The 128,734-nt window shown below is 46.3% G+C and overlaps 1 protein-coding gene across 4 annotated transcripts; it reads right to left on the minus strand.

Moving 5' to 3' along the window:
• Positions 1 to 36,153: 36,153 nt before the first annotated feature.
• Positions 36,154 to 102,342, minus strand: LOC140188337 (neurocalcin-delta-like). Of its 4 annotated transcripts, none has more exons than XM_072244502.1 (5): positions 102,066 to 102,341; positions 57,879 to 58,006; positions 45,443 to 45,834; positions 39,796 to 39,901; positions 36,154 to 37,362 (listed from the first exon to the last, which is right to left on the minus strand). In XM_072244502.1, the coding sequence occupies exons 3-5, from the start codon at positions 45,818 to 45,820 to the stop codon at positions 37,265 to 37,267; spliced, it is 582 nt and encodes a 193-aa protein (XP_072100603.1). In that variant the 5' UTR covers positions 45,821 to 45,834; positions 57,879 to 58,006; positions 102,066 to 102,341; the 3' UTR covers positions 36,154 to 37,264. The 4 variants fall into 4 exon arrangements, with proteins under 4 accessions (XP_072100603.1, XP_072100611.1, XP_072100618.1 ...); XM_072244510.1 differs by lacking the exon at positions 102,066 to 102,341 and adding an exon at positions 75,195 to 75,260; XM_072244517.1 differs by lacking the exon at positions 57,879 to 58,006 and having other exon boundaries at positions 102,066 to 102,342.
• Positions 102,343 to 128,734: the final 26,392 nt, after the last annotated feature.

The raw sequence follows: 128,734 nt of genomic DNA on the forward strand, positions 1-128,734 counted from the left end.
ATTGCCTCGGGTCCTGAGCCCCGTCACCCGGGGGAGTGGGTGGATCATTGCCTCGGGTCCTGAGCCCCGTCACCCAGGGGAGTGGGTGAATCATTGCCTTGGGACCTGAGCCCAGTTACCCAGGGGAGTGGGTGAATCATTGCCTCGGGTCCTGAGCCCCGTCACCCAGGGGAGTGGGTGAATCATTGCCTTGGGACCTGAGCCCAGTTACCCAGGGGAATGGGTGAATCATTGCCTCAGGTCCTGAGCCCATTTACCCAGGGGAGTGGGTGGATCATTGCCTCTGATCGTGAGCCCCATCACCCAGGGGAGTTGGGGTGTCCCATCTCCTTTGGACGAGCCCTGTGACCCAGTGAGGTTGGGGTGCTCTATTGTCAATGGCCCTGAGCCCCGTGACTCAAAGGGAGATAGGAAGGAAGCTGAGAAGCAGGACCTCAAGGGCAGTAATCTGGGGATTGCTGCCTGTGCCACGCGATATAAATATGTGGCCTGAAGAATTGGAGCAAGGGGTAGGGATTCTGATTTCTGGATAATGACTCCTCTTCTGGGGCAAGTGTACAAAAGGGACGGGTTGCACTTGAATCCGAGGTGGAGCAATATTCTTGCAGGCAGGTTTACTAAAGCTGTTGGGAGTGGTTTAAACTAATAATGGCAGGGGGATGGGAACCAGGATGATAGAGCTGAGGATGAGCCAGCAGGTTTACAAGTAGATGGTGTAAAACGAATGTAAGTAAGGACAAGCCAATGATTGGGTACAATTGCAGACAAGACAAAGAATTAAATTGTACCACAGAGTCAAAATTCAAAAGGGTGAAGACTGTATGACTCAAGCTGCTGTATTTAAATACGCGTAGCATTCGGAATAAGGTGGACAAACTCGTGCCGCAATAACAGATTGGTCAGTATGACATTGTGAACATCACTGAGTCACGGCTGAAAGGAACCCATAGTTGGGAGCTTAATATAGAATAGAACATAGAATAGTACAGCACAGTACAGGCCCTTTGGCCCACAATGTTGTGCTGATCCTCAAACCCTGCCTCCCATATAAGCCCCCAATTTAAATTCCTCCATATACCTGTCTAGTAGTCTCTTAAACTTCATCAGTGTATCTGCCTCCACCACTGACTCAGGCAGTGCATTCCACACACCAACCACTCTCTGAGGAAAAAACCTTCCTCTAATATCCCCCTTGAACTTCCCATCCCTTACCTTAAAGCCATATCCTCTTGTATTGAGCAGTGGTGCCCTGCGGAAGAGGTGCTGGCTGTCCACTCTATCCATTCCTCTTAATATCTTGTACACCTCTATCATGTCTCCTCTCGTCCTCCTGCTCTCCAAAGAGTAAAGCCCTAGCTCCCTTAATCTCTGATCATAATCCATACTCTCTAAACCAGGCAGCATCCTGGTAAGTCTCCTTTGTACCCTTTCTAATGCTTCCACATCCTTCCTATAGTGAGGTGACCAGAACTGGACACAGTACTCCAAGTGTGGCCTAACCAGAGTTTTATACAGCTGCATCATTACATTGTGACTCTTAAACTCTATCCCTCGACTTATGAAAGCTAACACCCCATAAGCTTTCTTAATTACCCTATCCACCTATGAGGCAACTTTCAGGGATCTGTAGACATGTACCCCCAGATCCCTCTGCTTCTTCACACTACCAAATATCCTGCCATTTACTTTGTACTCTGCCTTGGAGTTTGTCCTTCCAAAGTGTACCACCTCACACTTCTCTGGGTTGAACTCCATCTGCCACTTCTCAGCCCACTTCTGCATCCTATTAATGTTTCTCTGCAATCTTTGACAATCCTCTACACTATCTACAACACCACCAACCTTTGCGTCATCTGCAAACTTGCCAACCCACCCTTCTACCCCCACATCCAGGTCATTAATAAAAGTCACGAAAAGTAGAGGTCCCAGAACAGATCCTTGTGGGACACCACTAGTCGCAACCCTCCAATCTGCATGTACTCCCTCCACCATGACCCTCTGCCTTCTGCAGGCAAGCCAATTCTGAATCCACCTGGCCAAACTTCCTTGGATCCCATGCCTTCTGACTTTGTGAATAAGCCTACCATGTGGAACCTTGTCAAATGCCTTACTAAAATCCATATAGGTCACATCCACTGCACTACCCTCATCTATATGCCTGGTCACCTCCTCAAAGAACTCTATCAAGCTTGTTAGACACGATCTGCCCTTCACAAAGCCATGCTGACTGTCCCTGATCAGACCATGATTCTCTAAATGCCTATAGATCCTATCTCTAAGAATCTTTTCCAACAGCTTTCCCACCACAGACGTAAGGCTCACTGGTCTATAATTACCTGGACTATCCCTACTAACTTTTTTGAACAAGGGGACAACATTCGCCTCCCTCCAATCCTCCGGTACCATTCCCATGGACAACGAGGACAGAAAGATCCTAGCCAGAGGCTCAGCAATCTCTTCCCTCACCTTGTGGAGCAGCCTGGGGAATATTCCGTCAGGCCCCGGGGACTTATCCGCCCTAATGTATTTTAACAACTCCAACACCTCCTCTCCCTTAATATCAGCATGCTTCAGAACATCAACCTCACTCCTATTGTCCTCACCATCATCAAGTTCTCTCTCACTGGTGAATACCAAAAAGAAGTATTCATTGAGGACCTCGCTCACTTCCACAGCCTCCAGGCACATCTTCCTTCTTTTATCTCTAATCGGTCCTACCTTCACTCCTGTCATCCCTTTTTTCTTCACATAATTGAAGAATGCCTTGGGGTTTTCCTTTACCTGCCAAGGTCTTCTCATGCCCCCTTCTTGCTCTTCTCAGCCCCTTCCTAAGCTCCTTTCTTGCTTCCCTATATTCCCCAATAGACCCATCTGAGCCTTGCTTCCTAAACCTCATGTATGCTGCCTTCCTCCACCTGACTAGATTCTCCACCTCATCTGTCACCCATGGTTCTTTCACCCTACCATTCTTTATCTTCCTCACCGGGACAAATTTATCCCTAACATTCTGCAAGAGATCTCTAAACATCGACCACATGTCCATAGTACATTTCCCTGCAAAGACATCATCCCAATTCACACCCGCAAGTTCTAGCCTTATAGCCTCATAATTTGCCCTTCCCCCATTAAAAATTTTCCTGTCCTCTCTGATTCTGTCCTTTTCCACAATAATGCTAAAGGCCAGGGAGTGGTGTTCACTGTCCCCCAGATGCTCACCCACTGAGAGATCTGTGACCTGACCCGGTTCATTACCTAGTATTAGATCTAGTATGGCATTCCCCCTAGTCGGCCTGTCCACATACTGTGACAGGAATCCATCCTGGACACACTTAACAAACTCTGCCCCATCTAAACCCTTGGAACTAATCAGGTGCCAATCAATATTAGGGAAGTTAAAGTCACCCATGATAACAACCCTGTTATTTTTGCACCTTTCCAAAATCTGCCTCCCAATCTGCTCCTCTGTATCTCTGCTGCTACCAGGGGGCCTATAGAATACCCCCAATAGAGTAACTGCTCCCTTCCTGTTCCTGACTTCCACCCATATTGGCTCAAAAGAGGATCCTGCTACATTACCAACCCTTTCTGTAGCTGTAATAGTATCCCTGACCAGTAATGCCACCCCTCCTCCCCTTTTTCTGCCCTCTCTATCCCCTTTAAAGCACTGAAATCCAGGAATATTGAGAATCCATTCCTGCCCTTGTGCCAGCCAAGTCTCTGTAATGGCCACTACATCATAATTCCATGTATGTATCCAAGCTCTCAGTTCATCACCTTTGTTCCTGATGCTTCTTGCATTGAGGTACACACATTTCAGCCCTTCTACCTTACTGTCTTTACACTGTTTATTCTGCTTCTCTTTCCTCAAAGCCTCTCTATATGTTAGACAACAGGAATTCTGCAGGTGCTGGAAACTCAAGCAACACACATCAAAGTTGCTGGTGAATGCAGCAGGCCAGGCAGCATCTCTAGGAAGAGGTGCAATCGACGTTTCAAGCCGAGACCCTTCGTCAGGACTAACTGAAGGAAGAGTGAGTAAGAGATTTGGAAGTTGGAGTGGGAGGGGGAGATCCAAAATGATAGGAGGAGGGGAGGGATGGAGCCAAGAGCTGGACAGGTGATAGGCAAAAGGGGATACGAGATGATCATGGGACAGGAGGTCCAGGAAGAAAGACAGGGGGGGGCCCAGAGGATGGGTAAGAGGTATATTCAGAGGGACAGAGGGAGAAAAAGGAGAGTGAGAGAAAGAATGTGTGTATAAAAATAAGTAACAGATGGGGTACGAGGGGGAGGTGGGGCCTTAGCGGAAGTTAGAGAAGTCGATGTTCATGCCATCAGGTTGGAGGCTACCCAGACGGAATATAAGGTGTTGTTCCTCCAACCTGAGTGTGGCTTCATCTTTACAGTAGAGGAGGCCGTGGATAGACATGTCAGAATGGGAATGGGATGTGGAATTAAAATGTGTGGCCACTGGGAGATCCTGCTTTCTCTGGTGGACAGAGCGTAGGTGTTCGGCAAAGTGGTCTCCTGGTCTGCGTCGGGTCTCGCCAATATATAAAAGGCCACATCGGGAGCACCAGCCGACTCACAGGTGAAGTGTCGCCTCATCTGGAAGGCATATTTGGGGCCCTGAATGGTGGTAAGGGAGGAAGTGTAAGGGCATGTGTAGCACTTGTTCCACTTACACGGATAAGTGCCAGGAGGGAGATCAGTGGGCAGGGATGGGGGGGGACGAATGGACAAGGGAGTCGCGTAGGGAGCGATCCCTGCGGAAAGCGGGGGGGGGGGAAGGGAAAGATGTGCTTAGTGGTGGGATCCCGTTGGAGGTGGCGGAAGTTACAGAGAATAATATGTTGGACCCGGAGGCTGGTGGGGTGGTAGGTGAGGACCAGGGGAACACTATTCCTAGTGGGGTGGCGGGAGGATGGAGTGAGAGCAGATGTACGTGAAATGGGGAAGATGCGTTTAAGAGCAGAGTGAGAGTTAAGGAGCACCAGGCCATTGTCTCCCACACCATCACCGACTTTATCTGCTCAGGGGATCTCCCATCCACTGCTACCAACCTTATAGTTCCCACACCTCGCACTTCCCGTTTCTACCTCCTACCCAAGATCCACAAACCTGCCTGTCCTGGCCGACCTATTGTCTCAGCTTGCTCCTGCCCCACCGAACTTGTTTCTGCATACCTTGACACGGTTTTATCCCCCCTTGTTCAATCCCTTCCCACCTATGTTCGTGACACTTCTCACGCTCTTAAACTTTTCGATGATTTTAAGTTCCCTGGCCCCCACCGCTTTATTTTCACCATGGATGTCCAGTCCTTATATACTTCCATCCCCCATCAGGAAGGTCTCAAAGCTCTACGCTTCTTTTTGGATTCCAGACCTAATCAGTTCCCCTCTACCACCACTCTGCTCCGTCTAGCGGAATTAGTCCTTACTCTTAATAATTTCTCCTTTGGCTCCTCCCACTTCCTCCAAACTAAAGGTGTAGCTATGGGCACCTGTATGGGTCCTAGCTATGCCTGCCTTTTTGTTGGGTTCGTGGAACAATCTATGTTCCATGCCTATTCTGGTATCTGTCCCCCACTTTTCCTTTGCTACATCGATGACTGCATTGGCGCTGCCTCCTGCACGCATGCAGAACTCGTTGACTTTATTAACCTTGCCTCCAACTTTCACCCTGCCCTCAAGTTTACCTGGTCCATTTCCGACATCTCCCTCCCCTTTCTAGATCTTTCTGTCTCTGTCTCTGGAGACAGCTTATCCACTGATGTCTACTATAAGCCTACTGACTCTCACAGCTATCTGGACTATTCCTCTTCTCACCCTGTCTCTTGCAAAAACGCCATCCCCTTCTCGCAATTCCTCCGTCTCCGCTGCATCTGCTCTCAGGATGAGGCTTTTCATTCTAGGACGAGGGAGATGTCCTCCTTTTTTAAAGAAAGGGGCTTCCCTTCCTCCACTATCAACTCTGCTCTTAAACGCATCTCCCCCATTTCACGTACGTCTGCTCTCACTCCATCCTCCCGCCACCCCACTAGGAATAGGGTTCCCCTGGTCCTCACCTACCACCCCACCAGCCTCCGGGTCCAACATATTATTCTCCGTAACTTCCGCCACTTCCAACGGGATCCCACCACTAAGCACATCTTTCCCTTCCCCCCCCCCCCCCCGCTTTCCGCAGGGATCGCTCCCTACGCAACTCCCTTGTCCATTCGTCCCCCCCATCCCTCCCCACTGATTTCCCTCCTGGCACTTATCCATGTAAGCGGAACAAGTGCTACACATGCCCTTACACTTCCTCCCTCACTACCATTCAGGGCCCCAGACAGTCCTTCCAGGTGAGGCGACACTTCACCTGTGAGTCGGCTGGGGTGATATACTGCGTCCGGTGCTCCTAATGTGGCCTTTTATATATTGGCGAGACCCGACGCAGACTGGGAGACCGCTTTGCTGAACACCTACGCTCTGTCCGCCAGAGAAAGCAGGATCTCCCAGTGGCCACACATTTTAATTCCACATCCCATTCCCATTCTGACATGTCTATCCACGGCCTCCTCTACTGTAAAGATGAAGCCACACTCAGGTTGGAGGAACAACACCTTATATTCCGTCTGGGTAGCCTCCAACCTGATGGCATGAACATCGACTTCTCTAACTTCCACTAATGCCCCACCTCCCCCTCGTACCCCATCTGTTACTTATTTTTATACACACATTCTTTTTCTCACTCTTCTTTTTCTCCCTCTGTCCCTCTGAATATACCCCTTGCCCATCCTCTGGGTTCCCTTCCCCCCCTTGTCTTTCTTCCCGGACCTCCTGTCCCATGATCCTCTTGTATCCCTTTTGCCAATCACCTGTCCAGCTCTTGGCTCCATCCCTTCCCCTCCTGTCTTCTCCTATCATTTTGGATCTCCCCCTCCCCCTCCAACTTTCAAATCCCTTACTCACTTTTCCTTCAGTTAGTCCTGACGAAGGGTCTCGGCCTGAAACGCCGACTGCACCTCTTCCTAGAGATGCTGCCTGGCCTATATGTTAGATCTGGCTTTACTCCATGCATTTCTTTCACTGCTCTATCACTTTGGGTCCCATCCCCCTTGCAAATTAGTTTAAACCCTCCCAAACCATGCTAGCAAACCTACCTGCAAGGATATTGCTCCCCCTCGAGTTCAGGTGCAACCCATCCAATCTGTACAGGTCTCACCCTCCCCAGAAGAGATCCCAATGATCCAAAAATCTAAAACCCTGCTCCCTGCACCAACTCCTCAGCCACGCATTCAACTGCCATTTCCTCCAATTCTTACCATCACTGTCACGCAGCACTGGCAGCAATCCTGAGAACGCCACCCTTGAGGTCCTGTTCTTCAGCCTTCTGCCTAGTTCCCCAAACTCACACTTCAGGACCTCATCCCTTTTCCTGCCTATGTCGTTGGTCCCAACATGTATCACGACTTCTGGTTGCTTTCCCTCTTGTACCAGGATGTCATGCACCCTGTCAGGGACATCCCAGACCCTGGCACCCGGGAGGCAACAAACCATGTGGGTGTCCTTCTCATGTCCACAAAATCTCCTGTCTGCTCCCCTGACTATAGAGTCTCCAATGACGACAGCTCTCCTCTTCTCCGTCCCACCCTTCTGCACCACAGGGTCAGACTCAGTGCCGGAGGCCCTGCCACCGTGGCTCACACCTGCTCGGTTGTCCCTGCCAACAGCAGTATCCAGGATGGTGAACTTATTAATTATTAATATCAAAGGATGTACTTTGTATCAAAAGGACAGGCAGGAAGGCATAGGTGGTGGTGTGGCTCTATTGGTAAGAGATGGAATTACCTCTTTAGAAAGAGGAGACATAGGGTCAGAGAATGTTGAATCTTTGTGGGTGGAGTTAAGAAACTGCAAGGGTAAAAAAATGGGAAATCATATTTAGGTCTCCGTATAGTAGCCAAGATGTGGAGTTAAGATTGCAAAGGGAGCTGGAAAAGGCATGTAAAAAGGGTAATGACTCAATTGTAATGGGGGACTTCAATATGCAAGGGGATTGGGAAAATCAGGTTGGTGTCGGATTGCAAGGGAGGGAACTTGTTGAATGCCTACAAGATGGCTTTTTAGAGCAGCTTGTGCTTCAGCCTACTCAGGGAAAGGCCATCTTAGATTGGGTGTTGTGTAATAACCCAGATCTTATTAGGGAGCTTAATGTAAAGGAACCGTTAGGAGGTAGTGATCATAATATGAAAGAATTCATACTACATTTTGAGAGGGAGAAGCAAAACTCATATATATCAGTATTGCCATGAAATAAAGGGAATTACAGAGGTGTGAGGGAGGAGCTTGCCCAGGTGGATTGGAGGAGGATACTGGTGAGGATGACGACTGATCAGAAATGGCTGAAGCTTCTGGGAATAGTTCACAAGGTTGATATGTCCACACGGAGGAGGAAGTTCTTAAAAGGCAGGAGTAGGCAACCATGGCTGACAAAGGAAGTTAAGGACTGCATAAAAACCAAGGAAAGGGCTTTTACAAGGTAGCAAAAGTGAGTGGGAAGTGGGATGATTGGGAAACTTTTAAAATCCAACAAAAGGCAACTTAAAAAAAAGCCATAAGAGGGGAAAAGATGAAATATGAGTGCTGACTAGCCAATAATATAAGGCAAGATACAAACAGTTTTTTTCTGTTATGCAAAGAGTTAAAGGGAGGTGAGAGTGGATATTGGACCACTGGAAAATGATGCTGGTGAGGTAGTACCGGGAGACAAAGAAATGGCAGATAAACTGGTTGGGTACTTTGCATGAGTCTTCAGTGTGGAAGACACTAGCAGTGTGCCAGAGGTCCATGAGTGTCAGGGAGCAGGAGTGAGTGCCATTGCTATTACAAAGGAAAACTACTACTACGTCGACTCAGGCCTAGGGGGCCGGCGTCAGGTACAATGACGGACTCTCCACTTTTCCCTCTCCCTCATCAGTGTGTTCAGTTCATCTACATTAGCCGTGCCGCTGTCTTCTAGGAGCGTGTTGACCATAGTCTTGGGAGGGAGCCCAGGGTTCATCCTCCCGTGCTTGGGCTCCCATATGATGGCAGGTATATATATATATATATATATATATGGCTGGCAGGTAGCTCGGGGTGGCGTAGACAGTGCCCCGCTAGTTGCAGTCTTTTTGACTCGATTTTAATGGTGAGCATCGGTAGGTCGTTGTAGAGCTCGGTGTTCGTCATGTGCTGTTGCCAACTCATGTCAAGAGCCATCCAGAGCATTCATGTATAGCAACCGTCTAGAGACTTTCGCGTAGTCTTGGTGAGTGTCCATGTCTCACATCCGTACGTGAGAATGGAATCTATGACTGCTATGAAAATCCTCTTTTTAAGCCCTCTGGTCAGGTTCGTCTTCCAGATTTCCTTCATGTCGTTCATAGCCCTCCACGCCAGCGCCTTTCATATCTTTATGTCCTTCTCCGAACTCATCGTTCTTGACCCGAAGTACTTGTAGTCAAAGACTTTCTTAATGGTATCATTCTTTACAGTCTTGACTTCGTCGCAGTTAAACACCATGTACTCTGTCTTTTTAGCGTTTTTACCTAAACGCTAAACAAAGGAAAAAGTCCTTGGCAAACTGAAAGGTCTTAAGGTGGATAAGTCATCTCTGCCAGATGGACTACATCCCAGAGTCTTGAGAGAAATTGCTGAAGAGATAACGGATGCATTGATCATGATCTTTCAAGAATCACTTGATGCTGGCATGGTTCCAGAGGACTGCAAGATTACCAATGTCACTCCACTCTTTAAGAAGAGAGGAAGGCAAAGGAAAGGAAATTATAGGCCAGTTACCCTAACCTCAGTGGTTTGGAAAGTGTTGGAGTCTATTATTAAGGTTGAGGTTTTGAGGTACTTAGAGACTAATGATAAAATAAGTCAAAGTCAGCATGGTTTCTGTAAAAAGAAATCTTGCCTGACAAATCTGTTAGAGTTCTTTGAGGAAGTAACAAGCAGGGTGGACAAAGGAGAGGCAAAGGATGTCATTTACTTGGATTTTCAGAAGGTATTTGATAAGGTGCCACACATGAGGCTGCTTAACAAGATAAAATCCTGTAGTGTTACAGGAAAGATACTGGCATGGATAGTGGAATACTGACAGGCAGGAGGCAGCGAGTGGGAATAAAGGGGGCCTGTTCTGGTTAGCTGCCACTGACTAGTGGTGTTCCTCAATGGTCAGTATTGGGACGGCTGCTTTTCACATTGCTTGTCAATGATTTAGATAATGCAATTGATGGCTTTGTGGCACTGTTTGCAGATGATACGAAGATAGGTCGTGCTGAGGAAGCAATGCGATTGCAGTAGGATTTGGACAAATTGGAAGAATGGGCAAAAAAGTGGCAGATAGAATACAGTGTTGGGATGGTAATGCATTTTGGTAAAAAGAACAATAGTGCAGATTATTATCTAAATGGGGAGAAGGTTCAAACATCAGATGTGCAGAGGGACTCAGGAGTCCTTGTGCAAGACTCCCAGAAGATTAATTTACAGGTTGAATCTGTGGTAAAGAAGGGAAATGCAATGTTGACGTTTATTTCAAGGGGAATAGAATACAAAAGCAAGGAGATAATGCTGAGCCTTTGTAAGACACTAGTCAGGCCGCACTTTAGAATATTGTCAACAGTCTTGGACCCCATATCTCAGAAAGGATGTGTTGTCATTGCAGAAAGTCCAGACGAGATTCACGAGGATGATTCCAGGAATGAAGGGATTAACACATGAGGAGTGTTTGGCAGCTTTGGGCCTGTACTCACTGGAATTTAGAAGAATGCAGGGAGGGGGCATCTACAAACGTAATTGAACCTACCAAATATTGAAAGGACTAGATAAGGTGGATATAGAGAGGATGTTTCCTGTGGTGGGGGTATCCAGAACTAGAGGGCACAACCTCAAAACTGAGGGGCGACTGTTTATAACAGAGGTAAGGAGGAATTTTTTTTAGCCAGAGAGTGGTAAATCTGTGGAATGCTCTGCCACAGGAGGCCAGGTCCGTCGGGATATTTAAGGCAGAGTTTGATTGTTTCCTGATCAGCCAGGTCATCAAAGGAAATGGTGAGAAGGCAGGTGTATGTGGTTGAGTGGGATCTGGGATCAGCCATGATGAAATGGCGGAGCAGACTCGATGGGCTGAATGGCCTGATTCCACTCCTGTGTCTTATGGTCTTATTGCCTCTGGTCTTGAGCACCATGATGCAGGAGAGTCAGAGTGTCCCATCGTCTCTGGTCCTGAGCTCAATAACCTGGGGGTAGGGAGTGTCCCATCGTCTCAGATCCTGAAGCCAGTAACCCAGCGGCGGGGGTTCCACCGCCTCTGGTACTGAGTTCAGTTACCTGTGAAGGCAGAGGGAAGTGTCCCATTGCCTCTGGTACCGAGCCCCATGACGTGAGGCCTCGGCCTGGAGAGTACACTCAAAACCCCTTGCCTTTCTTTGAGTCCTAATGGGGAGAGGGGAGTGGGATACAGGAGAGGGGCGGGATATAAGTGGGGGTGGAGGCATATACGAGGAGAGAGGTGGGGATACAGGAAGAGCGGAGGGAATATGAGGGATATGGGAGAAAGGAGAAGACGAGAGTGGTTATGTGGGAATAGGAGAGAGGAAAGGGAAATGTGGGGAAAGAAGGGGGATATTTTATTTTAGAGACACAGTGCTAAACAGGTCCTTCTGGCTTAACGCGGTTGAGCTGTGACACAATGCCCAAGGACCACTGACAGGATGAGTTCCTGCAGCTTCAGGAACCTGAGTGGCTTCTGCTTCAGCCTGACCCTTTACACGTTTGTAGATCAGTTGAATAAGTTGAATGTTGTTTTATTCTTACTCTGTTCTCTCTTTCACAGTACGCTGTTGACTATTGGTGAAAACTTACTTAAAATCAAAATTAGAAACAGGTTTAACATGACTGGCATATGTCATGTAATTTGTTGTACATTGCAATACATAATAAGAAAACAGCACATTACAATAAGAATTATGTATAGATACAGTACTGTGCAAAAGTCTTAGGCATTCTAGATTTTTTAACACTGTTTCAGATGGTATGGCCTCCACAGAGCCCTGATCTCAATGTCATTGAGACTCTCTGGGATTACCTGGAAGCAAGTGAGACAGCCAAAGTCTGCAAAAGAACTGTATCAAGTTCTTCAAGATGCTTGGAACAACCTACCAGCCGATTTTGTTATAAAACTGCTCGACAGTGTACCTAAGAGAATTGATGCTGTTTTAAAGGCAAACGGTGCTCATACCAAACATTGATTTGATTTAGATTTTTTTCTCTGTGTACTGCTCTTAGTAAAATTTTTGATATTCAGAATCTATTCAAATCATTATTTATGAAAGCATCTTCACTTTACAGAATTTTTTTCACTTGGCTAAGACTTTTGCACAATAAAGAGAGCAAAATAAGAAAAAAAAAATGAGGTAGTTTTGATGGGTTCATTGTCCATTCAGAAATCCGATGGCAGAGGGGGAAAAAGCTGTTCTTAAAACATTGAGAGTGTGTCTTTAAGCTCCTGTGGCACTACCTTGATAGAAGCAATGAGAAGATGGAATGTCCTGGGTGGCGAGGGTCCTTAATGATGGACGCCGCCTTTCTGAGGCATCGCCTTTTCAAGGTGTCCTCGATGTTCTGGCCATAATGGCCATGGGGAGCTTCTCAATTAGGTGTGCTCTAATAATTTTATGGTAGCTTTATGCAAGCTCGTTAATCACTATGCTACCATGTCCCTGAGTAATCTGACCAGTTCAAGGGAAATTAGACACTAGAAACTAGACACTTGAATACTACAGCACAGTACAGGCCCTTCGGCCCTCGATGTTGTGCTGACCCATATATTCCACAAAAAAAAGTACTAGACCCGCACTACCCCGTAACCCTCTATTTTTCTTTCATCCATGTGCCTGTCCAAGAGGCTCTTAAATACCCCTAATGTTTTAGGCTCCACCACCATCCCTGGTAAGTCATTCCAGGCACCCACAACCCTCTGTGTAAAAAACTTACCCCTGATGTCTCTCCTAAACTTCCCTCCCTTAACTTTGTACATATGCCCTCTGGTGTTTGCTATTTGTGCCCTGGGAAACAGGTACTGGCTATCCACCCTGTCTATGCCCCTCGTAATCTTGTAGACCTCTTATCCTTCCCCTCTCATCCTTCTATGCTCCAAAGAGAAAAGCCCCAGCTCTGCTAACCTTGCCTCATAAGACTTGTTTTCCAATCCAGGCAACATCCTGGTAAATCTCCTCTGCATCCTCTCCATAGCTTCCACATCTTTCCTATAATGAGGTGACCAGAACTGAACACAATACTCTAACTGTGGTCTCACCAGAGATTTGTAGAGTTGCAACATGACCTCTCTACTCTTGAACTCAATCCCCCTAGTAATGAAACCTAGCATCCCATAGGCCTTCTTAACTATTCTGTCAACCTGTGCAACAACCTTGAGGGATGTATGGATTTGAACCCCAAGGTCTCTCTGTTCATCCACACTCTTAAGTAACCGATCATTAACCCTTTACTCAGCCTTCTGGTTTGTCCTTCCACTCACCTCACACTTATCTGGATTGAACTCCATCTGCCACTTTTCTGCCCAACTCTGCATCCTGTCTATATCCTCTTGTAACTTTCGACAACCTACAGCTCCATCCACAATTCCTCCAATCTTTGTGTCATCCGCAAACTTACTCACCCATCCTTCCGCCTCTTCATCCAGGTCATTTATAAAAATCACAAAGAGCAGCGGTCCCAGGACAGATCCTTGTGGCACTCCACTGGTCACCAACCTCCAGGCAGAATACTTCCCTTCCACTACTACCCTCCGTTTTCTTCCTGTAAGCCAATTTTTTTATCCAAACAGCCAAGGTTCCACTGATCCCATGCCTCATGACTTTCTGGATGAGTCTCTTGTGGGGGACACAGGCCTGTTCTATTTTGACCTCACCCTGATCAAGCTCCTTTTCACTTGTGAATACTGAAGCAAAGTATTCATTTAGGACCTCCCCAACCTCCTCCGCCTCCAGGCACATGATGCCTTCTTTGTCTTTTAGCGGCCCCACCTTCATCTTTGTCATCCTTCAGTTCTTCACATACACATAGAACGCCTTGGTGTTTCCTTAATCCTACGTGCCAAGGCCTTCTCATGCCCCCTTCGAGCTCTTAAGCTTAAGCTCCTTCCCGGCTACCCTATATTTCTTATGAGCCCCTCCTGCTTCCTGCTTCTTATGTCTAACATATGCTTCCTTCTTCCTCTTGACGAGTTGCCTCATGTGTTTTGTCAGCCACGGTTCCCTTTTCCTACCATGTTATCCTTGTCTCAGTGGGACAAACCTATCCTAAACCCAGCACAAGTGGTCCCTAAATTTCCTCCACATTACTTCTGTGCTTCCACCCTTGAACATCTGTTTCCAATTTACTCTTGCTCATTTTTGCCTCATCCCCTCATAGTTAGCCCTTCCCCAGTTGAGCACTTTCCCATTTTGTCTGTTTTTATCCTTTTCCACAGCTATGCTGAAGCTAGGGGAGTTGCAGTCACTCTCACCAAAATGCTCCCCCACCAAGAGGTCTGCCACCCGACCGGGTTCATTACCCAGAACTAGATCCAGTATGGCCTCTCCTCTCGTCGACCGGTCCACATACTGTGTCAGGAATCCTTCTTGAACACACCTGACAAATTCAGCCCCATCTATCCCCCTTGCAGTCAGGAGGTGCCAGTCAATTTGAGGGAAGTTGAAATCACCCATAACTACAACCCTGTGTTTCCTGCACCATTCTAAAACCTGACTACTTATCTGCTCCTCGGTGTCCCGAGGGCTATTTGGGGGCCTATAGACTACTCCCAGCACAGTGATTAATCCCCTCCTATTTCTGACTTCCACCCACACTGACTCAGTGGACACTCCCCCTGCAGCTTCCTCCCTTTCTATAGCTGTGATACTATCCCTGACCAGTAATGCTACTCCTCCCCTTTTCTACCTCCCATCCTATTCCTTTTAAAACACCTAAACCCCGGTACCTGCATCAGCCGATCCTGCCCTTCCTCCAGCCAAGTTTCAGTAACGGCCACAACATCATAGTTCCACGAACTGATCCGTGCTCCAAGTTCATCCCCTTTATTCCTAATACTCCTAGCGTTGAAATAGAAACATTTCAACCCCTGTAACTGGCTACATTTACGTTTTATCCCCGGCCTGTCCTTCCTCACCAACTCAGAACACATAGCATCATACCCTTGTCCTTCTACCCTAATCTCTGCACTCACATTCTGAATCCTACCCCCCTGCCAATCTAGTTGAAATCCTCCCCAACAACTCTAGCAAACCTGCCTGCCAGGATACTGGTCCCTTTCCAGTTCAGGTGTAGCCCGTCCTTTTTGTACAGGTCAGACCTTCCCCAGAAGAGATCTCAATGATCCAGAAATCTGAACCCCTGCCCCCTGCACCAACTCTTCAGCCACGCATTCATCTGCCATAGCTTCCTAACCCTACCCTCTCTGTCTCGTGGCACAGGCAGCAATTCTGAGATTACCATCCTTGAGGTCCTGCTTTTTATCTTCTTTCCTAACTCCCTATATTCCTTCTTCAGTACCTCATCCCTACTCCTTTCTATGTCATTGGTCCCCACATGGACCACGACATCTGGCTGCTCACCCTCTCTCCTGAGAATACTGAGAACTCGATCCGAAATATCGCGGACCCTGGCACCAGGGAGGCAACAGACCATCTGGGATTCTTGATCTCTCCCATAGAACCTCTTATCTGTCCCCCTAACTATAGAATCCCCCATCACTACTCTTTTCCCTCTTTCCTTTCTGAGCTGAGGGTCCAGTCTCGGTGCCAGAGACACGACCGCTGCAACTTATCCCTGGTAGGTCGTTCCCACCAACAGTATCCAAAACGGTATACATATTGTTGATGGGAAAGGCCACAGGGGTGCTGTGCTCTTTCTGTCTATTCCCCTTCCCTCTCCTGACAGTCACCCAACTACCTGCCTCCTGACTTTTAGGGGTGACTATCTCCCTGAAACTCCGATCTATGACTGCCTGTGCCTCCAAAATGATCCGAAGTTCATCCAGCTCCAGTTCCCTAACTCGTTTGACAGGTTAGGTTACTAGTCAATGGATAAAAAAGGACTAGGGTATTTTACAGGGGTGGGGTGAGGGGATTATGAATAATTTTATTCCAAAAAGAATCTAGTGCTTTCCTGGTGTGTATGACGAATAAATTCTTCTCGGGCTTCCAGTCGGGTGCACATATCTATTTTAACTGATTTTTTCCCTCCAAAAATATATTTTATTCAGAAATATTACAAAATAAAGTCATTTACGTAGAAAAGAACATTCATTGACCGTGTGCCCATATTCAATAAATAAAGTTATTTACAATAAAATTATGCGTTGATTCTCAGTCCATATTCAAATGAAAGATGTTTACAATAAATGGTTTGTTGACTCTCAAACCTTAGTCAAGAATTAAGACTTATTTACAATAAAAAAATTATTAACAATAAAAAAATTACCTTATGTTAATTTTAATTTTAACTGATTTTTTAATTTCAAAATATATCTTATTCAAAAACAAAATTATATGCAATAAACCATTCAATGACTCTCAATCCTTTACATATGTTTCCTTAATGGTCTCTACATATCTATACTTCTGGCCACCCACGTGGCACTCTGTTGTTTCACCCTACCACACCATTGTTGAGGGGTATACTCTCCGCCACCCGACCCCTCCCACTCCCGCCGGAGGAGAACCCTAAACCGTGGTCCTTCCCCACCGGGCCCTTGCAGTGGCTGCACCGAGTTTCAGTGCGTCCCTCAGCACCTACTCCTGCAGCCGAGAATGTGCCAGTCGGCAGCATTCTCCCACCGACATCTCCATGTGCTGGTAGATCATCAAGTTTCGGGCCGACCAAAGAGCGTCTTTCACTGAGTTGATGATCTGCCAGCAGCACCGGATGTTGGTCTCCGTGTGCGTCCCCGGGAACAGCCCGTAGATCAGAGAGTCCTCTGTTACGCAGCTGCTGGGGATGAAACGTGACACTAGCCCGTCCATCCTCCTCCACACCCTCTCTGCGAACTGGCAGTGTGCAAAGAGGTGGGTCACAGACTCACTACAGTCCTCCTGTGGGCAGCGGGGTGTGGAGGTGACGTTCCGGGCATACAGGAGGGATCTGACTGGGAGGGCCCCTCTCACCGCCAGCCAGACGAGGTCCTGGTGCCTGTTGGTGAGGTCTGGCGATGAGGCAATTTGCCAGATGAACTGGGCGGTCTGCTCAGGGAACCACCCCACTGTGTCCATCACGTCCTTCTCCTGCAGTGCCTGCAGGACACTACGTGCCGACCACTGCCTGATGGCCCTGTGGTCAAAGGCGTTCTCCTGGAAGAACGTTTCTACGAAGAACAGGTATGGCGCAATGACCAGCTGACTGGGGCGTTGTGCAGGAGTGGGGCCAGACCCATCCTTCGTAGCCAGGGCAATGATAATGAAGTTGAATCTAATCTAATCTAAATGTCATATTGGCAGCGGGGCAGAATATGGGGTGCTAGAAGGTTCAGATATCCCCTTTAAGAGTGGGTAAGTCCTCTTGTTCAGCGCTGTTGGTGCTTTGTTTTTTTTTTGTGTGGGTTTTTAAAATTTACTTATTGCTGCTCAGCTGATCTTAAGTCGGGTTTCTTCTTCTCCGGAGTCACATGATTGTTATAAAGGGTTATGACCAGTAATATATTAAAATTGTGCATTTGGAACATTAAGGGGAGTCATTCACCAATCGAGAGAAAGAAAATCCTACTAAACCTGAAAAAGGAAAGGGTGGTTTTAGCCTTATTGCAGGAGACAAATTTAAATGATAAAAGCAAACATGAGGAAATCTGCAGATGCTGGAAATTCAAGCCACACACATCAAAGTTGCTGGTGAACGCAGCAGGCCAGGCAGCATCTCTAGGAAGAGGTACGGTTGACGTTTCGGTCCTGACGAAGAGTCTCGGCCCGAAACATGGACTGTACCTCTTCCTAGAGATGCTGCCTGGCCTGCTGTGTAAAACTGCAAAAGAGTGGATTTGATCAAAGATGCTGCCTGGCCTGCTGAGTTCCTTCAGCATTTTGTGTGTGTTTCAGCCAGATCCATCATAGACACAGCATTCAGGACATCTTCAAAAGGGGATGCCTCAAAAAGGTGGCATCCATCATGAAGGGCCCCCATCACCCAGGACATCGTTTCTTTTCATTATTACCATCAAAGGGATGGTACAGGAACCTGAAGACACACATTCAGCATGTTTAGGAACAGCTTCTTCCCCTCTGCCACCAGGTCTCTGAATGGACAATGAACCGATGAACACTGCCTAACTGCCTTTGCTCTCTTTTTGCACTACTTATTTAAACATTATATATATTTCTTGTTGAATTCGTTCTTGTAATTGTTTCCTCCAAGAAACAAATCCCATTTCTGCATTTGTGCTGCTGCTATTAGTGGAAAATCCACCCTTCTGTGGATGGAAAATGGACACCAATGGTTGACGATCTGTAATGAGGGTAAACTCTCTCCCATACTGGTTGAAATGCTTTGCACTCCTTACCAGACTCAAGGCCTCTCTGTCAATCTGTGAGTGATTGGCTATGGGGCAAACATTTCGATCACTCATAACATGCAATATAAATGCACATATATCATAAGGCGAGGTGTCACAGGCAAGCTTCACCAGATGATGTCAACCTATTAAGTTAGACAACCTCTCCTCCTCCACTTTCACCCTGAACACCGGCGTGCCTCAAAGCTGTGTGCTGAGCACTCTTCTGTACTCCCTTTTCACCTATGACTGCTTTCCTGTACATGATTCTAACTCCATAATCAAGTTCGCAGACAGCACCACGATGGTTGGTCTGATCAGGAGGGGATGACGAGACGGCCGACAGGGACGAGGTCCAGCACCTGGCTGCGTGGTGTGCTGACAACAACCTGGCCCTTAACACCCAGAAGACCAAGGAGATCATTGTGGACTTCAGGCATGCCAGGAGTCACACTCACGTCCCCATCTACATCAACAGAACTGTAGTGGAGCGTGTATCAAGCTTCAAATTCCTTGGTGTCCACATTTCCGAGGATCTCACCTGGTCCCTGAGCTTCTCCATCCTGATCAAAAAGGCGCAAGAGCGCCTTTATTTCCTGCAGAGCATCAAGAAAGCTCACCTCTGTCCCAGGATACTGACGGACTTTTACCGCTGTACCATTGAGAGCATACTCACCAACTGCATCTCAGTGTGGTATGGCAATTGTCCCGTATCAGACCGCAAAGCACTCCAGCGTGTGGTGAAAACTGCCCAGCGGATTATCGGCACCCAATTGCCCACCATTGAGAACATCTATCATAAGCGCTGCCTGGGCAGGGCGAAAAGCATTATCATGGATGCATCTCACATGGACTTTTTACTTTCCTCCCATCCAGTAGGTGCTACAGGAGCCTGTGCTCCCGCACCAGCAGGCACAGGAAGAGCTTCTTCCCTGAGGCTGTGACACTGCTGAACCTCTCATCACAGCGCTAAGCAATATTGCATCCGTATTGTACTGTCTCAGTACTTTTTTTATCGCAGTTATTTTGTAAATAACACTATTCTTTGCATTTCTGCTCAGATGCTAAATGCATTTCATTGGCTTTGTATCTGTACTTGGCACAATGACAATAAAGTTGAGTCTAATCTAATCCAATCTAATGATGTGGATCATAATGTGTGAGTACAGTGTCTGATGTCACCATATCCTTTATTTTTTGGAAAGCCATCTCACACTGCTTTGTCAATTGCCATTTCTTCTTGATCTGTAGTAATGAGTACAAGAGGTGGGAGCATGGTAGCTAGGTTTGGCAGGAACCTGTTATATTAATTGACAAATCCTAAAGAGGACTACAGCTGTGACATGTCCTTTGGCCTCGGAGCATCCACTACTGCTTGAATTTTCTCAGCACACTTGTGTAAACCAGAAGAAGATGGCACCAGTGAACAATGTGAACAAAAACAACATCCTCCAGATGGTCCACAAAATTATTTACACTTCTTTTACATCTTCTTTGTCTTTCAAATGTGGTTCTGGTACTGTTGGAGCCTGTGATCTACAGTTTGATGGGATGTTTTCAGGCCGATTGAGCGACCTGGCACTTGTCTGTCCTCAAGAGGGTTCCGTGAAGCGTGCAGCCCTGAGGCCAAGAAGCTTGGAGACGGGGCACAAGCCCAATATCGATTCCATTTCTCACTGATTAAAGCATCGAAGAAGATTGAAAACATTGAGGCGAATGAGTGTTCAGCACTGTCTACCAGCCTCTCACTCGCTGCTGCCAGAGGAAGGTGTCTGTGTGTAATGGTGACCCTCTCTCTCTGTTGCTCACTGCTTCCAAAGGAATGTTCCTGTGTTCAAATGGTCTCTCTCTCCCTCAGTGTTGTTGGAGGATGGTACCAGAGCAAGGTTGAATCAATGCAGTTTATGGTTTGAACTCTGAAGTTCATGTTATGATGTGTTTCTGATTTCTAGTCACTCCTTTTTTCTGTTGCTGTTTTGGGCAACTTTGAATCAGTGCAACCTACAGATAACAAACATTGAACTGAACTGAATAATGCCTGGACTCTTGACTTGATGTTTTATACTCTGTGTTTTCTTTTTTTATGTTGCCATTTGCACATGGGGGTGGGGGGTTGTTGATGTTTTTCTTTGAATGGGTACAGGTTTCATGTTCTCTTTGTTTCGTGGCTGTCTGTGGGGAAGACGGAATTCAGGGTTGTATACTGCATACATATATTGATAATAAATGTACTTTGGCTTTGAATCTTTAATTCTTGTCTCTCAATAGTGTTGCCATATTAAGTGATGCTTGGTTTAAAGAATTCACACTTGGTGCATCATGCTCTGAGCCCATAATCTTCTAATCTTTTTAACACTGTCTTGAGATTTGGGAGATGTTCCATGTCATCCTTACAGGTAACAATAATGTCATCCAGATAACACTGAGTGCCTGGGTAGTCCATATCTTCCTGCTAGAGTGCAGGTGCAGATGCTACTACAAAAAAAAAATTGTTACAGCAATAAAGCCTTTGTAAGTGTATATGGTGAGAAATACTTTAGACTCTTCTTCCATCTTCATCTGCAAGTAGGCCTCAGCTAAGTCCACTTTGCTGAAGTGTTTCCCTCCAGAAAGATTTGCAAAGTAATCCTCCATCCTGGGTATTAATCTACTCTCAGTACTGGGTTGTTGATGACTTTAAAATCACCACAGATCCTGACAGACACATTCTTCTTGGCTACTGAGACTATTAGCATTACCATGGGCTTCACTCAATCTGGGAAAAAAATTCCTTCAGTGTCCATGCAGTCTAGCTCACTAGTTACTTCATCACGGATGGTATAAGGAACCAGACAGACTTTGTAAAACTTGGACTTGGCATTTTCATTTAGTGCTATTTTACCCTTGAGATGTTTGAGTTTTCCAGTGCCATCTCTGAACACTGTTGTGGCATCATCCAGTATCTCTCAATTCGCTTTCAGTTGGCTTCATTGCAGAGGATGTGGCATGCAAATTGTGGATGGACCACCAATGAAGTTGTAGTTGTCTCAACCAATCATGCCCCCACTATGCTGGCGCTCCTGTTTTTACCACATACAAGCCCAATGTGGTTTGTTGGTTGTTGTATTTCATAGTTACAGATGTCATTCCTCTAGGAGTTATCTTTTCTCCAGTATAAGTTCTTAGTTGGATATCTGCAGGCTTCAGTTCAGTATCTTTGAAAAGCCATTCAAATTAATTTTGTGGATGACTGTAAACAGCCAAATCAGTGCCTAATTTGGCTACATGAAGCAGGCTAGGTTCGAAGCCTACACTGGTGACTGTCCTGGATTTTTCCTACGTTACATCGCGCTGATTCCTCAACCCATGTTGAACTCGTTGACTTCATCCACCCTGCCCTCAAATTTACCTGGTCCATTTCTGACACCTCCCTTCCCTTTCTCGATCTCACTCTCTATCTTTGGAGACAGCTTATCCTCTGATGTCTGTTATAAACCCATGGACGCTCACAGCTATCTGGACTATACCTTGTCCCACCCTGTAACTTGTAAAACCGCCATCCCTTTCTCTCAGTTCCTTCACCTCCACCACATCTGCTGTCAGGATGAGGCTTTTCATTCTAGAATGAAGGTGAGATCCTCCTTTTTCAAAGAAAGGTGCTTCCCTTCCTCCGCCATCAATGCTGCCCTCAACTGCATCTCTTCCAGTTCACACTTGTCTGGTCTTACCCCAACTTCCCATCACCCGACCAGGGATAGGGTTCCTTTTGTCCTCACCTACCACCCCACCAGCCTCTACGTCCAGCACATAATTCTCCGAAACTTCCGCTGTATCCAACAGGACCCCACCACCAGGCACATCTTTCCTCCCCACCCCCCCCCCTCCTTTCCTTGTCCATTCATCCCTCCCCACTGATCTCCCTCCTGGCACTTATCCTTGCAAGTGGAACAGGTGCTACAAAGTAAAAGTGGCAGGCCGACAAATCCAGGGCAAGCATCAAAAAGGGCCACTTTTCAACATAATTGTATAAGGGCTAAAAGAGTTGTAAAAGAGCGCCTGAAGGCTTTGTGTGTCAATGCAAGGAGCATTCGTAACAAGGTGGATGAATTGAAAGTGCAGATTGTTATTAATGATTATGATATAGTTGGGATCACAGAGACATGGCTCCAGGGTGACCAAGGATGGGAGCTCAACGTTCAGGGATATTCAATATTCAGGAGGGATAGACATGAAGGAAGGGGAGGTGGGGTGGCATTGCTGGTTAAAGATGAGATTAACACAATAGAAAGGAAGGACATAAGCCGGGAAGATGTGGAATCGATATGGGTAGAGCTGCGTAACACTAAGGGGCAGAAGACGCTGGTGGGAGTTGTGTACAGGCCACCTAACAGTAGTAGTGAGGTCGGAGATGGTATTAAACAGGAAATTAGAAATGTGTGCAATAAAGGAACAGCAGTTATAATGGGTGACTTCAATCTACATGTAGATTGGGTGAACCAAATTGGTAAAGGTGCTGAGGAAGAGGATTTCTTGGAATGTATGCGGGATGGTTTTTTGAACCAACATGTCGAGGAACCAACTAGAGAGCAGGCTATTCTGGACTGGGTTTTGAGCAATGAGGAAGGTTTAATTAGCAATCTTGTCGTGAGAGGCCCCTTGGGTAAGAGTGACCATAATATGGTGGAATTCTTCATTAAGATGGAGAGTGACATAGTTAATTCAGAAACAAAGGTTCTGAACTTAAAGAGGGGTAACTTTGAAGGTATGAGACGTGAATTAGCTAAGATAGACTGGCAAATGACACTTAAAGGATTGACGGTGGATATGCAATGGCAAGCATTTAAGGATTGCATGGATGAACTACAACAATTGTTCATCCCAGTTTGGCAAAAGAATAAATCAAGGAAGGTAGTGCACCCGTGGCTGACAAGAGAAATTAGGGATAGTATCAATTCCAAAGAAGAAGCATACAAATTAGCCAGGAAAAGTGGCTCACCTGAGGACTGGGAGAAATTCAGAGTTCAGCAGAGGAGGACAAAGGGCTTAATTAGGAAGGGGAAAAAAGATTATGAGAGAAAACTGGCAGGGAACATAAAAACTGACTGTAAAAGCTTTTATAGATATGTAAAAAGGAAAAGACTGGTAAAGACAAATGTAGGTCCCCTACAGACAGAAACAGGTGAATTGATTTTGGGGAGCAAGGACATGGCAGATCAATTGAATAATTACTTTGGTTCTGTCTTCATTAAGGAGGACATAAATAATCTTCCAGAAATAGTAGGGGACAGAGGGTCCAGTGAGATGGAGGAACTGAGCGAAATACATGTTAGTAGGGAAGTGGTGTTAGGTAAATTGAAGGGATTAAAGGCAGATAGATCCCCAGGGCCAGATGGTCTGCATCCCAGAGTGCTTAAGGAAGTAGCCCAAGAAATAGTGGATGCATATGTGATAATTTTTCAAAACTCGTTAGATTCTGGACGAGTTTCTGAGGATTGGAGGGTGGCTAATGTAACCCCACTTTTTAAAAAAGGAGGGAGAGAGAAACCGGGGAATTATAGACCAGTTAGCCTAACGTTGGTGGTGGGGAAACTGCTGGAGTCAGTTATCAAAGATGTGATAACAGCACATTTGGAAAGCGGTGAAATCATCGGACAAATTCAGCATGGATTTGTGAAAGGAAAATCGTCTGACGAATCTCATAGAATTTTTTGAGAATGTAACTAGTAGAGTGGATAGGGGAGAACCAGTGGATGTGGTATATTTGGATTTTCAGAAGGCTTTTGACAAGGTCCCACACAGGAGATTAGTGTGCAAACTTAAAGCACACGGTATTGGGGGTAAGGTATTGATGTGGACAGGGAATTGGTTAGCAGACAGGAAGCAAAGAGTGGGAAGAAACGGGACCTTTTCAGAATGGCAGGCAGTGACTAGTGGGGTACTGCAAGGCTCAGTGCTGGGACCCCAGTTGTTTACAATATATATTAATGACTTGGATGAGGGAATTAAATGCAGCATCGCCAAGTTTGCGGATGACACGAAGCTGGGCGGCAGTGTTAGCTGTGAGGAGGATGCTAAGAGGATGCAGGGTGACTTGGATAGGTTGGGTGAGTGGGCAAATTCATGGCAGATGCAATTTAATGTGGATAAATGTGAAGTTATCCACATTGGTGGCAAAAATAGGAAAACAGATTATTACCTGAATGGTGGCTGATTAGGAAAAGGGAGGTGCAACAAGACCTGGGTGTCATTATACACCAGTCATTGTAAGTGGGCATGCAGGTACAGCAGGCGGTAAAAAAGGCGAATGGTATGCTGGCATTTATAGCGAGAGGATTCGAGTACAGGAGCAGGGAGGTACTACTGCAGTTGTACAAGGCCTTGGTGAGACCACACCTGGAGTATTGTGCGCAGTTTTGGTCCCCTAATCTGAAGAAAGACATCCTTGCCCTAGAGGGAGTACAAAGAAGGTTCACCAGATTGATTCCTGGGATGGCAGGACTTTCATATGAAGAAAGACTGGATGAACTAGGCTTGTACTCGTTGGAATTTAGAAGATTGAGGGGGGATCTGATTGAAACGTATAAAATCCTAAAGGGGTTGGACAGGCTAGATGCAGGAAGATTGTTCCCGATGTTGGGGAAGTCCAGAACGAGGGGTCACAGTTTGAGGATAAAGGGGAAGCCCTTTAGGACCGAGATTAGGAAAAACTTCTTCACACAGAGAGTGCTGAATCTGTGGAATTCTCTGCCACAGGAAACAGTTGAGGCCAGTTCATTGGCTATATTTAAGAGGGAGTTAGATATGGCCCTTGTGGCTACGGGGATCAGGGGGTATGGAGGGAAGGCTGGTGCAGGGTCTGAGTTGGATGATCAGCCATGATCATAATAAATGGCAGTGCAGGCTCGAAAGGCCGAATGGCCTACTCCTGCACCTATTTTCTATGTTTCTATGTTTCTATCTCTTCCCTCACTACCATTCAGGTCCCTAAACAGTCCTTCCAGGTGAGGCAACACCACACCTGTGAGTCTGTTGGGGTCACATACTGTGTCTGGTGCTCCCGGTGTGGCCTCCTGTATATCGGTCAGACCCGACGTAGATTGGGAGACTGCTTCGCCTACACTCTGTCTGCCAGAAGAAGTGGGATCTCATTTGTAAGGCCAATGATGTTGTGGGGATGGAAATGGACTCTCTCACGGTGGTGTCTGAAAAGAGGATGCTGTCTAAGTTGCATGCCACCTTGGACAATGTCTCCCATCCACTACATAATGTACTGGTTGGGCACAGGAGTACATTTCAGCCAGAGACTCATTCCATCGAGATGCAACACAGAGCGTCATAGGAAGTCATTCCTGCCTGTGGCCATCAAACTTTACAACTCCTCCCTTGGAGGGTCAGACACCCTGAGCCAATAGGCTGGTCCTGGACTTATTTCATAATTTACTGGCATAATTTACATATTACTATTTAACTATTTATAGTTTTATTACTACTTATTATTTAAGGTGCAACTGTAACGAAAATCAATTTCCCCCGGGATCAATAAAGTATGACTATGACTATGACTATCTCCCAATGCCACCCATTTTAATTCCACTTCCCATCTGCATTCTGATATGTCCATCCATGGCCTCCTCCACTGTCATGATGAGGCCACACTTAAGTTGGAGAAACAACACCTTATATTCCGCTTGGGTAGCCTCCAACCTGATGGCATGAACATCAATTTCTCAAACTTACGGTAATACCCCCAACCCCTCCCTTCCTTCACCATCTTCCATCCACTTCTCCCTCTCTCACCTCATCTCCTTGCCCACCCATCACCTCCCTCTGTGCTCCTCCCCCCTTTTCTTTCTTCCATGGCCTTCTGTCTCTTTTACCAATTTACTTCCCAGCTCTATATTTCACCTATCACCTTGTGTTTCTCTCTCCCTTCCCCCACCTTTTAAACCTATTCCTCAGCTTTTTTTCTCCAGTCGTGCCAAAGGGTTTCGGCCTGAAATGTTGACTGTACTTTTGTACATAGATGCTGCCTGGCCTGCTGAGTTCCTCCAGCATTTTGTGTGTGTTGCTTGGGTTTTCAACATCTGCAGATTTTCTCTTGTTTGTGATTTAATTAATTTTCCCTTCATTTCTGGTGTAAGCTATATTGTGTGTTTATTGTTCATTGTCACATTGTAAATATCAAGGCTACCCAGTCCTCTGCCACTCTTATCATGATCAGATTTTGCATCAACAGCATGCAGATTAGTGCTCTTTTTGAAACTGTAACTTCTCAACTTTTTCTCTTCCTTGTGCAGTTCACTTATTTTTGTCTGCTCGACATGCTGTTTGTGTGTGTCCTAGTTGGTTGCATTTTCTGCAAGTTTCACCTTTAAATCTGCATATGTGAGCCCCCTGCCACAACGGTAACAAAATTTGCTTGGCCAAATTGGTTTCTGTTTTGATATCACACTTTCGTTCCTGACTTCAACTCAATTGCATCTCTGTCTGTTGTTTACATTGATACAGCAATTTCAACTGCTTTTTAAAATGTGATTTGTGCTTCAGTTAGAAGTTGGTTTTGAATGCTTTCTTGTGAGATTCCACAAACTAAATAATCTCTCCGTGCATCATTAAGCCTATTACCGAACTGATAATGCTCATACAACTTCTTGAATTCACTGATTCTGCTTATGGAACCTAAATATTCTGCAAACACAAAGGTTTCAGTTATACATGTTTCTGTATTATTTTCATATCATCAGCAAAGCTCAGTTCAGCTGGTTTGGTTGGAGTAGTCAAACTTCTAAACAAACTGTATGCTCTTCCATCAGGTACACTCAGCAATACTGACACTCTTTTCTCATCGGCTATTCTGTTTGCTTTAAAATACAGCTTAATTCCCCCAGCAAACAGTATCTAGTTATCTCATGCAATCAAATCCATCTATCCTTCCCATGTAGCTAGCCATTTCTGCTTTTTAAAAATACTTATGATTATCTCATATTTAGTGTTTATGAACCCATTAATTTGTCTATCTTCTGCCTTTATTTTAACTTGACCATTTTGCTGATTTTTTAAAAAAACTTGAATGTCATTTTCTCTTTGTGAAGAAGACAAAAAAACGTGCTGTGCTTCTACAGGTAGGTGGTTGCCTTGGGTTCATTTTAAATCTCACTCATTTCTACTGTTACGTTTTGTAACTCCAGAAATTAATTGAAAGAAAAACATGGAAGAGCTGGGGACACTTGTGTCTAGTTTCATTTTTACTTTTAGTCAGGCACACTCTTATGATGTGGTGGTGTGATGATGTATGCCATTCATGTATTTTTACACTGTTGGCGCGTGGCCAAGTGGTTAAGGCTTCGGTCTAGCAATCTGAAGGTTACTAGTTCGAGCCTCGGCTGAGGCAACGTGTTGTGTCCTTGAGCAAGGCACTTAACCACACATTGCTCTGCAATGACACTGGTGCCAAGCTGTATGGGTCCTAGTGCCCTTCCCTTGGACAACATCGGTGTCATGGAGAGGGGAGACTTGCAGCATGGGCAACTGCCGGTCTCCCATACAACCTTGCCCAGGCCTGCGCCCTGGAAACCTTCCAAGGCGCAAATCCATGGTCTCTTGAGACTAACGGATGCCTACATTACTACATTACTTTTACAATGATGTAATCTGTAATCAATTATTTATACAAACAAGGAATGCTTAATCAAACAATATATTTGCAACATTACTGAAATATTAAATACATAACAGCCGCCATGTATTCTGGCAGCACCATGGCATGGCCACAATGCTCAAGTGAACAACACCACACAACAAAACAACACAGCAAGACAAGCCCTGTTCCTCTCTTCCAACATATATAAGCAGTCCTCCAACCCCAGGACAGGCCGTCTCCGGCTTCCAGTGGACTTGTGGTTCAGAGACACTAGGCTTCAACTTCCCCAGTGAATGAACTCCAGGGCTCCAGCCATTGGGCCTCAACTTCCAGACATCAAATCGACCATCGGGCTTCAATCTTCGGTATCGACCCCAGACCCGCTGATGACAACAATGAAGACCCTGAACTCTAGGTCTCAAACTCTGGACTCTTCGATGACTGGGATCTTGAACACCAGACCCTGTGATGATAGGGACCCGAAACACTGGGATTTGAACTCCAGACTGTCCAGTGACTGGGCCCCTGAACATTAAGCCTTGAACTCCAGACTCTCTGATAGCTGGGACCCTGAACTCTGGGTCTTGAATTCTCTACTCTCTGACAACCGAGATCCCGAACACTAGACCTTGAGCTCTGGACTCTCTGATAATTGGGACCCTGTACACTATGCCTCAAACTCCAGATTTTCCGATGACCAGGACCCTGTACACAGGCCTCGAACTCTGGACTCCCTGATAACCAGGACCCTGTACACTAGGCCTCAAACTCCAGATCTTCCGATGACCAGGACCCTGAACACAGGCCTCGAACTCTGGACTCCCTGATAACCGGGACCCTGTACACTAGGCCTCAAACTCCAGATCTTCCGATGACCAGGACCCTGAACACTGGCCTCGAACTCTGGACTCCCTGATAACCGGGACCCTGTACACTAGGCCTCAAACTCCAGATCTTCCGATGACCAGGACCCTGAACACAGGCCTCGAACTCTGGACTCCCTGATAACCGGGACCCTGTACACTAGGCCTCAAACTCCAGATCTTCCGATGACCAGGACCCTGAACACTGGCCTCGAACTCTGGACTCCCTGATAACCGGGACCCTGTACACTAGGCCTCAAACTCCAGATCTTCCGATGACCAGGACCCTGAACACTGGCCTCGAACTCTGGACTCTCTGTCAACTGAGATCCTGAACGCTAAGCCTCAAACTCTAGACACTCTGCTGACCGGGACATCAAACATTAGCCCTTGAACTCCAGACTCTGATAACCAGAACCCTGAACAGTAGGTCTTGAACTCCAGACTCTCCAATGATGGGGACACCAAACACTAGGCCTTGAACACCAGACTCTCTAATGACCATGACTTGAATATCTTCTGTAAGTATGATCCCCAACACTGAGGCGGTTCATATGCAAGAGACAAGATTTGATGAATAGTGATATCAAAGGGTTAAAAGCTGATCTGAATGTGACGCATTGTCTTTTGTATGAGAGGAAGTGCCTGAGACCCTGTTTCCTGCTGTCTCATTTGATTCTATTTGTAATCCTGCAGATATAATCTTAATGCAGTATGAAAGTGGAAGGTAGCTAGATTCAATGTTGGGTGTAGTTTCACACAGATGTTCGAATTCTGTGTCAGCCTTACTGGTGAGGTGTGATTGTTTGTAACATTTCAGTGGACATCCAGCCCTTGCAAATGTTCCAGTCTCATGCCTGCACAAGTCAGAAATGAAGGGAATGTGGGCATGTCATTCACAGGTGTTAGAACAATGTTGTTTATTTCTCATAGAGTTTAAAACCAGGCCCAATATGGGTGGGGTAAAAGGCTCCCTTGGCAGCAGTTGTCAGAAGAATTGCAGTCTTCAGCACATTCCATGGCTTTAGGATGACTTGAAGGGATTTATACCAACCAGATTATTTGAACATGTAGTCACTAGAGTGGGCACGCTATGTTGACGCCAGAAACATGGCGATACCTGTGGACTGTCTCCTTGGACTATGTCGGTTGTTAACGTAAGCATCACATTTCACCGCATGTTTCAATCTACATGTGACAGCTCACGTTGATAGAGTCATAGAGCACTACAGCATAGATAAGAGCACTTCTCGTCTGTGCTAAACTGTTCTTCTGTCTAGTCCCATCGACTTGCAGCCAAACCATGCCCCTCCCATCCGGGTACTGTACCTATCCAAATTTCTCTTATATGTTGAAATCAAATCCACGTCCACCACTTCCGCTGGCACTCTCACCACCCGCTGAGCAAAGATGTTCCCCTTAAACAGATCTGCTCTACCCCTCATAATTTTGTATACAGTACTGTGCAAAAATCTTGGGCACATATATATAAATAGGGGACATAAGACTTTTGCACAGTACTGTAGTAATTTTAAATATTGCACTGAACTGCTGCCATAAAAAAAAATCATGGCGCATGTGAGTGATGATAAACCTGATTCTGATATGGGTCCCTATGGTGGACTGAGAGTGGGAAGGGGGAAGGGGGCAGGGAGAGGGGAGGGAGCTGGAAGCACCAGAGAGACATTCTGTAATGATCAATAAACCAACTGTTTGGAATCAAATTACATTACTTGGTGTCTCAGGGCTGGGTGTGTCTATAACTACGCCAACCCCACCTTGGTACTTCTTCCCTGTCACCTGTCCCCAACCCTCCTGTGGCACTCCACCCTTGCCATTCCCAGCATCCTTTGCTCCTGCCAGATTTACAAACTGGCTCTCCACTCCACGGTGACAAACACAGTAGTAAATTTGATAATACATCTCCTTTGAACTTTGCAATCAATTGCAGTTCAGAAGAAGTAATTGTTTTGTGAGCTGTCTGGAGGCTGTCACTGCTGGTTGCTGACACCATCTTGTCTGTTTATTTTATCGGTACTCTATTGTTACTTCTTGGGAAATGAATAGTGCTGAGGAGGTTGGTAGCGTTATGGAACATGGAAACGGAGTCTTCCATTCAGCTTGTCCATGCAGACCAGTTTCTCTACCTGGCCTAGTCTCATCTGCCTGCATTCACCCAATATCCCTCTAATGCTTTCCACACCGTCTCTTTCCAACAAGTGGAAATCCTGTCCCTTCTGACCTTAAACCAATCCCCTCCAACTCAAGTAATCAACTTGGTCGATCTGGACGAGTTTGGCTGAAGGACTATTTCTGCACTATCCAACTCAATGTAACAAATGAAGTCGGTAAGATACTGTGACCCAAGGTGGCTCTGGTGACAGGCAGCTAACGAAACTACTGACTATTTTACTAAATATACTTTTTCTATACTATGATCACCGCAGTCCTCAGCCTGTAATTTCCCTTTGGGAGTTGTGCTTTTGAAACATCTGAACGACCTGCGTTTTTGCAACAACCTGAAGGAGTTTGCGAACTGGACTCTCGGGATGCGGGTATGGCTGCGGCAGCCATTGCTGGAGTGGATTTCAGGTGAGACTGAAGTGACATGGGCCGTGCCTGAGAGGGAAAAACAAACTGATGTTTACTTGATTTAAGAACTAAGCCAGATTAAAAACTTTAAGGCATCAAGCCCGAGGGTGAAGGACCAATCAGTGTTCTGCTCACTACTCTGTAAGGCTTCAGCTGCCTCAACACTGAACTGCCTCGACAACCATGACCTGCAGCCATCGGGCTTCGTGTCACCCTGCGCTGAACTGGCTGTGGCCCTGTGATCTCTGTGGTTCATGTCTGTTTATTCTTTGCACAATTTGTTTGTTCTTTGTACATTGGAGGTCTGATGGTCCTTGAGTGGAATTTTTCGTGGATTCTATTGTGTTTCTTTGTTCTTCTACTTGCAAGAAGATGAATCTCAAGGTTGTTTATGGTTTACATACTTTGATAAGAAATGCACTTTGAACTTTGACATAGGAGCAGATTGAGTAGAACACCCTTTGCTCCCGCCAGATTTACAAACCTGCTCTCCATTCCACATTGACAAATATAGTACTGAGCAAAAGCCTTCGGCATCCTAGCTACATATCACTGAATGTGCTCAGACTCTTGCATGGTACTGTACACCCCCAAAACAGATCAAAGGCGCTGTAGAGTTCCATGAAAAATAAATTCAAAGACACAAATGATTGGGTGAATTGTACTGCTTTAATTTTTAGTTAGATGAAGGCAAATGTAAACATTAATGTTCCCTTTTGAACCTTAAGGGGAACACTGAATCCCATCAGTTACTTGGTACAGCTTATAACCAGCCTGAGAATGAAGGAAACAGCACACACCTCATGTAAGTACTGAAAAGAATAGTTTACAAGTTAATAAGTGCTGCTCAACTTTAAACAAGCTGATTGGTACTTTTCCCTTCATAAATAAACCTGAGGTTTTATCCACAATAAATCAGAAAGACAAAGAATTCTTCAATAGAATCATCGCAGAAGCACCTTTTATTCAAAGGAAAGAGTTGAACAAAGTAAGTTCAGAAACACTGGATCAGTTCTAGATGCCCCCCCCCCCCTCCAAAGCACATCAGATCTAGATGGGACCCCCTTCTAAAGCAGCCTTAAGACTTGCTATCAGTGTTGGATTGTCGAGATGAGTAATCATGGTACTCTGCGGCCACGTGGTTTAGGATTTGGCTAGGCGGTGTCTGGCAGCATAAACAATGACACAAGAGATTCTGCAGATTCCAGAGGTTCAGAGTAACACACACAATGAGGAAATTAATAAGTCTATTGAGGAGAATAAACCTGACCTTGGCTCGAAACGTTGACTGTTTATTTATTAGGTGCTAAAACACCAGACTTCTTGATGGAGAGCCAGGGATTATCCAATTTTATAACCATTTTGCTTCGTTTCATATTTCGGACAACCAATAACAACAAGCTTTGACAAAGAGTCAAACAAGAGATTCTGCAGATGCTGGAAATCCAGAGCAACACACACACACACACACACACACACAGAAACAAAATGCTGGAGGAATTCAGCAGATCAGGCAGCATCTATGGAGAGGAATAAACAGTTTACGTTTCAGGCCGAGATCCTTCATCCCTGAGTTGAAATGTTAACTCTGACTACTTTCTTTGAAGTCTGCAAAGATTCTTCATGTCATCTAAAACTTTGAAAAACTTCTAAAGAGGTGCAGTGGAGAGTATACTGACTGATTACATCATGGCCTGGTATGGAAACACCAATGCCCTCGAATGAAAGACCACAAAATGTAGTGGAGACAGCCCAGTCCATCACGGGCAAAGCCCTCCCCACCAATGCGCACATCTTCAAGGAGCGTTGTTCTAGGAAAGCTGCATTCATCGTCTAGGACCCCCACCACTCAGCCATGCCCTCTTTTCACTGCTGCCGCCAGGAAGAAGGTACAGAAACTTCAAGAGCCACACCATCAAATTCAGGAACAGTTGTTACCCCTCAACCATCGGTTCCTGAACCAGAGGGGTTAACTTCACTCACACCATCACTGAACTGTTCCTATAATCTATGGACTCATTTTCAGGGACTTTTCATCTCATGTTCTCAATATTTATTGATTATTATTTATTTTTTTCTTTTTGTATTTGCAGTTTGTTGCCTTTTGCACACTGGTCGGTTGTCTGTCCTGTTGGGCGTGGTCTTTCATTGATTCTATTGTGCTTCTTGTATTTACAGTGAAGACAACAAATCTCAGGGTTGTACATGGTGACATACATGTAGTTTGATAATAAATTTACTTTGAACTTTGAGTATCTTTGTTTTAGATTTCCAGCAATGGCACTTCATTAACTGACAGGACAATGGGTCTGAGACAGCTATAGATACAAAGTCATGGGACGACACTGTACTTATCGTGAATTGGAGAAGGCTGACTTTTGCATCCAGATTTCTGTTGTTATGAGGGAACACTCTGGAGGATTTGAGGGTGAAAACAGCCATCATTTCAGGACTATTTGATGGCTCTGGGCCTTTATTCGCTGGAGTTCAGAAGAATGAGCAGGGTGGGGGGGGGGATTCCTCATTGAAACCTATTGGATATTGGAAGGGCTAGATAGAATGAACATGGGGAGGATGATTACTATAGCGGGGGAGTCTAGGACCAGTGGGTACAGCCTCAGAATAGAATGATGTCGCTTTAGAACAGAGATGAGGAATTTCAACTTTTTAATATACAGTATTTCTGTTTTTGCATGTTTAAAAAAATCTATTCAATATACGTAATTGATTTACTTGTTTATTACTTGTTAATTGTTTATTATTATTATTTTTTCTCTGCTAGATTATGTATTGCATTGAACTGCTGCTGCTAAGTTAACAAATTTCACATCACGTGCCGGTGATTATAGACCTGATTCTGATTTCTTTAAGCAAGGGGGGCGAATCTGTGGAATTCATTGCCACAGACAGCTGAAGGGCTGAAATTGAGTATATTTAAAGCAGAGGCTGATCGGTTCTTGATGTGTCAGGGCGTCACAGGTTACGGGTAGAAGGCAGGATAATGGGGTTGAGAGGAAATTGAATCAGCCATGATGGAATGGCAGAGTGAACTCGATGGGTTGAATAGCCTGTCCTGCTCCTGTGTCTTAGGGTCACACACTGGAGTCTTTATTCAGACACATTAAATGTTGGTAAACCATTGAGACTGAGATTTGGAATGGCATTTTAAATCACTTGGGGAGTTCCAGCTTCTCTTGTAATGGGGCACCTTGGTGCAGGAAGTAAATTTGTCCTTTTTAATACCACAATTGTAAATCTGTCCTTTTTAATACCACATTTGTAAATCTGTCCTTTTTAATACCACAATTACTCTGTAATGTCCCTTCCCTCACTCACTGTGTGGCTACAGATGAAATCCTGAAAGGACATTGAATATTCCACAGTGGAAAGGCATGATGGCTTCACTAGAAGTTGCCTTGGGCAATGGACATTAAAGCCAAGGCAAAGGGAGAAAACACTACAAGCGGTCAGCGTCATTTTCTGATAGTGTTGCTTGATATTTTGGCCAGCAGCCGTAGAGGGCTTGTTGGCAATGCTGATAAATCTATGTGGATTGGAAGTTAGAACTGCCCATTTTTTTTACACAGGGAGTGGTGGGTGTGTGGGACACAACACTAGCGGTGGTGGTCAAGACAAATACATTAGGGATATTTAATAAATTCTTAGATAGGCACATAGATGATTGAAAAGTGGAGGATTTGTGGGAGGGAAGGGTTTATTTATTTGTTTGAAATACAGTGGAGAATAGGCCCTTCTGGGCCTTCGAGCCACCCTTGACAACCCTGATTTAATCCTAACCTAATCACAGGCCAATTTACAATGACCAATTAACCGACCTAGTAGTGCCTTGGACTGCGGGAGGGCATGGGCACACCCAGAGAAAACCGACGTGTTCCAGGAGGATGTACACAGAATGCTGGCCTGAACTGTGAACTCTGTTGCTCCGAGCTGCAATATGTTGCTCTAACTGCTACGTGGGTGTGGCACCCTGGATTAGATTGATTTTAGAGTAGGGTAGAAGCTCAGCACAACCTTGTGGACTGAAGGGCCTGGACTGTGCTGTAATATTCAATGATCTATGTTCCTACATGTAGTATAGGACAAGGAAGGGATATAATGGAGGCTGCATCATGTTTCTCTTGGTTTTCCAAACATCATCTGTAATCACATGGATTGACTGGGGAGGAGGAAGCGAGACAGGAGATTGCAGGCTATTCAACCCTTCTATGTTGTTCTATAACTTGATGTGACCAGGACTAATCTGTGACTCTGTGTGTGCGCATGTGAGTAAATGTGATTGGCTATTGTTTTGTTGTATGTTGGCTGCGTGTTGTTCTGCTGAACATGTTGGATACGTTATGTTGGCTCTGGAATGTGTGGCAACTCTTACTGGCTGTCCTCAGCCCATCCTAAATTGTTAATCCAAATGACACATTTCGCTGTATGTTTCGATGTACATGTAATAAATAAATCTAATATAATCAAAACTGCCTTTTTCTACATCCTTTAATACATCCAGTTAACTTACCTAAAATTTAAAATCTAACAATTTCACATGGCATTTACTGCTGTTTGTAGGAGAGTTGCAAATTTCCCCTCACACTTTGCATAGAAGAGTTTCTTCATTGTTAAAAGGCCTGGCTTTACTTTTGCTCCCTACTCCAGGGGAAATAATTCCTCACTATTGATTTAATACCTTCAAGAGGACCACAGCCTTGCCACACGGTTTGGAGGCTTGCTTCTCAATGACCTGGAGAGCTATGTTGACTGGAGTCAGGGCTTTATGCTTTGGTTCTTGGTAGGGTCACCCATGCCAAACAGGTCAAAGGGTAGAGGTCAGACTAAGAGTAGTCCACCGGTCCTCCAGGTTCAGAGGTTCAACTCAGGGCTAACAACCCTGACTGGTTAAAAAAAAATTGTTATGGAAACAGCAATGAAGAATCCTTCTGCATCTGTGTGTGACAGTATGGACAGACAGAGATAAAGGGCCTTCAGTGCTTCCCTAAATGCCAGTGGCACAATGGGTAGTAATAAGAATATAATCAATTTAACAGGTCTTCAAATGCCTTGAAAACTTTTTTCATCGAATCACTGAAATTCACAGTTAATGGGTTTGCTGAACTTGGAGAGGGTGAGTGGAAGAGGACGGTTGATACTTGCATCCAGAAGGAATAGAAATGGGTAAAATCTTGTCTGTGCCAGGCGCATGAGTATAAATATTAATCCATCAATTTTTGCTCTTCACTCTTCCTTATGTCAAGTATAAACTGAAACTCTGAGCTATTAATTTAAAATTAAAAAAAAACACTACTATCTACTAAAAGCTATATCCACAACGGAAAGGGGCACAAGTAAAGATGAGGCGTTTTCGCTCAGCTGGACAGCAGGGTCCCCTTATCTTGGCACATTGACTTGTGTATCATCATATTCTATAAGATGCAGATCTGTTGCATGCAGTTATCTTCATTGGAAGGTTGAAAGTTGCTCAGTTTTAACCAGGCTTTCGTTTGACTGGTCTTAGTCTCTCACACCAGCCCGCTGTGGGCTGGCACAGAAAGAAATGGTGCAGAGGAACAGCATTTGCCCCCTGGACAATCCTTCAGAACTGGCCCGCCGTGCTGGGGTCACACTGCAAGAGGCGGACGATAGATGGATCTTTCTTCGCACCGTTAATGAACTCTTCCAGAGAGAGCCTTCCTGGTAAAACCAATAGAGGACAAGTAAGAATCTTCAGGAACAGAGAAAGAATAAAGGATCAACTTTATTCATCAGTCTACACCCAGTGGCTACTTTATTAGGGACACCTGTACACCTACTCGTTAATGCAAATATCTAATCAGCCAATCATATGGCAGCAACTCTATACATAAAAGCATGCAGACAGGGTCAAGAGGTTCAGTTGTTGTTCAGACCAAACATCAGAATGGGAAGAAATGTTTTCTAAATGACTTTGACTGTGGAATGATTGTTGGTGCCAGATGGGGTGATCTGAGTGACTTTGGCTGTGGAATAATTGTTGGTGCCAGATGGGGGTGATCTGAGTGACTTTAACTGGAATAATTGTTGCTGCCAGATGGGGTGATCTGAGTGACTTTGACTGTGAAATAATTGTTGGTGCCAGATGGGGTGATCTGACTGACTTTAACTGGAATAATTGTTGGTGCCAGATGGGGTGATCTGAGTGACTTTGACTGTGGAATGATTGTTGGTGCCAGATGAGGTGATCTGAGTGACTTTGACTGTGGAATGATTGTTGGTGCCAGATGGGGTGCTCTGAGTGACTTTGACCGTGGAATAATTGTTGGTGCCAGTTGGGGTGATCTGAGTGACTTTGACTGTGGAATATTTGTTGGTGCCAGACAGGTAGATGGGTGCCTGATTCTGCTCCTATATCTTATGAGGAGGTTTGAGTATCTCAGAAACTGCTGATCTCCTGGGATTTTCACTCACAACTGTCCCCAGAGTTTACAGAGAGAGTGTGAAAAACAAAAAAACATCTAGTTCCATGGGTGAAAATGCCTTGTTAATGAGAGAGGTCAGAGGAGAATGGTTCAAGCTGACAGGAAGGTGACAGTAACTCAAATAACCATGTGTTACAACAGTGATGAGCAGAAGAGCATCTCTGCATGCACAACACATCAAACTTTGACAACAGCAGTAGACTGTACCAGGTTCCACTCCTGTACCTAATAAAGTGGCCACTGAACGTACATATTAGGAATTTGCCGTGGTGCGTTGGTGCGACATGCAATGAAAATCAGCAACACTCAACAATGATAAAGAATAAAAAATAAAGTTAGAAATTAAAGTACAGACATGGAACAAAATATGCATAAACACATAAATACCAGTGTGTATTTAAAGAGTAAACAGCATGACATAAAGTGGTTTAAAGTGTTTACAGTGCAGTGACAGGGGTAATAGATAGAGGGTGTAGGAGTGTAGAAAGATCACATAAGTACATCAGAGCATAAGAAATTGTGACCTGAATATGATTTTCATGAGGGTGTCAAGGGGGGTCAGCTATGATCTTTCTGAATGGTGGAGGGGTCTACACTTATTTCTTGTGTTTCTGCTTACCTTGTGAACCTGCCTATCTTTTTAATCAGGTCATGACCGACCCTACATCTCAACTTCACTTTCCTGCCCAATCCCACTTCCCTCGATTCTGATAGATTTCTACAATCTATTGATCTCACTGTGAAGAAACCCATAATCTGAGCTTTCGCGGTTCTCAGGAAAGAGGCCCGATGTCTGCGAGTCTGGGCCAGGGACTGGGAGGCTGGAGGCCTGCAGGTGGCCTGTGCAGGGTTTGAGGTCTGTCTGTGTGGGTGCGGGGAAGCAAAGGGTTGTTGACTCTGTTGTTCTGCTGAACATGGTGGCAGGCAATGTTGGTACCAGAATGTCACTAGTGGGCTCCTTGGGAGTGTTGGTTGTTAACACAAATGACACATTTCACTGTATGTTCTGATGTGTATGCAATAAATAAATCTGAATCTAGAGTCTTGGAAAAGCCTGCCACTGGCATTTTTAAATTTCATCCCATCACCTTAAACCTATGCTCCCTTTAGTCCTATACCCCCATGTCCTGGATAAAAGACTGTCCATCCTCTTTACTGCATACCTGCGGTCTAGCTTTTTGTATTCATGCAAATCTTTCTGAAAATACATTTGGTTAAGTGAGTTTAGTCCACCAATCAATCATTTCCTGGTTTATCTGACTTTAGATGTTTGGAGGAAAAGATAGGGAGTTGTCATAGGTAGAGGTGTGGACTGTGCTGCCAGAGGCGGTGGTAGAGGCAGATACATTAGGGACCATTTAAGAGACTCTTGGATAGAAGGATGATAGAAAAATGGAGCACTATGTGGGAAGGAAGAGTTAGCTTGATCTTAGAGTAGGTAAAAAGGTTGGCACCACATTGTGGGCTGCACTGTGCTGTAGTGGACTATGTTCTATCAGAAACTGGAGTAATATTTGTATACAGAAACAACTGAGGGACTGCATGGACAGTCCAGGTTAAGGAGAGTAATTGGAAGACTCCCTCCAAGAGCTAGCACATGGGTGATGGGCCGAGTGCCCTCTTTCAGCACAAGTCTCCGCACAAGCCACCACAGGTTGGCTGCACTTACCGTCTGCATTGGTATCCATCTGTCGGAAGATCTTCTCTGTTCTTTTCTCTGGCGTAGCTTCATCATCTGACAACTTCATCACCGAAGACACCATCTTGTAGATTGCCTGTCGGTATGCAGGGTCTCTGGGTTACAGATATGAATCTGACTGGTGAGGCACAGCCTCTCATTCAAACCACCCACAGGGGTTTGGTTAGAAACAGGTTCCACTCCTGACATTGGAGTCTCCAGCCAGAGTTTTAGATCAGTCCCTCCTGATCCCTGATCATACAATCCTCTGATACTGTATCTCATTACCTGTCTTCTGCAGTATTTATTTACTTATTTTGTAACTTACAGTAATTGTTATTCCCCGCACCGTACTGCCACCATGTAACAAGGTATGGTAGTGTAATGTTTAACATAACACTATTACAGCACCATTGGTTCCAAGATTGTCAAGCCGAGGAGTGGTAGTGGGGACAAGCTCCCACTACCTAAAAGTGCTCCTCATGGCATGTGCCACAAATAGCCTCTGACAACCAAGTCCAACTCCTGGCCTTCTCGTGTGGCTTAGCCCCTAAGCCCGGTGGAACTGTTTCCACTGACAGGAGAAGGGGCGGAGGCGGGTCCTGGAGCCTTAAAACCAGTGCTTTGTGTAGATCAAGGGTCGGCAGCCTTTTTGCCTCTGTGGGCCGGATCACGTAGTAATGAGCAGACGGTGGGCCAGATAAATGCCATAAAAAACTTGAAATACAGTAATTATCTATTTAAGTACATCTAGTTATGTTTTGCCTCAAATTAATGAATAACACATGCTAGAAAATCATTTGTGCTTAACCAAGGATGCCAATTAGTAATCAAAGGACTCAGTTTAGTTGTAATTTATTTAAATCAAGGCATCTTTTGAATCTATTAAAAGGACACAAAGAATCTTTAAACATAAAATGTATGAACATGATGCATTGAATGGTGGTAAATTAAGTATAATAAAAAAGTAAATTTTAATGCTCTGGTTAGGCCACACTTGGAGTACTGTGTCCAGTTCTGGTCGCCTCACTATAGGAAGGGTGTGGAAGCATTGGAAAGGCTACAGAGGAGATTTACCAGGATGCTGCCTGGTTTAGAGAGTATGCATTATGATCAGAGATTAAGGGAGTTAGGGCTTTACTCTTTGGAGAGAAGGAGGATGAGAGGAGACATGACAGAGGTGTACAAAATATTAGGAGGAATAGATAGAGTGGATAGCCAGCGCCTCTTCCCCAGGGCACCACTGCTCAATACAAGAGGACATGGCTTTAAGATAAGGGGTGGGAAATTCAAGGGGGATATTAGAGGAAGGTTTTTTACTCAGGGAGTGGTTGGTGCGTGGAATGCACTGCCTGAGTCAGTGGTGGAGGCAGATACACTAGTGAAGTTTAGGAGACTACTAGACAGGTACATGGAGGAATTTAAGGTGGGGGCTTATATGGGAGGCAGGGTTTGAGGGTCGGCACAACATTGTGGTCTGAAGGGCCTGTACTGTGCTGTACAATTTTATGTTCTAATGCAAACAGTGGATAAATCAATGTGAAACTTGATGCTGTTTGTTGCTTGAAAGCTTCTCAATATTGGGTGTCAGACTTGTTGATGCCAAGAGCAAGGCATTATCCAGATGGGCATCAGCCAATCTTGTTCTCAAATGGTTCTTGGTGTGCTTCAGTTTTGAAAATAATTGCTCACACAGATAAGTGCTGCCAAACAATGATGCCATCTTTTTTGCATGGTCCACTAAGTTAGGATACTTCCCACTTGGATGAATATATTTTCCATAGAAGTCAAGCACTAACACATCTTCAGAATGAAATTTCGATCTCAATATGTCGTCACACTGCATCTCAATCAATTCCACTTGAAAAATTTCTGATGCAGTGTCCACTTCCACATCAAACGGAGTAGCAAACAACTTGAACTCATTTGCACATAAGTGAAAAATCAGCAAAACGAGATGAAAACTTTTTTCTCAATTCTTGGACCATATTCACAAAAATGCCTGGATCTTGTGCTTTACTTTTTTGAAAAGTGGGAAAATGTGCACAGTTTCCTTTTTGAAGCTGGTATTCCCATAACTGCAGCTTCTTTCAAAGGCCACAATATGACCATACATCTCATGTGTCAGCTGATTTTTTTCCTTGAAGTTGTAAATTCAAGTTACTTAAATGAGATGTAATGTCCACAAGAAATGCCAAGGTTGCAAGCCAATCAGGATCACGAAAATGTGAAGCAACCTCATTTTTGCTTTCAAGGAATATTGCCACCTCTTCATGCAATGCAAATACTCTTTCCAGCATTGACCCTCGGCTAAGCCAGCGTACATTCCAGATATAAGCCAGGTCCCCATATTCTGCCTCCGTATCCAACAAAAACTGCTGAAACTGGCGATAATTCAATCCATGAGATAGGATCAGATTCACTGCCTTCACAATGATGTCCATAACATCATTTAATTTCAAAGACTTGGCCCATAATGCCTCTTGATGGATAATGCAATGAATTTTAACCAGTTTCTGTGATTTCAAGGTTTTCCACTTGTCCTTGCAGCAATGCGATGATGCCTTTTTTCTGTCCCACCATTGCTGGTGCCCCATCAGTTGTGATGCCAACTAGCTTTGACATATTAAGTTCCATTTCTGACATCTGGATGTTCAGCGTGGATTTCTTGTTAAAACATAATGACGCTGTTTCTGTTTACAAATTTAAACGATCCCATTTGAAAATCCGTGCGTGCACGGAGAGTATCTAATACGTATTAACAAGGTAGTCTGCCTTCCCGTCATTCGTATATACCAGTGTTTGGTTTGGAACAAAACGGAACCTGGGGCCGGTGTAACAAGACGCCATGCATGTCCATCAGTGTGGTCTTGTGAAAGACTCAGAATAAGGAAAAATTGCTCCTGGGCCGGATAAGCATAGTATCCCAATATTTGCTCGTGGGACAGTCAAAATACCTTCACAGGCCAGATCTGGCCCGCGGGTCGTAGGTTGCCGACCCCGGGGTAGATGGAGCTTGTCAGTCTGGGAAGGCAGTCCATCGAAGAGAGAGAAAATGCTGATTTCAAACCTCAGCTGCCTTGCGGCCATACCCACTCATGGGAAAGGCTTCGGGAGTAAACCCTGAGGACAAATCCGGAGCTGGAGTCCCTAAGGCAGTCCGACTTTGCCTTCAACCTCGTTCTGGCAACTCCTGCGATGACACTGGTACCAAGCTGTATCAGCCCCTGCCCTTCCCTTGGACAACATTGATGTCGTGGAGAGGGGAGACTTGCTGCATGGGCAACTGCCGGTCTTCCATACAACCTTGCCCAGGCCTGCGCCCTGGAGAGGACACTCCAGTGTCGCCTCACCGCGACGGCACAGAGACTTTCCAGGCGCAGATCCACAGCCTCACAAGACTAACGGATGCCACCAGTACAGCACCAATGATCCGGGTTCATTTCCCGCTGCTGTCTGTAAGGAGTTAGTACATTCTCCCCGTGTCCACGTGGGTGCTCTCGTTTCCTCCCACATTCCAAAACCGTACAGGTCAGTGGGTTAATTGTTCACACGGGTGGAATTGGGCAGCGAGGGCTCGTTAGGCCAGAAAGACTTGGTACTGTGCTCTATCTTCAAATAAATAACTAATTTCACAACATATGTCGGTGCTAATAAACGCAACTCTGATTGGAGAGCCCAAACTTAAATACTCTTGATTGAAATCAGCGAAGGCCCAGGGACTTATAGAACAGTTCCACAGAGCCATACCTTCTCCTCAAGGAGCTCCCGCTGTCCCAAACGAGGGACAGACCAGGGCTAGGGTGGTGTGTGTGCAGCCACCCTCCACCGGGAACTTCTTGAAAGTATAATTTTATTGAAATAAACTTCAATGTGCCTGGAATTAAAGATAATAGGGGGATGTCAGAGGTAGTTCTTTAAACAGAGTGGTGAAAAATGCCGCCAGGGCTGGTGGTTGAGGCAGGTACATTACGGGCATTTAAGAAACTCTTAAGTAGACAGAGATGGAAAAATGGAAGGATCCATAGGAGGGACCTACAAGAGGACACAACCTTGTCGTGGTTTGGAGGTCTGTGTGCCTCAATGACTCAGAGAACCATGTTGGCTCTTGGTAGAGTCACCCATGCCAAACAGGTCAAAGGGTAGAAGCCAAATGAAGAGTCATTCACTGGTCCTCCCAGTTTGGGAGTTCAGCTCAGGGCCAACATCGCTGACTGGTCAAACAAACTGTTACAGAAACAGCAATGAAGGACCTGTCCAAGGGCAGGGAGAGAGGGAGGACCTTCAGTGCTGTCCAGGTGCCAATGGTGTAATGAGCAGTAAGTAATGTAGGAGGGAAGAGCTACACTGATCTTAACTCAACATTGCGGGCCAAAGTGTCTCTACTGTGCTGTGCTCTGTATAATCCATTCTCAATTATTTCAACATAAGCAACAGGAACAGGAGCAGAATCAGGCCATTTGGCCCATTGCATCTGCCATTTCCCTGGTAAGAAACAATGGGTCAGATCTCCCAGAGGATATTTTCCAAAGGCATAGATCAAAAGCTTTAAAAAAAAGACGGCTATGGGTAACCTAGGTAATTTCTAAAGTAAGTACATGTTCAGCACAGCTTTGTGGGCCAAAGGGCCTGTATTGTGCTGTAGGTTTTCTACGTTTCTATGTAAGATTTTCTGACATATGTCTGTGATAATAAATCCGATTCTGAATTTTAATTATGAAACTAATTTAACCTTTTTTAAAATCTTCATATCATCTTCAGCACATCACGGAAACCAGCCTCCTCTCCATGGACTCTGTCTGTGCTTCTTGGTAAATTAGACAGCGTAATCAAAGAGCCCTACGCACCCAGACATTCTCTCTTCTCCCCTCTCCCATTAGGCAGAAGATATAGAAGCCTGAAAACATGTAACATCAAGCTCAGGGACCGCTTCTACCCCGCTGTTATAAGACAATCAAATGGTCCTCTAGTATAGAGGTTCTCAACCTGAGGTACATGGACCTCTCAGTTAATGGTAGGGGTCCATGGCATAAAAAAGTTAGGCAACCCCTCCTCTAGTATGATAAAATGGACATGACCTCACAATCTACCTCAGTATGGCCTTGCACCTCATTGTTCGCCTCCACTCCACTTTCTCTGTAACTGCAACACTTTATTCTGCATTCTGTTATTGTTGTCCCTTGTTCTGCCTCAACGTGATGAAATGATCAGTATGGACAGAATGCAAGACAAAGTCTTTTCACTGTGCCTCAGTACATGTGCCAATAATAAGCCAATTTACCACCCAGTCCATTGTTCCTAAGGACTGGGTCACCCATTGGTCCCAATCCCTCTTCTCTTTCCCCTCAGAGCCCAATTTCATTTGATGTTGGATTTTCCTCTCCTGCCCCTCCCCCTCCCAGCACAGCATCTACAATAGCAGAGGCAACGACCAGATACTCATCACCCCTCTGGCTCACAGTGGTCTAACTGCCACCTGGAACCAGCCCTTCAGAGGTACAGCCAACGCAAGCAGTGGCCTGCCTCCTCCTCAGACTGGACTGGGAGAAAATTGGGAATTCACGCAAACTATTCCGAAAGGACGCAGCGCAGCAAAAAAAGGCTCCGGATGACAAGTTTGGGGGAATTCAAAGCATACCTGAACGATTTCCAGCATTTCTGCCTTGCTGATGTAGCCATTCCCATCGACGTCGTACATGTTAAAGGCCCACTTCAGCTTCTGCTCCAGACCTCCTCGGGAGGTGACGCTCAGCGCAATGATGAACTCGCGGAAGTCTATCGTGCCGTCCCCATTGGCATCGAAGGTACGGAAGACGTGCTCTGCAAACCGCGAGGCATCACCATAAGGGAAGAAGTTGCCGTAAAGTTTCTTGAACTCGTCTATGGTCAGGTAGCCACTGGGGCAATCCTTCACAAATCCCTTGTACCATTCCTGGATCTCGTTCTCTGTGAACTCTGTGTTCTCCCGCAAGTCCTGCAGCACCTCAGGACGCAGTTTGCTGTTGTGTTTCCCCATCTTTGTCTTGTCTCCTGACAGATACGAAGACAGAAAGAATAATAGTGAGAAGGAAAGAATGGGGGTGGCATTTGAGCAAAGCACAGTGACCAGGGTTCAATTCCCACCGCTGTCCAAAAGGTGTTTACACATTCTCCCCGTAGCTGCGCAAGTTTCCTCTGGGTGAACACAAAACAGTACAGGCCCTTCGGCCCACAATGTTGTACCAACCTTTCAACCCACTCCAAGATCAATCCAATCCTTCCTTCCTACATCACCCTCCTTTACTCTATTGTCCATGTGCTTTGTGACGAGAATACACATAAAATTAAGATGTTTGCTGGCCTGGGTTAGCATCAGTGGCATCAGCAGTTGGTCTGCCACCTGTCCTCAGGGGGAAGGAGAGATAAGGAACATGAAGCAGCATGTGGAGGTGTTAATGAAGGAGCCATCAGTCTGGGTATTGCCAAGATCGGCTCCCCCTTTGAACCCTGAACTGTTTGAAGTGATGGACAGGCGATCTGGAGATGTGTAATGAAGGGACGGGAGAGAGAGAGCTGTCTGGAGCGGCTCCCCCTTTGAACCCTGAACTGTCTGAAGTGATGGACAGGCGATACCCCAGCAGGGGGATAAAAAGGGACAGGTTCGCTAAGGCAGGACACACACGACACTCGAGGTAACGAGACCCTGGAAGCGGTGCGCCTCTCACAAGTCGGTGAGAAGCTCTTGGACGGCTGAGCGGGGGATCAGCCTTAAACGCACAGGGTGGAAAGGTACGATCAGCGGGAATCCGCTGTGTGTCCACCCTCGCTTGGGCGCCGGGTTCACTGCAGAGGATCGACCGCATCTGGAGGAGGGGTCACAGTCGGTGACCTCAGGTGACATCACCAAGGACTCGCCCGAAAGCTGCTTGTGAGCCATATCGCCGGTCTGTGAGTGGAAGCCGTGTCTGAATGATCAGTCGTTCCCGTTCTCTCTCTCTCCCTCCCCCCACGTTGTCCATCGCCATGGCAACGATTACTGCGAACTGAACTAAATTGGACTGAACTTTTGTGTCACTTTGAAATTTGGTCATTTACCCCTAGACAACGATAGAGCTTGATTGATGCTGTTATCTTAATTCCGTGCACATGTGTGGTTATCATTGCTGAACTGTTGCATTTATTATCCTTTCGATTACTGTGTTGCTTGTTTCTTTAATAAAACTTTCTTAGTTCTAGTAATCCAGACTCCAACTGAGTGATCCATTTCTGCTGGTTTGGCAACCCAGTTACGGGGTACGTAACATAAGTGGGGTTCTCGTCCGGGATTTTGAACGCTAAATTTGGGACGGAGTAAATTGGTTGGGTTAAAATTCCCGAAAGAAAGAAAAGACAAACAGCAGAAATGGAGGCTGAGGAATTTATAAAGGCGCCGACCTTGGAGGCATTAGAGGATGCCAGGAAATCGGAATTGGTAGCTGTGGCCAAACGGTTGAATCTTGCTAAGGTGAAGTCGACAATGAGGAGAGAGGAGATACACAGAGCTATTGTAGAGCACTATGTATCTAAAGGTGTGTTTCCCCAAGGCGAGCTGGGAGTGGTGTCCATTGAAAAACCTGCTGGAGACGCGGTACAGGTACAGCTTGAAAAACTGAGACTCGAGCACGAGTTCCGGGTACGACAGTTGGAGCGAGAAGAGAAGGAGAGAGAGAGAGAGAAAGACAGTTGGAGAGAGAAGAGAAAGAGAGGGACAGACAGTTGGAGAGAGAGGAGAAAGAGAGGGACAGACAGTTGGAGAGAGAAGAGAAAGAGAGGGACAGACAGTTGGAGAGAGAAGAGAAAGAGAGGGACAGACAGATGGAGAGAGAGGAGAAACAGAGGGAAAGGGAATTCGAATTGGAGAAATTAAGGTTAAGGGCCGAGCAGGGGCTCGTGCCGAACCTAGGTGGAGGGTTCCGGGCGACCCAGGAGGTTAGGCTGGTTCCCCCATTTGACGATACCGACGTGGATCGGTACTTTCTCCACTTCGAAAAAGTGGCTATAAGTCAGGAATGGCCGAGGGATAAGTGGGCTGTGTTACTTCAGAGTGTACTGAAAGGGAAAGCCCAAGAAGCTTACTCCGCTTTGTCCGCGGAAGATGCCCAGAGGTATGAGGTGGTGAAAGAGGCCATCCTCAGGATTTATGAGTTGGTCACGGAGGCATATCGGCAGAGGTTCCGGAATGCGAGGAAGCAGTGGGACCGCACGTATTTGGAGTTTGCCCGTGAGATGCAGACATATTGTGAGCGTTGGTGCGCCTCAAAGTGGGTAGAAGGGGATTATGACAGACTGCTGCAGCTGATCCTGATTGAGCAGTTTAAAGGTTGTGTCCCTGAGGGTATGAGACCCTACCTCGATGAGAAAGAGGCAGCCACGTTAGCTGCAACTGCTAAGTTAGCGGATGAGTATGCGTTGATGCATAAAATGAAGTTTGCCCCGAGTAAAGGCTACCAGAAGGGTAGTCAGGACGGCGGGGAGAGTCCGCCGGAAAAGTCAGAAAGTAAGCCGGGGACTAGTGAAAAGGATAAGGTAGACCGGGAGCAGTCTGGTAAGAAGTCTCCTGGGGTCGTCTGTTATAATTGTGGGAAAGCCGGACACTTTGCGTCCAGGTGCTTTGCCCCAAAGAAGGAGACGGGAAAAGGAAAAACAGCGATTTTGAATGGCTGTATCGAGCTGTTAAGCGAACCGCTAGGGAAGGACAGGTCTGAAAAAGTTCAGGAAGGGCGCGAGAAGTTTATCTCGGCCGGATTGGTGTCAGTGAAGGAGGGGTTAAAACCAGTTCCAGTGCGGATCTGGAGAGACACGGGAGCGTGTCAGTCACTAATACTGAATAGTGTATTAGAGTTTAGCTCAGAGACCCAGACTGGGGAGGTAGAGGTCAAAGGTGTTGGGGAAGGGACAGAGTCAGTCCCTTTGCACCAGGTACACTTACAAAGCAACCTGGTCTCTGGACTAGTCACAATCAGGGTGAGGTCCGAATTACCGATGAAAGGCGTGGAAGTCTTGCTCGGTAATGACATCGCCGGGGGAATCGTGTTCCCAGTCATGAGATTGACAGGTCAGCCTGCCAGCAGTGAGGCCCCGCCCATGGACTCACAGGTTCATCCCGGGGCTGCGGTGGTAAATTTAGCTGAGACGTTTCTGCCAACCTTGTACGAGAAGAGGGTAGAAAATGAAAAGAAGGAGTGTAGTGAGACAAGAGGTAGTGGGGGAGCTGGGACAGACATAGCATTAGCCAGGAAAGAATTTGTGCAGACGCAGGAGCGAGACGAGGGGCTGATGGTTTCGGCAGAGACAGCTCTCTCTGACACAGCTTTAACAAGGGAACTAGTAGGCTATTGTGCGGAGGAGGAAGTGCTAAGGAAGAAAGGGAAACCAAGTACCGTGCCCGCAGATGAGGAGTGGGGGGTGGTGCAAAAGAGTTATGAGGATGAGGTTTTTAACCTGGCCCACAAGGTACCCCCCGGTGGACATTTTGTGGTGCTGGAGGAAACAGTTGGTGGAATCATGAAAGAGGTTTACCGGCTGCCCAGGGGGAAGGATGTTATTGATCATGACCGACGTGAACTGAGACGGTCACAGGCTTTTGATATGCTAACAAACCTAGTCGGTGTTAGCGTGGAAATCAATGAAGCTAGGGGCCCCCTGATAAGAGGAAAAAACCATTTTGAAATGATTAGTATGGGATCGATCAGATGGGAGAAGGCTATTGTTTTGGCCAGGTCTACTGATAAGGTCTCTCCCTTAATCCCCGAACAAAGCGAATCTTTAGCAGAAGTAATTAAACGACTCGCACCTGTGTGCTTGATTGTCCCGAGGCGATGCAAAGAACTGGGACGTTGGGTGATGTCTGTTACAATAGGGCAGCATTCATATATAATGAGTAATTCAGTGACTAAAGGGCTGACGAACACAGAGGTGTGTATTGGCAATTTAATACGGCTGTCTGAAGCCAGCTTGATAGTGAACCTTGAAAAAAATGAGTTCAGCCACACGAAGGTCACTTACCTGGGAATTGTAGTGACACAGGGGCAGCTGGCAGCGATGCAAGCTACAGTGCAGGCTATCGCTGACCTCCCAACCCCAACAGACAAGAGGGCCCTCAGAAGGCTCTTGGAGAAGGTGGGGTACTGTAGGAAGTTTTGCAATAACTCTGCGGTCACTACCCCTCCCCCTCCTACTAAGCCCATACGAGAGAAAACTGAGTCGGAATGGGACGACCCTTGTTATTGTGGTCCGGGACAAAACCAAATGAGAGGTTACATTGATCGAAATTCATCAGTGTTTTTGGCCACTATGAAGTTTGCTGAGTTGGAGCCTGGTCTAAGGGATTATTAATAACACATGTAAAAGGAACAGAAAATGCGATGACTGTCTGTCAAGGTGTTGACAACCTCAAACTCGCTGTGTTAGCCAAATAGCTGATAAAGATGTATATTTGTGTGTGTATCAAATAATGCATTCATGTTTGTAATTTTTACATCCCGGTAAAAATCCTTAAAGGGAGGAAGTGTGACGAGAATACACATAAAATTAAGATGTTTGCTGGCCTGGGTTAGCATCAGTGACATCAGCAGTTGGTCTGCCACCTGTCCTCAGGGGGAAGGAGAGATAAGGAACATGAAGCAGCATGTGGAGGTGTTAATGAAGGAGCCATCAGTCTGGGTATTGCCAAGATCGGCTCCCCCTTTGAACCCTGAACTGTTTGAAGTGATGGACAGGCGATCTGGAGATGTGTAATGAAGGAACGGGGGAGAGAGCTGTCTGGAGCGGCTCCCCCTTTGAACCCTGAACTGTCTGAAGTAATGGACAGGCGATACCCCAGCAGGGGGATAAAAAGGGACAGGTTCACTAAGGCAGGACACACATGACACCCGAGGTAACGAGACCCTGGAAGCGGTGCGTCTCTCACAAGTCGGTGAGAAGCTCTTGGACGGCTGATCGGGGGATCAGCCTTAAACGCACAGGGTGGAACGGTACGATCAGCGGGAACCCGGTGTGTGTCCGCCCTTGCCTGGGTGCCGGTTTCACTGCAGAGGATCGACCGCATCTGGAGGAGGGGTCACAGTCGGTGACCTCAGGTGACATCACAAAGGACTCGCCCGAAAGCTGCTAATGAGCAATATCGCCGGTCTGTGAGTGGAAGCCGTTCTGAATGATCAGTCGTTCCCATTCTCTCTCTCTCTCCCCCCACGTTGTCCATCGCCATGGCAACGATTACTGCGAACTGAACTAAATTGGACTGAACTTTTGTGTCGCTTTGAAATTTGGTCATTTACCCCCAGACAACGATAGAGCTTGATTGATGCTGTTATCTTAATTCTGTGCACATGTGTGGTTATCATTGCTGAACTGTTGCATTTATTATCCTTTCGATTACTGTGTTGCCTGTTTCTTTAATAAAACTTTCTTAGTTCTAGTAATCCAGACTCCAACTGAGTGATCCATTTCTGCTGGTTTGGCAACCCAGTTACAGGGTACGTAACAGCTTATCTAAATGTTTCTTAAATGTTCCTAATGTATCTGCCTCTACCACCACCCCTGGGAAGGCGTTTCACACATTCACCACTCTCTGTGTGAAAACCTACCTCTGACATTTCCCCCCTATACTTTCCTCCAATCAACTTAAAATTGGGCCCCATGGAACCAGCCATTTTCACCTGGGGAAGTCTCTGGCTGTCTACTCTATCTATCTGTGACCATGTGGGTTTTCTCTGGTGCTCCGGATTCCACCCACCCTCCAGAGATGTACGTGGCAACACTTGCAGGCTGCCTCCTCCCCCCAGCACAATCTTTGGACTGTGTTTGTTCATACAAAAGATACATTTCAATGTACATGTGATAAACACAGCTGATCTTTAAGATAATCCTTAAATCTTTGTGTAATCTACTTGCTGTACCAGAATCTGACCTCACAAAGTGCATTCCCTCACACTCCACCTGCCACCGCTGCCCCAGTTTCCGCAGCCTGCATTAAGTCCTTTGTAATCCATGATTCCATTGATTTCATCTCACCTCCATACTTACCAAACGCATCACATATATTCTCATGCAGGCCAGTTTAGTTACTTTTAAATAGTTCCAAAACATGCCTAATTTGTTTCGGTCCTCAATGGCTCTAAATTCCCAAAGCATTGGATCCAAACAGAGAAGTAATTGACTCGGTGTGTAACTCTGTCCAGACAAGTACTAAACTGGCAGATGTAGGTAGTTGCAGCAATCTGCTCCCTCCTTTACCAGAGCCTACTCACCGTTGAATTATTACAGAAAAGAACCGGGACACACCCATACCCAGAGGGGAATAACTGGGGGGGGGGCGGTGGTTCTGAGATATCAAATAAAATAATTGATTATGTAAGGGTTACCAGCTGGTGAAGTTGATGTCTATACAGATCCATTGTCTGTAACTGTCTTGTTAGTAACAGAGAGAGGTTGTCAAGTTGGCACCACTCCCTAATCACCACACTTCCAGTTTTTTCTTTCCCCCGCTCATTTCCGTCAACTGCCCCCTATATTCAAGTTGGAGCATGCGTGTGAAACCCACGTGCTCACAGGGAGGATGTACAAACTCCCAGCAGACAGCGGCAGAATTGAAACTGGACCAGAGATCATGCAAACCCTGATCGGTAATTGTACAAACCCTGACTAGAGAACGTACAAACGCCAATCGGAAATTTTACAAACCCCGATCGGAGAATGTACAAACCCCGATCGGGGAAGGTACAAACTCCTTGGCAGAACTGAACACCGAATGGTGATTGCCGACTAACTGATACGCTACCTCATAGGGTTGTGTTCCTAGAAAACTGTCAATACAATTTCCTGTAACATGAAAATTGACAAATTTTATTGGGTTTTTTTGCATTTATGTGTTTATTTGGTTATTTATTTTTCTCTCACTTAAATTCCTTGAGCAAATTTTTGTTTTGGAACATGGACATCACAGCACAGTTACAGGTCCTTCGGTCCATTTTGTGCCAACTTTTTAACCTACTGTCAGATCAGTCTAACTAGCCTCCATTTTGCAATCATCCATAGGCCTGTCTTAAGTGTTTCTTAAATGTCCCTGATGTATCTGCCTCTCTCACCGCCCTGGCAGGGCATTTCACCGATGCAACACTCTGTGCAGAAAAAGATACCTCTGACATACCCCCAATGTTTTCCTCCAATCACCTTTAAATTATAACATCTCATATCAGCCATTTGCACTCTGGGAAAAAGTCTCTGCTGTTCATCGATCTATGACTTATCATCTTGTACACCTCCATCAAGTCAGCAAATCGTCCTGCACCTCTATGTTCTTGGTAGTGCATTTTGTAATGGTGAAGTTCTGTTACCCCTAAACATGGGGTTCACTATATTTAGAACTCACTCAAGCCCAAGGGCACATTTGAAGTATCCAGAGACAGACCATACAGTCGCTCAGTCCCACAGGACAGCTCTCCTGTGGTTCCCCACTGACACATAATCATTTACAACGCTGAAATATTATTTGATTAATGTGACTGGGGAGCAGAGTGGCCTAACGCTCAGCACTGTGACCTCACATCATCAGCAACCGTGCTTAGTCCTGTCCACTGGTGCTCTCTGTGTGGAGTTTGCAGGGCTGCTCTTTGTAGGAATGAATGTGTGTGGGTACATTGGACTTCGGAATTCATAATAGGGGCTTGTTAGTACGGTACTAGGGGCCCAGATTCATTAATTTATCACAAGTACATCAAGATGTCCAGTGAAACGCAACATTTACACCAACAACCAACACAACCTTGGGGAGCTGGGGGCAGCAGGTGTCGTCACACATTCCCGTACCAACAGAACTTGTCCACAGTGCTTGGCAGAACAACACAGAACACAACAGCAGCAAAACAAGCCCCTTTCCTCCCTCCCACCCACCCATGCACAAACGCAGGCAAGCCCCCAGACCCAGCACAGGCCCCCAGACCCAGCACAGGCCCCCAGACCCAGTTCAGGCCTCCAGACCCAGGACAGGCCTCCAGACCCAGTTCAGGTCGTCTCCAGTGGACTCACAGAGTCCGTTAAATTGGGGCTTCAGACATCCCACCTCTCCCGGAAGTTCCGGGAGTCTCCCGCATATTAATAGTGGCTCCCTGATGCCTGCAAATTATATACAATATCACGGAAATCTGTTTTTTTGAGCCGAGCGAGAGAAAGCAAGAGAGAGTGCGAGAGCGACCACGAGAGACAGCGAGAGAGAAAGCAAGCGAGAGTGCGCGAGCGAGAGAGCGCGAGAGCAAGCAAGCGAGCGAGAAAGCAAGTGAGAGCGCTTGAGAGCGCGCGAGCGAGAGCGCGCCATGGCAGAGTGTTCCAAAAAATATATAAAACGTACGTCACTCCAGTCTACACTAAAGTGTACCCCTGCCTAATAGGGGTCAAAATAATGACAGTGTTGCTCGCTGCACTGTTTGCAACAGTGACTTTTCTATTGCCCATGGTGGGTTAAGACTGTAAAAGACATGTTGAGGTGAGTTTAACAGGTGTCATTCGTTCATTAGCATAGCTAACGCTATTTAAACTAGCTGGCTAGCTGCTAAGGAGCTACTCTATTGCAGACATCCCACCTCTCCTGGCAGTCTCCCGCAAATTGATGGTGCTACCTCCCTGAAGTGAGTTTTTGCAGGGTGGGATGTCTGGCTTCATAACTCAGGGATGTGTCATACTGGTAGAAACATTTCAATCACGTCTTTCAGCCTCAAGTGAACTAGTGTGGACCTGGTCTAATCCCAGTGAATATGGACTCCTCCACCCCGGGGCTGTAATTGAGAAGCCATCAGATCCCTGAGGAAGTAAAACCTGCAGCCTGGGCCTCGGGCTAATCACACAAGTTTGGTCTTTGTCACTCTGAAGAGGTGGCCGAGGTTCTGGTGTAGCTGGTCCATCCAGATGTTTGCTGATCTTTGTTCACCGTTGCTGATTTCAGTATTTCTGCAGTAGGGTGGGGCCAGAGAGGCAGGTCCTGCACAGATCCCAAAGGTAAATAAAAGTGATCAAGCAAACCAGCTGGTTGTAATGGAGAACACGCGAGGTTCTGCAGATGCTAGAAACCTTGAGCAAAGCACTCACACAAAATGCTGGAGGAACTTGGCAGGTTGGGCAGCGTCAACAGAGAGGAATGAACAGTCGACGTTTTGGGCTGAGACACCTCGTCAGGTTGTAATGGAGGCACAAATGACAGCAGACAGAGCAACAAGTGATCAGCAGGTCGAGCGGCATCTGTGAAGGCAAGGAATCCTCGGTACTTTGGGACAAAACCCTACATTGCCCTGGTTGTAACAAGGATGATGCGGGATTGGGCAGCGACTGTGCCTTACAACCCACCAACTAAGGGTAAAAGTCCATGCAAATATCAGAGTAGATATTTCCAATGTTATTGTATGTGGAGTTATTGGGAGTCGTCCCCCTTTCCCTTGGGGTCCTGGGGTGACACGGCAGTACTGTGCCACTGATTCTTAAGTTGGTTTATGGACTGCGCGGCCGCCGGGAGGAGACCAGCGTAGCACGTGTATGGAAAGTGTGAGAGGTTACCCCCCACACCCCTGCCCGTTTGAGTACCTGAACATGATCCTCACGTTCTGGCTGCACTTCACTGCCAAGCTCCTGATCTGCAGTCACCCAGTACGGAGCGGGAGCAGGAGGGGGTGCTGTGTGAGCAATTCATCCCTAACATTGCAGAAACCTTCCCAGCATCTATACAGCAAGGCCAGTATTGTGCTGTGTTCAGTGGTGGGATGAACACTCTTCACTGGCCTGGGTGAGACCAGGGCCAACCACACTCACAAAACTCAACACCATCCAGGACATAGCAGGCTGTTTGTCTGATGGACCACCTCCCTCCACCACTGGTGTACGGGGACTGTAGTGTGCACCATCTATAAAATTAGACAGCTAAGCAGCCCTGACAGCATCTCTTGAACCTGTGTCCAAGGGAAGCAGATGCAGGGGAATGCCTCCACCCACAGATCTCTCTCCACCTCACACAGCAGCCTGGCTTGGAAATATATTGTCATTCCTTCTTGTTCAAAGGGTCTAAACTCCGAAACTCCTTCCCCAACAGGAACCAAGGGAGTCCTGTCACCCCTCCAACTGTTGTGTATTTCATATGTAAGGGGTTTCTTCTTTTATGTTACTGAGTGGACTAATTAAAATGGCTTCTTTGTTATGTTAACTGCTGAGAAAGTCCTCCTGCTAGCAGTTTGTTTAGATTATGTTATTGATAAGAGAGTGAACGAACTAATTTGGATAGATGTTATTCTTTCTGGTGTGTCTGTAAGTTATTGTGATGCGCGGGTTTTTGGGCAGAAGGTGCGATGGAGAGCGAGGGAATGGACAAGGTGCTGTGAGCTGGCTAACAGGGTCGGACCCCGAGCAGGAGTCCGAGGTCCAGGGTCTTCGGCGAGGAGAGGAGATGGAGACCGACTCGTGTGGAGCGTCTGGTCGACCACCGTGGTTGGTCCCAGGCGGCGGGTCGAGGTGGTCAGAAGGGATTGAATGGTTAAGAGAGAATGGTTAATCGTTACTAGAGCTCCAACTGTTTGTGCACGAAGAAATTGAACTTCGATAAGTGTGGCGCCTTTTATTTCCTTTCATATTTTATCTCTATTAATGATCTAGTTCTGGTAATATCTATAAACTGTAATTCATTTAATCGTATCTGGTGTATTGTCTGTTATTTGGCATGGTGGGGTACATCACACAGCATCCACACAAACTGATTACCCAGACTGGCGGGGCCGAGGGCTATTTCCCAAGACGACAGCCAGTCGAGCGACCCTGAGGCCTTCCGGGGGGCTACACATATATCAGTAATATTTGGGTAATATTGTACATACATTGTTAGATGAAGCATTTTTTGTTTGTTTAAATACTTCATTACGAGTTATATGTACACGCGAATGGCATACGTCATCACAATACCACATCAAGCATGCACCTTTTGAGATGCCAACACACGCAGGAGAAAGGTGTCCAGAACTACACGCACAAAATGCATCTGTGCAAACAAACAGTCAATGTTTCGGGATAAGACCCCTCTTCCGGTGGCCAGAGCTGTCAGAACCATTTCCTGCAGTCTCAGAGTCAATTCCTACCACAGTCTCAGGCCCCAGGACCTGAGGTTGTTTCACAGACACAAATCTCACCTTTAGTGACATATGTCAGCTCACAGTCACATCATACACCTATATGTTGCTTAAAGTAAAAACAAAGTTAGACTTGCATTATGGACCGCCACTCCATTGGTTTTATGTTTTGAACATAACATTAATCTTCTCAAGGGAGATGAGGGACAGCTAATAACCAACTGGGAAATGTTCAGAGCCAGAAAATGCATCAACAAAACACTTAGAAAAAAGCACAAAGAAATATGAAAGATCTAATACATTGCTTCCATTACACAACATCACAGTCCTGGGTGCCAAAGCTGAATGTTCAAGACAGCTCCCTAATCACTCCCCCCTCTGAAATCACTCTCCCCAAACACTCAACCCACTCTTTCTCATCCCAATCACTCCCCCAATATCTCTACCCCAATCACCCCTTCCCAGTTTCTCTCTCCCCAATCATTTTCCCTCCGCAATCTCTCTCTCCTCAATCACTCCTGTCCTTCCTGAATCACTCTCTTTTCTCTCTAATCAATACTCTCCCCAATCACTGCCCCTAGCCTCTCTCCCCAATCTCTTCCCTCCCCGGCTTTTCTCTCCTCAATCACCTCAGACTCTCCTTCCCCAATCACTCCCTGTTCTCTCTCACCAATTACTCTTCCCTAATCACTAGTCACTAAGTTCCTTCCTATCTTCCCACCCCACCTCCTCCAATTACCCCCTCCCTCTTTGTCTCAGTCCCACACCTGAGGGCCTTTTATCTTTTCTTCAATGCCTCTGAGGTCTCCGTTGAAAGCATGCCCACATTTTCAGGCCGCACATTGTAGAACAGAATGGTGGCAATGTTAAACAGCATCACCTCTTTCACTCCACTTCCTGACTCCCCTGTCATGGCTGAGGGTTTTTAAGAGAGAGCAGAAAAGTTAAATATAGAAGCATTACCTCAGGTCTAGATGTTTCGTGTCCTACTTTTCTGCACCGAGACCGAGTTTCATTGACTGTTTAGCTGTTGATTTTAGGCGTTAAGATGGATCATGGTGGTGATTCCCAGTAAGATCCGTCCCTCCTTCCTGTACAGACATCACACAAGCAACATGGTCACTGGTGCTGCCCGAGGAGTGTTAGCCAGCACATTGGGCTTGCCTCCAGATCATCGATAAGCTCTTTACATCCAGAGCAGCCTGGGGTTAACACAATTAACTCAGTAAACACTGTGCCAAGACTCTTTTACCACATCCGTTCCTATTTGTGGGTCTCAAATTGTTATCTGAACAGGAAGTAAGGCACAGCTGCAGGGAGGGATCTAACTAAGTCGACAAACCCACAAGGTGAACAGATAGAGGCTTATTTAGAGACTGTCACGCCACACCTTCACCCTGAAGTGAAGTGCACCCAGTGGCAGCACTCTCTAATCTCTCAGGCAGAGACCCCCGAGCTCGAGTCCTGCTCCAGAGTTTTGGGCTCAAATCCAGGCCAGAGCTTGGGGTCACATGTTCACCCGAGGACCCCGTGTTTCCTGTGGAGTGGGCTGAAAAGATCTCACAGAACTTGCTGGGAAAGAGCACTGAAGTTTCTCCAGTTCCTCAGCTATTATCTAGTCATTATCTCCTTGCTGCTTGTGGGAACTTTTAGTTTACAAAATGGCTACATCCTTTCCTTCACGTTGATGGCTATGAAATGTTTTAGTGAAGACATGCAGGAGTCCTAATTAACGCAGACACAGAATGCTGGAGAATGCTATTTATTCCCCTCCATAGATACTGCCTGACTTGCACTTTGTGTGTCTCACCAGTTTTAATCCCTGCCTGTTCTGTCCTCTGGACAGAGGGATCCCACAACACTGATTTGCAAACTAGTACATTGGCCTTTATTAATCGAAGTATTGAGTATAAGAGCTGGAATGTTATGATGAGGTTGTATAAGGCATTCGTGAGGCCAGATCTGGAGTATTGTGTTCAGTTTTGGTCACCAAATTACAGGAAGGATATAAATAAGGTTGAAAGAGTGCAGAGAATGTTTACAAGGATGTTACCGGGACTTGAGAAACTCAGTTACAGAGAAAGGTTGAATAGGTTAGGACTTTATTCCCTGGAGTGTAGAAGAATGAGGGGAGATTTGATAGAGGTATATAAAATTATGATGGGTATAGATAGAGTGAATGCAAGCAGGCTTTTTCCACTGAGGCAAGGGGAGAAAAAAACCAGAGGACATGGGTTAAGGGTGAGGGGGGGAAAAGTTTAAAGGGAACATTAGGGGGGGCTTCTTCACACAGAGAGTGGTGGGAGTACGGAATGAGCTGCCAGACGAGGTGGTAAATGCGGGTTCTTTTTTAACATTTAAGAATAAATTGGACAGATACATGGATGGGAGGTGTATGGAAGGATATGGTCTGTGTGCAGGTCAATGGGACTAGGCAGAAAATGGTTTGGCACAGCCAAGAAGGGCCAAAAGGCCTGTTTCTGTGCTGTAGTTTCTATGGTTATAGTTTCTAGTTTTTTTGGAAGGCTGGAGTTCAATCTTTCTGAAGCAATATAATAAAAGCAGACTGGTTGACCATTGCTAATTCTGTTTGCCTTCTTAAAACCTGTCCCTGAACAGGGTAACCCAAAGCAACACATACACAAAAGTCTTGATGAAGGGTCTCAGCCTGAAACTTCAACTGCTTACTGTTTTCCACAGATGCTGCCTGACCTGCTGAGATCCTCCAGCATTTTGTATCTGTTGCTCGGATTTCCAGCGTCGCAGATTTTCTCTTGTTTGTGATGCACGCAAAATACCAGAGGAACTCAGCAGCTCAGACAGCATATACGGAGAATACTAAACAGTCAGCGTTTCAGGATGAGACCCGTCATCAGCACTGAAGGGTCTTGGCCCAAAATGTCAACTGTTTATTCCCCTTCATAGATGCTGCCTGACCTGCTGAATTTCTCCAGCATTTTGCGTGCGTTACGTTGGATTGCCAGCATCTGTACAATCTCTTGGGTTTGTGAGATGTCCAAATTAAATGTAATTCAAAATTTGATTGGATTGGATCCGAACCCAAAGCTAATAAACTAAGTTGTTAAAAGTTCCTCCCCCATTATAGCAGGGACACAATGCAATAGGTTCTTTAGCCAGAGGGTGGTGAATCTGTGGAATTCATTAGCACAGACAGCTGTGGAGGCCAAGTCATCGGGTATACTTAAAGTAGAGATTGATAGGTTCTTGATTAGTCAGGGCATCAAAGGTTATGGGAAGGATGGAATTGAGAGGGAAAATAAATCAGCTGATGTGGAATGGTGGAGCAGACTCAATGGGCCGAGTGGCCTAATTCTGCTCCTGTGTCTTATGGCCTTTCAATCACTTTGCTCTGAGAGCCAGTGAGAGTGAGGGTAATGTGGACTCAGGCACTTCTATCTCCACCATCAGTACTGTCCACAGGAGGTGTTGCCCCAGGAAGACAGCATCCAGCATCAAGATCCCTACCACCCAGACCACGTCACCTCCTCACAGCTCCCACTGGGCACGAGGTTCAGAAACCTGAAGCCCCACAACACCAGCTTCGGGAACAGCTACTTCACTTCAGCCATTCGGTTCTTGATCCAACAACCACAGTCCCAATCGCTCGCTCAGCACGGCAACACCGGGAGCACAGTGCATCCAATGGACCTTGCCTCTTTGTTCTTTCTGGTCCAATTTGTGTTTGGTCTGTTACTTTGTGAACGTGTGTAAGATGTTGGTGTGCTTGTGATGCTGCTCTAAGCACAGGCTGACAGGATGGTACAGAAACTGCATGCTACGCTGCCTTTATTTAGTCAAGACTCTGAGTTCAAGAGTCAGAAAGTTATGTTGTAGCTTTATAAAACTCTGCTTAGGCCACATCTGGAGTGTTGCATACAGCTCTGCTCACCGTATTATCGGAAGGATGTTGAGGCTTTAGAGATAGTGCAGAAGAGGTTTACCAGGGTGCTGCCTGGATTAGAGGGCACGCGCTATAATGAGAGGTCGGACAAACTTGGGCTGTTTTCTCTAGAGTGGCGAAGGCTGAGGGGAAATCTGATACAAGTTTACAAGACTATGAGAGGCATAGATAGAGCAGACAGACAGCAGCCTTTTGCCCAGGGTTGCAATATCTAATACCAGACGGTATGCTTTGCAGGTAAGAGGGGATGTGTGGGGTAAGGTTTTTTTGGGATAATAAAAAACTTTATTAATAAAATTTACTTTGAACTTTTTAAACAAAGAAAGTGGAGGCTGTCTGGAATGCGTTGCTAGGGCTGGGTGAGAGACTGGGCGGATATGGACATTGTACAGGCTGAAGAGATTACATTACCAGTTTAGTTACTTCAACACAACATCTTCAGCAGACGGTTCTGTCGCTGTGCAGTACTCTTCTACGTTCTAAGTAAAAGCTAGGGATCTTCTCTTTGGAGCAAAGGGGGATGACAGGTGGCTGGACAGAGGTGTACAAGATGATATGAGGTTTACAGTAGATCAGGTGCATAGTCAAAGGACGGAAATGGCTAATACAAGGGGAATCATTTTAAAGTGATTGGAAGAAAGTACAGGGGAGATGTCAGAAGTGGGTGTGTGGAACTTGCTGCCAGGAGTGGTGGTAGAAGCAAGTATATTAAGAACATTTAAGAGACTCTTAGATAGACACATGGATGATAGAAAAGTAGGAGGTATGTTGGAGGGAAGGGTTAGATTGATCTTAGAGAGGGTTAAAGCAACCGTACAGCATTGTGGGCCGAAGGGCCTGTACTGTGCTGTCGTGTTCTCTGTTCTCCGTTAACTTTCCGTTGCACCTGAACATACATGTACTTGTACACTTGAGAGAAAACGGTGACCCACCCTTGCCACAGTGACCGGTCCACAGTCTTGTACTTCTGAGAATGGCTAAGTAACAAGCGAATATACAGAAATAAAACCAGATTCTTCGTATTACTACATGACCAGCTGAGGTTTGGGGCAGGTGGAAACTTGTTTAAAGTTCAGCTAATTTTAGTGGTTTCGAGCTGCATGCATCCGCAGTCTCTGGTCGCCTATTTTAGATGACACCTGGCCAATTGCACACAGTGCATTGTTACCCTCTCTTCTCTCTTCCTGCTGCCTGTTCACAGTCACTACAACAACCGAGCCAACTTCTGATCTCTCAACCCTGACTTTTTCTTCCTGCCATTGACTAAGTCACACTTGCTCTCTTTCTCTTTCACACACACACTCAAACAAACAAACAAAATGACAAGCAGGCTTTTTCCTCTGAGGCTGGGTGAGACTTCAACTACAGCTTGTTAGTTAATGGTGAAAGGTGAAATATTTAAGAGGAACTTCTTCACAGGGTGGTGAGAGTGTGGAATGAGCTGCCAGTGGAAGTAGTGGAAGCGGGTTCAATTGCAAAATTTAAGACAAGTTTGGATAGGTACATGGATGGGAGGGATATGGACGACTATGGTCCAGGTGTGGGTAGATGGGACTAGGGAGAAGTTTGGATAGGTACATGGATGGGAGGGATATGGAGGATTATGGGCCGGGTGTGGGTCGATGGACTAGGGAGAATAATAGTTTGATGGTCTAGATGGGCTGAAGGGCCTGTTTCTGTACTGTAGTGTTCTCTGACTACGACACACACAGAGGAACTGAGGAAGGCATTGTTGTGGTTGCACTGAGACACTGATCATTGTATCCGACGCTGACACGCATCATTAGAATTCACTTTGGAAATTGTTCATTTCTTCCACAGACACTGCCTGACCTGCTGAGTTCCTTCAGCAGTTTGTGCGTGTTGCTCTGGGTTTCCAATATCTGCAGAATCTCTTGCGTTTCAGATTTCAGAGATCTGGTTCCAAGGGAGGGAAGGATATGGATTTTGCCCTCCAGAGATTAAAGCTGAAAGATGAGCTTTATTTGTCACACGTACATTGAAACATACAGTGAAATGTGTTGTTTGTGTCCAATCAAATCAGCAGGGGTCTGCTGGGGGTCGCCACGCTTCTGGCATCACATGGCACACCCACAGCTAGCCCGCATGCCTTTGGAATGTGGGAGTCAAGTGGAGCAGCTGGTTCACAGGGAAAACGTACAGACAGCCCCGATGGGTGATTGCTACTGCTGTCAAGCCACTGCGCTAACTGCTATGTTGCCATGCCAGCCAGCCCTCGTGTGTGTGAGGCGGGGATGGATGGCAGGCTAGGGAGGTGGCTAGGTTTGGGGGAACAGATGAGGGCAGCTTGCTGGAGATAAGGAGGGGTGAGAGTGAGAGTGAGAATCGATACAGCAGAGGGTCTGGATTCCCAAATCCACCCTGCTCGTGGACTGTCTGATCCCACTCCCATCAGGGAGGAGGCTATGTAGCATCCACACCAGGACCACCAGACTCAAAAACAGTCACTTTCCCCAAGCAGTGAGGCTGATCAACACCTCCACCCTCTAACTCACCCCTTCACACCCCCAAGCACCACTAGTTTCTCATTTCCTGTCAGTCACCTTATGTACAGATGCTCCTAAGCTCAGTGTCACTCTATGAACATACAATCAATGTATATAAGCTAATTGTATGTATTTACATTTCATGTGCTGTTCATCCTATTGTGTTTTTTGTGCTGTATCAAATCAGAAGTATCAATGATTTGGTTCTTCATTGCACTGGTGTACTGGAAATGACGTGGAACGACCTTGAAGTGAATTGAAACCAGCAACCCCAACAACAGCTGCCTAAAGTACTGGGGAGGGAAAAACTCAGACAGCGAGTGATGAGTCTTACATGGAAATGAGGGGCATTGCATGCGTAGTTACATGGAGAGTGAGGGCAGTATGTGATGCAAAATGATACAGAAACAGCAGTTATTGTGCCTTAATTTGTTAATATAATCAATTTCTAATTTGCAAGGAGGAGTGATGTGACATGTACAGCTACTGCTTTGGAGTTTGGCAGCTTCAAGTCAAGTCGTCACTTTTTATTGTCATTTCAACCATAACTGCTGGTACAGAACATAGTAAAAATGAGACAACGTTTTTCAGGACCATGGTGCTACATGAAACAATACAAAAACTACACTGAACTATGTAAAACAACACAAAAACTACATTAGACTACAGACCTATCCAGGACTGCATAAAGTGCACAAAACAGTGCAGGCATTACAATAAATAATAAACAAGACAATAGGCACAGTAGAGGGCAGTAGGTGGTGTCAAGCCACGCTCTGGGTATTGAGGAGTCTGATGGCTTGGGGGAAGAAACTGTTACATAGTCTGGTCATGACAGCCCGAATGCTTCGGTGCCTTTTGCCAGATGGCAGGAGGGAGAAGAGTTTGTATGAGGGGTGCATGGGGTCCTTCATAATGTTGTTTTCTTTGCGGATGCAGCGTGTGGTGTAAATGTCTAATGCGGGAAGAGAGACCCTGATGATCTTCTCAGCAGACCTCACATCTGGGGATATCAGATCAGAGGTTGAACAGAGTAGATTAAAGGAGGAAGGGTTAAGGCTGCAGGGAGGATGCCGTGTTTGGCAGGACCAGTGGGCAAAAGGGGCTGTTTTGGTGCCATATCCACTCTCTGGTCAGGGAGGATGCCGTGTTTGGCAGGACCAGTGGGCAAAAGGGGCTGTTTTGGTGCCATATCCACTCTCTGGTCAGGGAGGATGCCGTGTTTGGCAGGGCCAGTGGGTAAAAGGGGCTGTTTTGGTGCCATATCCACTCTCTGGTCAGGGAGGATGCCGTGTTTGGCAGGGCCAGTGGGCAAAAGGGGCTGTTTTGGTGCCATATCCACTCTCTGGTCAGGGAGGATGCCGTGTTTGGCAGGACCAGTGGGCAAAAGGGGCTGTTTTGGTGCCATATCCACTCTCTGGTCAGGGAGGATGCCGTGTTTGGCAGGGCCAGTGGGCAAAAGGGGCTGTTTTGGTGCCATATCCACTCTCTGGTCAGGGAGGATGCCGTGTTTGGCAGGGCCAGTGGGCAAAAGGGGCTGTTTTGGTGCCATATCCACTCTCTGGTCAGGGAGGATGCCGTGTTTGGCAGGGCCAGTGGGCAAAAGGGGCTGTTTGGTGCCATATCCACTCTCTGGTCAGGGAGGATGCCGTGTTTGGCAGGGCCAGTGGGTAAAAGGGGCTGTTTTGGTGCCATATCCACTCTCTGGTCAGGGAGGATGCCGTGTTTGGCAGGGCCAGTGGGCAAAAGGGGCTGTTTTGGTGCCATATCCACTCTCTGGTCAGGGAGGATGCCGTGTTTGGCAGGGCCAGTGGGCAAAAGGGGCTGTTTTGGTGCCATATCCACTCTCTGGTCAGGGAGGATGCCGTGTTTGGCAGGGCCAGTGGGCAAAAGGGGCTGTTTTGGTGCCATATCCACTCTCTGGTCAGGGAGGATGCCGTGTTTGGCAGGGCCAGTGGGCAAAAGGGGCTGTTTTGGTGCCATATCCACTCTCTGGTCAGGGAGGATGCCGTGTTTGGCAGGGCCAGTGGGCAAAAGGGGCTGTTTTGGTGCCATATCCACTCTCTGGTCAGGGAGGATGCCGTGTTTGGCAGGGCCAGTGGGCAAAAGGGGCTGTTTTGGTGCCATATCCACTCTCTGGTCAGGGAGGATGCCGTGTTTGGCAGGACCAGTGGGCAAAAGGGGCTGTTTTGGTGCCATATCCACTCTCTGGTCAGGGAGGATGCCGTGTTTGGCAGGACCAGTGGGCAAAAGGGGCTGTTTTGGTGCCATATCCACTCTCTGGCCAGGGAGGATGCCGTGTTTGGCAGGACCAGTGGGCAAAAGGGGCTGTTTAGGTACCATATCCACTCTCTGGCCAGGGAGGATGCCGCGTTTGGCAGGACCAGTGGGTAAAAGGGGCTGTTTTCGTATCATATCCATTCTCAGTCATTGTCGGACTGCTGAGATAAAGGCCTTCAGGCTAACTGGCCCATAACAACTAAGATGCTTTCAGGGACTTGAGGACGTGAGTTATAAGGAAAGTTGAATAGGCTGGGACCTTATTCCCTGGAGTATCGAAGATTGAGAGGAAATTTGATAGAGGTAGACAGTTATGGAGGATAGAGATAGGGTAAATGCAAGCAGGCTTTTTCCACTGAGTTTGGGTGGGACGAGAGCTGGAGGTCGTGGGTTAAGGGTGAAAGGTAAAATGTTAAAGGGTAACATGTGGGGAACTTCCTCACTCAGAGGGTGGTGAGTGTGTGGAATGAGCTGCCAGTGGAAGTGGTGCATGCAGATTTGAGTGCAACACTCAAGAGAAGTTTGATTGGATAGATCGATTGGTATTTTATTGAAAGTAGAGAGTCACAGATGCATTACAGGTACACAGACATACAGATAGTAGAAGAGTAGTAACAAAGAACAAAAAGTAAGTTACCTCAATCAGTCTAACAAGAGGGGGATCATCACTTCCCTGGCTCATTACAGAGCCTCATGCCGACAGTAAGAATGACCTCATATAGTGCTCTTTGGAGCAGCGTAGTTGTCTTAGTCCAATACTAAAGGTGTTCCTCTGTTCAGCCAAGGTGGCATGCAGAGAGTGAGAACCATTGTCCAGAATTGCCAGGATTTTCTGTCAGGTCCTTTGTTCTACCACAGCCTCCAGTGTGTCCAGTTTGACTCCTATAACAGAGCCAGCCTTTCTAATCAGTTTATTGAGGCTGTTGGCAATCACCCGTGTTGATTGCCCAGCACACCACACCATTCTGTAGAAGATTGTACTGGTGACAACAGACTGGTAGAACATGTGAGGAGAGGCCTACATACACCAAAGGACCTCAGTCTCCTCAGAAAGTAGAAGTGACTCTGGGAGGGGTATGGAAGGCTATGGTCCAGGGGCAGGTCGATGGGACTAGATAGATTAATAGTTCAGCACTGACTAGATGGGATGAAGGGCCTGTTTTTGTGCTGTATTGCTCTCTGATTCTAAGCCATGCTGGGTTATAACTGTAGTTTTTGATGGACTGAAATCATGGTCTCTTCGGGATTTTTGCAATTGCTTGCTTGGTGGGTGGTGGGGGGGGCTTATGCTTCCTGCTGGAACAAGTGGGGGGAGGGAAGGATGGAGGGTCGATGCTTTGCTGCTACTTGTGTGTGTGAGGGGCTTTGGGGTTCTAACGTCTTCTGACATTCATTCTTTGGGGGTTTTCCTACTGTTGCGAGAATGTCTGTGAAGAGTAAGAATTTCAGGTTGTATACCCGTGTACATTCTCTGACATTAAATGGTACCATTGAACTCAGCAAGTCAGGCAGCATCTTTAGAGGGGAATAAACAGTTGCTGTGAGACCCTTCATCAGGATTGTCTGATCATCTGATGTAAGGTCTAGGCCCCAAAACGTCGGCTGTTCATTCCTGACCTGCTGAGTTCCTCCCGCATTTTGTGGGTGTTTCTCCAGATTTCCAGCATTTCCAGAATCTCTCCTGTTTAAGGTTTTCACTGTACCTTGAAACATGACAATAATAAACCCACTTATTTATTTCTTTTATAGATTCAGTGCGATAACAGGCCCTTCTGGCCCAATGAACCCATGCCGCACGATTACACCCGAGACCAATTAATCCACTAACCCGCACGTCTTTGGAATGTGGGAGGAAAGTGGAGCAGCATGCAGTTATGGGGAGAACATACAAACGCCTGACAGACAGTGGCAGGAATTGAACCTGGATCGCTGGCACTGCTACACTAGCACGCCGCATTGTCATCAAAGGTGTTTCACGGCTGAAGCTCCTTTTGTCTGATCAGGAAGAACAGGGACGTTATCTGTGGGACATCTCAGTTCTGTACGAAAAGTCAAATTTCCAACTGCTGTGCTAACAACAGGCTATTAATAACTTAATCTGAATAACACTGTGCCCAGAGGGAGCTGGTCTAACAAATACGTGTTATAAAACAATCCAAATTAAAATAGAGTCATCTTGTATTCACATTACACCTGTCTAGGAATATTTTGTAGCCAATAAAACATACTGGATCTGTAGTGAAAGACAGCTTGTACCCTGATGTCAGACGACTTCTGAAGAGCTCCCAGTATGATAAAAAGGACTTCACAATACTGTATACCTGGTTATGACCTTATTGTCTGCCTGCACTGCACTTTCCCTGTCACTGTAACACTTGATTCTGCATTCTGTTATTGTTTAGCCCTTGTGCTAACCTCAATGCACTGTTGTGATGAAATGATCTGTGTGAACTATCTACAGGACAAATTGTTCAAGGTACACGACTACAATAAACCAGTTTACTACTTTACTGATCTAACCTGTGTACAGTACGTTTCCTCAGAAGTAACATCAAAACAGTTTGTTATTTGCACTTTCTGGTCATGCTCTCCATCAGGCAGGAGGTACAGGAGCTTTAGGTCCCACACCAGCAGGTTCAGAAACAGTCGTTACTCTCCAATCATCCGGCTCCTGAACCAGCGTGGATAACTTCACTCACCTCAACTCGGAACTGATTCCACAACCTACAGACTCAGTTGTCAATGATCCTACAGCTTGTGTTCTCAGTGTTATTTATTTTTTATTTGCACTATTTGTTTTCGTTTGCACTTTGGTTGGTTCTCAGTTTTTGTTTCTATAGTTTTTTAACTATATGGGGCTTGTCAGCCGTGGTTGGCAGCTCATCTGGGAGAAGGAAAACTCTGATCTCAAACCTCCGCTGCCATACCCACTCATAGGGAAGTCTTCAGAAGTAAATCTGCAGCTGGCGTCCCTAAGTCAGTCCTACACTGAGTTCAATGCTGACCGGAAATTCCTGCAATGCAGCTGATGCCGAACTGTATCCGTCTGCCATTCCTTTGGGTTCATCAGCTGTGTGGATGGGGAGACTGCTGTATGGGGAACAGCTTGCTCTCCATATCGTACTGCCCTGGCTTGCATAGACAGCTAGGATCCAACATCCACGGTCGACCCCGACAATTGCCAGTTTAGTTGTTATTGTGCTGCAGGAAAGGGAAGAGGCAGTTTCAGCACAGTCAGCTCCGACAAACAGCAGAGGTGATTAGCAAGGGGATCGGAACAATTCCTGTTCCTGTTCCTTAAGGGAAGTGATAGCTGTGGCCAGAACTCTTGTGACTGCAATGGGGAAACTGGAGATGACATTGGTGTCTCTGCTTTCCCTGGGCACCCTGCTCCCTTCCGCCCGTCCGCAGCTCTCTCAGGGTACATAGCAGGGGGTAATCAGCAGAGCAGGTCCACGGGAGTATGACATGCCTCTTCTCAGCACTGCCATCAGGGAGGACGTATAACAGTCTGAAAGCACACACTAAGTTGTTCAGGAACAGCTTCTTTCCTCTGCCATCTGGTTTCTGAATGAACCTACAGTACCGTGCAAATGTTTTTGGCACATATTATAGCTAGGGTGCCTGAGACACTTGCACAGTACTGTAATAATTTTATGTATTGCACTGTAATGCTGTTGCTGCTGCTGCTGCAAAAAAAATTATGGCATACGTGAGTGATGATAAACCTGATTCTGAGATGGGTCTCTATTGTGGACTGAGAGTGGGAAGGGGGCAGGGAGAGGGGAATCATGGCTGGGAAAGGGGAAAGGGAGAGGAGAGGGAGCATGAAACACCAGAGACCATCTAATGATGAACAAACCACTTGTTCGGAATTAAATTACCTTGCCAGGTGTCTCAGGGCTGGCTGTTTCTGTACCTGTCCCCCCCCACTGGCCCCTGGCACTCCTGCACTGCCACCTGCCCCTCACCTTCTTGAGGCGCTCCACTCTCGCCATTCCCAACATCCTTTGCTCCGGCCAGATTTACAAACGCGCTCTAGTTCCATGTTGACAACACAATACTAGCTAGATATATGTGCCTAAGACTTTTGCATAGCACTGTAAGTACACTCTTTCTGTTTTTTGCTCTCTTCTTGCACTATATACTTAATTGTGTGTGTATATATATATATATATAAAATCTCATAGTAAATTATAGTATTTAAAATTATACATTGCCGCAAAACAACAAATTTCACGACAGAGGCTGGTGATATTAAACCAGATTCAGCTTTTGATCCTGTCACATGAGAGCAAGTCCATGCTCTGCTATACCACAGCACAGTAAGATAGTTCAACTCAGAGAGGCACACTGTAACAACACACACCCAGATAAGCTATAACCCACAGATACACATCCTGTTAACCTCAAGAGATTCTGCAGATGCTGGAAACTTCCAGCAACACACACAAAATGCTGGAGGAACTCAGCAGGTCAGGCAGCATCTATGGCAGGGTTCCCATCCTGGGGTACACAGACCCCTTGCTTGATGGTATTGGTGCATGGCAGAAGAAAGGTTGGTAACCCCTGATCTATGGAGAGGAAGAAGCAGTTGACGTTTCGGCACAAAATATCGATTGTTTATTCACGTCTATAGCTGCTGCCTGACCACCTGTGTTCCTCCAGCAGTTTACATGTTGCTCTGATGACCTGAGCACAAATCAGCTTTCGGTGCAAATCCGAGGGACACCCGAGTGTTTCGGTGTGACCTTTCAGAGTTAAACTGGGGCCTCATCTCCTCTCTGAGCTGGATCCAATGGTCTGCTCACTGCTTCAGGGGAGGCTTATGAGGCGGTCCAGAGTTGTTTTGAGGTGACAGACTGGCAGGCACTCTGTGAGCCACATGGGGAGGATATTGATGGGCTCACAGAGTGCATCACTGATTACATCAACTTCTGTGTGGACTGCAATGTTCCAACAAGAACCGTCCTTTGTTATTCAAATAACAAGCCATGGGTGACAAAGGACAATAAGGACATCCTGAATGCTAAAAAGAGGGCATTTAGAGATGGAAATAGGGAGGAACTGAGGGCAATACAGAGTGACCTGAAAGCCAGGATCAGGGAGGCTAAAGACAGGTACAGGAGGAAGCTTGAGTGGAAACTCCAGCAGAACAACATGAGAGAAGTCTGGAGGGGGATGAGGACCATCACTGGGTTCCAGTAAACTAGCAACAGAGGAGTTGAAGGCAGTGTGGACAGGGCCAACGAACTTAACCTGTTCTTTAACAGATTTGACAGTGTGGCCCCCCGCCCATCCCACACATGAGCCATCTGTTGTCAGCCCCCAACCAACACATATCCCACTCTCCCCTCCTACCCCTCCTCACAGTCCCCCACCCTGCTCTTATGACTATACCCCTTCCCCACACGAAACCAGCACGGTGGGCTTCACAGCTGAACAGGTGAGAAGACAGCTGAAACGTCTCAACCCAAGCAAGGCTGCAGGACCGGATGGTGTCAGTACCAGGGTGCTCAAAGCCTGTGCCCCTCAGCTATGTGGAATACTTCGCCATGTCTTCAACCTGAGCCTGAGGCTCCGGAGGGTTCCTGTATTGTGGAAGACGTCCTGCCTCGTCCCTGTGCTGAAGACGCCGCGCCCCAGCGGCCTCAATGACTACAGACCGGTGGCATTGACCTCCCACATCATGAAGACCCTGGAGAGACTTGTTCTGGAGCTGCTCCGGCCTATGGTCAGGCCACACTTAGATCCCCTCCAGTCTGCCTACCAGCCCCGACTAGAAGTTGAGGATGCCATCGTCTACCTGCTGAACCGTGTCTACGCCCACCTGGACACGCCAGAGAGCACTGTGAGGGTCATGTTTTTTGACTTCTCCAGTGCGTTCAACACCATCCGCCCTGCTCTGCTGGGGGAGAAGCTGACAGCGATGCAGGTGGATGCTTTCCTGGTGTCATGGATTCTTGATTACCTGACTGGCAGACCTGTGCTTGCAACACTGTGTGTCCGACAGAGTGATCAGCAGCACTGGGGCTCCACAGGGGACTGTCTTGTCTCCCTTTCTTTCACCATTTACACCTCGGACTTCAACTACTGCACAGAATCTTGTCATCTTCAGAAGTTTTCTGATGACTCTGCCATAGTTGGATGCATCAGCAAGGGAGATGAGGCTGAGTCAGGGCTATGGTAGGAAACTTTGTCACATGGTGTGAGCAGAATTATCTGCAGCTTAATGAGAAAAAGACTAAGGAGCTGGTGGTAGACCTGAGGAGAGCTAAGGTACCGGTGACCCCTGTTTCCATCCAGGGGGTCAATGTGGACATGGTGAAGGATTACAAATACCTGGGGATACGAATTGACAATAAACTGGACTGGTCAAAGATCACTGAGGCTGTCTACAAGAAGAGCCAGAGCCGTCTCTATTTCCTGAGGAGACTGAGGTCCTTTAACATCTGCCGGACGATGCTGAGGATGTTCTACAGGTCTGTGGTGGCCAGTGCTATCATGTTTGCTGTTGCGTGCTGGGGCAGCAGGCTGAGGGTAGCAGACACCAACAGAATCAACAAACTCATTCGTAAGGCCAGTGATGTTGTGGGGATGGAACTGGACTCTCTGACGGTGGTGTCTGAAAAGAGGATGCTGTCTAAGTTGCATGCCATCTTGGACAATGTCTCCCATCCACTACATAATGTACTGGGTGGGCACAGGAGTACATTCAGCCAGAGACTCATTCCACCGAGATGCAACACAGAGCGTCATAGGAAGTCATTCCTGCCTGTGGCCATCAAACTTTACAACTCCTCCCTTGGAGGGTCAGACACCCTGAGCCAATAGGCTGGTCCTGGACTTATTTCATAATTTATTGGCATAATTTACATATTAATTTAACTATTTATGGTTCTATTACTATTTATTATTTATGGAGCAACTGTAATGAAAACCAATTTCCCCCGGGATCAATAAAGTATGACCACTACCACTACTACTACTACTACTCCCCAGCTCTGCGCTGAACTGAAGCTGTGGCCTGTTTCCGCTGCGGTAATGCCTGGCTTCGTGTCTGTGGTCTCACGACGTTTACTCAGCTCTGCACTGAACTGAAGCTGTGGCCTGTTTTGGCTGCAGTAATGCCTGGCTTTGTGTCTGTGGTCTCACGATGTTTACCTGGCTCTGCGCTGAACTGAAGCTGTGGCCTGTTACGGCTGCAGTGGGAAGGAGGTAGGAGAAGGGAATTATGGTTGGGAAAAGGGGAAGGGAGCCTGAAGCACCTGAATTGCCTGGCTTCATGTCTGTGGTCTCACAATGTTTACATGGCTCTATACTGAACTGAAGCTGTGACTTGCTCCAGCTACAGTGATAGCTGGCTTCATGTCTTTCATAAAACTTTAGTTCTGAAGCTATTTGCTTAGTTTTATTGTTTGCACGATTTGTTTCTTTTCCTTGACACATTGGCTGTTTGATGGTCTATTTTTAATGGGTTCTATTGGATTTCTTTGTTCTGTGGCTGCCTGGAAGGAGACGAAGCTCAAGTCTGTATAATCTATGCATACTTTGATAATAAATGTACTTTGAACCTGTAGCCCACAGATACACACTCTGATAGCAAGGGACAGCCCCAAGTATTCAATACTTGTATCTGGTCTTTGTCTATTTGTACAATGAGTCACAGGTTTGCTTTTTACACCAGGAATGCTGTAGAGGCAGCTCATCCTGGAGTCAGGATGTTCTGGAACTGTTCCCGTGCTGCTCGTGTTCTAGTCCCCGACCACACACTTGAGAACAAATGAGCCTCCGGTGTTGATCCAAGGGAGACCTACAGTGTTCCAGGTGTAACCTTTCAGAGTTAAATCCAGGCCTCATCTCTTCTCTGAGGTGGATCTAATGGATCTGAAAGTTGCAGAATTATCCCTGATACACTGGACGATATTTATCCTGACACAAATTGTCTGATCCATTACCATTGTGGGAACCAGTCAAGAACAAAGCTCGCTACAATCCCAAATGATCACACCAAGGATAAACTTCACTGGTTATAAAGGGTTCGGGGACACGGAGGTCATGAGAGGTGCTCTGTAACTGGAAGTCTATATGCATTTCAGAAAAAGGGAACCGATAAAACAGAGAAGTGTAGACCAACCACCTTAATGTCCCTCTGTAACATTCCCTCTAATTTACTTTACAGCTGCGCGGGCCAACCATTGATCTGAGCAGGACAGTTTACAAGGCTTGAGAATTGTGTGTCTTTTTTGTAAAATGCATGCTATGAATATTTAGAATGAAAATTGAAAAATCACATACTTTTGATTTTCTTTATTAATTGAAGGGTATAATGAAAATCTTTCATGTTTCGAAAACTTTTAAACTTAAGTGTTCAGTGGGCAGCTGTTTATTAACAATGAACTTCCATTCTGTGTTTATTGCTACAATTTGTAAATGTTGTAACTTATAACACTGAAAATGCAAATACGTTGAAGCACTAAAATGTTTCAAAGTTTGTGATGATTTAGAAAATTTATGGATTACATTGAAGAACATGTTATTACAGGGTGTTTCATTGTTATATTGACACAGATTTCAAACGCTGGCAGCATTTCAGTACTGCGTGACTGCACAGCCATGCAGGCTAGAGGGAACCCAGTGGTCCACAGTATCAGTATCACTGAGGATGTGGTAGAAGAGAAAATAATGTGACCACATGGAGTCAAACTGGATTTATGGAAGAGAAATAAGGTAGTACACAACATTACAGAACAGTACAGGCCCTTTGGCCTTTGGAGTTGTGCCAACCTTTTAACCAACTCTAAAATCAATCTAACCCTTCCCTCCCACATAACCCTCCATGTGTCTATCAAAGAGTCTCTTAAATCTTTCCAATCTATTGCCGATTGCATCACCTCTGATCTGGGCCGAGAATTACGCGTCGGGCGGCACCTAATTAATTAGCATGTTTACTTTGGCTTTTTTCTTAAAGATGTGCTGTGTGTCTCCCGGCTACCGCTGCATTCTCCGCGAATCAGTATCTGTCTGGGGGTTGGGGTGGTGGGACACTGAGGTGTCATTTTGTCATCTGTTTCCATTAGAGCAGGCAGCTCATCTTCTCCTATGACTGCCTGCCTCGATGTCGAAGGTCAAGGTTCGTCGTCTGCTATGGCTGATGTGGAAGGCTTGCTTGACTGCTGAGCCTCGTGCATTTTTCTATCATACAGTTCTTTGTAAGCATTCAAACCATCCTGCAAATATCCCCTAAACCTACGTATCCCTTCAAAACTAAAGTCATACTTTATCATTGCAGCGAAAATCTCACGCAGTTGCTTCACGTTCATTTCGCTAATGAATTCGGTTTCGATTGTTATCCTTTCCTCTTCCAATTGCATCAGCTCTTCATCTATCAGTTCTTGGTCATGGGATGCCAAAACCTCTTCAACATCATCTTCGTCAGCTTCCACAAGCCAAACTCACGTTGTCCTTACTTTGTTCACCATGATCAAAACACTTAATTATGTCTAGTTTTATGCTAAGTGTAACACCCTTACGAGCTCTTTCAGGCCTTTCCGACACCTTAGAACTCACCTTGCTAACGGCTGCTCAATGCAACGTGTTAAAGCAATGCCGTTCCGAATCCGGGGGACAGCGGCTGCTCGGGGCGCGCACTGATTTTTTTCATAACAGTGAAAGCACCTTCTGAAAGCAAAAACAGGGTGCTAATGTAGGTCTTTTGTAACAGTGAGGTTTCGTAAAGCGAACGTTCGAAAAGCGGGGGACACCTGTATTCATTGAGGATCTCGCTCACTTCCACAGCCTCCAGGCACATCTTCCCACCTTTATCTCTAATCAGTCCTACCTTCACTCCTGTCATCTTTTTGTTCTTCACATAATTGAAGAATGCCTTGGGGTTTTCCTTTATCCTACTCGCCAAGGCCTTCTCATGCCCCCTTCTTGCTCTTCTCAGCCCCTTCTTAAGCTCCTTTCTTGCTACCCTATATTCCCCAATAGACCCATCTGATCCTTGCTTCTTAAACCTCATGTATGCTGCCTTCTCCCACCTTACTAGATTTTCCACCTCACTTGTCACCCATTTGTGTTAATATTATGTGAAAGTTTTTTCCCCCGATTATCAATAGGTTTCAACAGGTACATTTAACGTCAGAGAAATGTATACTATATACATCCTGAAATGCTTCTTCTTCACAAGCATCCACGAAAACAGAGGAGTAGCCCAAAGAATGAATGACAGTTAAATGTTAGAACCCCAAAACCGCCCCAACTCCCCCTCCCACGCACAAGTAGCAGCAAAGCATCATTAAAGACACAGATTTGCAGTACCCCAAAGACTACTTGTTCACCCAGTAATTCAACATACCACAGCCTCTCTCTCTCTCCCTAATAAGGGAAAAACACTCAAAATTTTCTACAGGTGTACCATAGAGAGCATTGTAACCGTCTGCATCACGGTCTGGTATGGGTGGGGGGAAGTGGCTGATGTACAGGATCAAAATCTGCTGCAGAGGGTTGTAGCCTCAGAGGTGTATGCTTAGCCCAATGCTCTACTCTCTCTATACACATGACTGTGTGGCTAGGCATAGCTCAACTACCATCTATAAATCTGCTGATGATACAACCATTGTTGGTAGAATCTCAGGTGGTGATGAGGGGGCGTACAGGAGTGAGATATGCCAACTCGTGGAATGGTGCCACAGCAACAATCTGGTACTCAACGTCAGTAAGACGAAAGAGCTGATTGTGGACTTCAGGAAGGGTAAGATGAAGGAACACATACCAATCTTCAGAGAGGGATCAGAAGTGGAGAGAGTGAGCAGCTTCAAGTTCCTAGGTGTCAAGGTATCTCCGGTCCCAACATATCGATGTAGTTATAAAGAAGGCAAGACAGCGGCTATGCTTTATTAGGAGTTTGAGAGATTTGGCATGTCAACAAATACACTCAAAAACTTCTATAACTGTACCGTGGAGAGCATTCTGACAGGCTGCATCACTGTCTGGTATGGAGGGGCTACTGCACAGGACCGAAAGAAGCTGCAGAAGATTGTAAATCTAGTCAGCTACATCTTGGGTACTAGCCTACAAAGTACCCAGGACATCTTTAGGAAGCGGTGTCTCAGAAAGGCAGCGTCCATTATTAAGGACCTCCAGCACCCAGGGCATGCCCTTTTCTCACTGTTACCATCAGGTAGGAGGTACAGAAGCCTGAAGGCACACACTCAGCGATTCAGGAACAGCTTCTTCCCCTCTGCCATCCGATTTCTGAATGGACATTGAACCCTTGGACACTACCTCACCTTTTTAATATACAGTATTTCTGTTTTTGCACAGTCTTAAAAATCTGTTCAATATATGTAATTGATTTACTTATTTATTATGTTTTATTTTATTTATTTTTTTCTCTGTCTGCAAGATTATGTATTGCATTGAACTGTTGCTGCCAAGTTTACAAATTTCACATCACATGCCGGTGATAATAAATCTGATTCTGGTTTAGCCCACCCCATCATGGGCACCGCCTCTTCAGTATCCAGGATATCTTCAAGGAGCAGTGCCTCAAAAAAAGGTGGCGTCCATCATTAAGGACCCCATCACACAGGTCATGCCCTCTTCTCATTGCTACCTTCAGCGAGGAGGTACAGGAGCCTGAAGACACACACACAGTGATTCAGGAACAGCTTCCTCCCCTCTGCCATCCGATTTCTGAATGGACGTTGAACCCATGAACACTACCTCACTACTTTTTCATTTCGATTTTTGCACTACTTATTTTTTTTAACTATAATATATATTTTCTGTAATTCACAGTTTTTTCTCTATTACTATGTATCGAATTGTACTGCTGCCACAAAGTTAACAAATTTCATTACATGTGTTGGTGATATTAAACCTGATTGATTCTAACTGTGTACTTCCTACCTCACACACAAGAGTAGTACAGTAAAAAGACAATAACACAGCTGGCCAAACAGTGTACAAACAGTCGACGGACGTGAATAACAAATATTACGAACAATAGAGAATCTGCAGATGCTGGAAATCCAAAACACACACACAAAATGCTGGAGGAACTCAGCAGGCCAGGCTGCATCTATGGAAAAAAGTACGGTTGATGTTTCAAACCGAACCCCTTCTGCAGGACTGGAGAAAAAATGCTGAGAAGTAGATTAAAAACTGGGGGGAGGAGAGAGAGTAACTTGGAGGTGAGGGATGAAGTAAAGAGCTGGGAAGTTGTTTGATGAAAGAGACAGAAGGCCATGGAAGAAAGAAAAAAGGGGGAGGAGCATCAGCAGGAGGCGATGGGCAGGCAAGGAGATAGAGTGAGAGGGGGAAAAGGGGATGGGAAATAGTGAGGGGGGAGTAGGGGAGTCATTACAGAAGTTCGGGAAATCAATGTTCATACCATCAGCTTGGAGGCTACCCAGATGGTATACAAGGCGTTGTTCCTCCAGCCTAAGTGTGGCCCCATCACAACAGTAGAGGAGGCCATGGATGGAAATATCGGAATGGGAATGGGAAGTGGCCACGGGGAGATCCCGGTTCTTCTAGTGGAAGGAGTGTAGGTACTTGGCGAAACGGTCTCCCAATCTACGTCAGGTCTCACCAATATACAGGAAGCCACACCGGGAGCAATGAACACAGTAGATGACCCCAACAGACTCACAGGTGAAGTGCCACCTTACCTGGAAGGACTGCTTAGGGCTCTGAATGGTAGTGGGGGGGCAGGTGTAACACTTGTTTCACTTGCAAGGATGTACCAGGAGGGAGATCAATGGGGAGGGATGAACGGACAAGGGAGTTGCGTAGGGAGTGATCCCTATGGAAAGCAGAAAATGAGAGGGAGGGAAAAATGTGCTTGGTAGTGGGATCCCGTTGGAGAAATGCAGAAGTTCCAGAGAATTATGTGCTGGACCAATACAAAATGACGCTGCAGATATTGTAATGAGAGATGCAGAGATGGCAGAGGAACTGAATGCCTATTTTGAATCAATCTTCACAGTGGAAAACATCTGTTGTATACCAGACATTTAAGAATGTCAGGGAAGTGAAGTTTGTGCAGTGTACATTACGACTGAGAAGGTGCTCAGGAAACTTAATGGTCTGAGGGTGGATAGATCTCCTGGACCTGATGGAATGTACCCTTGGGTTCTGAAGGAAGTAGCTGGAGAGATTGCAGAGGCATTAACAATCATCTTTCAAGAATTGATAGATTCTGGCATTGTACCAGATGACTGGAAAATTGCAAATTTTACTCCGCTATTTAAGAAAGGTGGGAGGCAGCAGAAAAGAAACTATAGACCTGCTAGCCTGACATCAGTGGTTGGGAAGTTGTTGGAATTGATTGTTAGGGATGAGATTACAGAATACCTGGAGACACATGACAAGATTGGCCAAAGCCAGCATGGTTTTCTGAAAGGAAAATCCTGCCTGACAAACCTACTGCAATTCTTTGAGGAAACAGCTTGGCAGAGATGGTGCTCGGTGCTCGGTGTCGTAGGGCTGGTCGGAGGCTCGAAGTTTTCGGACGGACTCAAGAGTCGGCTGTGGTCGGGTGTTTGCAGGGTGCTGCATCGGCAAGTTTGCGGCGCTGGAGGTTCATGGCAGGGAGAGTTTTCTTCCTTCTACCGTCTGCGTGAGATGATGGGACTTTCAAGACTTTGAGACTTTTTTTACCATGCACATGGTCTGTTCTTTATGAAATTACGGTATTGCTTTGCACTGTTGTAACTATATGTTATAATTATGTGGTTTTTGTTAGCTTTTTAGTCTTGGTCTGTCTTGTGTTTCTGTGATATCACACTGGAGGAACATTGTATCATTTCTTAATACATGCATTACTAAATGACAATAAACGAGGACTGCGTGTCCTCATAATCTAATCTAATCTAAAATTACAAGCAGAGTAGACAAAGGAGATGCTGTAGATGTGGTGTACTTGGGTTTTCAGAAGGCCTTTGACAAGGTGCTGCACATGAGGCTGCTTAGCAAGGTAACAGTCCACGGAATTACAGGGAAGTTACTAACATGGGTGGAGCATTGGCTTGTCAGCACAAAACAGAGAGTGGGTGTAAAGGGATCCTATTCTGGCCGGCTGCCGGTTACCAGTGGAGTTCCACAGGAGTCAGTGTTGGAACCGCTGTTTTTTACGATGTATGTCAATGATTTGGAAAACGGTATTAATGGATTTGTGGCTAAATTTGCCGATGATACAAAGATAGGTGGAGGAGTGGGTAGTGTTGAGGAAACAGAGAGCCTGCAGAAAGACTTAGATAGTTTAGGGGAATGGGCAAAGAAATGGCAAATGAAATACAATATTGGAAAGTGTATGGTCACGCACCTTGGTGGAAGAAATAAATGGGCAGAGTATTATTTAGATGGGGAGAGAATTCAAAAGGCAGAGATGCAAAGGGACTTGGGAGTCCTTGTGCAGGATACCCTAAAGGTTAACCTCCAGGTTGAGTCAGTTGTGAAGAAGGCAAATGCAATGTTGGCATTCATTTTTGGAGGTATAGAATGTAACAGCAGGGATGTGATGTTGAGGCTCTAAAAGGCACTCCTGAGACCACACTTGGAGTATTGTGTGCAGTTTTGGCTCCTTATTTTAGAAAGGATATACTGACATTGGAGAGGGTTCACAGAAGATTCATGATAATGATTTCAGGAATGAAAGGGTTACAGTATGAAGAACGTCTGGCAGCTCTTGGGCTGTATTCCCTGGAGTTCAGGAGAATGAGGGGGGATCTCATACAAACATTCTGAATGTTAAAAGGCCTGAACAGATTAGATACGGCAAAGTTATTTCCCATGGTAGGGGATTCTAGGACAAGAGGGCACGACTTCAGGATTGAAGGATGTCCATTTAGAACAGAGATGTGGAGAAATTACTTTAGTCAGAGGGTGGTAAATTTGTGGAATTTGTTGCCATGAGCAGCTGTGGAGGCCAAGTCATTGGGTGTATTTAAGGCAGAGATAGATAGGTTCTTGATTAGCCAGGGCATCAAAGGATTATGGGGAGAAGGTAGGGGAGTGGGGATGATTGGAAGAATTGGATCAGCCCATTTTTGAATGGCGGAACAGACTCGATGGGCTGAATGGCCTACGCTCCTAAATCTTATGGTCTTATGGATGCGGAGGCTGGTGGGGTGGTAGGTGAGGACAAGAGGAACGCTATCCCTGGTAGGGTGGCAGGAGGACGGGGTGAGAGTAGATGTGTGTGAAATGGAAGAGATGCAGTTGAGGGCAGCGTTGACTCAAACATTATGGATGCAAGGTACTCAAAATACACACACTAAAGAAATACAAAACTGACAGACAGAGCACCTGACAACAGGTCTCATCGCAGTACAGTAGTGCAGATTATTAGTCGGTACTGCAGCACGAGCCAGAGGCTGCACGAGCACATACTACATTTGCAGAGGGGGAGACTTCCATTGAAATAGACAAACCTGGCTAGAGGCTAATTTGGAAGCCCTGCATCTTGAAAAGAGGCTGCAGCTGCAGTCTGCAATTGCCCAGGCAGAGGTATTGGGGGCAGCAGAGCAAAAGAGTGAGGAACTTTACAGTAGACAAAGCCAATCAGCAACAGTACACGAGTGTGTGACGGACACAGACAAACATGTTAGCCAATAGTCTGGGTCTGCCTCTAACACAACACAGGATCAGTGGTCAGAACCCTCCATTCAATTTACCTCGCACACTTTGCATAAGCTTTCGGAAAGAGACAGCAATCAGCATGCCGTAGCCAATGGTCACCCGCCAGTAAGTTGCTTTCAGCAAATCTCAGAAATACTTAATCCTTCACATATGTCACACAACTCTTACTACCTGTCCAGCTCCTAACAAAGAATTCCCCACAGGTTAAAGCAGAGGAGACAATGCCAATCCACATTGACAGCCAAGGTTTAACATGCCTCAGTACACAGTTTACCAGAAGCTATCCAGAGTCTTCAGTCATGATGAATATGAGGAAGTATCGGGTACATTAGGAGCTCGTGAGCTGTGACCTATCTCAGTCTGATGACTGCCCAGAAAGTTATACAGCACAGAAGTTATCTTTTACTCATACAATGAAAGAGCTGGACCTTACTGCTGCTGAGGCATTGGACTTATTGTAAAAGTGGCTTGGTAAGGAATCCTCAGACTACGTTAGGCACCTTCGAGCAGTTCATATAAGCAACCCAGCTGCAGCTTTGAGGATGTCCAGGGACAGGCATGACAAATGTTACAGTGTGCCGCAGCTAACTGAAAACACATGTTTCAAGAAGCTGAACAGCTTTCCAAAGATTTCAAATAAAGATAAGTTCAGAGAACTTGAGGAACTGCTATCAGCTGCAAAGGCTGGTTACCTACCTGGCTTAGCTTAATACCTGCAGCATTAGTCCTATATTGAAAAGCAGCCACATTCTTTGCAAGAGAAATGGATTTCTCAAGGTTCAAAGTATAAAGAGAATTATAGAGTCACATATCCCTCCTTTTCTTTCTTGATTGATCTTGTCCGCTGTTAAGCTAAAATAAGAAATCACCCCATCTTGGCTCTTCTCAGCCACAGCTCACCTTGGAATAAGAAGCCTCCTCTAAAGCACACAAACATTAGGAATTCAATGTCAGTCCGTAAAACCAGTGTCTCTCAACATGCAACTCAGAACAAATCCATACTTAAAGATGACCTATGGATTGTTCTACACATAATAAACTTCACCCGTTGTGAAAGTGCCATGGCTTTAGGTTAAAAACCATTGAGGAATTAAAGTCTTACTTGAAAGCGCAAGGGAGTTGCTTCTGATACTGTTCTTCATCATCACATCTTGCACGTAACTGCAAGGCCCCATTAAAGTGTGGTAAATGAAACAATGACAGTCATGTTACAGCCCTACATCCTGGTCCTCCTCCATGGGCATCCAAGGTATCAGGTCACACTTCGGAGAACTGCAGGGCGGAAGAGGAAGAAACTTTGCCATCTGTGAACTCTTTATACACAGAGGTTTGTAACAACAGTCGAGGCACTAAATCCTTTTCCAGTTAAAGTGTATCCTAAAGGGCAATGAGAGAATGCTTTCAAGATGTACCCTATGCTTGATGACCAGAGCAACAGATCCTTAGCCCGGTCAGAGTTCTTTGATGTGCTTGGCATCTATGGTGATTCATCATCATGCATCTTGAAGACCTGGCTGGTGTAATGGGGAGATCAGGTTATCAGATTGAAGCACAGAATGGTGACATTACTCTTACACTTCCAACACCAATGGATTTTAATGACATTCCAAACAATCGTGAAGAACTACCAACTCCTGAGGCTGCTCTATCACACCCACTTCACAAACAGATCCCACCTCTGTACGATAAAGTCCAAATCCCGCTTCTGCTAGGGAGAGATATTCTCACAGCACGCAAGGCCAGGAACCATAACTATGGTCCTGGGAATGGACCCTTCACACGGAAGCAGGATCTAGGATGGGTCAACAACAACACACATCAAAGTTGCTGGTGAACGCAGCAGGCCAGGCAGAATCTGTAGGAAGAGGTGCAGTCGACGTTTCAGGCCGAGACCCTTCGTCAGGACTAACAGAAGGAAGAGTGAGTAAGGGATTTGAAAGTTGGGGGGGGGGGGGGAGATCCAAAATGATAGGAGAAGACAGGAGGGGGAGGGATAGAGCCAAGAGCTGGACAGGTGATAGGCAAAAGGGGATACGAGAGGATCATGGGACAGGAGGTCCGGGAAGAAAGACAAGGGGGGGGAACCCAGAGGATGGGCAAGAGGTATATTCAGAGGGACAGAGGGAGAAAAAGGAGAGTGAGAGAAAGAATGTGTGCATCAAAATAAGTAACAGATGGGGTACGAGGGGGAGGTGGGGCCTTAGCGGAAGTTAGAGAAGTCGATGTTCATGCCATCAGGTTGGAGGCTACCCAGTCGGAATATAAGGTGTTGTTCCTCCAACCTGAGTGTGGCTTCATCTTTACAGTAGAGGAGGCCGTGGATAGACATGTCAGAATGGGAATGAGATGTGGAATTAAAATGTGTGGCCACTGGGAGATCCTGCTTTCTCTGGCGGACAGAGCGTAGATGTTCAGCAAAGCAGTCTTCCAGTCTGCGTCGGGTCTCGCCAATATATAAAAGGCCACATCAGGAGCACCGGACGCAGTATATCACCCCAGTTGACTCACAGGTGAAGTGTTGCCTCACCTGGAAGGACTGTTTGGGGCCCTGAATGGTGGTAAGGGAGGAAGTGTAAGGGCATGTGTAGCACTTGTTCCGCTTATACGGATAAGTGCCAGGAGGGAGATCTGTGGGGAGGGATGGGGGGGACGAATGGACAAGGGAGTTGCGTAGGGAGCGATCTCTGCGGAAAGTGGGGGGGGGGAGGGAAAGATGTGCTTAGTGGTGGGATCCCGTTGGAGGTGGCGGAAGTTACGGAGAGTAATACGTTGGACCCGGAGGCTGGTGGGGTGGTAGGTGAGGACCAGGGGAACCCTATTCCTAGTGGGGTGGTGGGAGGATGGAGTGAGAGCAGACGTACGTGAAATGGGGGAGATGCGTTTAAGAGCAGAGTTGATAGTGGAGGAAGGGAAGCCCCTTTCTTTAAAAAAGGAAGACATCTCCCTTGTCCTAGAATGAAAAGCCTCATCCTGAGAGCAGATGCAGCGGAGACGGAGGAATTGCGAGAAGGGGATGGCGTTTTTGCAAGAGACAGGGTGAGAAGAGGAATAGTCCAGATAGCTGTGAGAGTCAGTAGGCTTATAGTAGACATCAGTGGATAAGCTGTCTCCAGAGACAGAGACAGAAAGATCTAGAAAGGGGAGGGAGGTGTCGGAAATGGACCAGGTAAACTTGAGGGCAGGGTGAAAGTTGGAGGCAAGGTTAATAAAGTCAACGAGTTCTGCATGCGTGCAGGAAGCAGCGCCAATGCAGTCGTCGATGTAGCGAAGGAAAAGTGGGGGACAGATACCAGAATAGGCACGGAACATAGATTGTTCCACAAAGCCAACAAAAAGGCAGGCATAGCTAGGACCCATATGGGTGCCCATAGCTACACCTTTAGTTTGGAGGAAGTGGGAGGAGCCAAAGGAGAAATTATTAAGAGTAAGGACTAATTCCGCTAGACGGAGCAGAGTGGTGGTAGAGGGGAACTGATTAGATCTGGAATCCAAAAAGAAGTGTAGAGCTTTGAGACCTTCCTGATGGGGGATGGAAGTATATAAGGACTGGACATCCATGGTGAAAATAAAGCGGTGTGGGCCAGGGAACTTAAAATCATCGAAAAGTTTAAGAGCGTGAGAAGTGTCACGAACATAGGTCGGAAGGGATTGAACAAGGGGTGATAAAACAGTGTCGAGGTATGCCGAAATGAGTTCGGTGGGGCAGGAGCAAGCTGAGACAATAGGTCGGCCAGGACAGGCAGGTTTGTGGATCTTGGGTAGGAGGTAGAAACGGGAAGTGCGGGGTGTGGGAACTATAAGGTTGGTAGCGGTGGATGGGAGATCCCCTGAGCGGATAAAGTCGGTGATGGTGTGGGAGACAATGGCCTGGTGCTCCTTAGTGGGGTCACGATCGAGAGGTAAATAAGAGGAGGTATCCGCGAGTTGTCGCTGTGCCTCGGCAAGGTAGAGGTCAGTACGCCAGACTACAACAGCACCCCCCTTATCGGCGGGTTTAATAATAAGGTTAGGATTAGTGCGGAGGGAGTGGAGAGCAGAGCGTTCGGAAGGAGTGAGGTTGGAATGGGGACAAGGTGCGGTGAAGTCGAGACGGTTGATGACCCGTCGGCAATTAGCGATAAAGAGATCCAGAGCAGGCAGAAGACCAGAGCGGGGTGTCCATGAAGAAGAGGAGGGTTGAAGACGGGAGAAGGGGTCATCGGTGGGCGTGGAAGAGTCCTTGCCGAAGAAGTAGGCTCGGAGACGGAGACGGCGGAAGAAAAGTTCCGCATCATGGCGAACACGGAACTCGCTGAGGTGTGGGCGAAGGGGGACAAACGTGAGGCCTTTACTGAGAACAGAGTGTTCTGCCTCCGACAGTTGAAGGTAGGAGGGGATGGTAAAGACCCAGCACGGATGAGAGCTGGGATCAGAGGGGGGAGGGGGGAGGCTGGGGGTGTCAATGGAGAGGGGAGGGTTGGGGTGAGAGGAAGATGGAGCCTCCGAGGGCCCAGGAGTTGACGGTGGGATCTGAGGAAGACGGGGCTGCGGAGTGGTGGTGGGGGAAGGGGAGACGGGAGTCACAACAGCAGCACATAAAGACCCAGCCTGGAGTTCAAGGCTGGAATCTTGAGAGCTGGGATCAGAGGCTGGAGGGGGGAGGCTGGGGGTGTCAGTGGAGAGGGGAGGGTTGGGGTGAGAGGAAGGTGGAGCCTCTGAGTACCCAGGAGCTGACGGTGGGATCTGAAGGAGACGGGATTGCAGGGTATTGGTGGGGGAAGGGGAGACGGGAGTCACAACAGCAGCACATAAAGACCCGGCCTGGTGTTCAAGGTTGGCATCGCAGTTGGTGGTTGCGCAATCGCTGTGAAGGTGTCCATGGTCGTTGCTGGAGTCCGGGTTTTGAATATGCCCTGAGGTGTTGGAGCCGGCGAGATCAGTGGCAGAGGCCGCAATCTGAAGTTCATGTCTGCTAGCGTCGGGGCTGGCAGGCTCTGGAGTCCGTAGATGTAGGATCTTGCGATCTTTGCCTAACATGACATAGTCAAAAAAACGGCGATTGCAGGCGTGAATCCGACGGAGGATGAAATAACGGGTAGGACCATTACAGACGGCGGAGAAAGTGTCCCGGAGGTGTGGAAGGGTCTGGGATAGGGACACCAAGTACCTCCTCATGGCGGAGAGAGTCGCCTTCAGAGCTTGACGGGAGAAGCGACGAGAGGCAGAGTCAATAAAATGTGAATACCTGGGATCCTCAGAAGGTCCAAATTGAGAGGCTTGGAAACGAATCCTAAAGCCAACTGGAGTAAGTTGGCGACGGAGGCACGTTCCAAGAAAGGATATATGGCTGTGATAGCGAGCCTGAGTCAAAGAGTGGTCGAAAAGTTGAAGAGCCGAAGAAATTACAGATGGGGAGCAGTGAGAGATAGTTTCACTGAACTCCCGTTGAAGAGAGGATCTAAACTTCTTCGGTGTAGGCATCACCGGAAGAGGCTTCGCAGTAGTGAATTTAAATGCAAACAACAGGAATTCTGCAGATGCTGGAAATTCAAGCAACACACATCAAAGTTGCTGGTGAACGCAGCAGGCCAGGCAGCATCTGTAGGAAGAGGTGCAGTCGACGTTTCAGGCCGAGACCCTTCGTCAGGACTAACTGAAGGAAGACTGAGTAAGGGATTTGAAAGTTGGAGGGGGAGGAGGAGATCCAAAATGATAGGAGAAGACAGGAGGGGGAGGGATGGAGCCAAGAGCTGGACAGGTGATAGGCAAAAGGGGATACGAGAGGATCATGAGACAGGAGGTCCGGGAAGAAAGACGGGGGGGGGGGGGACCCAGAGGATGGGCAAGAGGTATATTCAGAGGGACAGAGGGAGAAAAAGGAGAGTGAGTGAAAGAATGCCTGTATAAAAATAAGTAACAGATGGGGTACGAGGGGGAGGTGGGGCATTAGCGGAAGTTAGAGAAGTCAATGTTCATGCCATCAGGTTGGAGGCTACCCAGACGGAATATAAGGTGTTGTTCCTCCAACCTGAGTGTGGCTTCATCTTTACAGTAGAGGAGGCCGTGGATAGACATGTCAGAATGGGAATGGGATGTGGAATTAAAATGTGTGGCCACTGGGAGATCCTGCTTTCTCTGGCGGACAGAGCGTAGATGTTTAGCAAAGCGGTCTCCCAGTCTGTGTCGGGTCTCGCCAATATAGAAAAGGCCACATCGGGAGCACCGGATGCAGTATATCACCCCAGTCGACTCACAGGTGAAGTGTTGCCTCACCTGGGAGGACTGTTTGGGGCCCTGAATGGTGGTAAGATGGATGGGTCCTCCTCATTGACGATTTTCTTTAGGGTACATCCACAGGCCTACAGTCAACAGCTTTAAAACTAACATTCTGGAAGTTCGGCACCGTCTACTATTCAGCCCTTGCACAAACTACATTAACCTTAAAGAAAAGATAAACTCCAGTTCACAGCCTCAACACGGCCTCTTGCGAAGCATCAATATCAACAGACCATTCCAGACCAACCTGTCTCCTGGGGTAGAGGCAGCAGTCACTGGACTTGGCCAGTGAAAACAATCAGCTCAACACAGTTTCTCTAGCCAACACCCAATTACTAGACAAATCTACAAATCAAATGCAGGGTATGGTGGAAAATTTCTGAAGACCACTGGAACTGTTCCCAGATATGAAAAGACAACTGGGCAGCCATTAAGAAACAAAAGGTGTGTAGATGAACAAGTGCCACCATCACGAAGAGGTGGGTGCATCAATGAGACACACATTCACAGATGGGTTCACAAAGTAGAGCTCAAGGTGGCAAAGCAAGGGTCAAGCAAGTTCTTCAGGCCTGTGCCTGAGATTGTTCTGAAAACGTAGAACTGAACTTTGTAACCTGTTCAATGAACTTTTTGTGACATCTTCATAGATGCCAGGTAGGGAGTGTTTAGGCTTTTATTTTGAAATATAGCCCTGGTGACTTTTAATTCTGATCGTGCTGCTGACTTTAATTTCCCAATCCAGTTGGATCACAAGAGCAGCACTCTTGAGTGGTGCAGTTTTTTGAGTCAGACTGGAAGGACATTTACACAATCCCATATTTCCTTCCTTTGCACCAACGTAAGCCATTGTCTGTTACTGTTGGTTCAATTCATAAAGGAGAATGCTATCTGAGCAATATTTTGTGTTAATATTATGTGAAAGTTTATTTTGATTATTGGTATAATGATCGATTAGCCTTGTCAATTTAATGAATGCTAACATGATATTAATCATCATACAGTCTTTAAAACTGTGCTTACTCACATTGTGTATAATTTGGATATTTTATGTGCAAGTCTAGCCTCAGATATTCCTAATTTCTTATGAATTTATGAGTGAATCGCCAGAAGCATGCTGCATTAATTACTGTCCGTGTTGTTCTGGCTCATGTTCAGTTTTACTCTAACTCAATCATTCGTATTTGTGCTGCGTAAACAGACCAGAGTTTTGACACTACATCCTGACTCCCATGTTCAGATGAGTGGGGTTGGGCTTACTGCTGAATTCTGTACTCTCTATATCACAAACAAGGAGAACAGTACAACCTTTCCTCTGAAGATGTGCTCTTTACTCCAAGCAACACCCTGGTACATCTCCCCTGCATCCTTTCTAAAGCTTTCACATCCTTCTGATAATGAGATGACTAGAACCAAAAATAATGCACACCAGGTTTGACAAATCTGCTGGTGTAGATGGGGTTGTACCAGGGGATGTGGTATAGTTGGATATTACAAAGGCTTTCAATAAGGTACTACACAGGAGAGTTTTAAACAAAATTGACAGGGCTTGGTAGTAGGGGTCATACAATGACACAGTCCAAGGGTCAGCGAAGAGGCAAAGAAAAGAATGTAAGAATTAATAAATATCTTAATGATAGAAGGCTGTGAGGAGTTGGGTGCCTCAGGGATCAGAACTGGGACCACACCTGTTCTGTGAGTCTGTGAGGTGTTGTGTGACTTGGAGATCTGTACTGGGACCACACCTCTTCTGTGAGTCTGTGAGGAGTTGTGTGTCTCAGGGATCAGTACTGGGACCACACCTGTTCCGTGAGACTGTGAGGAGTTGTGTGTCTCAGGGATCAGTACTGCGACCACACCTGTTCTGTGAGTCTGTGAGGAGTTGTGTGTCTCAGGGATCAGTACTGCGACCACACCTGTTCTGTGAGTCTGTGAGGAGTTGTGTGTCTCAGGAATCAGTACTGGGACCACACCTGTTCTGTGAGTCTGTGAGGAGTTGTGTGTCTCAGGGATCAGTACTGGGACCACACCTGTTCTGTGAGACTGTGAGGTGTTGTGTGTCTCAGGGATCAGAAAAGGGACCACACCTGTTCTGTGAGTCTGTGAGGAGTTGTGTGTCTCAGGGGTCAGTACTAGGACCACACCTGTTCTGTGAGACTGTGAGGAGTTGTGTGTTTCGGAGATCAGTACTGGGACCACACCTATTCTGTGAGTCTGTGGGGAGTTGTGTGTCTCAGGGATCAGTACTGGGACCACACCTGTTCTGTGAGTCTGTGAGGAGTTGTGTGTCTCAGGGATCAGTACTGGGACCACACCTGTTCTGTGAGACTGTGAGGTGTTGTGTGTCTCAGGGATCAGAAAAGGGACCACACCTGTTCTGTGAGTCTGTGGGGAGTTGTGTGTCTCAGGGATCAGTACTGGGACCACACCTGTTCCATGAGTCTGTGAGGAGTTGTGTGTTTCGGAGATCAGTACTGGGACCACACCTGTTCTGTGAGTCTGTGAGGAGTTGTGTGTCTCAGGGATCAGTACTGGGACCACAACGGTTCCGTGAGTCTGTGAGGAGTTGTGTGTTTCGGGGATCAGTACAGGGACCACATCTGTTCTGTGAGTCTGTGGGGAGTTGTGTGTCTTGTGGATCAGTACTGAGACCACACCTGTTTCATTGTGGTTCAGATGAGGGGATCATTTGTGATATATACAGATTTGTTAACGATAAAAAGCTCGGTACCAGTGTGGATTGAGAGGGGGATATAGATGAAATGTGACTCTACGCCAGTGGCTCTTCTTGGAAGTTCAAAGTTCAAATTTTTTTAATATCAAAGTACACATCAGTCACCATATACTCCCCGGAGATACATTTCCTTGCGGGCATGCACTGTAAGTACTGAGAAAGACAATAGAATCAGTGAAAAACTGCACAGAAGACAGACAGGCAGGCAGTATACAGGAGGCAACAAACTGTGCAAATACAAAAAGAAAAAAAAACAAAAAAAGGCAATAAATATCAGTGGATTTGAATGAATACACCATATTTGTCACGGATTTTATTAAAAGAGTTGGAGATCGTTTGTCCCTACGGAATCATTCAGTGTCTTCTCCAACCAGAAGCCCTGGATGAACCATGAGATTCGCAATCTGCAGAGACCCTGGTCAGAGGTATTCAAGTCTGGGGACCAAGAAAGTTACAAAAGGTTCAGGTACGATCTCACCGGTCAAGTGGCAACTCCAGATGAAACTCGAATCAATGAAGACTGCTCGATAGTTGTGGCAGGAATTGAATACCATCACCTCTTTTAAAGTTAAATCAAGCAACATTGACGTCAACAGGGCTTCCCTTCCAGATGACTTTAATGCCTTGTACGCTTGCTTTGACTGTCAAAACAATGAGGAGCCATCGTGAGCTCCCACAGTCCCCGATGACCCTGTGATTTCAGTCTCTGAGACTGATGTGCCAGCAGCCTTTAGGAAGGTGAACCCAGGAAAAGCATTCGGTCCAGATGGGGAACCGGGCCACGTACTCAAAACATGTGCTGACCAACTGGCTGGGGTGTTCACTGAGATCTTTAACCTCTCGCTTCGGCAGGGTTACGAACTCACTTGCTTATACCAGTGCCGAAGAAGAACATGGTAACCTGTCTCAACTATCATCCACTAGCACTTACATCCACAGTGATGAAGTGTTTTGAGAGGCTGGTGCTGAAGCATATCAGCTCCTGTCTGAATGACGACTTGGATCCTCTCCGATTTGCCTACTAAAGCAACAGGCCTACAGTAGGTGCCATCTCGTCAGCAAGACCAAGGAGCTGATTATTGACTTCAGGGGGAGGAAACCAGAGATCCAGGAGCCAATCCTCATCAGAGGATCAGAAGTAGAGATAGCCAGCAACTTAAAAGTTCCTTGGTGCTATTATTTCCGAGGACCTGTCCTGGGTCCAGCATACAAGTACAATTATGAAGAAAGCACAGTAGCACCTCTACTTCCTTAAGAATTTACGAAGGTTCAGCATGACATTTAAGACTTTGACAAACTTCTATAGATGTGTAGTACATTGACTGGCTGCATTATGGCCTGGATGGAAACACCAAAGCCCTTGAATGTAAACCCTGCAAAAAGGAGAGGACACGGCCCAGTCCATCAAAGGTAAAGCCCTCCCCACCATTGAGCACATCTACACGAAATATTGTCGCACTGAGGCATTATTTACTTTGTGGAATCTTACAAGAAAGCATTCAAAAATGCCTCCTAACTGAAGCACAACTTGAATTTAAAATAGCAGTTGTAACAGCTGTATTGATGGAAACAGTAGACAGAGACAGAATTGAGTTGTAGCCCAGAATGAAAGTGAATGTGAATAAAATTGCAATGTCTGAACAGAGGCCTGCCTGGCAGAACAAATGGTGTTGCTGTTGTGACAGGCACTCATGGACACCAGACCAATGCAGGTTTAAAGGTAAAACTTGCAGAAAATGCAACAAAGTAGGACACATACGTAGAGCACGTCAGGCAGACAAAAATAATTGGCCTGCACAGGGAGAGAAAAAGATAAAAAGTCAAGTTGCAGTTTCAAAAAGAGCACTAATCTGTATGCTGTTGCTGAAAAATCTGATAATGATAATGGGATACAGGACTGAGTTGCCTTGAGATTTAGAATGCGAAAACTAACAATAGACCAGCAATATGACCAGACATGAATGGCAAATTAATTGAAATGGAATTGGATACTGGCTTGGCTGTTTCAGTCATTTAACATAAAAAGTTTGCACGGCATTTCAAAAATACTGAACTGAAACCTGCAGATGTCTAACTAAGAACTCAAATGAAGAAAAGATAACTCCTGTGGGAATTACATTCATACCAGAGAAATACAACCACAATGGGTTGGTCTTTGATAAAAAACAGGAACATCAGCATTGTGGGGTTGCATTGGCTGAGACAACTACAACTTGATTGGAGATCCATCCACCATTTGCATACCACAACCCCTGCTATAGTCAACTGAAAGCAAATTAAGAAAGGTACTAGATGATGCCACAACTGTCTCCATGCTGTACACCATGAACCGTTGCCCAACAGAAGACAAACAGGTGTTGGTATCAACCTTTGAGCCTCTGGTTCAAAAGCATATTGGACCAAGGAAGGAGCAAGCTGCCCAGGGGAATTGTGAAAGTGATGAAAGCAGTGGCCTGACTACAACAGTTTCTGCAAACAACATTTCTGAGATGCGAAAACAGAGATTCGTCAGGTGATGTTGTGGGTGAGGAAACCAAAAGGAGAGATCACATCGTAGAGGGAGAAATATAAGGATTAATACCAGAATACTCTAGTGAACTTAATGCACCTTCCCAAGATCAAGATGCACAACTAGAAAGATGAAAAAGGAAGACAAGAAATTGAAAAGGAGAGAAGACAGAAGGAATGAATGTAAGCGAGACTGTGATAGGGATTGTGGGAGAAACACGGATAAGGAAAGGGACTACGACTAAGAAAGGGATCAAGAGTGAAAGAAGCTGGGATTGGGAGAGAAGCAAGGATCAAAATAGATCGAGAGAAAAGCCAAGACAAGTTGAAAAAAGTTATCAGAACCACTTCCTGCAGTCAACTCCCACAACCACCATGGAAGAGGCCCCAGAACCTGAGATTGTCTCACAGCCACAAGTCTCACCTGCCAAGCAGAGTGATCCCACTTTCAGCAAAGATGCTATCCCACAAGAGTAAGAAATCCTCCACAGTGATTAAATCTTCAGGCCCGAATGAGATCATTTAAAATTTCCTATGCTGTGGATGTGTATAGAGTAGTTGGATTATATAGTATACTGTGTATATAGTTGAGGTGCATTCTCTATTGAGTTGGAGTTTGTAGCCAGGCAAGGAGTAGTTTTGTGTATTTAATAAATCAGCGATATTTGAGTAATATTGTAAATACATTGTTTGATTTAATTTGATTAAATAATTCATTACAGGTTATGTGTAAAAGTGCGTAAATGTCAGTAAGCCACCACGCCAGCAGGTGGCATGTGTGTGCCTCACTAAAAGTAAACACAAAGTTAGACTCGCCATCTTTTACTTTTAATTAGCTTAATGTTTTGGAGTTACAAAATGCAACAATAACTGTTCCTGAACCTGATAGTGCGGGTCTTGGGACTCTTCTACCTTCCTCCAGACTGCAGCAGCGAGAAGACAGCAGGAGATTTTGGGGGTTCGGTAAGTCACCAAAGACTCCAGCAAATTGCTACTGATGTACGCTGGTTACATTGCAACCTGGTATGTAGGGTCCAACACATAGGATCACTCAGGCAGTTTCATCTGTCCCTGCCACTGAGGACAGCTTCAATAGGCAGGGCCTCAAGAAAGCAGCATCTACCACCAACGACTCTCACCATCTGGAACATGCCCTCCTCTTAATACTACCATCGGGGAGGAGGGACAGGAGTTTGAAGGCCCACATTCAATGATTCAGCTACAGTCTCTTCCCCTCCACCATCAGATTTCTGAATGGTCTATGAACCCATGGTCTCGCACTATTTATTATGTTGTACTGAGTAGTGAGGTGGAGGTATGTCAGTACGAAAGGCATTCCTTCCCTCCGCTAGCCTGCAGGTCACCCTTAGACAAGGTGTAGCACCTGTTTAGCCCCCGATCAGGATCATGTGAAGCCATGGGTGCAGGTACTGGATGGTCGTATGAGCCTGGTGCGTATCACAAACCCGGTTATGTGATCACTGACGCCAGGCAGACAGTCTCTGAAGAGTATTGATGATGGCTGAGGTCACCCTTCCTGTAAAGACTGCCCAGAAGAAGGCAATGGTAGACTACTTCTGTGGAAAAATTTGTCAAGAACAATTATAGACACGGAAAGACCATGATCACCCATGTCATATGACATGGCACAGAACAAGAGAACAATTACTTTGTAATTTACTGTAATATTTTTAACTTTGCACTGTACTGCTACTGCAAAACAACAAATTTGATGTTATATTCTTCAGCTATAATTAGTCTAATTCTGAACAGGTGAGGATGTGGCAGATATGTAAAAAGGAAAAATGAACTGTCATTGACTTTGGTGGAAAAACAGAAAAGGGAAGTATAGTAACACACCGTAATGTTGGAGAAACAGTCCACATTTTGGGCCGAGACCCTTCATCAGGGGGCCTGATAAAGTCTCAGCCCGAAACAATGGCTGTTCATTCCCTTTTATAGATGCTGCCTGAACTGCTGAGGTCCTCCAGCATTTTGTGTGTGTTCAAAGGTGTATACAACCCTGAGACTCATTTTCTTGCAGGCATACTAAGTAGATCAAACTGATGATAAGAGAATCAAGAGAATCACTGAAAGATCATACCAACAGGGCAAACAATCAGAGTGCAAAATACAACAAACTGCAAATCCAAAAAGAAAGAAATTTATTAATAAGTAAATAAGCTATAAAGAACATGAGATGAAAAGTCCTTGAAAGTGAGCTCATAGTTTGTGGGAACGGTTCAGTGATGGGCTGAGTGAAGCATCTACAGAATCTCTTGAGTCTTGAATAATTACTTTGGTTCTGTCTTCACTACGGAGGACATAAATAATCTTCCGGAAATAGTAGGGGACAGAGGGTCCAGTGAGATGGAGGAACAGAGGGAAATACATGTTAGTAGGGAAGTGGTGTTAGGTAAATTGAAGGGATTAAAGGCAGATAAATCCCCACGGCCACATGGTCTGCATCCCAGAGTGCTTAAAGAAGTAGCCCAAGAAATAGTGGATGCATTAGTGATAATTTTTCAAAACTCTTTAGATTCTGGACTAGTTCCTGAGGATTGGAGGGTGGCTAATGTAACCCCACTTTTTAAAAAAGGAGGGAGAGAGAAACCAGGGAATTATAGACCGGTTAGCCTAACATCGGTGGTGGGGAAACTGCTAGAGTCAGTTATCAAAGATGTGATAACAGCACATTTGGAAAGCAGTGAAATCATCGGACAAAGTCAGCATGGATTTGTGAAAGGAAAATCATGTCTGACGAATCTCATAGAATTTTTTGAGGACGTAACTAGTAGAGTGGATAGGGGAAAACCAGTGGATGTGGTATATTTGGATTTTCAAAAGGCTTTTGACAAGGTCCCACACAGGAGATTACTGTGCAAACTTAAAGCACACGGTATTGGCGGTAAGGTATTGATGTGGATAGAGAATTGGTTGACAGACAGGAAGCAAAGAGTGGGAATAAACAGGACCTTTTCAGAATGGTAGGCAGTGATTAGTGGGGTACCGCAAGGCTCAGTGCTGGGACCCCGGTTGTTTACAATATATATTAATGACTTGGATGAGGGAATTAAATGTAGCTTCTCCAAGTTTACCGATGACACGAAGCTGGGCGGCAGTGTTAGTTGTGAGGAGGATGCTAAGAGGATGCAGGGTGACTTGGATAGGTTAGGTGAGTGGGCAAATTCATGGCAGATGCAATTTAATGTGGATAAATGTGAAGTTATCCACTTTGGTGGCAAAAACAGGAAAACAGATTATTATCTGAATGGTGGCCGATTAGGAAAAGGGGAGGTGCAACGAGACCTGGGTGTCATTATACACCAGTCATTGAAAGTGGGCATGCAGGTACAGCAGGCAGTGAAAAAGGAGAATGGTATGCTGGCATTTATAGCAAGAGAATTCGAGTACAGGAGCAGGGAGGTACTACTGCAGTTGTACAAGGCCTTGGTGAGACCACACCTGGAGTATTGTGTGCAGTTTTGGTCCCCTAATCTGAGGAAAGACATCCTTGCCATAGAGGGAGTACAAAGAAGGTTCACCAGATTGATTCCTGGGATGGCAGGACTTTCATATGATGAAAGACTGGATGAACTAGGCTTATACTCGTTGGAATTTAGAAGATTGAGGGGGGATCTGATTGAAACGTATAAAATCCTAAAGGGATTGGACAGGCTAGATGCAGGAAGATTGCTCCCGATGTTGGGGAAGTCCAGAACGAGGGGTCACAGTTTGAGGATAAAGAGGAAGCCTTTTAGGACCGAGATTAGGAAAAACTTCTTCACACAGAGAGTGGTGAATCTGTGGAATTCTCTGCCACAGGAAGCAGTTGAGGCCAGTTCATTGGCTATATTTAAGAGGGAGTTAGATATGGTCCTTGTGGCTACGGGGGTCAGGGGTTATGGAGGGAAGGCTGGGGCGGGGTTCTGAGTTGGATGATCAGCCATGATCATAATAAATGGCGGTGCAGGCTCGAAGGGCCGAATGGCCTACTCCTGCACCTATTTTCTATGTTTCTATATTTTCTAAATGGTGAATGTCTGAAAGGCGTTGGTGTTTAGAGGGATCTGGATGCTAGTGTATATGAGTCACCAAGTGTTAACACACAGGTAGAGCAATTAGGCAGAGAAACTAGTTATTGCAAGAGGATTTGAGGCGCTTTACATGGGGTTTCGCTGACACACAGCGTGTACAGGTCTGGTCTCTCCAGCTAAGGACGGGTAGATTGACAGTACAGGTTGTAAAGCCAGAATGATCCCTGTTAAAGGACATGTCAAATTGGGAAGGAATCTTCGGATTATCCCTGCATTCCCTCCCCAGAGTATAAAGGATGGTAGATTGTAAACCGGAGCACCCGGAGAAAACAGACACATGCCACGGGGAAGACGTACAAACCCCTTACAGATGGCCTGAGAATTGAAGTCCGAACTCTGATGCCCCAGCTGTAATAGTGTTGTACTAATCGTGTTGCTCAGTGTTGTTTTTTGTTGAGTGTTGTGCCAACAGACTACAGCAAATTTCAAATACGCATGTGTAAATGTATCCGGTAAATAAATTGACCCTGATGGAACGTTGCAGGTTCTTACAGAAGATTAGATGCAGAGCAGGTATTTTTGTCACTGGGCTCATGGTCTCAAAATATGCCATTCAGGACAGAGAGAAGAAATACTGCCTTCAGTGGTGAATCTTTGGAGCTCTCTGTCCAAGGGGATCTGCAGTGTCAGTCACTGACTTAGTTCAAGAAAGATCTCTGAGGATTGTCACCTTGTCGTGGTGGAGAGCCTTGTGAGTCCCTGAGACCCCTAGAGTTTCCCACAGCGGTACCGTCACGGGGGAGGATCCAGATCCAACCAAGACCTCAGTGGTGAATCTGGCAGAACTTGATGGCACATCCCAACGGCAGTGAAGGTGGAGGGAGACCGCAAAAAGGGAGCGTTCTCAGTCAGTTTGCATTCCATGTCACTGGACCCTGATCCCTGATCCCTGATCCCAATCTGTCAAGGTGGCTGATCGTGCATCAGCCTCCCCACGTTAAACAAAGTCACACACAGGCGTTCTCCATTAAGGGAATTCACCCCAACTCTCTGGATGGCAACCCATTAGGAGTACATTACGCTTGCTTCGAGTGATCGCACCACTATATTAAGACAGAGATCGACGGATGCTTAAACAGAAAGGAAATCAATGAATACGAGTTGACTGTTTCATACTGATGCAATCACGAAGAAGGCATGCAATCAGCCATATTTCATTAAGCGTTTGAGGAGATTTGGTAGGTCACCAAAGACCGCAGCAAATTCCTACAGCTGTACTGCGGAGACCATTCTGACTGGTCGCATTACCGTCTGGTCTGCTGTGGGGGGAGGGGGCCACTGCACAGCACCGAAGAAAAGGGATGTGTAAACTCATGGGCACCAGCCTCTCTACCACTGAGGACATCTTCACAAGGCCATGCTTCAAGAAGGCGGCAGTCATCATTAAGGATCCTCATCATCCAGGACACCACCTCTTCTCATTGCTACCACCAGGGAGGAGGTACAGGGGCCTGGAGACCTACACTCAACATTTCAGGAACAGCTTCTTCTCTTCCACCATCAGATTTCTGATTGGCCCACGAACCCATGAACACTACCTCACTATCTTTGTTCTCTTTTTGCTCTGTTTATACATACTGTTTACACTCCGTGGACACTTTATTAGGTACATATATACACCTACTTGTTAATGCAAATATCTAATCAGCCAATCATTTGGCAGCAACTCATTGCTTAAAAACATGCAGACATGGTCAAGAGGTTCAGTTATTGTTCAGATCAAATATCAGAATGGAGAGGAAACATGATCTAAGTGATTTTGACTGTGGAATGATTGTTGGTGTCAGATGGGGTGGTTTGAGTATCTCAGAAACTGCTGATCTCCTGGGATTTTCACACACAGCAGTCTCCAGCGTTTACAGAGAATGTGGAAAAACAAAAAAATATCCAGTAAGCAGCAGTTCTATGGGTGAAAACACCTTGTTAATGAGAGAGGTCAAAGGCGAATGGCCAGACTAGTTCAGGCTGACAGGAAGGCGATGGTTTCTCAAATAACCACAGTGGTGAGCAGAAGAGCATCTCTGAATGTTCAACACATTGGACCTTGAAGTGGATGGGCTACAGCAGCAGAAGACCATGAACACACACTCAGTGGCCACTTTATTTGGTGCAGGAGGTACTGAGTGTATTTCATTAGGAGTTTGATGAGATTTGGTATGTCACCACAGGCTAACGGACCTGTACAGATGTATTGTGGAGAGCATTCCGACAGGCTGCATCACCACCTGCTATCTGCACAGGATCGGTCAAAGCAGCAGAGGACTGTAAACTCAGTTACATTCCATCATAGGCACTAGCCTCCCAACATCAGGGACATTTTCAAAAGGCGATGCTTCAAGAAGACATCATCCATTATGAAGGACCCTCACCACCCAGTACAAGCCATTGCTACCATCACAGAGGAGGTACAGGAGCCTGAAAACCCACATTCAACGATGTAGGAACAGCTTCTTCTCCTCCACCATCAGATTTCTGAACAGACAATGAACCCAAGAACATGACCTCACTATTTTTGCTTTACTTATTTTGTTTATATATTCTTGGGTAGGAAGGTGGAGATAAGTCTCTACCAAAGGAGGTGTAAGGCACCCATTGCCTCTGCTAGCCTGCAGGTCACCCTTGGACAAGGAGCAGCACCTGCTCAGCCCCCTGATCAGGGTCACGTGAAGCCATGGAGCAGGTGGTGGATGGTCGTATGAGCAGCTGGTGCAGATCACACGTCCTGGTTATGCGACCACTGACGCCAGGCAGACAATCTCTGAAGAGTATTGATAATGGCTGGGGTCACCTGTCTTGTAAGGACACTGTTCAGAAGAAGGTAATGGCAAACCACTTCTGTAGAAAAATTTGCTGAGAACAATCATGGTCAAAACCACGATCGCCCAAGTCATATGACACAGCACGTAATGATGATGTCATACGCCACGACACATAATGATAATGTCATACGACATGGCACATAATGATGATGTAATACGACACAGCACATAATGATGAAAATGATTACATACTCTTAATGTAATTTTTTTGTAATATTTTATGTATTGCTCCTTACAGCAGATGTGAAACAATACATTTCATAACATATGTCAGTGATATTAAACCTTGTGGTCTCTTCTCGAGCAGATGAGTATGTCTGGTTCAGGGGCTGGGGAGTTTCTCTTCTGCTTATGCACACGAGGAAGACAAGTGTGCTTGGTCTGATGGACACGGTTCAGTGTATCATGCAAACCAGCCTCCCCCCCAATGGACTCTGTCTCTGTTTCTCACTGTCTCTGTAAAGTACCGAACATAATCAAAGACCCACTCACCCTGGACATTCTTCCCCCCCAAATCAGACAGAAGGTATAAAACCACAAGCGATTCTGCCAGTTGCACGAAATCCAGAGCAACACAGAGAAAACACTGGAGGAACTCAGCAGGTCAGGCTGCATCTCCATCTCCACAGAAGATAAAAAAACCTAAGGAAGCTACTACGAGGTTCAAACGCTCCTACTCACTGTTATAGGACCATCGAACAGTCTCCCAGTACAAGAACCTCATAGTCTACCTCGTTATGACCTTGCACCTCATCATCTGCCTGCACTGCACTCTCTCTGTCACACTGTATTGCTTTCAATGTGACGATCTGATCTGTACAGACAGTGTTTGTCACTGTACCACAATAAATGTAACAATAATAAACCAATTTTCATCATTATTTCCTAACTAGCAGTTATCATTTTTGTTTTATAAACTGCATGGAGCTGATGATTGGGTTGATATTTCCTGTTCTCGCACACAATACAATCCTAACCCCTGAAATGGTTCATTAATCTGGCTGATTCTGCCCAGGCTAATGTCACATCAGTCTGGAACATGTCAAGGAGAACAGCCTCTGAGTTAGCTCGAGCTGAAGCTTTCTAAGGCATTGGTCAGACTGCATTTGAAATACTGTCAGCTATTTTGGGCCCGGTGTCTAAGGAAGTACATGCTGGCCCTGGAGAGGGTCCAGAGGAGGTTCACAAGGACGATTCCAGGAATGAAAAGCTTAACGTATGAGGAGCATTTGATGTCCCTGGCCCTGTATGCGAAAGGCGAGGAGGGATTTCCTTGAAACCAAACCGGATGCTGAAAGAATGCATGTAGAGAGGATGTTTTCATCAGTGGGGAAGTCTAGGATCCAAAGGCACAGCCTCCCAATAAAGGGACGTCCCTTTCGAACAGGGATGAGAAGGAATTTTTTTAGCCGGGGGTGGTGAATCTGTGGAATTTGTTGCAGCAATCCTGAGGAAGGATCTTGGCCCTAAACATCGACTGTTTATACCTCTCAATAGATGCTGCCTGACCTGCTGAGTTGCTCCAGCATTTTGTGTGTGTTGCTCTGGATTTCCAGCATCTGCAGAATCTCTTGTATTTATCACTTTCCATATGAGTCTGGTATTGATCCCAATTACTACCGATCACTACACTTATGAAGTGTATAAAGAAGCCACAAACACTAACACTCACTGTAAACACTAACGTCAGCTAACAATAACAGGATAGTGGCAGGTTTATAAACTGCTCACATCTTTGCACACTCAGACTGATTCCTGTACTTTTTAAAAATCTGACAAACCTTCTGCACTGATGATGTTGTCACCTTGACTTTTAAAACTTATTGATTCACCCACCCGGTCTTACTAGTTGACTGTAAATGTCCTTCATTTTCAAACACTTTCACAGATTTTATTTTACAAACACACCAATTTTGCACATTTGGTTTAGGCTCAGATACTTCACCACCACCACCACTCCTCCCACCCACCCACTTCCTCTTCCAGTGACTGGTTTTGATTTTGTTACACTGATTCTATCACAATCACTATCACTCACACTCTCGCTTGTGCACCTACACACTGAGTGGTACACTCGGCAGGTCAGGCAGCATCCATGAGGGAAGAGAGAGGCAGAAGGCATGTTTCAGGCCAGGGACCTTTAGTTCAGGCTGGATTCGCTGGAGGTCCTCTCAACACAAAGGCTGCTCCACCTACAGAGTCTTTTCAGCATTGACACCACACGGTTTTTTTTGCACACTCACTCATGCTCACAATCTTGCACAATGATTTTCTCACACTACACTTATCGGTTTCCCTCACACTCTCCCTGCAATGATTTTCACACATACGTACCCACGCAAACACACACTCACTCACACACAAGTCCTTCTGAACTCACCCTGCAGCCGATTCGCAACCACGCCGCCGGCCAGCTTCACAACGGTGGTCTCCTTGCACACTCTCTTGCACACTCGAACACCTATCCGGGTCCTGTTTGCTTTTGTCCCGGACTGCGGCGACGAAGGAGCGCTGGGCTCCGGAGCCCGCCACCGGCGCCACTCGGATGGCCACAGCCGAACCACCGCGTCCCGGAGCCGGGCGGAGCTGGAGCGACAGCCGGTCTCCCCCAGCCGGCCCGACCCGAGAGCGGAGGGAGCGGCAGCGGAGGAAGAGGAAGTGAGAGGCGGCTGCAGTACTGCGCTGGGACAGTGGGGGCACGGCGCCTCACACTCACTGCGGTACTGTCACAACCGGACACACTCACCGTGACGCCAGACACTCTCACAGACACTGCGACACGGTACCGGGCACACTCACTAACACTGACTCTCACACACACAGACAATGGGCAAACTCACTAACGCTGTGACACATACACAGACAATGAGAAAACTCACTTACACTGACAGAGATACACACAGACAATGGGCAAACTCACTAACGCGCTCGCTCTCTCTCTCACACGCACACGCACACGCACACTGACAATGGGCAAAATCACTAACACTGTGACACACAGTATGGACGGTAAATTGATGGAGAAGATCCTGAGAGGCAGGATTTATGAACATATGGAGAGGCATAATATGATTAGGAATAGTCAGCACGGCTTTGTCAAGGGCAGGTTGTGCCTTACGAGTCTGATTGAATTTTTTGAGGATGTGACTAAACACATTGATGAAGGAAAAGCAGTAGATGTAGTGTATATGGATTTCGGCAAAGCATTTGATAAGGTACCCCATGCAAGGCTTATTGAGAAAGGAAGGAGGCATGGGATCCAAGGGGACATTGCTTTGTGGATCCAGAACTGGCTTGCCCACAGAAGGCAAAGAGAGATTGTAGACTGGTCATATTCTGCATGGAGGTTGGTGACCAGTGGAGTGCCTCAGGGATCTGTTCTGGGACCCCCCTTTTTGTGATTTTTATGAATGACCTGGATGAGGAAGTGGAGGGATGGGTTAGTAAATTTGCTGATGACACAAAGGTTGGGGGTGTTGTGGATAGTGTGCAGGGCTGTCAGAGGTTACAGCGGGACATTGATAGGATGCAAAACTGGGCTGAGACTGGCAGATGGAGTTCAACCCAGAAAAGTATGAGGCAGTTCATTTTGGTTGGTCAAATATGATGGCAGAATATAGCATTAATGGTAAGACTCTTGGCAGTGTGGAGGATCAGAGGGATCTTGGGGTCCAAGTCCATAGGACACTCAAAGCTGCTGTGCAGGTTGACTCTGCGGTTAAGAAGGCATACGGTGCATTGGCCTTCATCAGCCGTGGGATTGAGTTTAAGAGCCGAGAGGTAATGTTGCAGCTATACAGGACCCTGGTCAGACCCCACTTGGAGAACTGTGCTCAGTTCTGGTCACCTCACTACAGGAAGGATCTGGAAACTATAGAAAGGGTGCAGAGGAGATTTACAAGGATGTTGCCTGGATTGGGGAGCATGCCTTATGAGAATAGGTTGAGTGAACTCGGCCTTTTTCCTTGGAGTGACGGAGGATGAGAGGTGACCTGATAGAGGTGTATAAGATGATGAGAGGCATTGATTGTGTGGATAGTCAGAGGCTTTTTCCCAGGGCTGAAATGGCTAGCATGAGAGGGCACAGTTTTAAGGTGCATGGAGGAAGGTACAGAGCAGATGTCAGGGGTAAGTTTTTTTTACACAGAGAGTGGTGAATGCGTGGAATGGGCTGCTGGCGACAGTGGTGGATGCAAAAATGATAGGGTCTTTTAAGAGACTCCTGGACAGGTACATGGAACTCAGAAAAATAGAGGGCTATGGGTAACCCTAGGTAATTTCTCAGGTAAGGACATGTTCGGCACAGCTTTGTAGGTGTAGGTCTTCTATGTTTCTGTACACACACACAGACAATGGACAAACTCATTAACACTATCACACACACACACACATACAGACAATGGGCAAGCTCATTAACACTATCTCACACACACACACACACACACACACACACAGACAATGGGCAAACTCATTAACACTATCACACACACACAGACAGACAATGGGCAAACTCATTAACACTATCACACACACACAGACAATGGGCAAACTCATTAACACTATCACACACACACACACACACACACACACACACACACACACAGACAATGGGCAAACTCACCAACACTGACATACATACACACACACACACCCCCACACACACACACAGACACACACACACACACAGACACACACACAGACAATGGGCAAACTCACCAACACTGACATACATACACACACACACACACACATACACACACACACACAGGGCAAACTCACTAACACTGACTCACATACACAGACAATGGGCAAACTCACCAACACTGACGCATGTACGTACACACACACACACACACACACACACACACACGCACATGTGGATAATGGGCAACTCACTAACACTGTGACGTATACACACACAGTCACAGTGTGAAACATCAGAACACAAACATCGACACACTCTCAGCCACTGAAACACACTGTGTCAGGGCACACTCTCACTGACACTCTGATACACTCACACAGTGTGAAAGACTGACACACACTACCTTTGCCCAAACAGTGTGGCACTCTCTTTCTCACACTGACACACACCGTTCATGTAATGAATACTCTTTTCCCTCAGGGCCACACCCTGCACCAATGTTCCTTCAGTGTATATGCACCTATGGATCTCTGACTCACATACTCTGTCACAGAACCTACACCTGTTGTGGGGAGAGTTCCACCTCCTGCAGGAGGACATTTCTCCTGATCTCTGTCCTGAATAGTTAATCCCTTAGTGAGAGTCAGGTTGACTCTGTGGTTAAGAAGGCGTACGGTGTATTGGCCTTCATTAGTCGTGGAATTGAACTTAGGAGCCGAGAGGTAATGTTGCAGCTATATAGGACCCTGGTCAGACCCCACTTGGAGTACTGTGCTCAGTTCTGGTCGCCTCACTATAGGAAGGATGTGGAAACTATAGAAAGGGTGCAGAGGAGATTTACAAGGATGTTGCCTTGTTTGGGGAAAATACCTTATGAAAACAGGTTGAATGAACTCTGTCTTTTTCCTTGGAGCAACGGAGGATGAGAGGTGACCTGATAGAGGTGTATAAGATGATGAGAGGCTTTGATCACGTGGACAGTCAGAGGCTTCTTCCCAGGGCTGAAATGGTTGCCACAAGAGGACACAGGTTTAAGGTGCTGGGGAGTAGGTACAGAGGAGATGTCAGGGTTAAGTTTTTCACGCAGAGAGTGGTGAGTGTGTGGAATGGGCTGCTGGTAACGGTGGTGGAGGCAGATAGGATAGGGTCTTTTAAGAGACTTTTGGATTGGTACATGGAGCTTAGAAAAATAGAGGGCTATGGGTAAGCCTAGTAATTTCTAAGGTAGGGACATATTCGGCACAACTTTGAGGGCCGAAGGGCCTGTATTGTGTTGTAGGTTTTTTATGTTTCTATTTTCTATGGGAGTGTCAGAACCCAGTTTATTGTCACTGACATATGCCACAAAATTTGTTGTTTTGTGGCAGCATGCAGTGCAATATATAAAATATATGATAAATTACATTAAGAAATGTATATACTGTATATATAAACATGAGATTCTGCATGTGCTGGAAATCCAGAACAACACACTAAATGCTGGAACATCTCATAATCACTCATCAGGTCAGGCAGCATCTGTGGAAATGAATAAACGGTTAACGTTTCAGGCTGAGACCCTTCATCAGGACTGGTGGTTTGGTTAGCACGAAACATCTTTACATCCTCCCATCTCTCTGCTTTCCACAGGGAGCACTCCCTCTGTGACCCTTTTCCATTCATCACTCCCCACTAATCTCCCTCCAGGCACTTATCCCTCCTCCCTTACCTCCACTCAGGGTCCCAAACAGTCCTTCCAGTTGAGGCAACACTTCACCTGAGAATCTGTTGGGGTCGTCTATTGTGTCCAGTGCTTCTGATGTGGTCTCATCTACACTGGTAAGACCTATCATAAATTGAGGGATTGCTTCTTTGAGCACCTCCACTCTATTCACCAAAATTGGAACTTCCCAGTGGCCAAACATCTTAATTCCAATTCCCATTCCCAATCTGACATGTCAGTGGCCTCCCAAGATGAGGCCATCTTCTGGGTGGAGGAGTAACATCTTATAATCAACCTGATGGCATGAATATCGATCTCTCCTTCCAGTGGAAAAAAAAATCCTCCCCTTCCCTTCTTCTTCTATTACACATTCTGGCTGTTTACCTCTTCTCACCTGCTTCTCACCTTCACCTGGCTCCCCTTCTCCTTCCCTTTCTCCTATGGTCCACTTTCCTCTCCTAGGGAGCTAGGTAGAAAGATGAGAAACAGGACCTTCAAGGTTGTAATCTCTGGATTGCTGCCTGTGCCACGTGCCAGTGAGGGTAAGAATAGGATAATTTGGCAGGTGAATCGTGGCTGAGGAACTGGTGCAGGGGGCAGGGTTTTAGATTTCTGGATCATTGGGATCTCTTCTGGGGAAGGTATGACCTGTACAAAAAGGACAGGTTACTCCTGAACCAAAGGGGGTCCAATATCCTTGTGGCTTGGTTGGCCAGAGTTGTTTGGGGGGGGGGGGTTTAAACTAATTTGACAGGGTAAGAACCAGACTGATAGTGCTGAAGATGAGGTTGCTGGTTTACAAACAAAAGCCATGTGTAGTGAGGAGGGGCTGTTGGTAGGAAAAAATTACAGTCCACGTAAAAAGTGGACCAATTGAAAAATGTGAATACAGGACTGAAGGTGTTGAATTTGAATGTGCAAGGGTAAAAAGATCCTGATGGGAGTTGTATGCAGACCTCCAAACAGTAGTAAGGATGTGGTCTACAAATTACAAAGGGAGAGAGAAAATGCATGCCAAAAGGGAAAAGTTACACTAGTCATGAGGGATTTCAATCTGCAGTACATTGGGAAAAGCAGGTTGGTGCTGGATTCCAAGAGGGGGAATTTCTAGGATGTCTATAAAATGGTGTTTTAGAGCAGCTTATGTTTGAGCCCATTCAGGGATGAGCTATCCTGGATTGGATGTTGTGCAATGAACCAGAATTGATTAGAGAGCTTAAGGTAAAAGAACCCTTAGGGGAAAGCAATCATAATATGATTGAATTCCCCCTGGAATTTGAGAAGGAGAGGCTAAAGTCAGATGTGTTAGTATTACAGTGGAGTAGAGGGAATTACAGAGGCATGAGAGAGAAGCTGGCCAGAATTGATTGGAAAAGAACGCTGGCAGGTGTTGGCCAGAAGAAACTGCAGTCTGATCGAGGACAGGGGAAGCAGACAAGCCAGTTGTCTTTGTTTCCCCCCGTTTTGTGGTCTCTGAACAGTTTTGTGCTCTTGGATAATCTAATCAGAGCAACTGAATGTGGCCACAGGAAGCTTCAGGTAATGATCTGCTAAACCTGAGACCGTTCTGAAACAAATAGCCATTTGTTATGTGAAGGACATGGACTCTGAACTGACCCTTGCTCTGGGACAATATAGTCAGAGCAATATACCTGAGACCATTGTCAGAGGAGTAGCTACTTGTTATGTAAGATGCCAGACCCGCAATCAGTAATCTCGTTAGACTCTGTCTGGGTTGACTGGTTTGGATCAGAGTGTAAAGACACAAATACACAAGGCTGGGGTGGGCAGAGGCATGGAGCAATGTTGGCTGTAGCCCTGTACAATGAGCAGTAAGAAGGTGACTCAGGTAGGTCAGATGACCCTGAGCCAATGGGGTGCAGATCCAATGGTTCAATTGATGAGGAACAGTTTAAGTCTCAGGAGCTCCAAGAACGCAGGGGCGATAACTCTCCAGCAGCCAGAGACCAACCATCACGGGTAGGGAGGACCCCATGGACATATGGAGATTGGGACCACGAGGAACGCCTGGCTAGAGTAGACTCCTTTCCTGGATAATATCTTTTTCTCTTCATTGACTGTTCATGGAGTGTCAGGGGTTCTAGTAGGGAGCACACAGGTAGATAAGAGTGTGAACCCACCTGCTTTATTAGTTGGAATAATAAAAGTTACTTGTCGGTATATACAGATTGTCTGTGTCTCACTGATCATTATTACAAGGGGTGATTCTTATAACACAGGGATGATGGCAGAGCAGCAATGGCTGGAATCTCTGGAAGCTATTCGGAAAGCACAGGATAAATACATCCCAAAGAGGAGTAAGTATTCTAAAAGAAAGATGACACAACCATGGCTAACAAGAGAAGTCAAAGCCGACATAAAAGCCAAGAGAGGGTATATAATAGACCAAAGATTGGTGGGAAGTTAGGGGATTGGGAAGCTTTTAAAATCCAACAGAAGGCAACTCAAAAAGTCATTAAGAAGGTAAAGAAGGAATGCAAAAGTAAGTTGGCCAATAATATTAAAGATGACACCAAAAGTTTCTTTAGATACATAAAGTGTGAAGGAGAGGTGAGAGTGGATATTGGACTGCTGGAAAATGATGCTGGAGAAGTAGTAACAAGGAAATGGTGGACAAACTGATTAAGTATTTTGCATCATCTTCACCGTGGAAGACATTAGCAGTACGGTGGCAGTTCCAGGTGTCTGGGGTCATGAAGTTACCATTACTAGAGAGAAGGTTCTTGGGAAACTGAGAAGTCTGAAGGTAGATAAGTCACCTGGACCAGAGGGGACACCACTGGTTTCTGAAAGATATGGCAGAAGAAATTGTGGAGGCATCAGTAATGATCTTTCAAGAATCAATAGATTCTGGAATGGTCCTGGAAGACTGGAAAATTGCCAATGTCACACCACTCTTCAAGAAGGGTTGACTATTTTCTAAATGGAGAGAAAATACAAAAATCTGAGGTGCTAAGGGACTTGGGAGTCCTTGCGCTGAATTCCCTAAAGGTTAGTTTGAAGTTGAGTCTGTGGTGAGGAAGGCAAATACAATGTTAGCATTCATTTCAAGAGGACTTGATTATAAAAGCAGGGATGTAATGTTGAGACTTTATAAAACACTGGTGAGGCCTCACTTGGAGTATTGTGAGTAGTTTTGGGCCCCTATTTTGAAAGGATGTGCTGAAACTGGAGAGGGGTCAAGGGAGTTTTACGACAATGATTCCCGAATTGAATGGCTTATCATATGAAGAGCGTCTGCTGGCTCTGGGCATGTATTCACTAGAATTCAGAAGAATGAGGGGTGACCTCATTGAAACCTATCGAATGGTAAAAGGCTTTGACATAGTAGATGTAGAGAGGATGTTTCCTATGCTGGAAGAGTTTAAGACCAGAGGACACAGCCTCAGACTAGAGGGACATCCTTTTAGAACAGTGATGAGAAGGAATTTCTTTCGCCAGAAGGTGGTGAATCTGATGAATTCTTTCCCATAGGCAGCTATGGAGGCCAAGCCTTTATGTATATTTAAGGCAGAGGTTTATACAATCTTGATTGGTCAGGACATAAAGGGATACGGGGACAAGGCAGGAGATTGGGGCTGAGAGGAAAATTGGATCAGCCTCAGCCATGATGAAATGGTGGACCACTTGTTGGGCCAAATTCTGCTCCTATATCTTTTGGTTTTATGGTCTTATCAGATTCCTTCTTAGAACATAGAACGCTAATCAATGTTGGTCCTATAACCTCTGTTCCACAACACTCATCAACGTCACTCCTACACTCTCTGTACTGCAATACTCTTCAAAGTCGGTTCTACGCCCTCTGTTCCACAACACTTGTCAACATTGATTCTACACCCTCTGTTCCATAACAGTTGCCAATGTTGGTCCTACACCATCTGTTCCACAACACTCGACAACATCAGTCATACACCTTCTGTTCCACAATGCTCGTGAACATCGCTCCTACACCCTCTGTTCCACTACACTTATCAACATCAGTTCCATCCACTGGTTTCCATAACACTTGTCAGCATTGGACCTACACCCACTATTCCACAACACTCGTCAAAGTTGGTTCTACACGCTCTGTTCTACAAAAGTCATTAATGGTGGCCCAACTCTCTCTGTTCCACAACACTCGTGAACATCGCTCCTACACCCTCTGTTCCACTGCACTTACCAATGTGGGTACCACACCCTCTGTTCCCCAACGCTCGTGAACATCGGTCCAACACCCTTTGTTTCACAAAACTCATCAGCATTAGTCCTGCACCTTGTGTTCCACAATATTCGCCAAAGTTGGTCCTACACCTTCAGCTCCACAACACTAATCAACTTTGGTCCTACACCCTCTGTTCCAGAACACTCGTCCACATCTGTCCTACACCCTCTGTTCCAGAACACTCGTCCACATCTGTCCTACACTCTCTGTTCCAGAACACTCGTCCACATCTGTCCTACACTCTCTGTTCCAGAACACTCGTCCACATCTGTCCTACACTCTCTGTTCCACAACAGTCGTCAACATCTGTCCTACACCCTCTGTTCCAGAACACTCGTCCACATCTGTCCTACACCCTCTGTTCCAGAACACTCGTCCACATCTGTCCTACACTCTCTGTTCCAGAACACTCGTCCACATCTGTCCTACACTCTCTGTTCCAGAACACTCGTCCACATCTGTCCTACACTCTCTGTTCCAGAACACTCGTCCACATCTGTCCTACACCCTCTGTTCCACAACAGTCGTCAACATCATTCTACGCCCTCTGTTCCAGAACACTTGAGAACATCGGTCCTACACCCGCTGTTCCAAAAAACTCTTCAAAGTCAGTCCTACACCCTATGTTCCTCAGCACTCGTAATTCTCGGTCCTACACCTACTGTACAACAACAGTCGACAACGGCTGTCCTTCATCTTCTGTTCCACAACACTCATTAATGTCGGTCCTACAGCCTCTGTTCCACAACAGCTGTCAATGTCGGTCCTACGCCCTCTGTTCTACAACACTCGTTAACATCAGACCTACACCCCTTGTTCCATAAAACTCTTCAAAGTCAGTCCTACAGGCTCTGTTCCACAACACTCATCAACATATGTCCTACATCCCCTGTTCCACAAAACTCTTCATATTCAGTCCTACATCCTGTCTTCAACAACACTCATCAACGTTGGTCATAGACTTTCTGTTGCACAACACTCGTCAGCATCAGTCCTGCACCTTCTGCTTCACAACACTTTTCAAAATCCATCATACACCCTCTATCCCACAACACTTCTCAACGTTGGTCCTACATCCTCTGTTCCACAACACTCATCAATGTTGTTTCTACACCCTCTGTTCCACAGCACTCATTGGACATTAAGGACAAAGGACATTAAGGACATCCTGAATGCTAAAAAGAGGGCATTTAGAGATGGAAATAGGGAGGAGCTGAGGGCAATACAGAGGGACCAGAAAGCCAGGATCAGGGAGGCAAAAGACAGGTACAGGAGGAAGCTTGAGTGGAAACTCCAGCAGAACAACATGAGAGAGGTCTGGAGGGGGATGAGGACCATCACTGGGTTCCAGCAAACTAGCAACAGAGGAGCTGAAGGCAGTGTGGACATGGCCAATGAACTTAACCTGTTCTTTAACAGATTTGACAGTGTGGCCCCCGCCCACCCCCCACATGAGTCATCTGTTGTCGGCCCCCAACCAGCACATATTTCACTCTCCCCTCCTACCCCTCCTCATAGTCCCCCACCCTGCTCTCATGACTATACCCCTTCCACACATGAAACCACCACGGTGGGCTTCACAGCTCTACAGGTGAGAAGACAGCTGAAACGTCTCAACTCAAGCAAGGCTGCAGGACCGGATGGTGTCAGTACCAGGGTGCTCAAAGCCTGTGCCCCTCAGCTATGTGGAGTATTTCACCATGTCTTCAACCTGAGCCTGAGGCTCCAGAGGGTTCCTGTACTGTGGAAGACATCCTGCCTCGTCCCTGTGCCGAAGACGCCGCGCCCCGGCGGCCTCAATGACTACAGACTGGTGGCATTGACCTCCCACATCATGAAGACCCTGGAGAGACTTGTTCTGGAGCTGCTCCGGCCTATGGTGAGGCCACACTTAGTTCCCCTCCAGTTCGCCTACCAGCCCCGGCTAGGAGTTAAGGATGCCATCGTCTACCTGTAGACAATGGCATCCTCAATTCCTAGTCAGGGCTGGTAGGCGAACTGGAGGGGATCTAAGTGTGGCTGAATCATGTCTACGCCCACCTGGACAAGCCAGCGAGCACTGTGAGGGTCATGTTTTTTGACTTCTCCAGTGCGTTCGACACCAACCGTCCTGCTCTGCTGGGGGAGAAGCTGACAGCGATGCAGGTGGATGCTTTCCTGGTGTCATGGATTCTTGATTACCTGACTGGCGGACCACAGTACGTGTGCTTGCAACACTGTGTCCGGCAGAGTGATCAGCAGCACTGGGGCTCCACAGGGGACTGTCTTGTCTCCCTTTCTTTCACCATTTACACCTCGGACTTCAACTACTGCACAGAGTCTTGTCATCTTCAGAAGTTTTCTGATGACTCTGCCATAGTTGGATGCATCTGCATGGGAGATGAGACTGAGTGCAGGGCTACGGTAAGAAACTTTGTCACATGGTGTAAGCAGAACTATCTGCAGCTTAATGTGAAAAAGACTAAGGAGCTGGTGGTAGACCTGAGGAGAGCTAAGGTACCGGTGACCCCTGTTTCCATCCAGGGGGTCAGGGTGGACATGGTGGAGGATTACAAATACCTGGGGATACGAATTGGCAATAAACTGGACTGGTCAAAGAACACTGAGGCTGTCTGCAAGAAGGGTCAGAGCCATCTCTATTTCCTGAGGAGGCTGAGGTCCTTTAACATCTGCTGGATGATGCTGAGGATGTTCTACGAGTCTGTGGTGGCCAGTGCGATCACGTTTGCTGTTGTGTGCTGGGGCAGCAGGCTGAGGGCAGCAGACACCAACAGAATCAACAAACTCATTCGTAAGGCCAGTGATGTTGTGGGGATGGAACTGGACTCTGGCGGTGGTGTCTGAAAAGACGATTCTGTCCAAGTTGCATGCCATCTTGGACAATGTCTCCCATCCACTACTTAATGTACTGGTTGGGCACAGGAGTACATTCAGCCAGAGACTCATTCCACCGAGATGCAGCACAGAGCGTCATAGGAAGTCATTCCTGCCTGTGGCCATCAAACTTTACAACTCCTCCCTTGGAGGGTCAGAAACCCTGAGCCAATAGGCTGGTCCTGGACTTATTTCCTGGCATAATTTACATATCACTATTTAACTATTTATGGTTTTATTATTATTTATTATTTATGGAGCAACTGTAACAAAAATCCAGTTTCCCCCGGGATCAATCAAGTGTGACTATGACTATGACTATCTATGTTGGCTGTACACGCTCTGTTCCACAGCACTCATCTATGTTGGTCCGACACCCTCTGTTCCAGGACTCTTTGGAAGATCGGTCCTACACCCTCCATTCCACAGCACTTGCCAACGTGGGTCACACACCCCCGATCCACAACACTCATCAACATCGGTCACACACCCATTGTTGCATAATACTCGTCAACGCCTGTCCTACACACTGTTCCACAGCACTCTTCAATGTCATTCCTACACCCTCTGCTCCCTAACACTCTTCAAAGTTGGTCCTATGCCCTCTGTTCCACAACACTTCTCAACATTGGAGCTACACCCTCTGTTCCACAACACTCATTAACATTGGTCCTACACCCTCTGTTCTACAAAGCTCGTCAACATCAATCATACACTCTGTTTCACAACTCTCAGCAACATCAATCCTACGCCCTCTCTTCCACAACACTCGCAAACATCGTTCCTACACCCTCTGTTCCAGAACACTCGTAAACATCCGTCCTACACCCTCTGTTCTACAAAGCTCGTCAATGTCGATCCTATACACTCTGTTCCACAAAACTCATCAGCGTGGGTCAATCATCCTCTGTTCCATAACACTCATCGCTGACGGTCCTACACCCTGTGTTCCACAACAGTCACAACACTTTTCAATATTCGTCCTACACCCTCTGTTCCACAACACTTGTCAGCATTGGTGTACACCCTCTGTACCAGATCTCTTGGGAACATTGCTCCTACACACTCTGTTCCACAAAACTCATCAATATAGAACACAACACTCTGCAACATTTGTCTCTGTTCCACAACAACTGGCAACATTGGTCCTGCACCCTATGTTCCACAACAGTTTTCAATGCCGGTCCTACACATCCTGTTCCACAACACTCATCAATGTTGGTCCTACTCCCTCTGTTCCACAACACTCAGCAATGTCAATCCTACACCCTCTGTTCCACAACACTCACGAACATCATTCCTACACCCTCTGTTCCAGAACACTCGTAAACATCCGTCCTACTCCCTCTGTTCCACAACACTCAGCAATGTCAATCCTACACCCTCTGTTCCACAACACTCACGAACATCATTCCTACACCCTCTGTTCCACAATTCTTGCCAACATTGATCGTACACTCTGTTTCACAACTCTCAGCAACATCAATCCTACACCCACAACACTCGTAAGCATCGTTCTTACACCCCCTGTTCCAGAACACTCGTCAACATCAGTCCTACACCTTATGCTTCACAACACTTGTGAACATTGGTTGTACACCCACTGTTCCACAACACTCAGCAAAGTCGGTCCTACACCCTCTGTTCCACAAAATCTTCAACATCGGTCCTGCTGTCCAAATATATCTCCTCACACTTATCTAAGTTGAAATCCAATTCCCATTCCTCAGCCCATCTCCCAAACTTATCAAGATCTCTTTGTAATTCACAGTGATCTGCTTCAATATCAACTGGACCCCCAAACTCAGTGTAATCAGCGAACTTTTCAATCGTGCCATCCAGTGCAATCACCTAGATAATGAACAAAAATTCCCAACCCTGACTCCTGTGGCATCTTTTTGTCACAAGCCTTCAGTCAGAGAATTGAACTTCAGCCTTCACCCTCTGCTTCCTATCATCAAACCAATTCTTAATACTGACTGACCAATATCAGCAAGTCTGCAGGTCGATGCCAGAGCAGCCCAGAGGCAGCAGTAGCCTGTGCTGGGGTTGGAGGTGTGTGTGAGTGTATGTGTGTGTGTGTGTGTGTGTGTGTGAGAGAGAGAGAGAGAGAGACTGTGTGTGTGAGTGTGAGAGCGAGAGAGACCGTGTGTGTGAGTGTGTGTGTGAGAGAGGGAGACTGTGTGTGTGAGTGTGAACACATGTGTGAGTGTGAGAGAGAGACTGTGTGTGTGAGTGTGAATGTGTGTGTGAGTGTGTGTGTGCATGTGTGAACATGTGTGTGTGAGTGTGAGTATGTGTGTGAGTGTGTATGTCTAATTGTGAGTGTATTTATGAGTGTGAGAGTGAGTGTGTGTGGTGAGTATGAGTGTGAGTGAGAAATGGGCTTTCATTGCTGTTGATATGCTGAAAAATGTGGACGTTCTATGTTAGTATTGAAGTGTGTGGTGATACTTGCAGGCTGCCCCCAGCACATCCTTAAAAACACAAACAATAAATTTCACTGCATGTTTCATGCCACTGCGTGGTAAATAAATCTGAATCGGATTTGAATTTGGAGGGAGGGTGGTCAGAATCACGCTTGCTGGCGATGAGTCTCCCTGCTGACACTGTTCTGGTCCACCTGTCAGTCCTACACAGGCAGGCTCCTCTCAGTCTCCACCCAGTGGACAGGAGTCACCTGCCACTCATTTCCAACTCATCACCTGCAGCCTATTTAAACCCAGCTCTCATCTACAGTCCTTGTTCACCCATTGAACCAGCCAGCCTCAACCAGTTGCTCCTGTGATGTTGTTGCCTTGCTGTGTTCAGTATCTTTTCTCTCTTGTTGTGTGGTCCCACATGGCTTGTTGCTTTTCAGTTCATCATTAAAGTTATTGCTTCTGCAAAATTGTTTCCGCTGCTCGGCTTTCAGATAAAGCCACATCTACATTTCGTGACAGACTCAGCCTTACTGCACGGAACTGTGACCTGTTGAAGGATTGTAAGCACCAGGTTGGAAGTGCAGAATGATACACTCTCATTTCATAATTTTTACACACTGTTGTCCTACACTTGTACTCCCGCACCTCCCTGCAAGGGTTCTTTCATACAAGGGCTGCCAAGTAGACAGTGTGTACTTGGTGGGATGGAGGACCTCATTTGGAACATTGTGAGCAATCTTGGACCCCATACCTAAGAAAGAATGTGCTGGCTTAGCATACGAAGGGCGATTGATGGCTGTGAGCCTGTATTCCATGGAGTTTAGAACAATGAACGGTGGGTTGGGGGGTGGGTCACATTAAAACCAGATACTTAAGTTTCTTGATAGAGTGGACATGGAAAGAGTATTTCCATTAATAGGAGAGTCTGAACTTTTACAGAACCCCACACAAAATGCTGGAGGAACTTAGCAAGCCAGGCAGCATCTATTGAAAAGAGTACAGTCAACGTTTCAGGCCGAGACCCTTCATGAAATGTTGACTGCTCTATTTTCTATAGCTGCTGCCCGGTCTGCTGAGTTTTTCCAGCATTTTGTGTGTGTTGCTTGGACTTCCAGCATCTGCAGATTTTCTCTTGTTTGTGCAGAATCACACAGACTTTGGCCAGAGGGCAGTGTGCTGCAGTATCAGAAGCAGCCAGAAGAGGGCAGCAAGGGAACACCCACTGGTCCCAATCTTCCTGTGTCCATTCAGAGTGTGAACCAATTGGAGGTCACTTGCTTTATAAAGGGGCGGGCTTGCTCCCTTCTCCCCTCCATCTTACTCTTACCCCTTCCTTAAATACCCTCGAGTGATTTCATCAGGTTAAAAGGGGTTTTTAACACAGAGAGTGGTTGGTATCTGGAACTCAGAATTAGAATCAGGTCTATTGTCACTAACTTATTACTGAAATTTGTTGTTTTGTGGCAGCAGTTGAGTGCAAAGACATAAAGCTACTATATAAAAAAATAAGCAAACTATGCAAAATAAAAGGAATAAAGAATAAATTTGCTACCAAAGGAAGTAGAACATAGAACACAGAACAGTACAACACACAAATAGGCCCTTCAGCCCACAATATTGTGCTGAGCCAGTTAATGAAATGAAACCTAATTAAACTAATTTAATTCCAGGTTGAGTCGGTGGTGAAGAGGGTGAATGCAATGTTGGCATTCATTTCTAGAGGAGTGGAGTATAGCAGCAGGGATGTGATGTTGATAAGGTGCTGGTAACTCCTCACTTGGAGTACTGTGGGCAGTTTTGGGCTCCTTATTTAAGAAAGGATGTGCTGACATTGGAGAGGGTTCAGAGAAGATTCACTAGAATGATTCCGGGAATGAGAGGGTTAACATATGAGGAACGTTTGTCCGCTCTTGGACTGTATTCCTTGGAGTTAAGAAGAATGAGGGGAGACCTCATAGAAACATTTTGAATGTTAAAAGGCATGGACAGAGTGGATGTGGCAAAGTTGATTCCCATGATGGGGGAGTCTAGTACGAGAGGACATGACTTAAGGATTGAAAGGCGCCCATTCAGAACAGAGATGCGAAGAAATTTTTTAGTCAGAGGGTGGTGAATTTATGGAATTTGTTGCCACGGGTGGCAGTGGAGGTCTAGTCATTGGGTATATTTAAGGCAGAGATCAATAGGTATCTGAGTAGCCAGGGCATCAAAGGTTATGGTGAGAAGGCGGGGGAGTGGGACTAAATGAGAGAATGGATCAGCTCATTATAAAATGTCGGAGCAGACTTGATGGGCCGAATGGCCGACTTCTGCTCCTTTGTCTTCTGGTCTAATTTCATCTGCCTGCACATGGTCTATATCCCTCCATTCTCTGCACATTCGTGTTATCACAGAACCTGTTCAACACCTCTGTTGTATCTGCCTCTACCACCATGCCTGCATCCACATTCCAGGCACCTACTACTCTCTGTGTAAAAAACCTGCCCCTCGCATCTCCCTTGAACTAGCCTCTCACCTAAATACATACCCTGTGGTATTAGACATTTCAACCCTGGAAAAAAGCCTCTAATCCAGGCAACATCCTGGTGAACCTTCTCCCAAGGCCTCACATCCTTTAATGGTTAGTGATTAGTGCAATCGCTTTACAACAGCAGTGATAACAGATCGGAGGTTCGATTCCCGCTGCTATCGGTACGGATTTTGTACATTCTCCCAGTGAGCATGTGGGTTTCCTCCGGGTGCTCTGGTTTCCTCCCACAGTCCAAAGCTGTACAGATTAGTGCTAGTGAGTTGTGGAATGAGCTGCCAGAGGAAGTGGTTGAGGCAGATGCAACAAATTTCATGACACATGCTGGTGATAATAAACCTGATTCTGATTCTGAATAACAAGTTTTAGATGGGCAAGTACTGCATACGGATTGGAAAGATTTCGAGGTTTGCTGGCCAAATGCAGGCAGGGGATTAGCCTGATGACTAATCGTGTTGCCATGGACAGGTTGGGCCGAAGGCCTATTTCTGTGCTGTATAACTATGTGACCCCATGAGCACCGAAGACCTGGTTACCATCAGCCGATTCCAAAGGCAGGCCAGGTCCTTCACATGCCCCACTGCTGAAACACACCACTAGACTGTACCTTGCTAACTTCGGCAAAGCATCTTTGAGCTGAAACAGTAACTTTCTCTCTCCAGAGATGCTGCCTGACTTGCTGAGTGTTTCCAGTGTTTTGGTTTTTGTCCCTGAAACACACACCTTGCATTCTCCTGGGCAGTCTTTACAAGATGGGTGACCCCAGCCAATACCAATACTCTTCAGAGATTGTCTCCCTGGTGTGAGTGGTCGCATAACTACGATGTGTGATATGCACCAGCTGCTTGTACGACCATCCACCACCTGCTCCCATGGCTTCACATGACCCTGATTGGGGGGCTAAGCAGGTGCTACACCTTGCCCAAGGGTGACCCGCAGGCTAGCGGAGGGAAGGAGAGCCTTACATCTCCTTTGGTAGAGACATACCTGCACCCCACCTCACGAGTTGTTTTATAGAGGTTTATAAAATCACGAGGGGCATCATTAAGGTAGATGGTCACAGTCTTTTCCCCAGGGTAGGAACACTCAAGTTACTGTGTCACTGATAGTTGATGAATTTTAGTGAACATGTTGCCTGTCACATTAGGAGAGGGCACTGCCTGTTTAAAAACAGTCTAACACTCTTGGTTAGCAAGTTGCAAACTGATGAAATAAGTAGTCGTGCTTTGGGAAATGGATATTGAATGTGTGATAACAGCCATTAATTCCGTGCTTCCAATGAATATATTACTTAATATTCATTAGTAAATTAATTATTATTAAATTAAATATTAAATATTTATTCTATTCATTTCTGTCTGGGATGATCTTTCAAAGAGGGAGAAACATAAATATTATTTACTGTAAACATGAGATTCTGCAGATGCTGGAAACCCACAGCAACACACACAAAATGCTGGAGGAACTCAGCAGGCCAGGCAGCATCTATGGAAAAGAGTACAGTCAATATTTCAGGCTGAGACCCCTCATCAGGACATCAGGCCTTTGACAAGATCCCGCATGGAGGTTGGTCAAGAAGGTTCAGTCACACGCCATTCAAGATGAGATAGTAAATTGGATTAGACACTGGTTTCATCTACAGATAGGAATAAAAAGTCAACATTTTGCATCAGGACTTCCCCCTTCCTTTCCAATCCTTATGAAGGGTGTTGGCTTGAAACTTTGACTCTTTATTCCTTTCCAATTATTTACTGAGAGTTTTTCCTCTGATCTTCGAAGGATTTTACCCTGGTTTTTATACCCGGAAATCTACTCTCCTCTCCTATCAGATTCCTTCTTCATCAGCCCTTTACCTCTTGCACCTATCCCCTCTGACAACACACAGAATACAAACTATTATTAAATTATACAAGGCAGTGAAAAAAAGACTGTGCTAAGCAAGACATTAGTCCAAAAGAAAAGACGATGAAAGACAAGTTGATGATAGCGCAGAGATGGTCAGTAGTGTTACACTGTAGAGTGGTGTATTATCCAATAGGAAAGACTGTGAATGAGTGACGTTTCGGGTGGTTTGTTGCCTGATCATGAATCACAAAAAGTTAACCAGCAAGTCCAACAAGTCATTAAGAAGGCAAACAACATGATTTGTTCTGACAAGCCCAATGGCCTTCTCCAAACCTATTTTTTATGCCAGCGACTGGGAACTTTTACATTTACAGCTCTGTGTTTTACAGAAATGATTCATTTTTCATTTCATGCTCTTGCTATTTCTTTTTGTATTTGAACAGCTTGTTGTCTTTTGCACACTGGTTGTTTGTCTGTCCTGTTGGGTGTGGTCTTTCATTGATTCTATTATGTGGAATTAACTCAGAAAAATGTGTACCGCGGGTGTCGGTACTGTGACGGGTCCTGAATTACGCCAATGAACTGTGCTTTTGGAAAGAGAGAGAGAGAGAGAGTTATTTAACACCAACATCTTGTTTTTAAGAGAGAGGGAGAGAGACGAAGACAGCTTTGGGTGATGTTATGGGTTTCTGCAGCATGTTTACATTTGTACAAGGACACTGGTTTCAGCTTCTGTATTCTTACAGAGAGAGAGGGCAGGAGCTGTTTTATGGACAGCTAGTATTCGGCACGGTGAAATAAATAGAAGGTCAGATGACAGACCTGGAGACACATGGTTTTGGACACTGAATGAGCTTTGTTGTGCCCACAGAAAAAGTGGGTTTTGGAGGATCGATCAGCGGATCGATCAGTGGCTCTCACAGTGTGAAAAAGGAGTGACCGATGGGGAGTTGTTTGTGTCACAACCCTCGCCTTGGTTGATTGTTCCACCACAGAAGAACGGTCCCATTTGTTATGGTCACAGTTGGTGACTTCTAAAGGATTTCAGAGGACAACGGGAAGACCAACGGCGTCAGCTCACCTGAAGACTCAAATCGCTCCCTCTCTGTCTCTCCATCACTACTCAGCTCAATACCATGAACTGAACTGAACTTTACTCATCATCGTAAGACTATCTATTTACCCCTAGACTCGAAGAAGCTTGGTTTTCATACGTTTACACACAACACACACACACACACACACACACACACACACACACACACACACACACACACACACACACACACTCACACACACACACACACACACACACACACACACATATATATATACATGGCCTGGGCTAGCACCAGTGGCATCAGCAGTTGGTCTGTCACCTGTCCTCAGGGGAGGGAGAGATAAGGCACACAATGAGCAGCATTTGGAGATGTTAATGAAGGAGCCATCAGTCTGGGTATTGTCAAGATCGGCTCCCCCTTTGAACCCTGAACTGTTTGAAGTGATGGACAGGCGATCTGGAGATGTGTAATGAAGGGACGGGAGAGAGAGCTGTCTAGAGCGACTCCCCCTTTGAACCCTGAACTGTTTGAAGTGATGGACAGGCGATACCCCAGCAGGGGGATAAAAAGGGACAGGTTCGCTAAGGCAGCACACACACGACACTCGAGGTAACGAGACCCTGGAAGCGGTGCGCCTCTCACGAGTCGGTGGGAAGTACCGGGCCACAAACGCACAGGGTGGAAAGGTACGATCAGTGGGAACCCGGTGTGTGTCCACCCTTGCTTGGGTGCCGGGTTCACTGCAGAGGATCGACCGCATCTGGAGGAGGGGTCACAGTCGGTGACCCCAGATGACATCACAAAGGACTCGCCCGAAAGCTGCTTGTGAGCAATATCGCCGGTCTGTGAGTGGAAGCCGTTTTGAATGATCATTCGTTCTCGTTCTCTCTCTCCCTCCCCCCACATTGTCCATCGCCATGGCAACAATTACTGTGAACTGAACTAAATTGAACTGGACTTTGTGTCACTTTGAAATTGGTCATTTACCCCTAGACAATGATAGAGCTTGATTGATCCTGTTTATCATTGCTGAACTGTTGCATTTATTATCCTTTCGATTACTGTGTTGCCTGTTTCTTTAATAAAACTTTCTTAGATCTAGTAATCCAGACTCCAACTGAGTGATCCATTTCTGGTGGTTTGGCAACCCAGTTACGGGGTACGTAACATAAGTGGGGTTCTCGTCCGCGATTTTGAACGCTAAATTTGGGACGGAGTAAATTGATTGGGTTAAGATTCCCGAAAGAAAGAAAAGACAAACAGCAGAAATGGAGGCTGAGGAATTTATAAAGGGGCCGACCTTGGAGGCATTAGAGGATGCCAGGAAATCGGAATTGGTAGCTGTGGCCAAACGGTTGAATCTTGCTAAGGAGAAGTCAACAATGAGGAGAGAGGAGATACACAGAGCTATCGTAGAGCACTATGTATCAAAAGGTGTGTTTCCCCAAGGCGAGCTGGAGGTGGTGTCTATTGAAAAACCTGCTGGAGACGTGGTACAGGTGCAGCTTGAAAAACTGAGACTCGAGCACGAGTTCCGGGTACAGCAGTTGGAGCGAGAAGAGAAAGAGAGGGACAGACAGTTACAGCGAGAAGAGCAGGAGAGAGAGTTAGAAAGGAAAGAGAGAGAGAGGCAGTTGGAGCGAGAAGAGAGGCAGTTGGAGAAACAGAGGGAAAGGGAATCTGAGCTGGAGAAGTTAAAGATAAGGGCCGAGCAGGGGCTTGTGCCGAACCAAGGTGGAGGGTTCCGGGCGACCCAGGAGGTTAGGCTGATTCTCCCATTTGACGATACCGACGTGGATCAGTACTTCCTCCATTTCGAAAAAGTGGCTATAAGTCAGGACTGGCCGAGGGATAAGTGGGCTGTTTTACTTCAGAGTGTACTGAAAGGGAAAGCCCAAGAAGCTTACTCAGCTTTGTCCGCGGAAGATGCCCAGAGGTATGAGGTGGTGAAAGAGGCCATCCTCAGGATTTATGAGTTGGTCACGGAGGCATATCGGCAGAGGTTCCGGAATGCGAGGAAGCAGTGGGACCGCACGTATTTGGAGTTTGCCCATGAGATGCAGACATATTGTGAGCGTTGGTGCGCCTCGAAGGGGGTAGAGGGGATTATGACAGACTGCTGCAGCTGATCCTGATTGAGCAGTTTAAAGGTTGTGTCCCTGAGGGTATGAGACCCTACCTAGATGAGAAAGAGGCAGCCACGTTAGCCGCAACTGCTAAGTTAGCGGATGAGTATGCGTTGACGCATAAAATGAAGTTTGCCCCGAGTAAAGGCTACCAGAAGGGTAGTCAGGACGGCGGGGAGAGTCCGCCGGAAAAGTCAGAAAGTAAGCCGGGGACTAGTGAGAAGGATAAGGTAGACCAGGAGCAGTCTGGTAGGAAGTCTCCTGGGGTCGTCTGTTATAATTGCGGGAAGGTCGGACACTTTGCGTCCAGGTGCTTCACCCCAAAGAAGGAGACGGGAAAAGGAAAAACAGCGATTTTGACTGGCTGTATCGAACTGTTAAGCGAACTGCTAGGACAGGACAGGTCTGCCAAAGTTCAGGAAGGGCGCGAGAGGTTTATCTCGGCCGGATTGGTGTCAGTGAATGAGGGATTAAAACCAGTTCCAGTGCGGATCTGGAGAGACACGGGAGCATGTCAGTCACTAATACTGAATAGTGTATTAGAGTTTAGCTCAGAGACCCAGACTGAGGAGGTCAAGGTCAAAGGTGTTGGGGAAGGGACAAAGTCAGTCCCTTTGCACCAGATACACTTACAAAGCAACCTGATCTCTGGACTAGTCACGATCGGGGTGAGGTCCGAATTACCGATGAAAGGCGTGGAAGTCTTGCTCGGTAATGACGTCGCCGGGGGAATCGTGTTCCCAGCCGTGAGATTGACAGGTCAGCCTGCCGGCATTGAGGCCCCGCCCATGGACTCACAGGTTCATCACGGGACTGCGGTAGTAAATTTAGCTGAGACGTTTCTGCCAGCCTTGTACGAGAAGAGGGTAGAAAATGAAAAGAAGGAGTGTAGTGAGACAAGAGGTAGTGGGGGAGCTGGGACAGACATAGCATTAGCCAGGAAAGAATTTGTGCAGACGCAGGAGCGAGACGAGGGGCTGATGGTTTCGGCAGAGACAGCTCTCTCTGACACAGCTTTAACAAGGGAACTAGTAGGCTATTGTGCGGAGGAGGAAGTGCTAAGGAAGAAAGGGAAACCAAGTACCGTGCCCGCAGATGAGGAGTGGGGGGTGGTGCAAAAGAGTTATGAGGATGAGGTTTTTAACCTGGCCCACAAGGTACCCCCCGGTGGACATTTTGCGGTGCTGGAGAAAACAGTTGGTGGAATCGTGAAAGAGGTTTACCGGCTGCCCAGGGGGGAGGATGTTATTGATCATGACCGACGTGAACTGAGACGGTCACAGGCTTTTGATATGCTAATAGACCTAGTCGGTGTTAGCGTGGAAATCAATGAAGCTAGGGGCCCCCTGATAAGAGAAAAAAAACATTTTGAAAAGATTAGTATGGGATCCATCAGATGGGAGAAGGCTATTGTTTTGGCCAGGTCTACTGATAAGGTCTCTCCCTTAATCCCAGAACAAAGCGACTCTTTAGGAGAAGTAATTAAAAGACTCTCACCCGTGTGTTTGATTGTCCCGAGGTGATGCAAAGAACCGGGACGTTGGGTGGTGTCTGTTACAATAGGCCAGCATAGTAAACAACAACCATATAGAATGAGTAATTAAGTGACTAAAGGGCTGACGAACACAGAGGTGTGTATTGGCAGTTTAATACGGCTGTCTGAAGCCAGCTTGATAGTGAACCTTGAAAAAAATGAGTTCAGCCACCCGAAGGTCACTTACCTGGGAATTGTGGTGACACAGGGGCAGCTGGCAACGATGCAAGCTACAGTGCAGGCTATCGCTGACCTCCCAACCCCGACAGACAAGAGGGCCCTCAGAAGGCTCTTGGAGATGGTGGGGTACTGTAGGAAGTTTTGCAATAACTCTGCGGTCACTACCCCTCCCCTTCCTACTAAGCCCTTGCGAGAGAAAACTGAGTCGGAATGGGACGACCCTTGTTATTGTGGTCCGGGACAAAACCAAATGAGAGGTTACATTGATCGCAATTCATCAGTGTTTTTGGCCACTATGAAGTTTGCCGAGTTGGAGCCTGGTCTAAGGGATTATTAATAACACATATAAAAGAAACAGAAAATGTGATGGCTGACTGTCTGTCAGGTGTTGACAACTTCAAATTCTCTGTATTAGCCAAATAGCTGATAAAGATGTATATTTGTGTGTGTATCAAATAATGTACTCATGTTTGTAATTTTTACCCCGGTAAAAATCCTTAAAGGGGGGAAGTGTGACAAGAATACACATAAATTAAGATGTTTGCTGGCCTGGGCTAGCACCAGTGGCATCAGCAGTTGGTCTGTCACCTGTCCTCAGGGGAGGGAGAGATAAGGAACACAATGAAGCAGCATTTGGAGATGTTAATGAAGGAGCCATCAGTCTGGGTATTGTCAAGATCGGCTCCCCCTTTGAACCCTGAACTGTTTGAAGTGATGGACAGGCGATCTGGAGATGTGTAATGAAGGAACGGGAGAGAGAGCTGTCTGGAGCGGCTCCCCCTTTGAACCCTGAACTGTCTGAAGTGATGGACAGGCAATACCCCAGCAGGGGGATAAAAAGGGACAGATTCGCTAAGGCAAGACACACACGACACCCGAGGTAACGAGACCCTGGAAGCGGTGCACCTCTCACGAGTCGGTGGGAAGTACCGGGCCACAAACGCACAGGGTGGAAAGGTACGATCAGTGGGAACCCGGTGTGTGTCCACCCTCGCTTGGGTGTCGGGTTCACTGCAGAGGATCGACTGCATCTGGAGGAGGGGTCACAGTCGGTGACCTCAGGTGACATCACAAAGGACTCGCCCGAAAGCTGCTTGTGAGCAATATCGCCGGTCTGTGAGTGGAAGCCGTTTCTGAATGATCAGTCGTTCTCATTCTCTCTCTCTCTCCCCCCACGTTGTCCATCGCCATGGCAACGATTACTGCGAACTGAACTAAATTGAACTGGACTTTGTGTCACTTTGAAATTGGTCATTTACCCCTAGACAACGATAGAGCTTGATTGATGCTGTTATCTTAATTCTGTGCACATGTGTGGTTATCATTGCTGAACTGTTGCATTTATTATCCTTTCGATTACTGTGTTGCTTGTTTCTTGTAGCATAGGGAGTGGGGTCTTGTCGCTGAGTGGTTCGGTGGTGAACTCTGTATGTTGTCTGGAACTTTGCCTGCATTGGCTTGTAAATGGGATCGAGGTTTACGTGTCTGTTTATAGAACTGTTTGTGGGGAACCATGCTTTTAGAAATTCTCCAGCATGCTGTGTATTCACTTGCACCATGACTTTCACTAATGCCCAATCAAATTTGTGCCCTTCTTGACCTTCACGGGAAGAGACTCAGGGGAGTTGGTCATGCTGCTTGACAGGCAGTTGATTTTTTTTCTATAAGACCAGAAGACAAAGGAGCAGAAGTAGGCCATTCGGCCCATCGAGTCTGCTCCGCCATTTTATCATGAGCTGATCCATTTTATCCTATTTAGTCCCACTGCCCCGCCTTCTCACCATAACCTTCGATGCCCTGGCTACTCAGATACCTATCAATCTCTGCCTTAAATACACCCAGTGACTTGGCCTCCACTGCTGCCATGGCAACAAATTCCACAGATTCACCACCCTCTGGCTAAAAAAATTTCTTCGCATCTCTGTTCTGAATGGGCGCCCTTCAATCCTGAAGTCATGCCCTCTCGTACTAGACTCCCCCATCATGGGAAACAACTTTGCCACATCCACTCTATCCATGCCTTTTAACATTCAAAATGTTTCTATGAGGTCTTCCCTCATTCTTCTAAACTCCAAGGAATACAGTCCAAGAGCGGACAAACGTTCCTCATATGTTAACCCTCTCATTCCCGGAATCATTCTAGTGAATCTTCTCTGTACCCTCTCCAACGTCAGCACATCCTTTCTTAAATAAGGAGACCAAAACTGCCCACAGTACTCCAAGTAAGGTCTCACCAGCGCCTTATAGAGCCTCAACATCACATCTCTGCTCCTATACTCTATTCCTCTAGAAATGAATGCCAACATTGCATTCTCCTTCTTCACCACCAGCTCCACCTGAAGGTTAGCTTTAAGGGAATCCTGTACAAGGACTCCCAAGTCCCGTTGCATCTCAGAACTTTGAATTCTTTCCCCACTTAAATAATAGTCTGTCCGTTTATTTTTTCTGCCAAAGTGCATAACCATACACTTTCCAACATTGTACTTCATTTGCCACTTCTCTGCCCATTCTTCCAATCTATCCAAGTCTCTCTGCAGACTCTCCGTTTCCTCAGCACTACCAGCCCCTCTACCTATCTTCGTATCGTCAGCAAACTTAGCCACAAAGCCCTCTATTCCATAATCCAAATCGTTGATGTACAATGTAAAAAGAAGCGGCCCCAACACTGATCCCTGTGGAACACCACTGGTAACCGGCAGCTAACCAGAATAGGATCCCTTTATTCCCACTCTCTGTTTCCTGCCAATCAGCCAACGCTCTATCCACGTATGTAACTTCCCCGTAATTCCATGGGCTCTTATCTTGTTAAGCAGCCTCATGTGTGGCACCTTGTCAAAGGCCTTCTGAAAATCCAAATATACAACATCCACTGCATCTCCCTTGTCTAGCCTACTGGTAATTTCCTCAAAAAATTGTAATAGGTTTGTCAGGTAGGATTTTCCTTTAAGGAATCCATGCTGAGTTCTGCCTATCTTGTCATATGCCTCCAGGTACTCTGTAACCTCCTCCTTGACAATCGACTCCAACAACTTCCCAACCACCGACGTCAAGCTAACAGGTCTATAATTTCCTTTTTGCTTCCTTGCCTCCTTCTTAAATAGCGGAGTGACATTTGCAATCTTCCAGTCTTCCGGAATCATGCCAGAATCTATCGACTTTTGAAAGATCATCGCTAATGCCTCCGCAATGTCCACAGCTACTTCCTTCAGAACACGAGGGTGCATTCCATCTGGTCCAGGAGATTTATCGACCTTTAGCCTATTCAGCTTCCTGAGTACTTTCTCGGTCGTAATTGTGACTGCACACACTTCTCTTCCCTGCCACCCTTGAGTGTCCAGTATCCTGCTGTCTTCCTCAGTGAAGACTGATGCAAAATACTTGTTCAGTTCCTCTGCCATCTCCTCATCTCCCATTACAATTTCTCCAGTATCATTTTCTATCGGTCCTATATCTACTCTCACCTGTCTTTTACTCTTTATATATTTGAAAAAGCTTTTAGTATCCTCTTTGATATTATTTGCTAGTTTCCTTTCATAGTTAATCTTTTCTCTCTTAATGACCTTCTTGGCTTCCTTTTGTAAGGTTTTAAAGACTTCCCAATCCTCTGTCTTCCCACTAATTTTTGCTTCCTTGTGTGCCCTCTCCTTAGCTTTAACTTTGGCTTTGACTTCTCTTGTCAACCACGGTTGCATCCTTTTTCCACTCGAAAATTTCTTCTTTTTTGGAATATACCTGTCTTGCATCTTCCTCACTTCTCGCATAAACTCCAGCCACTGCTGCTCTGCCGTCTTTCCCGCCAGTGTCTCTTTCCAGTCAACTTTGGCCAGTTCCTCTCTCATGCCACTGTAGTTTCCTTTACTCCACTGAAACACCGACACATCAGATTTCGGCTTCTCTTTTTCTAATT

The sequence above is a fragment of the Mobula birostris genome, chromosome 2, assembly GCF_030028105.1.
Source record: "Mobula birostris isolate sMobBir1 chromosome 2, sMobBir1.hap1, whole genome shotgun sequence".
Taxonomy (NCBI): Eukaryota; Metazoa; Chordata; class Chondrichthyes; order Myliobatiformes; family Myliobatidae; genus Mobula; species Mobula birostris.

Coding starts and splice junctions, on each gene's coding strand:
- LOC140188337 (XM_072244517.1), bottom strand. CDS start 45,820: ATGGGGAAACACAACAGCAAACTGCGTCCTGAGGTGCTGCAGGACTTG. Junction 39,902..45,442: donor AAATGCTGGAAATCGTTCAG/GTATGCTTTGAA, acceptor GCATACCGACAG/GCAATCTACAAGATGGTGTC. Junction 37,363..39,795: donor GATGGATACCAATGCAGACG/GTAAGTGCAGCC, acceptor TGGTTTTACCAG/GAAGGCTCTCTCTGGAAGAG.